Below are 117,396 nucleotides of genomic sequence, written 5' to 3' on the forward strand. Positions count from 1 at the left end.
AATTTTTAAAAACCTAATTTGCCATGGTGACTATTACAGCAACTCTTTACTCTGAAAAGTGGTAATTTAAGAAAACAATTTAAACATTTATCCTGCCCTTCTATGTGCAGCTGTATTTCAGGGGTAACCAAATAGTCTCAGTTAATGAGGAAGCAGTTCTCTTTACAAAAGTGTGCCAGCTAAATAATGCAAAATGAATGATACAATGAGAAAATCACCATTTTGTAGCCCCTAATGAAATAATTGATTTATGCCAGGATCATCAATGAAACCATTTGGTGAAAGGGTGATGGGGAACAGAATACTCGCATAGGGCCAAATTATCCCCCAAGGATTACTCGCTGTAGTCAGAAGGAAAACATAATGACAATGAAGAAATCTGTTCCCTCCCACCGCAACCTAGATCAAACTTACAATCACGAAAAATGTACCAACCTGACATTACGTCTCTCCTGATGTGATACAATAGGAGGCACCAATATGGTCTATGAAGTATTGTTTCCCAAACTCTTTCACTTCTATACAATCAAGCATAAGCAGGAACTACAAGGATAGAAGAATAGAAATGACACCAAGAGGAAACAATCAGAAAAATCCTGAACAAATGGTGGGGCATCCTGCAGAATAAATGAACAAATGGTTGTCTCTTAAATTAAGTCAGTGTAATTAAAAAAAAAAAAAAAAAAAAAAAAAGGCAGGACTGAGCACAGGCTGTTCTAGGTTAAAAGAAACTAAGAGACATACATGATAACTGCATGCAATGCCTTGTCCTTGGTTGTAGTTCAATAAACCAGATATAAAAGATATTTTGGAGACAATTAAAGAAATCTGAATACAAAGTAGGGGATGAGATGATATTAAAAATTGCTTTCATGGGGCGCCTGGGTGGCGCAGTCGGTTAAGCGTCCGACTTCAGCCAGGTCACGATCTCGCGGTCCGTGAGTTCGAGCCCCGCGTCGGGCTCTGGGCTGATGGCTCAGAGCCTGGAGCCTGTTTCCGATTCTGTGTCTCCCTCTCTCTCTGCCCCTCCCCCGTTCATGCTCTGTCTCTCTCTGTACCAAAAATAAATAAACGTTGAAAAAAAAAATTTAAAAAAAAATTGCTTTCTTTATTAGGTATGATAGTAGCATTGTGTTATGTGGAAAGATATCTCTATTTTTAGATATACATATTAATGTATTTAGGGGCAAAATGTTTGCTATCTATATTTATTTGAAAATAATTCAGAAAAATTGAAATATGGAAAGTGTTAAATGTTCAATCAACTGATGTGGATATGGATGTTCATTTTATTATTCTAGCTATTCTATTCTATATATTTGAACATTTTCATGTTAACAAGTCAAAAAGGGAAAATGGTGATATTTGTAAAGCACTGGGCAGACAGTGAGCACTCAGTAAGCAGTAACACTGTTGTTAGATAACCGGAAAATAGGAAGGTCGGTCCCCTCCCCCTCCCCCAAACATCAAGGTGGAACTTGAAATGCAGACTTGGGAACTTCAGTGAGCAAGTTGCTCTTGCTGGCAAGATAGTGCTCTATTGCATCAGAATTCTCAAGGCCTCTGCTTCGGAGCATCCCCACTTAAAATGTCCTTCTGCATTTTAAATCGCTTTTAGACATTCTAAATGTATTTATTATTTAATGATTTTCTAAGTCTTTGACTTTTTTTCTCACCCTAGATTTCTCACTAATTGCCTAATTTTATGGTTATTGATTTTTCTTAATACCCTTTTACAAAAATTTTCTGAAGCACCGCTGTTTCCTCAAACACTGAAAAATCTTTTCTTAAGCCCATGAAGCATTTTATTTAGCTTCCCCATGTAGATTGCTGTGTGCTGACCCCTGTTGGCCAAGGCAGTAGATAGCAAGCTTTTTTTGTTTTTCCAAATTTAACCAAAGCTTGGTTAATACTCGTTAACATTCATTGAACACTTATCAAATGCCTGGCACCAACCTAAATTCATATATATTAGCTGATTTAATCCTGAAAATAGCCCTATGCAGGAAGTGCTAATACTATTCTCATGTTACAGTTGAGGAAGCTGAGGTAAGTTAACTAATTTGCCCCCAGGCTGTAGCTAGCAATGACTGGCCAAGCACCCTGATTCTAGAGTCATTACGGGGTACTGCTTCCCAAATTTCTCAAGCTGAAAAGCCCTGGTGGTCTAGAAAAAACTGGTTATTAATAACCCTCTTTCAAGTACAATCTCTACCTTACCTATAAGGATATTATAAAATAATAATTCTAACTTTCAGTCACTTGATAATGGGTTAATGAGGTCAAATTTCTTTCAAGGGCCATTATTCAGTCTAGTGGTGTTTAAAGTTTTTTAATTGTATTATTAAAGTTTTTTTATTGTATTATTAAGATTTTTGAACACACACACACAATGTATATGGTATACTACTTACAAAATGACAATTTAAAAATAACTATTTAATTGTCATGTTAATGCAAAACATACCTTTAGGGTCAAGTTAATTACAAATAATAGTGGATAGAAATCCATATTTCAAATAGTCCTCTTGCAAATTTTCTTGGCTGACCTTGTCAGATCTTATCAGATCATCATTGTTTTTATTTTTTTATTTTTTTATTTTTTTTTTTTAATTTTTTTTTTTCAACGTTTATTTATTTTTGGGACAGAGAGAGACAGAGCATGAACGGGGGAGGGGCAGAGAGAGAGGGAGACACAGAATCGGAAACAGGCTCCAGGCTCTGAGCCATCAGCCCAGAGCCCGACGTGGGGCTCGAACTCACAGACCGCGAGATCGTGACCTGGCTGAAGTCGGACGCTTAACCGACTGCGCCACCCAGGCGCCCCTCATCATTGTTTTTATACCATACTGTAGGTGATAAAGAGCTTATACCAGAAGTCAGGAACATGAGCTTGGTACCTTTCTTTTTCACTTGTGCTTGTGATTTCAGTAACAGCTTTAGTCCAGTTTTTTACAGAAATCGTTTTTTGTGTGAGAATTAGTTAGTTCTCTGTGAGTCCACTTAAGCAAACACCGGTGAGTTGCAGTAGGTCACAAGACACAGCAAGTGAATGAATGAGGGCCATGCCACCATTACCCCTCCTCGGGAAGACACTCCCACCCGTCCTCTAGGATACCGCACCTCTTATGAGATATAATAACTATCTGACTGACTCTGGGGTCTAGTGTCAGAGTAAAGCTAAATTCTTATATTAGGATGTAAGCGTATATACTACATATAGTAAAATACAGTAAATCGAAATTATACTATTTTAGCTCACAAAATAGAATTTTGTTTTCACACCCAGTAGATCAACTTGCTCACCCACTTTGAATAATTGTTATCTTATTTATTTATTTTTGAGACAGAAAATGTGAGTGTGAGCAGGGGAGGGGCAGAGAGAGAGGGAGAGAGAGAGAGAATCTCAAACAGGCGCCACAAGATGCGGGGCTCGATCTCATGACCCAAGCCAAAATTAAGAGTTGGACGCTCAACTGACTGAGCCACCCAGGTGTTCCTAACATTTTATTTATTTATTTACTTACTTATTTATTTTAGAGCGAGAGCGAGAGCGTGAGTGGGGGAGAGGGGCAGGGGGAGAAAGAAAGAGAATCTTAAAGCAGGCTCCACTCTGTATGTGGAGTCTGACCCGGAGCTAATCCCTCGATCCTGGGATCATGACAGACACTCAACCGACTGAGCCACCCAGGCGCCCTTAGCATTATCATTTTAAAAAGAACACTTCAATGTCAAATATTTGCACATTATGGCAAATTTGAAGAGTTGTATAGTAAGAAGACTATGTGTCTCCTGAGTAAGGCCAAGCTGGCTGCTTAGGCAAGGTCATTCAGGGCAGTAGTACTATAGTGGGACAGCTAGGACTGGTTCTCATGAATCTGTTTCTTAGCTCTGTGGATTGGAAAATTCAGTCTTGGCTCTGGGAGCAGATGCACACTAACTAGACTTATAAGAGATAGATGTACACATCAGAATGCCAATTAGTTGATATGTGATGAGAGCTGTAACAAATAAACCAGATTCGTGTGTTCACTGATCAATGCATTTTCTTCCATTAGGAAAATAAATAACACGAGAAGTCTCCAGACATGAGTTTAGCATGTTTTAGGAACTACAGGTCAGGTGGTTAAAGAGGAAGGAATAAGAGGAGTGACAGGAGATGAGGCTGAGAGACAGGCAAGGGCAAGCTCATGTAAAGCCTCGAAGGCCATGTTAAGGAATCTGGATTTTATTCTAAGAAACGAAAAGCTGTTTGGGCAGAGAGAAGATCTGACTTACTTTCCAATAGGATAATTCTAGATGCTGAGTGGAGAATCAATTCCAAGGGGATAAAGAGGATATTTAAGAGACACATAAAGAAGCTGTTGCAGAAGTTTTGACAAGAGTGGATGGTGGCCTTGGACTCCCTAGGGTAGTGGGAGGGAAGCGAGAGAGAAGAGGACTGATCTGGGGTGCCGTTTATGGTAGAGAAGATTAGACTTGCTGAAGACTGGAGGGGTGATTCCATGCCTACCAAACAACTTTCCAATTCTAGTCTGTGTCCTTAGTAGATTCTCCTTCTAGAAGGAAGCCTTGATCAGAGATCACAGGGACGTGATTTTCCTGCTAATTCCAATTTTCTTTCCTGAGAATTTGAACTTGAGTCTGGGAAGGGTTAGGTTACTTGCTGGGAGCTGAGACTGTAGCTTGTGATGCTCTGAGCTGGTGTCAGCCACGTTTGCACAGATGGAATGGGAAGAGGAAGAAGGTGACCTGAGTGACAGAAAAGAAAGCAGACTGCACCTAAGGAGAGAATGGTGCTAGAGAAATCCAAGTCCTGAGCTCACTGAAGTGTCTGGATCCGGCTGTTACCAGACCCAGCTGAGTTTCTCACTTTGTTTTTCCCAAGATAGTCTCATAAGCCTTATTCTCCACACTGGTAATTAAATGATTCTATTAAATGCACATAGGTTATGAGGAATACAGCATATTTAATCCTGCCACAATTTTATTTTATTTTATTCTATTTTATTTTGAGAGAGAGAGAGAGAGTGAGAGCAGGAGAGAGGGGCAGAGGGAAAGACAGAATCCCAAGCAGGCTTCATGCTTAGCATAGAGCCTGACATGGGGCTCGATCCCATGACTCCAGAATCATGACCTGAGCTGAAATCAAGAGTGGGATGCTTAATCAACTGAGCCACCCAGGCGCGCCCCCCCACAACAATTTTTTAGAGTGCGTTTTGACGATTTCTAGCTCCCAAAGTAAAGTATTTTGCTATGCCTGTATTATTTTAAATATATATTAGTGATCTAAAGTATAGAGAAATCATTAATCATATGTGGTCCCAGGCTACACAGGCAGTATGAAATAAACATGAACCTCCAAAACTGCAAGGATGTGGAATAAGCAGGTATGGAGAGAGAATTGCATTTGCTGCCTAAAACCTAAAATGAGTTACCTTTGACTCATCTCTTCCTTTCAAACCCTATATCCTATCAGTCAGTAAGATCTGCTGCCATCAGCTGTCCTCTGCATTCTCATACTTACCACCCTCTCCCTGGTGGCATCATCTCACACCTGGATTATGGCAACAGCTGCCTAGCTGTTCCTCCTGACTCTGCTTTTCTCTGGAGATGGGGTAAGGTTGGGGATCACATGAGGGCAGCCCGGAGGGGTTTGGAGAATGGTAAGTTGTTCAATTTCAGTAGAGCAAATAGGTTCATATTAGGGAGTGGCAGACAAGTCTGGAAGGAGACTAGCATAATTTATGGGAGGGTCTTGAATTTTGAACTAAAAAGCTCATACTATTTGGTGGTCAAAGGGGAGATCTTTTTGACTTTTGAGCAGACAGTAACCCTCCTGCACCTTTGGAAACTCATTTTTGTGGCTGTGTGTAGGATGGCCTGGAAGGGAGTAGGATGGGGAGATCGTTGAGTACTGGACACAAGTTCATTGCAATAGGCCAGGTCATAAAAGTCAGAACTAGGGCAGTAATTACAGAATGGAAATGAAGGGATGGGAAGGAGTGAAGACCTATTCTTTTAATTTGCTTTTATGATATCACTCCTTTGTGCGGAAACCTTGTGAGGCTGTCTGTTGTCTATTACCTTATCAAGTTCAAGCTCTTGTGCAAGCTTTTTGTTATCTGATCCCATTCTGCCTGGCCGGTCTGATTTCTCAGCTGATGGTAAAACCCTTTGGAGGCAGAGACCACACCTTATATTTCTGTACACCTACAGCGCTTATTACCACAGCATAGATGAATAATAAATATGTGCTAATTAATCAAGCCAGGGCCAAAATCTCCCCTAGTCTTTACACAGGCTCCCAAAGCCTTTTTTTCTCTATGATTTTTTTTTCCCCAGCTTTCCTTGACTTACTGGGAGGCATTTGTCCTTTACCTCTGATTTAAGATTTAAAAATTTATACTGATGCTTTAGCATACAGGATTCTGCATACATTTTATTAGCCATAGTGGTATTTATATCTCCTCCCAGCTTATGGCCACATGACTGGGAAGCATGCCAGAACAGATGAAACCAGAAATGTTCTGGAGGATAAAAAGAGTAAAACTCGGGTAGGCAGTAATTTCTCAGGATGTTTGACAGATAATCTGTATTCTTGTTTTGAGATTAGCCCTGGAAAGTAATTCCAATACAGTTTTTTAGTGCTCAGTAAATGGTCTCCTTTGTTATCTCTCTATTTATATGTATTTATATCTATAACCATACACTGTGGAAAGGCACACACAAAACTGCTGACAGTGTTTACCTGTGGGAAGGGAAATGGAGTTGGAAGGGTGGGGAGTAGGGGAGAGGGTTGGACAAAAAACTTTCATTGTTTCCATTCTGTATTCTTCGGTATTTTTTGCATCTTTGAACATGTATTCTTGTATTACTTTTATTATTTAAAAATACCTTATTAAGTTCACATCCTATGGAATTTTAAGTCTATATCTAGAGATCTAGTGTCGGGAGGGTAGAAAGAGGGTGATGACTAAATTAGTTGTTCAAAATAAAAACAGATGCAGCAAACACATTTCCAGGTAGGTCTGCCTTTCGACACATCAGTTAATTAGGCCAGAGTAGGTCAGTCTTGCTCTGTGGAAGGAGGCCTCTGGGAGGCCCGCAGCTTCAGGATCTCAGTGCGTCTACCGGGACAAGCGCTCTTGGCCTTGTGAGGTGCCAGTGGACACAAGACCCTGTATATTTCCCCAGTCTGGTTTAGGAGAAGGCCACACATATAGTCTAGGACAATGGCCTGCTATATCCTACTGCCAACCTTAAGTCACTTCCAGAAGGTTCTGGAAATATAGCAATTCAGCTATCTCCATGTCATTTACCACAGCTACATTAGATCGAGACATACCAATTCCAAGATTTACTACCATTAATGTTAAAGTCTGACAAACTGCTTCATAATTAATATGTCCACCTCCTCATTGTATATATCCACGTTATTTGTAACATCTTAAGTTCAACTGAAATTAAAATGTAAAGCGAGAATATTGCTGCATGTTTCTACTGCCAAGAATAGAGTATAAGAATATAAGCAATAACACTTTAGAATGTAGATTTACTTAAGTGAGAATCCCAATGTTTCCCTTGGCGATAGACCTCATTCTTTTCTCCTAGAAGTTTATACTCAGTAAATTCTATCATGTATAATAATTAGATGAGAGCCGAGGTTTTCTCAATGTCCCCATAGGAAGCATGGCTTTGGAATGAGGCCTAGTTTAAGCATTTGGAAGCATTTATGGAAAGTGAGAACTGTGCTTGAATTCTCTGCTTAATTAATGTGCTTGGATTTCATGTTTTCAGTCTACTCAACAATATTTAATCAACAATTAACACTTCTCAGACACATACACTCAAATGAAGCATTTTACTTGACTATAAAACAACTCTGGATGTTTGGAAATCTTTCCAGAATAGCTGATCTAGTGCTGGTGTCAACCTTTTTTCTTCTGCATTATTTTCTGCTTTCACATGAATACAACACATCCCAATAATAGAGCTCCCAAAAGGCATCTCTACTTATTGTCTTTGTTAAATGCTTATTGGCTGAGAAGACAACAGAAACTCTAGATAGCTGAGTAACAGAAACTCAGATAGCTCGCTGAAAATGACAGTCATTCATGGGAGAAATAGGTAGGTTTTGTGTGTGGAGAAGAAACTTCCTTCCGTAGGTCATTCTCTAAGATTCCCGAGGGTAGTGAATTTTTTTTAGGTGCCTTAAAAACTATGTCTCAAGCTAGCCAAATCATCTGAATTTTATTAGCATTCATATATTTTAGAATTTTCTTTCCATGACCCAACAATTCCACTCTTAGCTACATACCCAAACAAACTGAAAACAGGTACTCAAACAAATACTTGTGCATGAATATTCACAGCAGCACTATTCACAACAGCTTAGAGGTGGAAATAGCCCAAAGTTCATCAGCTGATGAATGGATAAATAGAAGGTAGGATAACCGTACAATGGAATATTATTCAGCCATAAAAAAGAATGAAGGACTGATACTTGCTACAACATGGATAAACCTAAAAAAAAGCCACACACACTATGGAAACTGAAAGAAGCCAGACATAAAAGGTCACAGATAGTATCACTCCATCTATATGAAATATCCAGAACCGATAAACCTATAGAAACAGAAAATTGACGGGTGGTTACCAGGGGCTGGGGGAGGAGGAGTAAGTACTTCATGGGTACAGAGTTTTATTTTGGGGTGATGAAAAGATCTTGGAACTAGAAAAAGGTGGTGATTGCACAACATTGTGAATGTACTACACGACGCTTGGTTGTTCACTTTGACGTGGTTAATTTTAGGTTATGCGAATTTCGCCTTAATAATTAAAACAAAACAAAACAAAACACCAAAAGCCCTTGTTTCCCAGGGATATCAAGTTCCTCTGATTTGAAGCGAGGGTGAGGAGTTTTACTGATTGGACATGTCTCCCTGAAGGTCACTCCCGTTCCCTTATATACTACACTGGAGGAATGTGATGCCCTTACTATTCTTCAAGGGATGATGGCAGAACCTTTGCCTCCGGTAGGTGTTTGGTAGATGCTGTGGGAAGGGAAAATCAATTGTTACTGATATGCTGCTCCTTCTCTGGTGTGTCCCTATAGTGTTCGGTGCTCCATTAACAGGAGGGGGATGTTCAAGAATAGCAATTCTACTTGAACGGCAATATTTCTCAAGGTATGATTCTTGGGAGACATTGGCCCCACTAGATCTGGTCCTCCATCCAAAAACAGCTCTGTGGTCAAATGAACTGGAAAACAGTATATTCTGTATTTCCTCTTAGAGATTCACCATATCTATGACCACCGGAAGGAATTGAAGAATGCCTGTAGTGAAGAAAACTGGTGAGCTGTTTGTCCTGACTCTCCCAAACCTTTTTGGTTGTAGTACGCCTTTGATGTGGAAAGCATATTACTCAGAGTGTGGAAAATGCTGCTCTGTATTGATAGGCTAACCTTGATTTGTTTAGAATGACTGTTTAGTTCTTGAAGAATCATATTAAATAAAACCCTAAATTATCTAGAAAATGGCAGACAAGCAATGGTGTGTTAGCTAGAAAGGGAGGATTCTAAATCTTTGTATTGTTCTGGTTTCCCACTGCTTGACTTGGTGGGTGATAATCTTTTATCATGGATTGACCCATTGAAATGTTCCATGGCTTTGTTGGCTAAATACCTGATAACCAGAAACTGCAGAGTTATGTGTAAAAATAGCCATCAGCCATCAACTTCTATTAAATTCAATAATGGATGCTGGGGCGCCTGGGGGGCTCAGCCGGTTAAGTGGCCGACTTCAGCTCAGGTCATAATCTCACAGTCCGTGGGTTCGAGCCCCACAATGGGCTCTGTGCTGACAGCTCAGAGCCTGGAGCCTGCTTCGAATTCTGTGTCTCCCTCTCTCTCTCTGCCCCTCCCCTGCTCATGCTCTGTCTCTCTGTGTCTCAAAAATAAATAAAAACATTAAAAAGATTAAAAAAATAAATTCAATAATGGATGCAAGCTGGTGAAAATAAGAATGTGATTGCAAGGCTGCAAGTCAAAGTGATAGAGTCCAAAATCATCAAACTGGGAAAGGATTTGGTTCCTTGGCTCTATTTCCTACCCTTCTTATTTTGCTCTTTGTCAGTTCCTTTAAGATTGTCAAAGAAGTTTACAGGCTTAATAAAACAGGTTAGACAACTTCATGGAAATGTACCTAATTACTATTGGTAACAGTGGCAGATCTTGTTAGGCCAGTAGCTTCTTGAAACAAAATGCTTGAGCTTACTCATTAAAACATTTTAGTAAGTGTCAGTATTGATTCATGTTTCCTGCTGCAAATTAGAGTTCTTTCTAAATTCCCATTTGGAGGAATCTGTGGGCTTAGCAAGTTCTACTCCCTAGTGTAATACGATTTTCCAAGCTGTCACGCAATTAAGAATTTTCTCAATATGTATAATCACTAATGAATTGATAATGACAAATTAGATTAACTGCATTTGGCTGTTGCAAGTCCTGCCAATCTGGTTTAGTGTGTTCAATATCTGATGTTCTTCAAAGTGAGCAAATAGCAGTAAACAGGGGTGTGGCATGGAACAGGGGTGTTCCGTGGGTTCTCAGCCAGGTGTCAGGAAGGTTTGGAAGCAACAGGGAGACCATTTTTAACAAGAATATCTTCCCTCTGGCTTAGAAATGAAGATATTTCTCAGGAAGAAACTTAGAATACATCTTTTTTTCCTTGAATTAATTTCATCCACTCTGTCAAAATTAATCTCTTTTGTAGAACTGTTTTGAATCTTACTTTGCCAAGCTATCCTGCCTAGGGAACAAAAGCAAAAATAAACTCGAATGACTGAAACCCAGCAAAATATTGGTTAATATTTACATTAGCAAAGTAGGACTGGACTGGAGTGAAAGAATCCTGCTAAAAATAGGCCCTGCGGCACCTGGGTGGCTCATTGGCTTAAGCATCCAACTCTTGACTTCAGTTGAGGTCACGATCTCACGGTTCGTGGGTTCGAGGCCTGCATCAGGCTCTGTGCTGACAGTGCACATTCTCTCTCTCTCTGCCTTTCCCCAAATCTTGCTTCCTCTCTCTCTCTCTCTCTCTCTCTCTCAAAATAAATAAATAAACTTTAAAAAAAAATTCTGTGCACATAATTTCATCCTGCTTGCAAAGACTTGTCCTACTTTCCTGGAAAACTCTTATTTGTTCTTCAACATCAAACTAATGTTGCCTCCTGTATCACACCATCCCTAACTTCTAACTAGATACAGTCTTCAATATTTATAATACCTGATTGGTTCCTTTACTCTTGCATTAAAACCATTTTAATTATTTGTTGACATGCTTCCTTCCCCTTCTAGACTAGATGCCCACAGAGGGCAAGAATCATTACTCATTCAGCATACATTTATAGAGTGCTTAGTATGGGCCAGCAGGCCATTTTGCTATTCTTTAAAACCACAACAGTCATCTTTATTCCCAACACTTAATACATGCCTGTCTCATTATTGAGTAGGCACTCAGCAATGAGTTGCTAAATAATTAAATAACTGAGTGAGTGAAAGGATGAATGAATGAATGAATGAATGGACTCAATTATATAAGGTAGAAAAGGCACAATTTTTGCCAGGAAGTTTTAGTTTCCCAATTTGCAAACAGAATCAGTGCAGAGAGAAGTTAAGCTTCCAAGAAGAGCAGGACCTATCATTCTGCAAGGAGACCAGGGACTCAATGCCTAGTGGACCTCAGAGGTTTAAAGACACCAGGGGTATCAGGAGGTATGACTTTAGGAGGGAGCAGTCCTAGCCAGGTGTCTTCTACGTGCTATATCATTTCTGAGATAAGATGGAAGGCTGGCTAAATCAGCAGAATTCCTAGGGCTCCCCTGCAAATAGCCAGAATTGAGAGAAAGAGAAAGGCAGGGGCACTGGACTAAGGAGGAAAGAATAAGCACACACGACATTTAAAAGACTGTGAGTTTCTCCCCTTACTGCAACATGCTTGCTGCAGAATATGTAACGCTTGTTGATTTTTCTCTTACAATACTTCCTCTGATATTCTCTCTCTCTTCATAAATAATGTGCTTGGCCCTATATAGCTGCTGCAAATCATTTTTGACAGCAGGGAGTACTTTTCCAAGATGAGCCTGAGCGATTCTGAGCCTTGAACTTGCTCATCAGCAGCTTGCCCACATGGCAGTCTCTGGGGCTGGCCCAGACAGGCTACAATGCCTCTGAATTTCACACTTGAGATGAAAGGTCATTACGTGGAGTCTGACCTAGTTGCAGTAGCCAGTGTGATTTCTGTGGCTGGGTTTGGCATAAAGGAAGACAAGTACAAAAGAAAACCATCAATCTTACATGTGTTCCTAGTTAATTTCCTTTCTGGTTTTCTGCGTGGCTTTCAGCCTCCTGCCAGTCTTGTCAAGCCACTGTATGCTCAGGAAGTAGCACCCCTCATATTTTAATTTACAGAGAAAAAATAGACCATCAGCCATCTAGTTTCTTTCCTTTTCTGTGTCAGGCATGTCTTCACCTGTCATTCTCCAATTTCCTTCAGACTCAAAAAAAGAGGTGATAACAAACTTCTGTGTAACAATGACTGCGTAGAGCTTAAAAGAACAAAAATTATCTCATAGTTTCCACGAGTCAGGAATTTAGAACAGCTTAGTGGGGAGGCTCTGGCTTAGGTCTTTCACGAGGTTGCAGTCGCAATATCAGCTGTGGCTGCATTCATCTGAAAGCTTGACCGGGGCCGGAGGACCCACTTCCCAGATGAATCATTCACATGGCTGTTAGCAGGAGACCTCAGTCCCTGGCCACATGGGCCACATGCTTGCTTGCATGTTTTCATAAAATTTCAGCTGGATTCCCCCAGATTGAATGATCCAAGATAATGAGCATGGAAAATGCAGCAATGCCTTTTAAAACTTCTCAAAAGTTGCACATTACCACTTCTACCTCATTTTATTAAGGTCATTAAGTACCACGTACATTCAAGAGGAGGAGGAATTAGCCTCCATCTTTTGAAGGAAGGAGTATCAAAGAATTTGTGGCCATCTTTTAGAAGCACCTCTTGTCAAAGAGTGATCCCTATTCCTTTCCAGGGCTAATTCATCCACCTGTGAGCTTGATTCTATCATTTCCCATCTGGACTTGGCTAATCAATTATGCTGTCTCTCAATTTCTTAATAGTAGATCCCATTTATGGAGCATGTGATATGTCCTGGCTACTGTGCCAAGCACTTTATGTGGATAATCTCAATACATACAACCACGTGAGGTTGGGAACTGATTACCCCTCTTTATATGCATAAAAAAAGATTCATTTAATTATTTATTTATATATAGAGAAAAAGCATGCACAAGTGGGGGGTGCACCAAGAGAGAGGGAGACAGAAACAATCCCAAGCAGACTCCACACTGTCACTACAGAGCCCGATATGGGGCTCGAACTCACCAACCATGAGATCATGACCTGAGCTGTAGTTGGACACTTAACCGACTGAGCTACCCAGGTGCCCGATTACCCCACTTTTTACAAATGAGGAGATCCAAGCTCAGAAGGATTCAGTGAGATGTCCAATGTCAGATGGCTAGTAAGTAGAAAAGTTACCATTTAAACCCAGTCTGGACTGTCTCCATAGCTGTGCTTCCCTCCACTAATCTATTCTATACTGTCTTGCATGGACTTCATTTTTATTATTATTTATTTGTTTGCTTGTTTGTTTGTTTGTTCTTAGAGAGAGAGAGAATGAGCAGGAGAGGGACAGAGAGAGAGACAGAATCGTAAGCAGGCCTATGCTCAGCACAGAACCTGACACAATGTTCAATCCCATGGCTCTGGGATCATGACCTGAGCCAAAATCAAGAGTTGGACACTCAACTAACTGAGCCACCCAGGCGCCCTTGCATGGACCTTTAATCTCTACCTCTCTGTCAGCTTCTCCTTAGTTTTTTTTTTTTTTTAATTAAAAAAAATATTTTACTTATTTTTGAGAGAGAGAGAGAGAGAGAGAAAGCTAGGAAGGGGCACAGAGAGAGGGAGTCACAGAATCTGAAGCAGGCTCCAGGCTCTGAGCTGTCAGCACAGAGCCTGACGTGGGGCTTGAACTCACAAACTGTGAGTTCATGACCTGAGCGGAAGTCAGACGCTTAACTGACTGAGCCACCCAGGCGCCCCTTCTCCTTAGTTTTCCAACAGGCTCCATTCTTCTTCATACAAACATTGCCTTCCTTTAAACCCTGCCACATCTCCAGCCTCATCACATCTTCCCATCACCACAAATTTCTCAAAATAGTGGTCGGCATCCTGTCCCTACTTCCACAGCTCCCATTTGCCCCAGCTCATGGCCATCAGTTCTGCGCTTACCAATTTCATGAAAGGGGTTTCTCTAAGTAAGGTCAATGCCTCCCTAATTTCCAAACCATGTGCACTCCTCTCAGCTCACATTCTGCTGTATTTCATCAATTCTACCCCACACAATTTTCCTATTTCTGAAATCAGGATGTCTTAAAATCAATGGTACTTTGTATTTGGTAAATTCAATTTCTTTACCCTTCTATACATTTCATAGCATGCCTGTTCCCTTCTCCTGGAACTCTCTGCTCCTGTGCCATAGACATCCCTGTGAACAGGCTTCCCTCCTTCCCCTCTGTTCGCTCTATGCAGTTTTCCTCATTGATTCCTCTTCCTCAGACAAACCCTTAGATGATGGTGTAGATAATTTGGTTGTGATCCACTCTTTTTCCTTCTGCATTGTGGGTAATCTACTTTAAAATATCTTCCATGCCACTTTTGTGTTACTAACTCCTAATTTCTGCTCCAACCTCCATCTTTCCCTTTAATTAATTACTTATTTCCTGTAGGTCTTACAAGTACTACAAATTCTGTATGTGCTAATCCTTAACCCCTTTTCAGACTATCTGCCCTGCGCTTTTTTTTTTAATTTTTCAATTTGCATCCAAGTTAGTTAGCATATAGTGCAACAATGATTTCAGGAGTAGATTCCTTAGTGCCCCTTACCCATTTAGCCCATCCCCCCTCCCACAACCCCTCCAGCAACCCTCTGTTTGTTCTCCATATTTAAGTCTTTTCTGTTTTGTCCCCCTCCCTGTTTTTATATTATTTTTGCTTCCCTTCCCTTCCCTTATGTTCATCTGTTTTGTCTCTTAAAGTCCTCATATGAGTGAAGTCATAGGATATTTGTCTTTCTCCAAATGGCTAATTTCGCTTAGCATAATACCCTCTAGTTCTATCCACGTAGTTGCAAATGGCAAGATTTCATTCTTTTTGATTGCTGAGTAATACTCCATTGTATATATATACACCACATCTTTATCCATTCATCCATCGATGGACATTTAGTATCTGCCCTGCTCTTATTGCCTATCTTGGATGTTGACATCACCACTGTCAAAGCATATCTCACAGACATTTAGTTTGAAGCACAGCTGATGTTTACTCATATATAGGGCAGATATAGTCATATATAGATTGTCACCAAAGAGGCAAAACAGGAACCCTTAGTTGGTGGGACAAGGACAAAGCTTTTTGTTTTGTTTTGAACTTCAGCATGCTAATCGGCTGAAAACTATCAAGGGAGCAATTTGTACCCAAGCAGACTGCATTATTGCCAATATAGACAATTTCAGTTATTTGTGAATCCCCCCCCCCCCAAATCCTATGATTTCAGCTGTGGAACAGATAGGAAGTATATTTATTTTTGGTATTGGCTGCTGATGTCCTGCCTTTGGTATCTATGTCATAGTTAATCTAGGACTGCCCCATTTCTCTCATTATAATTACTCACTCCCTTTTTGGGGTCAAACTCAGACCTAGGACTGTGGTTGACCGTGAAGACTTTAGTATCTTCCTGATGCAGTATCATCCACTAGATGTTGCCTTGAGATAATAGATCATAGTAATATTTAAGTAGCTGGATAATCAGACAGTAGAAGAACTCACAAAGTATGAGAACAATCATAAAGATAATAAAAAAACACTTGGAACCCCATTTATAACCAAGTTTCCTAGTTGGCCTAGACCAAACCAGGAGAATAAGTCTCACATCTTTTTTTTTTTTTCTATCCCTCATATTCCTTGAATTCCTTTGAGGCTTAGGTAGGTTTCAGTAAGAGCAGCTAGTGATTAAGAGGCCAAGGGTACAGCTAAGACATATAGATATATTAGGGAGTCTTATTAAAGGGGTCGAAAGCCACTGGCAAATCCATCCATTGAAAAAATTGGCAGCCATTGCAATTGTCTGAGATCGGTGATTTAGGAAGTTCAAACAGTTTATGGGAAAGAAGGCAGCTGAGAGAAAGGCAAACAGGACTATGGCAGTCATTTTACAATCTCATCCTTTGACTCACACAAAGAAAAGTATATAAGTAATAAAAGGAAGAGACAAATAACAAAATATAAATCCTAACCACAGATCTTAATCTGAAAGTCTTAGGTAGAAATTGTTTACACCTGATAGCATCATTTTGATTCATACATCTTGGAGTAGCTCTCAATTTCCAGAGCTGTGTGCTTCTAAAAGCTTTTTACTAAGCCTCAAGGTTGTGTATCTCTGGTGGAACTGGATGTTCAGGTTGTAGAGCCCTTAGCACGCTTGCACTGGGAATCATGAATCCATGAGTACATCCCCTAGAGTCTAACAGCAATATTGGCGGTTCAAAGTCTGTGATGTGACCTTTCCAAAGCTGATGTCTTCGTGTCCTTCTTGGTATACCCAGTTTCCTGGGTTTTATATCATGTAGGAATGTGTTTGATGTCACTTTCAAAGTGCAGCTTGCACCTGTTGGGCTTGTGACTGAGTACATGATATTAGTTTTGACAATACTTGACAAGATTGGAACGTAATAAGGTAAGGTCTGTTGGAGAAGGAGTTAATCTGAGCCTCATCAGTCTTCTCCTTTGTCGTCTTTTTTTTTTTTTTTTTTTTTTTAAGCGAACTATGCCCAACATAGGGCTCAAACTCACAACCAATCAAGAGTCACATGCTCTACTGAGCCATCCAGGTGCCCCTTCATTGGTTTTCTTATATGGGTTTTCTGTGGTTAGAGTTTCAGATTTTGCAGTGTAAATCACATTATAATTGGGGCAAAGGGTAGACCATTAGGCCAAGAAAGGTTAGGCTCTTCTAGAAATTTGGACAGTTTCGATTTAAAAAAATCATTAGTTAGTTTTACCCTTCTAGAACTTTAGGGGAAAAATGGACCATAAAGTTTCTATTTTATGTGAAGATTCTACATAATTCCTTAAGAATAGAAACTGAGCTCCTCCTTCCAGGTAGAGAAAACAAAACCCCAAGTTTGTTTTCTTAAATCATGTAAAGCATTATCCTTTTAGCAGAAGAAAGCTTTTGTTCCAATAAGAAAAACTGCAAAAAAAAAAAAAAGTCTATTACTGAAACGCCTTTACAATTTTATCATTTAGGGGTGCCTGGGTGGCTCAGTCAGTTAAGTGACTGACTTTGGCTCGGGTCATGATCTCACAGTTTGTGGGTTCAAGCCCCTCACTGGGCTCTGTCAGAGCCTGAAGCCTGTTTCGGATTCTGTGTCTCCCTCTCCCTCTGTCCCTCCCCAACTTGCAGTCTGCCTCTCTCTCTCTCTCCCTCTCTCTCAAAAATAAACATTAAAAAAAATTAAAACTTTATCATTTGGGCAATAGAATGAATCCACTTGTAAATGTTTAAATGAATCTTGAGGTGGGATTCTGAGCTTTGCCTTTTATAGTTTTTCCTGGATTTTGATACTTATACGTAAAGGAAGTTTTAGTCACCTATTGGGCCTCAGGTAAAACTTCCCAACCATATTTTTGTATTTTGGATCTTTTCATCCTGGGCATCGCAGATGCTGCCCCGTAGCTAATGTAATAGAGGTTTGCAGGTGTACTTGGGAGCCGCCAGGTGGCCATCACGGGAAGTCCGAAACCCAATGCTCTGCATGTATTTACTATCTTTTTCCCTCCTGTAGCGACAGATCATTATATTCAAATAAATCCTTCTGGATTGATGAAATCCTACTAAGTAACTCTCCTTATAATAACAGTTGTGGGAAGATCAGTAAGGACTGTGTGTTTTACACAGTAGATGTCTATAGCACTTCCTTTAGCTTCAAAAGTATTATTAGTATGCATTTATAGTAGTATTTAAGTAGTATTTTTTTTTATTTTTTTTTTAAATTTTTTTTTTTCTTTTCAACGTTTATTTATTTTTGGGACACAGAGAGACAGAGCATGAACGGGGGAGGGGCAGAGAGAGAGGGAGACACAGAATCAGAAACAGGCTCCAGGCTCTGAGCCATCAGCCCAGAGCCCGACGCGGGGCTCGAACTCACGGACCGCGAGATCGTGACCTGGCTGAAGTCGGACGCTCAACCGACTGCGCCACCCAGGCGCCCCTTAAGTAGTATTTTTGATAGCATTTAAAAAATATTTCTTTCAGGTGTTGTCTTGTCTCTAGTTAGGTTTTTATTTTTTTAATTTAGTTTTTAGAGAGAGGGTGTATGGGTGGGAAGGGCAGAGAGAGAGAGAGAGAGAGAGAGAGAGAGAGAATCTTAATCAGTCTCCATGTTTAGTGCAGACCCCAATGCAGGGCTTGATCCCATGACCCTGGGATCTTGACCTGAACTGAAAGGAAGAGTTGGATGCTTACCTGACTGAACCACCCAGGCACCCTTCTAGTTAGTTATTAATTCATTTTCCATTTTTGATTCAGGTACCCAAGGAATTTAGAAAACCCATTTGCTTTCAAAACATGCCAACATCTTGAATGATCCAAAAAGGCGTATCTACTATCAGGGTGGGGATTTGAATTCTTACATCTTTACACTTGATCTTAGCCAAAAGGACGAGAAGCGATGAATTCTTACTTCTTTAAAAAGACAGCATGTTCTTGTTAAGAGTCAGAGAGTTCTGAAGTTACAGTTTATGCAGCACAGAATGTACACTGATTATTTTTAAAATAAGAACCGTGAAAAGATAACACATCGGCGTTGGCCAAGGGAGTAACAGGACAGGAAATGCTGAGACTTTGAAGAGCTGTTCAGAAGTCATGGGGTTCACTTTTATCAAGAGGGGAAGTTGTTAGACTGGTTTCTTAGGTCGGATGACTGAGGTTAGAGTGGTGTTTGACAATTACATGGGAAATGGACAGTGAAAAAAACGTCACATGTGAAATGCAAATAACTATTGTGCATTGTTTGAAGCAATTAGGTTTGCACAACAAAATTTATGAGGGCAGTGGGTAAGAAGTGGAGCCAGAATAATTCTTGCTGTGGTTTAACTGTCTCAGCTACAGCAAGAAACATGGTACCGAAACCTATCCAAGGTAGGCCATAGGCTTGTGATGCGTGGTTAGCTTTTGCATAGCACTTTAATTTTTTTTTTAATGTTTATTTATTTTTGAGAGAGACAGAGACAGAATGGGAATAGGTTGGGGCAGAGAGAGAGGGAGGCACAGAATCTGAAGGAGGCTCCAGGCTCCAAACTGTCAGCACAGAGCCTGATGCGGGGCTCGAACCCACGAGCTGTGAGATCATGACCTGAACCGAAGTCGGATACTCAACCGACTGAGCCACCCAGGCACCCCTGCATAGCACTTTAAAAGCACAACTTACAGGGGTGCTTGGGTGGCTCAGTTGGTTAAGTGTAGATTCTTGGTTTCGCCTCAAGTCATGATCTCACGGTTCATGAGTTCAAGCCCCACAATGGGCTCTGAGCTGATGGTGCAGAGCCTGCCTGGGATTCTGTCTCTGTCTCTCTCTCTCTGTCCCTCTTGCTGTCTCTCTCTCTCAAAATAAATAAATAAACTTAAAAAAAAAAAAAGCACAACTTGCCTTTTCAGTAGAAACAATGCAAAGTGTTTAGCATGATCAGGTTGCCTAAAGTCAGGAGTTGCTCTAATGTGGGCTCAGGAAAGGAAAAGGCCTATTTAACGTCTGACTCCCAGGAGAGGGGCTCTGGAACATTTAGGTAGCTCTTGTAGTGATTCAGCTAAGAGAAATATGGAAAAGCCCAACACGTCTAGTTATCTCTAGTATCTCTCCTTGAAAAGGTGAAGAGACGAAAGATGGTGCAACCCAGTAGCCACCTGAAGAGTGTCAAAGTCGCAAAAGGCATCTTAATGGTTTTGCCGTCTTGAGTTAGAGCTTGAATATGGGAAATGACATAAAGGAATTATCAGATCAGATATGAACACACATAAGGAGAAGAGCATAAATAATAGGTGCCTAAAAGTAGGAAAGTTATGACAATCTTTGTCAGATGGACAATTTAAAAGAAAAACAGTAAAAAGCAACAATAATTCCTAAGAATCCTAACTTTCTCAGAAGTGAAGAGTTTTTGTTTAAAAGTGGTTCCAAAGCATGTCAAAAGCAAAATAAAGGATATTCAAAGATCATCCTTTTCAGAACTATTTTTCATCATTCACAAACTTTTTTTATTAATTGACATGACTTGGTATGTATGTGTTTAGACCTACACTTAAGTGATAAATTTATAGCTTTAGAAGATAAAACATATACCATATTGAATTTACCATCTTTGTTTTCTTAAAATTTTTTTAATGTTTATTTATTTTTGAGAGAGAAAGAGAGACAAAGCATGAGCAGGGGAGGGGCAGAGAGAGAGGGAGACACAGAATCCGAAGCAGGCTCCTGGCTCTGAGCTGTCAGCACAGAGCCCAACGCGGGGCTCAAACCCACGAAGCATGAGACCATGACCTGAGCTGGTCAGCCACTTAACAGACTGAGCCACCCAGATGCCCCTGAATTTACCATCTTAATAAAACTACAGCAATTTCCTTGAAAACCCAATAAAACATATCCACCACCTTACATATTTGTATCTCTTCGCAAATACTATTTAAGCACTCATTTTATTACAGCTTTTAACCAAAGAAACTAACTTTTGTTCCCTCTCAGTTGCAGAGAAAACTGGGAGGGGAAGTAACTGAACACTTTCTGCCCCACTTAAGTACCTTAGCCTACCAGCACTCCTCAAGGACGCCTGATTGTGTACTGTAAACACACATTCCACATTCATTCATTCTGTATGTCTTTATGTGGAAAATGGTATCACGCATGTTAATATGACTCAAGTGCATCACTTACTAATCTACTAACTGATAGTCACTCTCTAAAGAATAAAAGTAGGAGGCAGATATATTATAACTATGTTAGCTTGTTTTTATATTCTTGACCTTTTGGAATTGTAATCTGGTAAGAAATTGGGCATCCAAAGGTTATTTATTAATTAACTCAATTAGCCCAAGGTCTCAAAGTCAATTTAGGATCTTGGATTATGATTTAAGCTGAGACTACAATAATGCAATCACTGTTGACATCAAAAATATTGTCAGGGAAGTGATATTATAAATTTTATGTAGAAGTGGAGTAACTGAGTCTAAATAGGTTTTAACACTGTTTTGAAATTCTTAAAGGTAAATCTTTTAAAAAGATATAATTATAACTCAGTGTAGTTGAACATATACATTTCTTAACATTTTTATATTATTAAATAATTAGTAATGTAAGCTTATCTGAAGAGCAAGACTAGATTTAGGAACTTCAAAGATTTAGGAGCTTCAGATTAATAAGACTTTCAATGAAAAAATAAATCCAAGTCTTGCAAAAGCTAGGATATTAGTTACCATTATTTTTTTCCTTGTTAAAAACAGAGAAAACATACTACTATTTTTTTAATGTTTATTTATTTATTTTGAGACAGGGAGAGAGAGCATGTGTGTGTGAGTGGGAGAGGGGCAGAGAGAGAGGGGGAGAAAGAATCCCAAGCTGACAGGGCAAAGCCAGACATGGGGTCAATCTCACAAACTGTAAGATCATGACCTGAGCTGAAATCAAGAGTTGGATGCTTTGGGAATGCAAGCTGGTGCAGCCACTCTGGAAAACAGTATGGAGGTTCCTCAAAAAACTAAAAGTAGAACTACCCTACGACCCAGCAATTGCACTACTAGGCATTTATCCAAGGGATACAGGTGTGCTGTTTTGAAGGGACACATGCACCCCAATGTTTATAGCAGCACTATTGACAATAGCCAAAGTATGGAAAGAGCCCATGTGTCCATTCATGGATGAATGGATAAAGAAGTGGTATATATATACAATGGAGTATTACTTGGCAATCAAAAAGAATGAAACCTTGCCATTTGCAACTACATGGATGGAACTGGAGGGTATTACACTAAGCGAAATTAGTCAGAGAAAGACAAATATCATATGACTTCACTCATATGAGGACTTTAAGAGAGAAAACAGATGAACATAAGGGAAGGGAAACAAAAATAATATAAAAACAGGGAGGGGGACAAAACATAAGAGACTCATAAATATGGAGAACAAAGAGAGGCTTACTGGAGGGGTTGTGGGAGGGGGGATGGGCTAAATGGGTAAGGGACACTAATGGGTAATCTACTCCTGAAATCATTGTTGCACTATATGCTAACTAATTTGGATGTAAATTAAAAAAAAAAATTAAATTAAAAAAAAAAGAAAGCCTAGAAAGTAAAAAAACAAAAGGGCCTGAGCCACCCAGGCACCCCCATATTACTGTTTTTAAATCAAAACAATCCAGCCAGTAGATCTAAAGCATATAGAATTAAATATTTTTATTTTCTTGAATTCTTCTAAATTTACATGAAAAATTACCAGTTTCTGGTTCTATGCTTATAGAATGGAAGAACTGATAATGTTAAAATGTCTATACTACACAAAGCAATCTATACATTTAATGCAATCACTATCAAAATACCAACAGCATTTTTCACAGAACTAAAACAAGTAATCCTAACATTGGTATGGAATCACAAAAGACCCAAATGGCTAAAATAATCTTGAGAGAGAAGAACAAAACTGAAGGTATCACAATCCCAGATTTCAAGTTATACTACAAAGCCGTAGTAATCAAAACAGTATGGTACTGACATACAAAAGACACACAGAACAGTGGAACAGAATAGAGTCCAAAAATAAACCCACACTCATATGGTCAATTATCTGACAAAGGAGGCAAGAATATACAATGGAGAAAAGACAGTGTCTTCAATAAATGATGCTGGGAAACCTTAACAGCTACATGCAAAATAATGAAACTGGAGCACTTCCTTATACCATAAACAAAGATAAACTCAAAATGGATTAAAGACCTAAATGCTACAAGGAATCCCATAAAACTCCTACAAGAAAATATAGGCAGTAATTTCTCTGACATTGGCTATAGACACATTTTTCTGGTTATGTCTCCTCAGGCAAGGGAAACAAAAGCAAAATTAAACTATTGGGACTACACCACAATAAGAAGCTTTTGCACAGCACAGGAAACCATCAACAAATAAGAAGGCAACCTACTGAATGGGAGAAGACATTTGCAAATGAGATATCCAATAAGGGGTTAATATCCAAAATACATCAAGAACTTATAAATTTACCACCAAGAAAATAATCTGATATAAAAATGGGAAGAGGATCTAAATAGATGTACAGGGGCGCCTGGGTGGCGCAGTCGGTTAAGCGTCCGACTTCAGCCAGGTCACGATCTCGTGGTCCGTGAGTTCGAGCCCCGCGTCGGGCTCTGGGCTGATGGCTCAGAGCCTGGAGCCTGTTTCCGATTCTGTGTCTCCCTCTCTCTCTGCCCCTCCTCTGTCCATGCTCTGTCTCTCTCTGTCCCAAAAATAAATAAACGTTGAAAAAATAAATAAATAGACGTACAAAGAAGACATACAAATAGGCAGCAGACCCATGAAAAGATGCTCAACATCACTGATCACCAGGGAAATATAAATCAAAACTTCAACGAGGTATCACCTCACACCTGTCAGAATGGCTAGACTAAAAAGGACAAGAGATAACAAGCATTGGTGAGGATGTAGAGAAAAAGGAACCCTCTCACACTGTTGGTGGGACTGTAAGTTGGTGTGGCCACTGTGGAAAACAGTATGGAGATTCCTCAAAAAATTAAAAATGGAATTACCATATGATGCAGTAATTCCACTACTGGATATTTATTCAGAGAAAATCGAAATACTAATCTGAAAAGATATATGCACCCCTATGTTTACTGCAGCATTTACAACAGTCAAGATATGGAAGCAACCCAAGTGTCCAATAGGTGAACAGATAAAGATGTGGTATATATATATATATATATATATATATATATATATATATATACACACACACACACACACACACACACACACACACACAATGGAATATTACTCAGCCATAAAAAAAGAACGACATCTTGCCATTTGCAAAAATATGGATAGATCTGAAGGGTATTTTGCTAAGTGAAATAGGTCAGACAGAGAAAGGCAAATACCATATGCTTCTCACATGTAGAACTTATGAAACAAAAGAAAGAAAAAAAAAGACAAACAAAAAACCAGACTGTTAAATACAGAGAACAAACTGATGATTGCCAGAGGGGAGGTTGGTAGGGAGATGGGTGAACTAGATAAAGGGGATTAAGAGCATAATTATCAAAAGTGATGAACAATGAGTAATGTACAGAATTGCTGAATCATTATATTGCATACCTGAAACTAATATAACATGGTATATCAATTATACTTCAATAAAAAAAGATTATTAGTTTCTATAAGTCAATCAAAATAGAGGCATCTTCAATTTTAAGGTGTTTTATAATGAAATTTATAAATTCTCTGTGGAGGCAGGCAAAAATACACCAATCCATTTGTTTAGAAATTATTTATACCCTGTATTCATTAGAGTTCTCCAGAGAAACAAACCAATGGGATGCATACATATAGAGAGAGACTTATTATAAGGAATTGGCTTACAATATTATGGAGGCTGGCAAGTCCAAACCTTCAGTGTGGACCAGAAGGCTTGAGACCCAGGAGAGTCGATGTGCAGGTGAAATCCAAAGACAGTCTGTAGGTGAATTCCTTCTTGCTCAGGGAGGTTGGTGTTTTTGTCCTATTCAGTTCTTCAACTGAATGGAAAAGGCCCACCCACATTTGGGAGAGTAATCCAGATTTAAATATTAATTTCATCCCCAAATACCCTGTAAACTGATACGTGATGAACCATCACATACCCATACATTGAAAATACCTTATCAGATTGTTAGGAAAGCTAGGTAACACTATGGAGTTTAGAGATGCATTTCTCTCTATTTTATTAGATGCTATTTTCTCTATACTTGCTGAGTTAGATTGAGTTGAACTAAGGGTTCAGCTTTAAGATTAACACCTTGCTGTTGGCTCAAAAGACTTCCCTTCTATCTTGACACTGCTTATTTGGATATATTTCTACTGAACTTCCCTATTTCTTTTAGTAGAGAATGGAAAAAGAAAAAGCCTTGTACGCAGAATCTTTATGATTTCTCAGGATGTCATGAAGTCTGACAAGCCAGAAGCAATCATTCCTACTCCATCTCCATTCCCCAAACACACATTCAGATATATTTAATTTGCTATCAATTAGAGTTCTTTATTTTTCAAGTCATGAAAAACCAGTTTCCATTGTTTCTTTTTTCTTTGTATACATTTCCCTCTCCTTTGATAGAAGGTATGCCTGTTTGAATTAGATATAACCTATGGTGTTCACAAATGACAAGAAAATCTTGTGGCTAATTAATTTCCAATAATTAACAACAAAAAGAAAGCTGTCTGATGGAATTTCTGGAATGCTGGTGTGAGTGGCCAGAACAATTTGGAAAAAAAAAAAAAAAGAATAAAATTGGAAGATTCACATGTCCTAACTTCAGAACTTACTACAAAGCAGTAAGACGGTGTGGTTGTGGCATAAAGAAAAACATATAGTTCAATAAATTGAGAGTCTGGAAACAAACCCTTGCATTTATAGTTAATTGATTTTTAACAAGGGTACAAGATAATTCAGGGAGGAAAAGAACAGGCTTTTCAGCAAATGGTGCTGGGACAACTTGATATCCACATGCAAAAGAACGAAGTTGGGCTCTTTTCTCATATCATACACAAAAAATACTTCAAAATGGTCATATACCTAAACATAAGGCCTAAAACTATAAAATTCTTAGATAGAAACATAGGAGTAAGTCTGTATTACCTTGGGGTAGGCAAAGTCTTGTGAAATGTGACATCCAACACACGAGTGAAAAAGAAAAAAATAAATGGATTGCATCAAAACTAAAAACTTCTGTGTTGCAAAGGGCACCATCAGTGAAAAGTGAAAAGAAAATCCACAGTGTTGCATCCACACGACTCCTGAAACAGAATGCTATGGGCACCGGTGACAGTCACAACAAAGTTTATTACAATGAGAGGCAAGGCCGACCGATCGGGACCAACATTCTTGATAAGAGTGTGGCCCCCGAACAGCCTGGGTACAGAGTTTTTATAGCTGATCACATTGTTTTATTATCAACTGGGAACAGAACAAAGAAATAGTTCCCAAATGAGTTAGAAACAGTTCCCAGATGGGGTGATTATTTTAGACTTTCTGCCGTTAAGTTGCAACCAGTGGATCTCCTTGACCCTGCCTCTGATGCTCTTTTCTTTGAACTTTTGTTTCCTTAATTGGTGAAGCCTAATTTACAAGAGTATGAAGCGTAATTTACAAGAGTAAAGCAAGGCTGTTATCTCTTAACCTTCAGTGTCAGAACAAAGCTGTTACTTTACAAACTAAGTGTTAGTCCTACACTACAATTTAACCCTTACAACAGAATGGGAGAAACTGCTTGTTAATCATATACCTGATCAACACAGATAGTCATCAGAGAAATGCCAAATACAATGAGATATCACTTCATACCACTTGGATATTATAATCAAAAAAGACAGTAATAGGTGTTGGGGAGGATATGCAGAAATTGGAATCCTCATGTATTGCAGATGGAAATGCGAATGGTGCAGCCACTTTGGAAAACAGTCTGGCAGTTCCTCAAAAAAGTTAAACACAGAGTTAACCACATGACCCAGCAATTCCACTCCTTGGCATCTTCCCAAGAGAAATGAAAACATATGTCCACACAAAAATTTGTATACAAATGTTCATAGCGTCATTATTCATGACAGCCCCAATGTGGAAACCACCCAAATGTGTAGCAACTGATGAATGAATAAACAAAATGTGGTATATCCATACAATGGAATACCATTTGGTTATAAAAAGAAATAAAGTACTGATAGGTGTTACAGTATGAATGAACCCTAAAAACATTGTTAAGTGAAAGAAGTCAGGCACGAAATACCACATATTATATGATTCCATTTATATGAAATGTCCAGAATAGGCAAATCTCTCTATAGAGAAAGTAACGGTTGCCTAGGACTTGGGGTGGCGGTGGGGGCACAGCTACTGGGGAAAAAAGGGACTGGCTGCAAATGAGTCTGGGTTTTCTCTTTGGGGTGATCAACACATTCAAAAACTGTCATAGCTGCACAATTCCGTGGCTATACTAAAACCTACGATATTTTATGCTTTAAATGGATGAATTTCATTATATGTGGATTACCTCTCAATAAAGCTGCTTAAAAAGATTTCCACAAATATGGGGCCCCTGGGTGACTCAGGTGGTTAAGCGTCCAACTCCTGATCTCTGGATCTCAGCTTAGGTCTTGATCTCGGGGTCATGAGTTCAAGCTCTGTGTTGGGCTCTAGGCTGTGTATGAAGCCTAATTAAAAAAAAAGATTTCCACAAATACAAAAGAAATGTAATTATTAACAAACTGCTTAAAAGAGAAAATATTTTCTTAGTACTTCCTTCCTTTGCAAGGAGAGGCAAGGCTTTTTTCACTTATAGACCCTCAGAGAACTGGCAAAGGTAAATATAGAGCATAAGACAAAGAACACAAAGGATTCTATCAATACTTGAAAAATACAATAAATCAGCACTGTTAGATATGACATAACAATTTTTTTTAATGTTTTATTTATTTTTGAGACAGAGAGAGACAGAGCATGAGCAGGGGAGGGTCAGAGAGAGAGGGAGACGCAGAATCGGAAGCAGGCTCCAGACTCTGAGCTGTCAGCACAGAGCCCGACGTGAGGCTTGAGCTCACGAACTGTGAGATCATGACCTGAGCTGAAGTCGGACGCTTAACCGACTGAGCCACCCAGGTGCCCCGACATAACAATTTTCAATGTTACAATTGAGGGTGGCAAGTTCCTGATTAAATCATTGTATTGTGATCTCAAGGCATACATACCGGCTTCCCAAAATAGTAGAAGCTTCAAGAAAAGCAGGAACAAAAAAAAAAAAAAAAGACAGAGACACTAAGCTCCCAGTCTTTGCCACTTAACAGAGATCAGATAATCAAGGCCTGACAACCACCTTTTTGTCCACCAATGGAAAAAAAAAAAAAAAAAGCAGCTGCTGTTGAGACAAAACTGTTCAGGACCCGGTTTCAGCATGCAAGAGTAACAAATTTTTTTTTTAAGTTTATTTATTTTTGAAAGAGAGAGGGAAAGGGAGAGAGGGAGAGAGAATCCCAAGCAGGCTGTCAGCACAGAACCCGATGTGGGGCTCAAACTGACAAACCATGAGATCATGACCTGAGCCAAAATCAAAAGCCAACTGACTGAGCCACTCAGGTGCCCTGAGTCACAAATCTTAATGGCCACTGAAAGAGTCCTACCAGAGGGGCCGAGGGAAGACGATTCAGAATTCAAGGTGTCCAGAAGAGATGCCACATATAAGCTCCAATGAGGGAACTAAGGTGCGCTGATCTCGATGGAGAGTCCAGAAATAACTATCGAAGAACAATTTTGACACATTTATCACAGCTGATATTTACTCATATATGCGGGAGACCAATCAAGCACAGACTGGTAGAATAAAGGCAGGGCAAGGATTATACATGCAAACACCACACAGTGTGTGAAACAGTGAGACTTCCCTTTTGTCTTTTGGCAAGCTGACTTCCTGAAAACCACCAAGGAGAGTGGTTTGCCCCAGGGAAGCAGAAGGGACTTTCGGTGATTTACAGATTTTTGTAGAAACCTTGTGATTTTGTCTATGGAGTATGTATATAGTGTGCTTTCCTCTGTGTAATGGCCCCTGGTGCCCTTCCTTGGGCATTTCCATCGTAACCCAGGACTAAACCTGTCAATTATAATTCCTTTCCACAAATCCGGTTGTCTAAGCTAAAAGCCTAGCACCCCCAATTCTTCTGTTTCACTCCCTCCTGACATATGAGGTTCCCAAATCCCACTAACTCTGCTTTCTTAATATCTCTTAAGCCCATTCTCTCCCTCCCAACCCATGACCCCCACCATTTGTCTAGTTCAGGTCCTTACAATCTGTGGTCTCTTAAACCGGGCGTCCCCATCCATCTGCCACATCGATGCCAAAATTATAATACAACACAGATGTTTGACATTCCTGTGCTTAGCAGCCTGCGTAGACTCCATGTTGTGACTAGAATGAAATCCAAATGCCTTATAAAAATGGCAAACAAGGCTTTTCATAATCTGGTCCCCGTGGACAGTGGCAGCTGCCTCTCCACCAGCCCTCCTCCACCCACCTGCCCTCCCCTAGATGCCATCACCTGGGCTACTGTGCATTCTGTCACATTCCCTCTGCCTGGATGTTTTACTCCTTCCCTGCAAACCTCCTTTCATCCTTCAAAACTTAACCTCTTTGGTGAAGCCAGATTTGCCACTCAAAGCAAGTTACTTCCTTATTTGTGTTCCCAAGGCACTTTGTACTTACTTCCATTCCTTTACTTTGTATGTAAATGTCTGTATGTATTTACTCGGCCGCTTTTCTCATGCCCTGAGGCCAGCAGGCAGTCACAGCCACATCTTTGTGTCCTCCAGCACCTATCTTCTGCTTTGGCAGGAAAGCTCTTCTCAGTTAAGTACTGGGGAGAACGAATGTGTCACCCTTCACAGAGATGCAGATCAGCCAGTGTTGTTTCAATGCCAGTACCTGCCCTGCAGGTGATAAAACAAAGACAGCCCACAGTCTATTGGAGGTTAAGAGAAGTCAGTATGAATACAATAAACTATACAGCAATTTAAAAGCCATAGGAGAGTCATAAACCAAAGCTATGGGCTCAGGTTGGGGAGAATGATTCTCAGAGACAATTTTAAAGATTTCTAGTTAAAACTGATGGTAGAAGGGCAGCAAAGAAGCTGTTTACAAATGTGATGCTAGGACATGTTGACTGACATCATTTTCAAGGCAAACTCTACTTCTGAAATAAATACTCAGGGATATTGGGGATTTCATCAAAGGACTGTGCTCTCAGGGAATTCCTTATCTTACACAGTGTAACTGGAGTGCTTCCTTCAGCCATCAAGATAACCTTCCTCTTAAATATTTGGAAAAAGGGTTCTCACTGTGACTCCTGAGGGGGTCCATACTGCGGCAGTGGCTTCCCTGTTGTTACCTGCCTCTCCTCATTTTCAGCTTTGGTAGTGGCTGTTATGCCCAGAATTCGTGATCCCCAAATACCGCCAGGGAGCTGAGTCCGATGCAAAAGCAAAAGAGCCTTTATTCGAGTTAGCTCGAGCTCAATCCCCTACCTGCACCGACAGGTGGTGAGATACCAGGGAGAGAGAGAGAGTTTGAAAAGGACAAAGGTTTTATTGGGGCCTAGGGGCAGTTGGTGAGGTAATGGCTATGGCCTCAGCCGATTGGCTAGGGAAGGGTCCGAGTCCTGTTAGGCAGGTGGGGGGGTGGGTTACTCAAGGGGAGGAGGTGTGGTCAAGGTGAAGGACACAGAACAAGATGGAGTCGGCCCGCGTAGGCCCGCCCTTTCAGTGGCCACAGCTGGAACTTCCGGACCATTGTCCCCCTTGATCTGACATTGCTATTGCCACACAGGCCTGAGCAGAGGGGGAGCAAAGAAAGCTGACCTTCCCTTGGATGCGCATCTTTTTGTACTCCTGCAATCCACCCTCTCTAGACTTTCAGGCTGAAACACTTCAAGGTTTGGTAGTGAGAGACTAACTACACAAATGGACAATGACCAGACCACATATACAAACTGAACTCTAGCCTACACTCTGAAGCAACCATGGGAGCCGATCTACTGTTAGTCAGAAGTGTAGGAGTTGGACCTCCATCTCTACCCATCAGTCCAGGAAGTCAAGCAATAACTCCTGTAACAGTCAGACCCAAATGGTCAGCCCTTTATTGATAACTGACCATCTCCCTAACTCTTGCCCCTATTTTTTCCATAGAAAGGAAATATGCACTCCTCATCAACCCCATACAATACCCCACTTCTAGCTGGCCGGCCTACAGTTTACACACGCCAACAGCCTCCAATCAGGGCAAGGCCACAGCCTTCCCTTCTTTCCATGGTGAAGCTTTTCCACTCCTCTGCCTGCTTCTGAGACTCTGCCAAAATGTGTATTGGTGGCTGACTCCTTTGCTATAGCAAACCCTGAATAAATGATCTCATTTGGTTGATCTTTGTTGATTTTCACAGCAGAAAATGTTTCTTAAAACTGGATGCTAAATATGGTTCCTGGAGTCAAAAGGAGAAAATGTTAAATACTGTATAAGAGTCCTCTTGTGGGCATATTGAGTTCTCGCCTCACTTTGGGTTTCTTAAATTTAACCCTCCTTTTGGATTTTGTAGGCTGTACAGGGAAGCATACAGAGCCTGGGATCTGTACCTCTACCCTGAACAGCACAGTGGAACACAGTAAACCCCAGAAATCCCCTTCCTTGAGGGTGAGTTTTGTTTAGAATCCTGTCACCAAAGAGCTGCTACAGAGGAGCCCAATGGGCATTACTCCCCATTTCCCAGACTTTGAGCTCTCTCCCCCAGGGCAAGGTGATGTCACCTTCTGCCTTTCCCCTGTGATTCTCCAGCTCCCCGGAGGGTGACTCTTGGACAGAAGCCCACAAAGCAGCTCACATGATAGACACTCCTCAGAGACAGCACAGTGGGGATCCATGTCAACAAAGAACATTCTCCTATAGCAGTATAAATGGAAATCACCCTCTTCCTTCTACCTTACTTGGCAGAGAAGTTTTACTTCCACCGTTCTCTTCTTCCTCCGTGGGGCTCCGCCCCAGGTTGTCCCAACTGTAATGGAGTCCTTGCTGGCTTCCTTCTGGACAGCTGAGCCCCTCACTCTGGACACCTGCACTGACCACACGGAGAATTAGCAGGAGCCTGCCAAGTTTTTCTTTTCCAGTTAGTTCATGTTCTTAGGCCCAGCGGGGTCTTCCCACCAGGCCAGATTAAGAAGAAAGGAAGATGATAAGATTTGCTCTCCCAGTATCCACAGCAAGCCCCAGGGCTGGGGCAGGAGGAAGGCTGAGGGGGGACTTTTTCTTGTCAAATGTGTGTACAAAGGTATACTTTGAACTATTTTATTTAAATATTCCTGCTTTAAAAATGTTTTTAAACTGTGGTTAACGTACAAATAAAATTTACCATCCTAACCATTTTTAAGTGTACAGTTCAGTGATCTATTTTTTAATTTATTATCTTTTAATGTTTATTTATTATTTTCGAGAGACAGAGACAGAGCGCGAGTGGGGGAAGGGCAGAGAGGGAGACACAGAGTCCGAAGCAGGCTCGGGGCTCTGAACTGTCAGCACAGAGCCTCATGTGGGGCTCAAACTCATGAACTGTGAGATCACGGCCTGAGCCAAAGTTGGACACTTAACCAACTGAGCCACCCAGGCGCCCCCAGTTCAGTGGTGTTCAACATGTTGTTGTGCGACTAACCTTCAGAACTCTTTTCGTCTTACAAAACTGAAACTTTATGCCCATTGAACAATTCCCCACTCTCTCCTCCCTCCAGCCTACTTTCTGTCCCATGAATTTGGCTACCCTAAGTCCCTCGTGTAATTCTGGAGTCGTATAGCATGTGTCCTTTTGTGGTTGGCTTTTTTCACTTAGCATGGTTTCCTCAAGGTTCATCCCTGTTGTAGCATGTGTCACAATTTCCTTCCTTTTTAAGGCTGAGTAGTATTCCACCAATGTACACATCACATTGTGCTTATCCATTCACTTGTCAGTGGACAGGTTGTTTCCACCTTTTGGTTACTGTGAATAACGCTGCTCTGAAATACAGATGTTGCTTTTCTCTATTCCCTTGTTAGTGGCTCTGGTCTAGCCGGAGATGCTGACAAAACCAGAGTAGGGTTATTAGTGTGAAATTAATTGACGCTAATGGAATTAAATGGAATTATTTTACTCTGAATTATTCCAAATTAATTATTCTGACATTCACTTTGAGAGGAAGGTCTGAGGACAACAGATCCCCAAGTTTATGCTAAAACAACAGATTTTGATAGAAAACAGGACAGAACTTCTTGGCTCGGGCTGTCCTGGGGAACATTGAAAAAGTACCCAGTCCTACACCCTTCAGAGTCTGAAATAATTGATCTGGGCCTGCTGGAGTCACCTGCGAGCTTTTAGTTTAGTTTAGTTTTTTGTTTTTTTTAAAGTAGGCTTCATGCCCAGCATGGGGCTTGAAGCCATGACCCCTGAGATCAAGACCTGAGCTGAGATCAAGAGTCAGACACTGAACTGACTGAGCCACACAGGCACCTCTCACTTGAGAATTTTTAAATAGGTACAATGCCAATAGCACCAAGCTTCACCTGAGACCCATTAAATTAGAACTTCTAGGGGTGAGGCCCAGACACTGATGTATTTCAAAGGTTCCCCAGGTAAGTTTATTGCTAGCTGGGACTCTGAACCATTGGCATAGCTCACAACTCCACCCCCAGAGGGACTAAATATGGGTCACCTGAACTGGAGAGAAGTAGGGAGAGGGCTGGGGCATAAGCCTACATAAAGGGGGTCACCTTGATGGGGTCCAGGTGGAGGGAAGCCATACCCTGAACTTGTTCACACTTTTTAAAAAATTTTTTTTAACGTTTATTTATTTTTGAGACAGAGAGAGACAGAGCATGAATGGGGGAGGGTCAGAGAGAGGGAGACACAGAATCTGAAACAGGCTCCAGGCTCTGAGCTGTCAGCACAGAGCCCGACACGGGGCTCAAACTCACGGACTGCGAGATCATGACCTGGGCCGAAGTCGGATGCTCAACCGACTGAGCCACCCAGGCGCCCCTGTTCACACTTCTATAAATGGTCCTTTCGTTAAATTCTCCTCAGTTACCTCGTTTGAGTGAGTCACTTTCCTGCCAGATCCTGACCTATGTAGCTGTCCTCACCTAAATAAGGTTGCTAGGTTAAGCACCTGGTTGCAGAAATCAGAGATGTTTGGTTTGCCCCGAGCAGATGCCATAAGGCTACATCTGAACAAGACCTTTTTGAGACTGGCTTATTTCACTTGGCATGATGTCCTTAAGGCTCATTCTCATTACAGCAAGTGATGGGACTTTCTTTCTTTTTAAGGCTGAATAATATTCCATTGTATTCAAATTTTTTAAATGTGAAATTTAAATTCAATGAAATGAAAAAAAAAATCTTAAGTGCATATCCACTAAGTTTTGACAAATGTATAACCCCCAAATCACCCCCAAATGTTGATTCCTTCCCAGAAAATCCTCATCCTCACCCCTTTCTCCCAGAGGCAACCACCATTCTTCTGATTTTCCAGTGTAGATTAAATTTGCTTTTTCTAGGACTTCATTTAAACCCAATAATCCTTAAGTGTTTTTTTTTTTTTTTTCATTAGATGTATGGGAGTTTGGAAAGCAAAAAAAATGAAAAATGCTAAATGAGAAGTGTCTGCTAATTGCTTATCAATCAGAAATTCAGTTGGAAAGGAAAGACACAGGGGCTCCTAATTTTAGATTTAATTTAAATCAACAGGAAATCTTACTAGGTCATCCAAGTTCATTTTAAACACAACTTTCTGGCAAAATCCTCTTTAAGGATATTAGTTACCTTTTCACATATCAATTCAATGATTCACATGATTATACAGAGACAGTAATTTTCAAACTGAGCTCCTTGGAGCCCCTAGGGCTTTCAAATTTAAATCAAATGGTTGGAGTGGCCCAAGGGAATCTTCAGAAACCTAGGAGGGGGTTTGAAGCTAAAAAAGTTTGAAAGCCATTTTCTTAAATCACTGAATTTTAATAATGCAAAAGAGCTTAAACATTATACCATCAAATGCTTTTACTACTCAGATAAGGAAAATGAGAAGCTGGGCCATTAAGTGCCCAAAGCCACCAAGCTTTTATGGGCAGAGCCAAACTCAGGGGGGCCCCCTTATTGTTGCCCAGGGCCCTTTTACACAGACTCTAGTTAGCTTTAGCTTGGTCTGCAGGTCTATAGGAGAGAAGGATGAAAGTCTCCCTGATCAGCATCATCACTTATTTATTTAAAGCTAATAATTTTCATAATAATTCCTAATGGTAACATTTTCAGACAAATCCCATTTTGCCGACTATTCCAGGGGGTATGTAGACTCCTAGAAGTCTGGCCCTGAACTGGAGATTAAGTGCTCGTGTTCAATGGCATATATCTAGCCCCATAAACATCCTGCACAGGACTCTTCATCTGTCTTTTTTTAAGTAGGCTTCGCCCAGTGCGGAGCCTGATACGGAGCTTGAACTCAATGACCCCAACAAGATCATGACCTTAGCGGAGATCAAGAGTCTGATGCTCAACCTACTGAGTCACCCAGGCTCCCCTTCATCTGTTTTTGCCAGAGGATCAAGATAGCCAAAACTTTTTGGGTTTGGACATACGTCTCTTTATTTCAAACTTATTTTGTCTAGTGAACAGAGATGTACAACAATGATCATAACCTTCCAAGTTATGTTAGAAAAGGGAATAAAAGGACAAGTGAGTCAGGTAGTCAATACAAATGGGTGCTTGGGCAGGAGGGTGTTTTGCTGCCTTTAGTACTGCAATGATTGAGAGCCTCTCATCCTAGGCAGAGTGAAACAGACAAACCCAACAGATGGCACTTGTTTTTGTTTTTTTTAATTTTAAACGTTTTATTTTTATGTTTTTATTTTAGAGTAAGAGAGAGGGAGAGAGCGAGCAGGGGAGAGGGGCAGAGGGAGAGAGAAAGAATGCTATGCAGGCTCCATGCTCAGCACAGAGCCTGACTCAGGGCTCAATCCCATGGCGCTGGGATCACAATCTGAGCTGAAATCAAGAGTTGCATGCTCCACTGACCCAGCCACCCAGGAGCCCCTGTTTTTTTGTTTTACCAAACATGGGGCTCAAATTCACACCCTAGATCAAGAGTCACATGCTCTACCTACCAAATGAGCCAGCCAGGCACCCCTACATGGCATTTTTTGATCATTTACTCTGTGCCCTGTTCATTAGATACCAAACAACCCCTGAAAATGACCTAGGAGATCTACTAAGTATTTAAGGTGTGTGAACATCAGAAGTAATTTCATTATAATAAAGTAAGATAAAACCATTTTTTTTATGATTATAGGAAAATATACATAATCTGAATTTCTTCAAGCCTTATCAGGATATGGGGAGAGTTGAGGGTGACATCGGCAGTTATAACTCTTGTCCCTACCCGCTAATGCAGAACTCCAACATGTAAATTTCTTTCCAAATATTTCTTTTGCCAGGGAGTGTTTCAGAGCCCGTCTTATGTTCTGTACAACCAATTCCACCAGGTGGCAGCATTTCATTTGCAGACACAGCCATTTAGATTCATGGCGCTCTCCTCCCAGAGTGTGACAAAGAATTCTTTTCTGCTCCTTACATTATTACTAAAGAGTTCCCAAAGAGACTTTGTTTTGCTTTATTTTCATTTTTAGAGAGTACAGCTAGTTCAGCCCTTGTCTCTTCATAGGAACTGGGCATTAGTCCCCTGAAAGTTCCATCTGAGTTGCAGCCATGGGGCTGTATTCAGAATTGCCTTGCCCCTCTGATGACAAACGCTTGACTGGTGCATCCTTCTGGTCCCTGGGCTGCTTGAGAGCTTGAGAATAAGACAAGGTGAGTCTTGGATTATTTCTACTTCTGCCAATTCCTAGCCATGAAAATTTGAGATTAACTTCAAAACCTGTTTCCTCATTAGTAAAATGATGGTACCCACTTCATAGGGCCAATGATGAAATGAGATTCCAACATATGGAATGCATTTAATCAATGTCAGTGCTTATTATAAGCACATATAGCAACAAAAACATTAACTGATTATTGCTGCTGGCAGCATCACAGAAAAATTTTAATTTCTTCTTTGTTTTCCCAATTCTCTTTAATAAGCATGCATTGTTTTTATAATCGGGGGAAAAAGGCAATTTAAATATAATAGATTGTTGATCCCAGTTCCTGATGATTCCTGCAGAAACATTCAAATACTTTTACTGCTCAATGAGCTCTGGAGGGCTGGGCGTAGGTCTTACCTATTTTAGTACCATTAGCATGAAATACGTCATTTGGCACCCAGTAGATGGTCGATACTCATTTCCCGAACCAAAAACCTCAGTGGTAATTGCTTCAGGTTTTAATTTCTCTGTGTAATGAAATAGCTTTTTCTTTTCCATGAATTCGTTTTTCTTACATAGGTCCAATTTCTAAACCTTTTATCAATTTAATTGAATCCTCCCCAAATTGAGTCCCCTCCAAATTCTCCCCATCAGAATTCCTCTTATATTGTGAAGTTGGCTTTAGGCAGGTTTTCAGAAAGCATTTCACCTGACCTCCACACGACTCATGCCAATAGGGGATATGGATGGGACTGAGTTGAGGTAGAATCTTTTTAGCAGCGAAATGAAGATGGACCCCGGTAACATAGATTATATAAAGATTGTAAAAGGAAACGGACATTTCCAAAGATGTGTCATATTTTAAGTTGAAACCCATAGTGAAGAGAGTGGTTGGTTGGTTTTTACCCATGGTAAAGGGTACAGGGTTATTGATGATTAAGTCTGCCTGTTGCTATCCCTTGGTTCCTTTGATCTTAAATGAATAAATGAAATGGTCAGGCGGATCTCTAGGGAGGACAGGCTCAAGCAGGATACTGCGCTGGTGTTTCTTCTATAAAAGCAAAAGCAAAAAATATGACGTTAATCCTTGGCAGCTGATCTATTTTAGTTCTTTTCTCACATTATCGATACACATAAAACTCTCTCTCCAGGAATTTGGATCTGAAGGGAAGTCCAAAGTTGATTACAGCTGAGCCACCTGAGGCAGGGCCCCTGACAGGCATGGGAACTCCAGAGGGCCCCATCTATACAGAAGGTGATATTTAATTCCTCCTTTGATCTTTCAATCTTTAATAGATTCTTCTTTGATTAAGATGTCCAGACATTTAGACTCCTAACTGGGTCTTAAAAGGTTCTAGGCCAAGCTTGGGTCCAGAGCCAGGAGGTGGCCAGGGGGGCAAGATGTGGGGAAGGTGGTCCTATTGTTGATGGTGGCACTGGGCACAGAAGGTGGAAGTAGGTGGAAGGAGAATGGAAAGCTGGCTGCTTGCACACATTGTTTGGGCTGGCTTCTGTCCTCTGTAACCTAAGGTTTCAGTTGACGTGATGCCAAAGCAGGGCTGTGTTCCTCTTGGCCCCTGCTCCTGGCAGGAGTGGGGAGAAGCTCTTGCCCTTTCTGTCATGCTGTGGTCTCTGATGTGAGCATCAGGGCCCGAAGAAGAGTTCTGTCTTCTCCAAACTGCTCAAACCTGGTCCTTGTGAGGCTGACTGCAGACACTCTCTTTCTACCTTCTCTCTGCCCCCAGGCACTGGGACATAAGCTTCCTCTCTCATCATTCAGGCAACAAATGAATAAATAAATGAAAATCAAATCATGTAAGTCTTCTTGGCAGAGGCCAGCATTTCTTACGTAGGTCGAATTTCTTACGTGGGTTGTCAAACTTGCCCAGATTTGCCTAAGCTGAGAAGTGAAGGTTGATCAGGCTCATGTGTAAACCCTGGGTCATCAGGAAAATTCCGGCCAACAGGGAACATTGTTTTGAAGCCTCCCACATGACACTCCCAAAAAGAGTTGGTCCAGGAAAAATTCCACCTGTTCAAAGATGAATCATTAGAGAGGAAAAGGCAAAGGATCTCTCCATGCATAGGAAAAGGGGCAGGAAAAGCAAGTGGCAGATGTGGAACCCTTACCAGGAAAATGCTGCCATAGAGCAGGCAAAAGCTATAACCAAACAGTTGTCAGGCATTTAGAAAACTTAATGAAGGGATTGCCTCTAAGAAGAAAGAGTGCAGGGATAAGATGGTAAGACATCAGGGGGCAAAACAGGAGCTCAGGAAAAGTGGAAAAAGAAAATAAAGGAAAACAGAAAAGAGCCCAAGGGAGAAAACAAACAAACAAACCACAAACCCAACACTACTGAAAATATTAAGGACACAGAAGGCAGGAATGACAAAAACTCAGCAAAATAAAATAGAAGTAAAAGAGTTTAAAAGAATTAGATAGGCCAAGAAGTCCAGTGACTATACATTTATTGAGCACCTGTGATGTGCCAGGCACTGTTGTAGGCACTAGGACTTACAGCAGCTCCATAGCCAACATGCACCCTATGGCCCTTGAAACTGCATTTTTTTTCAGCTTCCCATACCACCTACAGTGGACGATGCAAAGGCCACCGAAGAAAGGGCCCCTTGTCAAGGTCTATCATGGACTTGACATGTTCTCCACCTGCAGGCAAGTGGCATTATCCAGCAGTGGAATCGTCTCCTCCAAACTTAACTTATAAGACATCTACGTTTATCTCTGTCACCTCCTCCTTAGCTGGGTTACTGTTATGGGCTGAATTGTGTACCCCACTCCCCAACTCATAGGTTGAAACCCTAACCCCCAAGTGATTGCATTAGGGGATAGGCCTTTAGGGGTAATTAAGGTTAAATGTGGTCATTTGTGTGGGGCCCTGATCCAACAGAACTGGTATCCTTATAAGAAGAGGAAGAGACTCTAGGCCATGGATAATACCAAAGGCTGTGTGAGCACATGGTGAGAGGGTGGTCCCCTCTAAGCCAGGAAGAGGGCTCTTATCAGAGCATGAATTTGCCAGCATCTTGATCGTGGGCTTCCAGCCTCCAGAAGGGTGAGGAAGTGAATGTCTATTGGCATTTATTTGTCCCAGGGTTTATACGTTTAAGGCACTCGGCCTGTGGTATTTTGTTATGTTGGCTCTAGGTGACTAACACAGTCAATGAATGTGCCATGCCTAGCATGGGGTCACCTCTCCTTGGTGCTTCCTGAGTAATGATCAGGACAAAAGGGATGATGAGCCATATAAGCCTATTTTGAAAATTCGGGATTTACCCTGACCATTCCTGGCCATGATGCTCTTTTCTTTCTCCTACAAGCAAAAAAGGGACCCAAACATGGGCCTAAAATGGTTTGTGCCAATTTTGTGCTGGTAGAGAGAGAGCAATAACTCCAGCATCTCGGGAGGACAGGGGAGAGACGAACCCTGGAGGTGCTGAACTGTGAGGGCAAGTGTACAATTATTGCATTCGTTGTCCACTGAAACTCAGTGCAGTCATGGTCTGCCTGGGTTGGGTGACAGCTATTTCTACAACTTTCCCTTCTGTGGGGTTTGTCATCCTTTTCTACATACTATGGAAATAAGAAAACTCACGAGCTCACGGCCATTTCTGAAGTATGCCTCTGTGCCTGATGCTCCAATAGTACCCCCAAACGTGCCTCCGAACATCCCCTCACACCGTTCAAACACCCGACCGGTTCAACCTTGTTTCTACCACCTGACTGATACAATTTTACCTGCTTCTCCCGGTGCCCAAGTGGTCTTGGGTGAGGCGATGTATGGCAATCGGAGATCTGTTCATGTTCCCTAAGCAAACTGATGTAATGGTGATCCAAATCCAAGTCAACAACAAAGCCCAAGCTCGAGTGACCTGTGCCCCTTTAAACTGTACCTTTGTGTGTGAGGGAGAAAGGACACAGAATTTCTCTCCAGCGAGTTCTGAATCTCAGCGGTGGGAAGGCCTTTCCCAGGTTGGTTTCTTCCGTGGGTATTCTGTTTCAGTGCTAGGGTTAGTGCCAGCTACTAAATCCACTATGCCTGTATACTTTTTAAAATTGGAGTAAAATCTACATAAATAAAATTTATCTTTTAAATCATTTTTAAGCGTATAATTCAGTGGCATTAAGTACACTCACAATGTTGGATAACCATCACCACTATCTACTTAAAGAACTTCTCCATCATCCCAAACTGAAACTCCATACCCATTAAACAGTAAGTCCCCATTCCCTGTCCCCAGCTCCGGGTAACCTCTATTCTATTTTCTGTCTCCATGAACTTGCCCTTCCCAAGTACCTCATGTAAGTGAGGGCTACAGTATTTGTCCCTTTGTATCTTTCTTATTTCACTTAGCATACTGTTTTCAAAGTTCATCCATGTCACGGCATTTCAGAATTTCCTTCCTTTTATGGTGGAATAACATTCTACAGTATGTCTATACCACATTTTGTTCATCCATTCATTTGTTCCTGTATTTTGGGGGGCTTTCTTTATCCTTGTGTGGTTAAGCCTCTGTTATCATTAATAATCATTTATATTCAACTCTATCAACACCGTGTAGTTTCTGTCTCCTGGCTGGAGCCCTAACTGCCTTTGAAAGCTGCCTTTCTCTCATTCCATGTGACTTTGATGGGGCCAAGCACTGAACCTCATTTCCCTCATCATAAGCCATACTGCCATACTATTATACTGATAATACTATCATCATAGTGATGGGTCCTAGGGCAGGCAAGTGACGCAACCAATGCCAATCAGAGTCATTCTCCAGCATCAATAGATGGAATGGGGGAAACACCTTTCCATGGGGTTTGCCACACTGGGGTTCTTGCAGACACATTGCAGACACGTGTAAAAAGCTAATCTTGTGGTAGGAGAAACTGAGACCAATATGCAGAGAAAGAGAGATGGAAAGGAGAGATTTCTAAAATATCCAGAGGTAGTGTAGCCTGAGAAGGTCAGAATTTAAGGAAGTGAGGGAAGAAATAAGAAGAGTGAGAAAGGGCAGCCAGAACTGCAGAAGAAACAGAAGGTGGTGTCATGCTTTCGTGATCATTGTGATATCGAGAGGATTGCTTTTCTTTTTATTTTTTCAATGCTTTATTCATTTTCTGAGGGAGAGAGAGAGAGAGAGAGAGAGAGAGAGAGAGAGAGAGAGAGAATCCAAAGCAGGCTCCACGGCCAGGAGCCTGATGTGGGGCTCAAACTCAGGAACCGTGAGATCATGACCTGAGCTATAGTCAGACATTTAACTGACTGAGCCACCCAGGCGCCCCAAGAGAGGATTGTTTTTAATATTTATTTTTGAGAGAGACAGAGAGAGTGGGGAGGGGCAGAGAAACAGAGAGAATCCCAAGCAGGCTCTGTGCTGTCAGCATGGAGCCTGATGCGGGCTTGGAACTCACGAACTGTGAGATCATGACCTGAACCCAAATCAAGAGTTGGATGCTTAACCGACTGAGCCACCCAGGTGCCCCAAGAGAGGCTTTTTCTTTTTAAAGTTTATTTATTTATTTGGGGGAGGGGGACAGCGGGGGAGGGATAGAGCGAGGGGGACAGAGGATCCAAGTGGGCTCTGTGCTCACAGGAGTTGTTGGGCTCAAACTCATGAACCGTGAGATCATTATGTGAGCCGAAGTCGGACACCTAACCGACTGAGCCACCCAGGTACAGCCCAAGAGAGGAGATTTTAAAAGAAGGGAGGAGATAGGAAGATAATGGGCTGGAAAATGGCCCTGGATTGGGCACTGGATTGTGGCTGACCGGAGTGAGAGCGATGGCAGCAGAGTGCTCTGCTTTAGCACCTGTGCGCCTCTCCTGGTCCGTCTCCCGCACCCTCAAGCGCCCTGGGCTCGGGCCATGCTTGCCGTTCCTCAAAGGTACCACAGCTGGCAAGCTGCCCCAGCTCATGCTCTTGAACAACTCTGACTTGACTCTGCAAAACTCAAGGCAAGCTCAGCTCTTCAGAGAAGCCCAGCAGGTCAGTTCCTGGATCCCAGGGAGGAGCAGCCACTCCCGTAGCACTTGCTGTGTCCTTTCCTTGCATTACTTTAGTAGCTGCTGGCTGTGCACATCTGTCTCCCTGCCAGCCTGTGGAGCCCCTTTCAAGCAGGGGCTTCGGTTTATGCATCTTTGCATTCCAACCTCTCAGCCCAGGGCCTGGCCTTGAAAGGAGCTTACTGCACGCTAATAAGGGATCAGTGCCTGCAGGGATGCACTCGCCAATTCTCCTGCTACAGGGCAATGGAATCTGGTTGCCATGGTGCTGAGAGAGTGATTCCTCCACCTGCTGTTTTCGGGAGGAACAAATCACAGTGAGCTGAATGCATGTTGGCATCTGGCCAGCAGGACGGATGCTGGGCCAACCCTGACATGGCAGAGACACCTTTCCAGCAAAACAGACCTTTTCACCCTTTTCTTCCAGGCAGGTAAGACTGTTGAGTAACATCAGAGTTTCCTTGCTTCTGTCGCTGGGAGGCTGAAAGGGCTCCTCTTTTGCCAGTATCCTCCTCTGCTCTCATGCTAGTTTTCTCTCCTCCTCTCCTGCCTCCCAACACTGTACTTTCTATCTCCTTGTCTGAAGCTAAGACAGGCTCCCAAACTAAAGCCTGTTGGCCAAATGCTCAGAGGACCTCAGTCTTTTTCTAAAGGCCTTTAATGGATTGGGTGAGGTGTACCCACATTATGGAGGTTTGCTTTACTGATCTACTGACTGCAATGTTAATCTCATCCAAAAACTCCCTTTACAGCAACATCCAGATGTGTTTGACCAAGTATCTGAATACTGTGGCCTAGCCAAGGTGACACATAAAATTAGCCCATCAGAGTGTATGACCCAGTTCTTGTCAATGAGATGTCACAAGTTGTTGCGTGTGGCTTCTGGAAGGGCTCCTAAGGAGAGAGACAGCTGTGCTGGCCCACATCTTGGTCCCTCTTCCTTATCCTTTCTGCCTAAGAGGTGGGCCTAATGCTGGACACTTCATCAACCGTCAGAGAAGTCAGCTGCAACATCTTTAAGCCTTGAGCCTGCCCTGGGTTTCTCATCTTTGTGCTTTTTTTTAGATGGCAGAAAAATAGAGTGCTGTTGTGCAGTTCTACATCTGTTTTTCACGTCTCTGTGAATTGCAGTTAAAAGCAACTCCTAATACACCAGCCTCTGCTTCTTGGCCATTAAAAGCTGTTTCATTTCTGAGCCTGGCCTCGAGGCCCCTGCTGACCCTGTGAGCCATCTTGCTGTCCCTTAATAGATGTTCTGTCATTTGGGCTAGCCTGAATGGGATCTTATTTATAACCAAGAACCCTCCCCAGTATAAGGCATATGCTAGGTGGGAGGGACTGAGGAAATTAGGGGTGTGAGGCCAAAGGCAAATGACTACTCTTCTTGAAAGTTAGTAAGGCTGGATCACAGAGCACGTGTGGAGTGAGGGTGGGAGGCAGGCCTTGGTGAGACTGGACTTTATCATGAAAACAGGGGGGTTGGTGGGTAGGCTTTGTGTAGGTCACATGATCACACTTTCAAATCAGGAATCTCACTGTAAGTGTAGCAAGGAGAAAAGATTGCTCGGAGTTAGTATGGAGACAGGGAAACTTGGTGTAGGGATCCAGATAAGAGATGATGGAGCAGTGGAGGAAGAAGAAACAGACTTTAGAAAGACTGAGAGATAAATAAAAGGCAAGAACTGTATTTGACAAGTAACGGGGAGAAAGAGGTCAAGTTCAGAAGAAAGAATTCTGGCTTGAGCGCCTGGATGGACACCATCCTTTCCTCTGGCAGGCAGTTTATCATCCTCGCACCATACCCCATACCTGTGGAAGTGTTGGTGGACACGGAACCTGTCATCTCTCATCCCCCTCCTGAAATCATAATAGCTACAGTCTTTCAGGTGGTCTTAGGCTGCATCATCAAAGGTACTGAGTTCAGAACCAGAGAGGTGGTGCTCTTGTCCCCTTGACTCTGGTTAGAACATACACCAGGTAGATCATGTCTCATCTGAGTCCCTAAACTACAAGGTGAAGTTTAACAACTAGAACTGCCTAGGTAAGAGGGTCATCAGGAAACCACACCAATGAGGAAGTTCTAAGGGATCTGGGACTGGACCATTTTTAAGGGTATAATGCTCCTGTGTGCAAAAGTTTAACGGAAGAGGGTACAGAGTGCTCCTTGTGGCCCTAGAGTACACAACAAGAACTGATGGACTGAAGCTATAGGGAGGCATATTTTTGTCTAACATAAAGAACCTTCTCTGGATCAGGGTTGCCCTGTGTCGATAGGAAGCCCAGGGAGGGAAGGAACAGCCCATCTGAGAGGTACGTGGGAGGAGGCTGAGGGGTTCTTCCTCCCAATCCACCCCAAGGAAAGATGGAGTAGGGACCACAGCTCAAGTAGCCACAGGAGTCAGGTGAGGCATTAGTGGGAGCAGTCCAGCTAACGGTGCACAAACTCGAAATTAAAACCAACAGCAGCAACAAATGGTGTGCAGTCCAACAAATCCTGCTGCAGACGTGGGATGGGGTCAGTGCACAACTTCTGCCATGGAAGGTGGGGAGCGGAGTGTGCTAGTTGGCCGGGGCTGGTCTAACAAAGTACCCCAAACTGGGTGACTTAACAGAAATTTATTGTCTCACAAGCGTTCGCAGGGCCGTGCTCCTTCTGAAACTTCTAGGGGAGATTCTTCCGGCTTCTGGCGGCTCTCGGTGTTGCCCGGCTGCTGGCAGCATGATTCCCGTCTCTGCTTCCATCCCCACGTGGCCTTCTCCCCTCTGTGTCTGTGTCCAGGTTTCCCTCATTTTATGCGGACACCAGTCATGTTGGATTAAGGGTCCACTCTCCTCCTATACGAACTCAACTGATTCTATCTGCACGGACCCCATTCCAAATAAGGGCACATCGTGAGGTGGCCTGATCTTTTGCAGGGGCACAATTTGAACCACACCCCCAAGTCTGAAGTCCCATTCAGCTGGAGGCTTGTCAATCCAGGAGTCACACGTAGCTTGGGTGAGCCTTTTGTCTGTTTTTGCCTGTCTTGTCTTTCTAGCTTAGGGAAGGAAGCTTCTTCCTTCCCATCAAACTGGCAGAGCCAGAGCCCCACGAATGTTCAGTGACTGACCCACCCTCTCTCTGCAGGAGAGGCATAGCGGATGTCTCTCACGGCACAGCTGGATGACTTCTCATGGGGCTGAGAAGGGCTTGGAGAGCTTCCGTGTGCTCACAGTCTTGGGGCAGGGTCTCTAGTGGTCTCAGCTCTGGTGCAGAGGCTACTTTCTGCTCTGACAACCTCGGAAGGCCAGGCCTGCATGTGCCTGACACAGCCCGCTCTCTGCCTAGGTGCTGGTTTGTGGGGAACTGCTCCCCTCTGCTGGACAGAGGGAAACCTGCTCTCCTTCCGTTTCTCAGGATTTGTTCCCCTAAGTCACAAGTTCATAAATCCATAGTAAGAATGGGAAGGGGCCAGAGGTCAGCAGGTCCAGTCTCCTTCACCGTTCAGAGAGGGAGACCGAGGCCAGAAAGGGGAAAGGCCTTGTTGAAGGCCACAGAGAGAGTTAGAGGAGAGGCTGGGATTAGACATGAACCCCCTCCCTCCCACACCCCGGTCTGGGAAGCATCCCTGAGGATCCTAGCGGCATGGGCTGGAAGAAAACCAAGGGGCTCCTGGGAATCCTGCACATACATTAGATTGGAGGACAAATGGTAGAAGAAGGCAAAAGAGAAGGAGGGGGTAGTTCACCTCAAGTAGGGGCATCAGAAAGCTGGAGAGATATTGGCCCAGGGAAGTGTACCAGGACCATCAGTCCATCAGTCCACTTACTCCAGACAATTCCCCATCATCAGCCTGTGTGAGTGATCTGAGCACAGCCTAACTCCATACTCCTAAAAAGTCACGTATCCACACAACTTCTGTCAATCAAATGCTCTTTTACTCTCTCCCTCCTTCTCCTGTGTCCCGATATCCTTACCATCTTTCTCATACCTGGCCCACCTAGAACTTGCTATTGCAAGCTTACCGCGCTTATAAGTACACCAGAAGGTATCACCACTCAAATGCAACAGAAATTTACATTTTGCTCATGTCAACAGTTCAAAGAGCTTATCAGAAAAAGGTGGAGCAACAGGCTCTGTTCACACAGTCACTCAGGGACCGGGCTCTGCCATAACACATGGACATCAACAGCCAGCCAGCAGAAAGGGAAGGGCACAGAGGATGGCACACGGGAGTTCGAGGCTGGGCTGGGAAGTAGTGTGCAGCAAATTCAATCACGTTCCATCGGCTGGAACTCAAAGGATCCAGAAGGGACGAGGCAAAACTAAACCTAAAGCTGGGTTAAATGTTGATCGGATGGGAGGTGCGGCACCATGAGAACATGCCTCAAAGAGCTCCTACACCACGCCCAGGACCCCAGCTGCTGCCCCTGGAAATTCATGACAGCGCTGGTGCTGAGGCACGCCTCCTGCAGGCTGCTCCCTGCCACTGAATGAGTGCAGTCCACACACAATGGCAGATGGTTCCTCTGAGTACCGGGGACTCTTGTGTTGTCAGCTTTGGTTCCAGAACTCCCCAATGGCTTTGCTGAACCTTCCTGAGACTATGTGGCAGGCTAGGAGGCTTCACCCAGCTGTTGCTTGCTTTCCTTCACTCGGTGGTCAGACTTGCATCATGGGCTGGTGGTTCTCCTGGCCTCCCCGCTTCTTCTCAACTTCCTTTCACATAGGTGTTTCTCCTAATAATAAACTTGCACACATAGTCCTGACTGGTGTCTCCATCTTGGAGGACCCAGTCTAACACAGGAGCCAACTCCCTGGTATTAACTACTCCAATTCCATTGGGGTCATTTAGTGCAGGTGGTGAAGACAGACAAGACTTGTTGAACAAATGATGCTCTGGGTACACCTAGAACTTGCTAGCTGCATAAAGAGGTACCAGGGTGTTAAGATCACAACATGCTTTTTTATGGGGCCACGATTTGACCCATAATATTCTCCAGGCTCAGCTGGGTGACCCCTTTCCACATTTCCCCAGCGGTATTGCTCTTTAGTTCTTCACAAGAGTTTTATAACCCTCCCCAACATCACAGCCATGCAATGTTTCCCCTCGCATTCAACAAATGGCTGTCCCCCCTTCACAGAAAACCAAACCCTGACAGAAGGGAAGTCCCTTAACTGCATGCAGCATCTGCCTCTGCTTTATCCACCTTCTTCTCCTGCCCTCCATCATCATATTCTTCCTTGAGTCTAATCTATATCCTGTTTAAGCGTCCCTTTGCTCTGATGCAGGGATCCTGCCTCTCCCCAGTTTTCTCCATTCCAGGAAGTGACACCACAATCTACTGATTTGCTCAGGCTAACAATATCCACAAGTCCATCTTTATGCTTTTCTCTTCCTGACTCTCCTTCTTCCTTTTACAGGACCAATCCATCGGCATGTCTGATTTGCTTTACTTTCAAAGTATTTTCTTAAACCAGTCCATCTCAGCATCTCTACTGTTACTCCTCTGATCCAGGAAATCTAACTGGCAGTTACAAAAACCTCTTAACTGTTTTCCCCATATCCATTCTTGTTTCATTCCAGCCCATTCTCCAAACACAGCCAGAATGATCATCTTAAAACAGACGTCAGACCATTTACTCCCCTGCTTAAAATGCTTCAGCAACTCCCCATTGCAGATGAAAATAAACAACATTTTTTTTATCATGGCCTACAAGATCTATATGACCTGGACTTTGCTGACCTCTGTGATCTTATTTCATATCCCTCTCCTTTTCATTTACAACATTCTAGACACGTGGATTTTCTTACTATTCTTTACAAAGGCCAAGTAGGTTGCTACCTCAGAGCCTTTGCATATGCTATTACTCAGAACTTCTCTTGGCTGATTCCTTGTCATCTCTATATCCTAGATCAAATGTTGCCTCCTTGGAGAGGCCTGACCACCTGTCTAAAGATGACCCTCATCCCATAAGCACATTCTATCAAAATTTCCTGCTTTGTTAATTTTAGAGTTTTTATCATTATCTGAAGCTATTTATTAACCAGCTTATTTTTATGTTGCACACATGGTCCCAAATAATATAAGCTCCTGGGGCACATGGGTGGCTCAGTTGGTTAAGCATCTGACTTGATTTTGGCTCAGGTAATGATCTCATTGTTCATGAGTTAGAGCCCTGAGTCAGGCTCTGCACGGACAGTGCGGAGCTGCTTGGGATTTTCTCTCTCCCTTTCTCTCTGGCCCTTCCCCACCAGTCCCTAGAACAATGCTTGACACATGGTATGTGCTTGGTAAATGCTTACTGGATGGCTGTGTGACAGGTGCCAGGGCCCTTAGGCAGCACAGAAGTTCCAGAGAGGACACTATCTCACCACTGTGACATTCCCAAATCCTAAAAGGGGTCTTGAAGGCCAAAGGTTTGGTCACCTGTGTGCCAAGCTGGAACACAGGAATCCTTTCAAAGGCTAGGAGTCCTAGCACTTGGATCCAGCCTCCCTAGGGTGCTGCATTAACCACCTCTCAATGAGACCCTGGCACTGTGACCAGATGGTGTTTGGGGACAGTTGCTGGTCTCCATTTCTTTCTTTCTTTTTTTTTTTTTTTTTTTAATTTTTTTAACATTTGTTCATTTTCAAGAGACAGAGAAACAAAGCACAAGCTGGGGAGGGGCAGAGAGAGACAGAGACACAGAATCAGAAACAGGCTCCAGGCTCTGAGCTGTCAGCACAGAGTCCGACGCGGGGCTCGACCTCACACACTGTGAGATCATGACCGGAGCCGAAGTCAGATGCTCAACCGACTGAGCCACCCAGGTACCCCCTGGTCTCCATTTCTTCTGGATCCATAGACCTCTATTCCTCATCTTAGAGAATATCTTGCTACTCTAGCCACTTGTGCTTCTCACTTTACAAGCCCCTGAGTAGGGATCTCCCCCTGACTCTTAATTTAAGTTTTAGACGATAAAATCTTTTGTTACCTATGCCGTGGGAATCAAGGAGGGAAGGGAAGAGAAGCAGTTCTCTTTCTTCTTGATGCTTCTACACCAGTAAAATCAAAACAGAAATTAATCTTACATTAAATTACCCTGCCTCAGCCACTGATATTATCGTTAAGGTTTCAAGGGACCTTACCTTGTTATTTTTGGAGGATGGAGTCTCAAGCAAATATTTGCTAAGGGAGGCTGGAAATTGAGGCAAAATGTTGTTAATGGTTCAGGGGCCAGAAAGGAAAGTCAGTGAGAGAAAATTAGGGAAGCCAGATCATCCGGACCACGGGCCAGGTTCACGCACCCTGTATTCACAAGCTTCTTCAGGACACCTCTCTGCTTTAGCCTCTGCTGTAGCTGCCTGCACCCAAGGAGAAAAGAAGCTCAAAATCAAGCCTTGGAATTTTCTGCTTCTTAAGTAAAGGGCTAAAGGTTTATTGAATATGACAGGTAGCTGGCGTTTCTGTAGTAAGGAGATCCAGGGAGGACATTTTTTTCACTGCAGTGACAATCACAAAGGTCTCTTGAGGGCCAATAGTTTGGTCACTCGCATCTCAAGAAAAGGGATTGTACAGCCAGTTCAGGGAAGAATCCATCACTGTGTACCAAATTACCCTCAAACCTAGGAGGTTAAAAGGCCACAAAAATTTATTATCTCATTGCTTCTGTAGTTCAGAAATCTGGGAGCAGCCCAGGAGGTGGATCTGGATTGGGACCTTCCATCAAGTTAGATGCAAGAAGTTTTGACTAGAACTGTAGTCATCTGAGGGTGGACTGCAGCTGGAAGGCATGACTCCTAGATGATGCACTCACGGGGCTTATGGCAGGAGGACTCAGCTTCTCATTGGCTGTTGGCACTGATCATAAAAAAGCTTGAGTGGCTATATTAATATGAGACTAAGAAGATTTAAGATGAAGATGAATATTGCATAATAACAAAAGCGTCATTCAGCAAAAAGATGTAACAATTATAAATGTGTCTATGCCTAATAAAGTCAAAATACGTGAAGCAAACATGAGAGAATGAAGGGAGAAATAGACAAATTCACAATCACAGAGATTTTTTAAAAAAAATTTTAATGTTTATTAATTCTTTGAGAGATCAGAGAGACAGAGTGCGAGCAAGGGAGGGGCAGAGAAAGAGAGGGAGATGGAATCTGAAGCAGGCTCCAGGCTCTGAGCTGTCAGCACAGAGCCCGGTGAGCGGCTTCAACCCACAAACCATGAGATCATGACCTGAGCCGAAGTCAGATACTCAACTGACTGAGCCACCCAGGCACCCCACACAGTTAGAGACTTTTTCAAAAATTTATTTATTTATTTTGAGAGAGAGAGAGAGAGTGTGAGTGAGTGGGCGAGAAGCAGAGCGAGAAGGAGAGAGAACATTCCAAGCAGGCGCCACGCTCAGTGCAGAGCCCAATGTGGTGCTTGATTCCATGACCACGAGATCACAACCTGAACCTATATCAAGAGTCAGACGCTTAACCAACTGAGCCACCCAGGCATCCCAGTTAGAGATTTTAATATCCTCTCTCAGTTATTGATAGAACAACAACAACAACAAAAAGTAGTAATGACACAGAAGATCTGAACACTATCAACCACCCTGTCTAACTGACCTTTATAAAACACTACTCACAACTGCAAAATGCACCTTTTTTTTTTAAGTGTACATGGAGCATTCACCATGGTATTGCCATATGCTGGGTCACAAAATGTACTGAAGTTGATAAATTTCAAATGTTTTTCTCACACCATGTGGGAATTAAAGTAGAAAACAACAATAAAAATAATAGTATATGTTTAAAAGCCTCAAATATTTGGAAGTTAAACAACACTCTTCTTGATAACTAATGGGTCAAAGAAGACATCATAAGGGGAATTAGAAAGCATTTTATTTTTTTTTTTTTTATTTTTTTTTTTTAAATTTTTTTTTTTTTTTTCAACATTTATTTATTTTTGGGACAGAGAGAGACAGAGCATGAACGGGGGAGGGGCAGAGAGAGAGGGAGACACAGAATCAGAAACAGGCTCCAGGCTCCGAGCCATCAGCCCAGAGCCTGACGCGGGGCTCGAACTCACGGACCGCGAGATCGTGACCTGGCTGAAGTCGGACGCTTAACCGACTGCGCCACCCAGGCGCCCCATAGAAAGCATTTTAAACTAAATGAAAATGAAAACGCAATGTATCAAAAACTTTGGGATTCAACTAAAGCAGTACTTAGAGGCAAATCTGTAATTTTAAATGTTTATTTAAGAAAAGAAAAAATGCTTACAATAAATTAAGCTGCTACCTTGAGGAGATAGAAAAAGAAGAGCAATTTAAACCCAAATTAAGTAAAAGAAAATAATTATAAAGTAGAAATCAATGGAATAGGACATGTACAAAACAATAAAGAATGTTAACAAACCCAAAGGTTAGATGTTTGAAAAATTGATAAATTTGTAAACATTTAGCAAGACTGATCGAGAAAAAAAATAGAAGAAGAAAAAAAAAAACCTAATTACTTACATCAGGAATGAAATAGGGGATGGGGTTTTACTCTAGACCTTACATGAATTTAAAGGATAATATTGGAATGTTATGAGCCACTTTATGCCAATAAACCTGACAACTTGTATGAAACAGACAGATTTCCTGAAAAACAAAATATACCAAAAAAAAAGACAAAAGAGGAAATAGAAGATACGGATAACTTTCATTTCTATCAAAGGACCTATTCACAAATTCACTGGTAAAGTCTACCAAACAGTTATGGGAAAAATAATACCAATCCTACAAAGATGGGTATTTCAGGAAAGAGGAGAAACTCTTCCCAACTCATTTTATAAAGCCAGCATAACCTTGATAGAAAGACTTCACAAAAATATTGCAAGAAAAGAAAATTATAGGCTAAAATTGCTCATGAACATAGAGGCAAACATCCTTATCAACATATCAAATCCAAAAAATGTAAGAAGGATAAAACCAAGTGGGGTTCCTCCCAGCAATGCAAAGTTGATAGAACGTTTGAAAAATTCAATAATGTAGTTTAGTTATATTAAGAGAATCAAGGAGAAACATCCTCTCAGTAGAAGCATAAAGAGCATTTTACAGAATTCAGCACCTATCCATGACAAAATCTTAAGCAAAGTAGGAATAGGCATGAACTTCATTAAAATGATAAAGGCATCTACTAAAAATTCTACATCTAACATGATACTCAAAGAAACAATGAACATTTTGCTTCTAAGATCAGAGGCACATTTTTCCCTTTAAGCACTTTGAATATATCATGCCACTCTCTTCTGGCCTGCAGAATTTCTGCTAAAAAATCCGCTGATAGCCTTATGGGGTTTTCCTTATAAATAACTGCCTTTTCTCTTGCTACTTAAAAATTTTTTTCTTTATCACTAGTTTTTGCCATTTTTACTATGTGTCTTGGTGTGGACCTCCTTGAGTTGAATTTTGGGAAGATCTCTCTGTCTCCTAGATCTGGATATCTGTTTCCTTCCCCAGATACAAGGAAGGATGTTCCCCTAACAAGGCAATATGTTCATCCTCACCACTTCTTTTCAATACTGTACAAGATGACCTAGATATACAACCAGGCAAGTATAAAAAAAAAAAGGCATAAAGATCAGAAAGAAGTAAAACTGATTCTATATATAAATGACATGATTATTAATGTAGAAAATCCCAAGAAACCTATAAAAAACCCTAAAAAACAAAAAAGCCCATTACTGAAATTAGTAAATGAAAGATCACTATATAAAATCCATTACATTTTTATACATTAGCGACAAACCATTGGAAAACAAAATCATGCTCAGCATCACCTAGTAAAACACTTAAAAAATAAATTTAACAGAAGACATCCAAAGCCTGTATTGCTAAGCTGTCAATTCTCCCAAAATTGACCTATGGATTCACAATCCCAGCAAGTATTTATTTTTTTTAATTGACAAGTCAATTCTAAAATTTATATGGAAATGGAAAGGATGTGGAATAGTCAAAAACAATTTTGAAAAGGAAGGAAAGGTAGAAAATGTACACTATTTGACTTCAAGACTTACTAGAAAGCAACAGTAATCAAGAAAGTGTGATATTGGCATAAAGGTTGATAGACAGATGGAACACTAGAACAGAATAGGAATCACAGAAATAGACTCACACTTATATAGTCAATTTATTTTTGACAAAGACACCATATCTGATCAGTGCTGTAATAAATTTTGTGAGCTTTTTTTCTTTTAACAATTGGTGCTTGGAAAGATGGTGGAGTAGGAGGACCCTAAGCTTGCCTTGTCCCAGGGATCTAACTAGGTAACACTCACAGCACCATAAATAACCCAGAAAATAATATGAAAACTGGCAGAACAAATTCCACCACTAAAGACTGAGAAGAGGCCACATCGAAGAAGGTAGGAAGGCTGGAGATGCAGTCTGGGAACAAAATAGACCATGGCCATCTGTGGTGGGGAGGGAACCGGTGGCATGCAAAAGGGCAGAAAACAGACTGTCACACCAGAAAGCCCACAAATGGGGAGGATGAATCCCCATAATACTTCCCTTTGAAAGTCAAAGGGGCCAATTTCATGAGTTCTTATGAGGAGCAGGATTTAAAGCCTGAAATATTAAAAATCTGTGGGCTCAGTTCTGGGAGAGTCTGGGTTAGGAAGTGGAGTCCTTGTCCTTAGATAACATGACAAACAGCCTATGCAGATATGGCATAGAACCGAGAGGTTTGAAAAATGCTAGGGGCAGAAGAGAGGGAGAGTGACTTGCTTATCTCAGAGTGACAGGGAGAGACTGGGATCATGGGGAGACCCCTCTAGGAACAAAGGAGCTGGCAGGCACCATTTCCCTCCCCCAGCCCCAGCATAAACAATGGCTACCTGTAGGAAGCAGCACTTCAGTAAAACTCATTACCTAACTTGCTTGCACCAAACCCTGCTCCCTACTTTGCAGATCCAGCCTTTCCAGTCATGCTCAATTTAGTGCTGGTGCTGGGGGACCCTCCTCCCGCCCCCGCAAGAAGACATGTGCAAATCCTGCCAGCACCACATTTCTTGGACTTGTGCATTTTACAGGACCTCAGTTCCAGCACCATTGGGGCAGGTCTCATTTCACAAGCTGACCACTGCACACCTTGTTAAAATGTACCCCACCCCTGCTGGGGATCAAACACAGCCCACAATAGGTAAAGAGAGCCTCTACAAACAACCGGACTGAAGGAAAAAGAAGACTCAACAGCAGAGCACATGCAACACTCATAGGAGACACTCTCTGAAGCACCAGGCCCTGGGGAAAAGGGAACACTACACTTCAGGGTGCTACAGGACTTCTTCTTCATAAGGCTGTATTGTTAAGAGCAAGAGAAGTAGCTGAATTTCCTAACACACAGAAACAGACACAGAAGGTCAGACAAAATGAGGAGACAGAGAAATATCTCCCACATGAAAGAACAGGACCAAATCACAGCAAGAGACCAAAGCTAAATGGATATAAGTAATATGACTGATAGAGATTTTACATTTTTTTTTAACGTTTATTTATTTTTGAGACAGAGAGAGACAGAGCATGAATGGGGGAGGGTCAGAGAGAGAGGGAGACACAGAATCTGAAACAGGCCCCGGGCTCTGAGCTGTCAGTGCAGAGCCCGATGCGGGGCTCGAACTCACAGACTGTGAGATCATGACCCGAGCTGAAGTTGGACGCTCAACCGACTGAGCCACCCAGGTGCCCCTGACTGATAGAGATTTTAAAGCAATGATCATAATAAAGATAATCACTGGACTTGAGAAAAAAGTGGGAGACATCAGCTGGACTTGAGAAAAAAGTGAGAGACATCAGAGAGACCCTTAACACAGAGATAAAACAAGAACCAACCAGAGATCAAGAACACAATAAGTGAAATTAAAAAGACACTTGATGGAATAAATAGCGGGCTAGATGAAACAGAGGAAAGAATTAATGAACTGGAAGACAGAGTAATGGAAAGTAACCAAGCTGAGCAAAGGAAAGAAAATCATGCAAATTGGGAATAGTCTTAGGGAACTTGGTGATTCCATCAAGACTAATAACATTCACATTACAGGGATCTCGGAAGAAGACAAGAGAGAAAAGGGGCAGAAAATGTATTTGAAGAAATAATATCTGAAAACTTTCCTAATCTGGGGAAGGAAATAGATATCCAGATCCAGGAGACACAGAGGTCCTCCCAAAATTCAACCCAAGGAGGTCCACACCAAGACATATAGTAAAAAAGGCAAAAAGTAGTAATAAAGAAAAAAAATTAAAAGCAGCAAGAGAAAAGGCAATTACTTATAAGGAAAACCCCATAAGGCTATCGGTGGATTTTTTAGCAGAAACTCTGTAGGTCAGAAGGGAGTGGCATGATATATTCCAAGTGCTTAAAGGGAAAGATGTGCAGTCAAGAATACTCTATCCAGCAAGGCTATCATCCAGAATAGAAGGAGAGATAAAGAGTTTCTCAGACAAACAAAAACTAAAAGAGTTCATGACCATTAAACCAGCCCTACAAGAAATATTAAAGGGGATTCTTTGAGTGGAAAGGAAAGAGTATACGCGAGAGTATGAAAAGTAAGAAACACAAAAGCAGTAAAAATAAATATTTTTGTAAAAATCAGTCAAGGGAATCATAAAATAAAAGGATGTATAATATGACACCTTATACCTAAAACATAGGGAGCAGAGGAGTAAAGAATGGGTTTAAAATTAAGCAACCATCCACTTAATATCGATTGCTATAAGCAGAAGATGTTATATACAAACCTAATGGTAACTGCAAATCAAAAACCAGTAATAGATATGCAAAGACTAAGGAGAAAGAAATCCAAATATATCACTAAAGAAAGCCAAGAAACCATGAAGTAGAGCAAGAGAAGAAAGGATCAGAGAAAATCTATAGCAACAACAACAAAACAAATTATAATATGGCAATAAATACATATCTGTTGACAATTACTTTGGATGTAAATGGACTACACATTCCAATCAAAAGACATAGGGTGACAGAGTAGATAAAAAATCAAGACCCATCCGTGTGTTACCTATAAGAGACTCATTTCAGACAAGACACCTGCAGATTGAAAGTGAGGGGATGGACAAACATCATAAAAATGGATGTCAAAAGAAAGCCAGGGTAGCAATACTTCTATCAGACAAAGTAGACTTTACCTTTTTTTTAAAGTTTATTTATTTATTTTGAGAGAGAGAGGGAAAGAGAGAGAGGGAGTGGGAGAGAGAGAGATGGGGAGAGAGAGAATCCCAAGCAGACTCCATGCTGTTAGCACAGAGCCTGACATGGGTCTTGAACCCACAAATTGTGAGATCATGACCTGAGCTGAAGTCAAAAGTCAGGTGCTTAACTGACTGAGCCACCCAGGTGCCCAGACAAAATAGACTTTAAAACAAAGACTATAACAAAGACTGTAACAAGAGACAAAGAAGGACACTATATACTAATAAAGGGGACTATACAAGAGGATATAACAGTAAATATTTATGCACCCAAGATGGAAGCACCTAAATACATAAAACATTTAAAAACAAACATAAGGAAATAATTGACAGTAATACAACAGTAGGGAACATTAACACCCCACTTACCTCAAGGGACAGGTCATCCAAACAGAAAATCAAGGAAACAGTAGCTTTGAATGACACACTGGACTAGATGGATTTAACAGACATGTTCAGAACATTCTATACTAAAACAGTAGAATACACATTCTTTTTAAATGCACATGGAACATTCTCCAGAATAGATCACATATGAGGCCACAAAAAAAGTTCTCAACAAATTTAAAAAAATTTGAAGTCTACCACACATCTTTTCTGATCACAGTGCTATCAAACTAGAAATCGACAACAAGAAAAAATCTGGAAAGAGCAGAAATACATGGAGGTTAAATAACATGCTACTAAACAATGAATGGGTCAACCGGGAAATCAAGGAAGATATCAAAATTACATGGAAACAGACGAAATGAAAACACAGTGGTCCAAAATCTTTGGGATAAAGCAAAAGTTCTAACAGGGAAGTTTATAGCAATACAGATCTGCCTCGAGAAGCAAGAAAAATCTCAAATAAACAACCTAATTTTACACCCAAAAGGAGCTAGAAAAAGAACGAAACCCAAACCCAGCAAAAAGAAGGAAATAATAAAGATCAGAACAAAAATAAGTGACAAAGAAACTTAAAAAATAATAGAACAGATCAATGAGACAAGGGGCTGGTTCTTTGAAAAGATCAACAAAATTGATAAATCTCTACCAAGACTCATAAGAAAAAAAAAAAAAAGAGCAGACCCAAATAAACAAAATCACTAATGAAAGAGAAATAACAACTGATACCACAAAAATACAGTTACAGACAGTTGTAACAGAGTATTATAAAAACCTACATGCCAAAAAATTGGATAACCTAGAAGAAATGGATAAATTCCTAGATACAAATAACCAACCAAAACGAAAGCAGGAATTAATAGAAAATTTGAATAGACCAATTACCAGCAATGAAATTGAATCAGTAATAAAAAAAACTCCCAATAAACAAAAGTCCAAGACCAGATGGTTTCACAGGTGAATTCTACCAAACATTTAAAGAAGAGTTAACACCTATTCTTCTCAAACTATTCCAAGCAATACAAATTAATTCTATGAGGCCAGTATCACCCTTATGCCCAAACTAGATAAAGACACCACAAAAAAAGAGAACTAGAGGCCAGTATCTCTCATGAATATGGATGCAAAAATCCTCAACAAAACATTAGCAAACTAAATCTAACAATACATGAAAAAATCATACATCATAATCAAGTGGGATTTATTCCCAGGATGCAAGCGTGGTTTAATATTTGCAAAACAACGTGACACATTACATCAATAAAGAAAGAATAAAAACTATATAATCATTTCAATGGATGCAGAGAGAGCATTTGACAAAGTACAACATCCATTCGTGATAAAAATCCTTTGCAAATTAGGTCTGGAGGGAACATATCTCAACATAATAAATACTTACATGAAAAACTGAACATCATATTTAATAGTGAACATCATATTTAATAGTGAACATCATATTTAATAGTGGACAGGACAGCGAACATCATATTTAATGGTGAAAAACTAAGAGCTTTTCCCTTAAGGTCAGGTCAGGAACAAGACAACGATGTCCACTCTTACCACTTTGATTTAACATGGTATTGGAAGTCCTAGCCACAGCAATAAGACAACATAAATAAAAGGCATCCAAATTAGTAAGGAAGAAGTAAAATTCCCAGTTGCAGATGAGATGATACTGTATATAGGAAACCTAAAGACTCTACAGAAAAACTACTAAAACTGATAAATTAATTCAGTAAAGTTGCAGCATATAAAATCAATGTACAGATATCTGTTGCGTTCCTATACACTAATAATGAAACAGCAGAAAGTGAAATCAAGACAACAATCTCATTTACAATTTCACCAAAACCAACAAAATATCTAGGAGTAAACTTAACCAAAGAGGTGAAAGAACTGTACACTGAAAACTATAAAACACTGATTGATAAAAGAAATTCAAGACAATGCAAAGTGAAAAGATAGTCCATGCTAATGGGTTGGAAGAACAAATACTGTGAAAATGTCCACAATGCCCAGAGCAATATACACATTTAATGCAATGCCTTTCAAAATACCAACAGCGTTTTTCACAGAACTAGAATAAACAATCCTAAAATTTGTATGGAACCAAAAAACAAACAAACAAAAAAACCCCCAAAACCCAAAACCCAAAAACCAAAACAACAACAAAAAGAAACCAAACCCAAATAGCCAAAACAATCTTGAAAAAGAAAAGCAAAGCTGGAGGCATCATAATTTTGGACTTCAAGTTATATTACAAAGTGGTGGTAATCAAAACAGTATGGTACTGGCATAAAAATAAACATATAAATCAATGAAGTAGAATAGAAAACCCAGACATAAACCCACAATTGTATTGGTCAATTAATCTTTGACAAGTAGAAATGAATATACAATGGGAAAAAGATAGTCTTTTCAACAAATGGTATTAGGAAAACTGAACAGCTACATGCAAAAGAATGAAACTGGACCACTTTCTTCCACAATACACAAAAATAAACTCAAAATAGATTTCAATGTGAGACCTGAAACCATAAAAATCCTAGAAGAGAGCACAGGCAGTAATCTCTTATTGCTCATTGGCATATTGCTCATTGGCATCGGCCATAGCAACCTCTTTGTAGATGTATCTCCTCAGGCAAGGGAAATAAATGCAAGAAATAAACTATTGGGACTACATCAAAATAAAAAGTTTCTGCACAGTGAAGGAAACAATCAACAAAACTAAAAGGCAACCTACTGAATGGGAAAAGATATTTGCAAATGACATATCCAATAAAAGGTTAGTATCCAAAATATATAAAGAATTGATACAACTTAGTACCTAAAGCCCAAATAATCCAATTTAAGAAATGAGCAGAAGACAAACAGACATTTCTCCAAAGAACACATACAGATGGCCAACAGACACATGAAAAGATGCTCAACATCATCACTCATCATCAGGGAAATGCAAATCAAAACCATAATGAGATATCACCTCGTACCAGCCAGGATGGCTAAAATAAAAAACACAAGAAACTACAGGTGTTGGAAAAAGAAAAAGAAACCGTCTTGCACTGTTGGTGGGGATGCAAATTGGTGCAACCACTGTGGAACAGGGTATAGAAATTCCTCAAAAAGTTAAAAACAGAACTACCCTATGATTCAGTAATCGCACTATTGGGTATTTACCCAAAAAACACAAAAACACTAATTCAAAGGCGTACGTGCACCCCTGTGTTTATTGCATTATTGACAAAAGCTAAATCATGGAAGCAGCCCAAGTGTCCATCAATAGATGAATGGATAAGGAAGAGGTTTTATATATATATATATATATATATATATATATATATATATATATATATACATACACACAATGGAACATTATTTAGCCACAAAAAAGAATGAAATCTTGCCATTTGCAGCAACATGGATGGAACTAGAGAACACAATGCTAAGTAAAATGAGCCAATCAGAGAAAGACAAATACCATTTAATCTCACCTGTATTTGGAATTTAAGAAACAATACAAATGAGCAAAGGAAAAAAAGGGACAAACCGAGCTTCATTAAGTTATGTGGTAAAACTGCCTCTCCTCCTAACTCACATTCTGGCCCTCCACTCAGTAGTTGTGTGACCAGAAACAAGTTGTTTATATCTTAGTGTCCTGAACCCTGAACCCATAAAATGGGAATTATTATGGAGTCCATCTCACTGGGCTGTGAATAAAATGCAGGAGATACTTAAAATGCTAACTGGTATGTAGTAAGCCTTCAATGAATATAATCTATTATTATTGTCTTGTAGATATAGTTTTTTAAGGGAAACCCTTAGAAATTCTACTAAGGGCCATGTGGACCTATTGAAGATGCACAGCTTTGCCTTTTAGGGATAATTACTGAGGCAGCAGTGGGGAGGATGAACCAGAGTGGGGAAAAAGGCATTTGGAGACTAAAGCTGAGATTGTCCTCACATGAAAATCAATGAGACATTATTCATCTAAAGAATTAAAGATATACATATACATACATATATATAATTGTTTCCAAAGTATACAGAATTTGAATTTTTTATAAAAATTCAAATAAAAATATATGTAAAAATTAGAATTGTTTTTCATTACAAATATTAAGCTAAATCCAAAATTACCTATTAAAGGGAAGCCAACTACAACTGTAATTAATGAGTATCAAATCTTGAAATAAAAGTTTTTAAAACACAAATTGCTTAATATTGCAGAAGCTTCTTCTGCACTTGACCTGCTTATGCTAAACTGTCAGTACTTTTCCAGAACCAGGTATTGGAACGGGAAGAAGAGAATATGGATTTCCATAGTAGTGGGAAAGGCAACTTCATTTTGGTGAGTCTGTCTACTCTCCTAAACTCCTGGGGTGGAACTGTGGGTCACAGGGAAGGTGTGTGTGGCTGGCTTTAGCAGGAAACCCCAGACAGTTCTTTAACGTGGCTGAACCAGTTGACACTCCTCTCAGCAGTGTGGGACAGTCCCAGAGCCTTATTTGGCATTTTCCATAATTTTCATTTGGACATTCTGGTGGGTGTGCACAATGCTTTTTCTATAACCAACACTTTATCTTTAACGCAATATTATTAATATCCATTCTCTCTGGAAAGGGAATCCAGCTTTGCCAGCCCACCCACCTTTGGGGCAGAGGGGAGGGAGGGAGTCATCTCCAGAAGGTCCTCAGCGGGGGCCCAAGCACAAGAGGGCAGGTGGGCTGCTGCAAGGCCATGCAGAGGGATTCTCAGCTCCACGCCCCTGCATTACCTTGTTTCCTAGTCTTTCCTCCTCTCTCTGCTTCTAGCTTTTCCACATCTCTGCTGGGTCAAACCCTGCTCGCTCTGCAAAGGTTGCTCAGAACTGACCTTCTCCAAATAGCCCCTCACCTCTCCGCAGCTATTTTCTTGAGGTCTACAAGGCAAGGGCGTGGTAAGACGGGCAAATCATTAACCAAGTCTTTTGTTTCCTCATGTGAGGAACAGGAGAGCCTGAGCAACATTGAGTCTGCGTCCTAGAGTCGATGTTTTATGAACCTTTAAGGCACTGGGAGCGCAAGAACACAAACAGAACTGTGTATTCCCGTGGGTGAGCCCCAGTGCGGTGCCCAAAGCCTAGGCTTTGAAGGTCCTCGGGCGTCTCTGTCTGCAGGTCTCGGATGCGTCTGCGTCTTGGGCTGTCCACTCTATTGGGGGGTGGCCTGACGCATCTTTGTGCAAGTCTGTTGGCGGGGTGTTACCTGAGATCCCGCAGCCCTCCCAGGCGCCGGAGGTGGAGCGAGCCCTCTCCAGGCTCCGAAGGATTGCGGGTTCTGTGTCGAATCTGCTGGCGGTCACCCACCCGGCGCGGCGTCGCGGGGTTGGGGAATGTGCGACTGCGCGCGCGCCGCGGCGTTTACGCGGCGATTTCATCATGCTCCGGGCCGGGCCGCGCGCGCCGCTTCCGCCGCCGCCCGCCCCGGACCGCCCAGGCCCGCCGGCTCATGCCCTCTCTGCGCCCAACGCTGCTTAGAGCCGCTCGCGCCGTGCTGCTACTGTCGCTGCCGTCCCGGCTCCCGGCCCAGCCTCTGCTCCGGCCCTGCCGGCTCCTCAGCACGCCCGCCCGCGCCCCGACCTCACTCCCCGCCGCAGCCTCCCGGAGCAGCATGGACGGCACCGGGGCTGAGGAGGTGCTCGCCCCTCTGAGGCTCGCAGTGCGCCAGCAGGTACCGGCATTCTGCGTCTCCCCTCGGCCCCGGGCTCTTCTCCCTCTGGTCTGCTCCGCGTCATCCTCTGTCCTCCTCGGGCACCCGTCCACCTCGCGGGTTGCTCCTTTCCTTCATCCGCTGGAAGCCCTTGGTTTCCTGGCATCTTCCTCGTCTCCCCCGATTCGGACTGAAGTCCCCGCGTGCGTCGGCCACCTTCCGTGTCGTGGACACGCGTCCTAGCCTCTCCTTGGGTGACTCCCTCGGATCCCCTTCGACATCCTGAGTCCGTCTCCTCGCGATCTGCTCTCCTTTCCCAATCCTTGTTAATGTCTGCGCCTTTCCTCTCTCCCATGGGGCTGGGATCTGTGACCTTTGGTACTTCTCCTGGCCTAGCTCAATAACCTCAACTTCAGTTTTCCAATCTCTGCGGTGTTCTTTGTGCCACCCGGGTGGTGAGGTTCCCAGTTCTTTCCCGGTCAGAGGAGAAGCTGTCTGTTTTGTCTTAAGACCGGACTCTTTTTTTTTTTTTTTTTTTTTTTTGGTAAATCTTCAGGATGCTTTGAACAATGTTTCCTCCTTGACACCTTCCTTCATTTAGTGCTTGGTTTTGCCGAATGATCGGCTGAGAAAATAAAAAGTTGAAGCGTGGATGTGAGGAGGTGTTGAACTTCTTTTTCTAATCATGATGTGAGTTCATCATCCTTACCTCGTCGTCCTTCGCTCCTGTCATCTTCTCTGGGTTCCTAATAGTCTTTTAGACTATTTGGAGTGAGTGAGCTTTCAGATCGTAAACCTGGGAAACTGTAAATATTGTTGGGTTCCTGGGTGAAGTCAGCCATCCTCTGTATGGAACACTGAAATTTGATTTTGCGGAAAGGAGGGAAGTTTCATGGACTGGAGTGCTTGGTAATTTAATACAGGCCTCCTTTTCCTAGGGTACTGCATGAATATTAGAATTTAGAAAGGACAAGGAAAAGATTAGTTCAAGTGGATTCCTACATCAAGTCAGGCAGAGCCAAAAGCTTGGAATAGGACCCCAGAATTGATGACCTAGGAGTAAATACCAAATAGGATTCTCCTGCACGGGTGCCTGATGCAATAACTTCCCTTAGCTACGGAGGGTGGAACCCTCTCTCTCTCTTGGAAATAATTCATTGGGGCACAGTTGCCAAAAATTCAGCAAATTTTGCCACTTTGTAATGTCTGCTTCTCTCTAGTTTGAGAGTGACTGATTCAATAGTATTTTGTTTTGAAATTTCACTATAGGCTTAATTTTTTCTTATCCTTGGTGTCAGAAGGCTGTGTATGCTTATTCTCTGTTTCCCTCCACCCACCCTACCCAAATAAATTAGGTGTGGTTCCTTTGTCTTTCCTGTAACTCACAATTTTTTTTCCATATCTTTTACTTGAAGAAGGAGAATACATCTAATTTGGGAAAACACACCCCCAAACCCCTCCCTCTGCCACGTTTGCCTGAAACTGCTGTGCAGATTATCCATGTGTAGTAAGACTATGGGACTAGTGTAACAGAAGTCAACTTTGATCATGGAACAACTTTCCGATGCAATTACTTACTATTAGTGTATTGTTTATGTTAGCTTGGGTTTTTTTTTTTGTTTTGTTTTTTTTTTTTTGTTTTTGGGACTTTAAGATTTTTTTCTGAAGATGTAAGTTAGTTGATGTCAGTTAGTTCTAGTTCTTTTTCCATTTCTCTAGGACCACACATGTATCAGTTAGCTACCTGGAACTTTGAATCACACAGATTCCAGTGTCAGCTGGAAGGGAATTTAAAGATCACTTACTTAAAGCCTTTTTTTTTTTTTCTTTTTTTTTTTTTTTTTTTTTTGCTTATGAGGAGATGAGACACTATCACATCTATCCATTTGACATACTTCCATTGGGAAGTTTGTGCAGTTGAAGACATTCTTGGAGTGGGATTTTTAAGGCACTTAACAACTGGTCTTGTTAGTGGCATGTGTTTTTTTTTTTTTTAATTTTTGAAAAAATTTATTTATTTTTGATAGAGGCAGAGCACAAGTGGGGGAGGGGCAGAGAGAGAAGGAGACACAGAATCCAAAGCAGGCTCCAGGCTCTGAGCTATCAGCACAGAACCCGCCGCGGGGCTTGAACTCACAGACGGTGAGATCATGACCTGTCTTTGAGATCATGACCTGAGGTGAAGTCGGACGCTTAGCCGACCGAGCCACCCAGGTGCCCGTCATGTGTTTTATATAAATTTGCTAATCTGCTAGACTACGTGGATGCTGCTGCTTTTTCATTTGTTGATTGACTGAAATGTATTTTCCCATGGCATATTCTTAGTTATTTCCTGGAGAATTAGTTGTGGAACTTGTTGGAGGGCTTCAGAGTATCTAGAAAATGCATTAGTTGTTTGATCAAGGGCACCCTAAGGCAGTTGAAGTTTTTAAAATTTTTATTATTATTATTATTTTTAGTAATCTCTACTCCCAATTTTGGGCTCAAATTCACATGCTCCCTGAGCTGAGCCAGCCAGGCAGCCCAGGGCAATTGAGTTTTTAAAAAAGGTGGGTATAAGCACAGTATGGCCAACCTTCGTTTTGCCAAATAAGAGTAATTAAAAAAATTTGTGTAATCCTCAGACTACCATCTGCTTTCCCCCTTCATTTTATAAAAGAAAGTATATTTTAGTACAGAAAAGCACATTATAACTCAAAGAACAGTCTTTTTTTTTTTTTTTTTTTTTAAGGCTTTATTTTTTAAGTAATCTCTATACCCAGGGTGGGGCTCGAACTCACAACCTGGAGATCAAAAGTCATATGATCTACCAACAGAGTCAGTCAGGCACCCCGTTTTAAAAATTAATTATTTATTTGTTTTTAATATTTTAGTTAATATACAGTGCAATATTGGTTTCAGAAGTAGAATTCAGTGATTCATCCCTTACATACAACACCCAGTGTCATCACAACAGGTGCTCTTTCTTAGCACCCATCACCCATCCAGCCCATCTCCCACCCATGTCCCTCCATCAACCCTCAGTGTTTTCTTTATTGTTAAGAGTCTCTTGTAGTTTGTTTACCTTTATTCTTTACCCCCTCCCCGTATGTTCATTTGTTTTATATCTGAAATTCCACATATGAGTGAAATCATGTATTTGTCTTTTTCTGATTGACTTATTTAGCTTAGCATAATACACTCTAGTTCCATCCACGTTGCAGATAGCAAGATTTTGTTCTTTTTGATGGCTGAGTAGTATCCCATTGTGTATATGTACTACATCTGTATCCATTCATCAGTTGGTGGACATCTGGGCTCTCTCCATAGTTTGGCTATTGTTGATAATGCTACTATAAACATGGGGGTGCATGTACCCCTTCAAATCTGTATTTTTGTATCCTTTGGGTAAATACCTAATAGTGCAATTGCTGGATTGTAGGGTAGTTCTATTTTTAGTTTTTTGAGGAACCTCCATACTGTTCTCTAGAGTGGCTGCACCAGTTTGCATTCCCACCAGCAGTGCAAGAGGGTTCCCCTTTCTCTGTATCCCCGTTTTTAAGCAGCCTTTTATATTTATTATTTATTAATTAATATTTATTTTTTTATATTTAATAGGTTTAGGTTTGAAAAAAAGATCTAATGCATTGTCCCTTTTAATTTTTTTTTCCTTTTTACTGTGTGTTGGAAAAACCTCTGTCTTGGAGTGTCTTGTTTGGGAACTATTGCTCTATGGCAGTGGTTCTCTGGTCTGCAAACCCTTGGTGGTCCTTAAGGTCAAAGTCAGTTTCATAATAAAACTGAGATGTTATTTTCGTTTTTTACTGTGTTGTTAATTTGCACTGAAAATGCAAAAGCAGTGGTGAATATAACTGCCTGCCCTTACTGCTAATCAAATGAGGACACCAAACCAAGTCCTATTGTCTGTCATACTCTGACAGTTTAAAAAAAAAAAAAAAGAAGTCAGTTTTGCTTTAGAGTGTCCTTGATGGAGTAGTAAAAATTATTAATTTTATTAAATCCAGGCCTTTGTTCGTACATCTTCTTAATGTTCTGTATGACAAAATGGGAAATACACATAAAGCATACTGAAATATGATGATGGTCTCAGGAAGAACACTCGTGTGATTGAGTTGCAAGCTGACCTATCTGCTTATTTTCACAGAACACTATTTGTAAAATTCAGTTTGAGCATTCATTTTCTGGAAAATGAGTGACATGAGTCTGTCATTTCAAGGAAACAACTGATGGTATATGTAGCCAATAATAAGATCAGGTTTTCGGTTAATTTTAGAGTTTTGGAAAACTTACAGGCTGCATAAGCTTGACAGACTTTTCTGATGAGATGAGTGGTGATATTAACAAATGTACTTGTTTTGATACAGTGTGATAAACAGGTCAGTATTTAGAAGATCTACATAACTCGGTTAACATTTTCCAAATGACAATACATGTTGTTATGGAATCAAATATTGGTAAGAGATTTATTCAGAGTCTAAGATACATCAGTGAATTTAATGTAACAGAGTATAAAAAGTTCCTTGTTATAGTTTCCAATTCCACATTGCTACTAACCTTTAAGAAACTACGACTTGTTGGGGCGCCTGGGTGGCGCAGTCGGTTGAGCGTCCGACTTCAGCCAGGTCACGATCTCGCGGTCCATGAGTTCAAGCCCCGCATCGGGCTCTGGGCTGATGGCTCAGAGCCTGGAGCCTGTTTCCGATTCTGTGTCTCCCTCTCTCTCTGCCCCTCCCCCGTTCATGCTCTGTCTCTCTCTGTCCCAAAAATAAATAAACATTGAAAAAAAAAAAAAAAAAAGAAACTACGACTTGTCAGAATTTTGGCATAGTCTAAAGAAGAATATTCACAATTATTTGAAAAGACTTTTAAAATTCTCCCTTAACTTATGATATTCTTTGTATACTTTACCATTAAAATGTTATTTTGTAAGATGGGCAGATACACACATCTAACTGTGTTCTATTAAGCTAGAAATTAAGGGATTTGCAAAATTACAAAACTGTCACTGTTTTTTGTTTTGTTTTGGCAAATGCAGTCATTTTTACAAAAATGTTATTTTTATTCATGTTAGCACATATTGAGCTTTTATTTTTACTTTAAAAGAATTAATAAATATTTTTAAATTTGCATTTAATTTTTTTTTTTTTTGAATCGAGCCCTGCTCAGCTTTTGACTTTTTTTTTTTTAATTTTATTTAAATCCAAGTTAGTTAACATGTAGCATAATATTGGTTTTAGGAGTAGAATTTAGTGATTCACCACTTCCATGTAACACCCAGTGCTCATCCCAACAAGTGCTCTCCTTAATGCCCATCACCCATTTAGCCCATTATGCATTTTAATTTCTAATATAGCACAAATAGGTAGAAATAACCCACAATAACAAAAGCTGTTTGGGATCCTCAGTGTATATTTTTTTAAGTTTATTGATTTATTTTGCGAGGGGGGTGGGGAGAGAGAGAGAATGAGAATCACAAGCAGGCTCTGCACTATCAGTGCAGAACCCGATGTAGGGCTCGAACTCATGAACTATGAGATGGTGACTTGAGCTGAAACCAAGAGCTGGTTGCTTAACTGACTGTGTCACCCAGGCACCCTGGGATCCTCAGTAATTTTTAACAGTAGAAAAGGGTTCTAAGACCAAGAAGGTGTAGAACTGATGCGTTAGGGGAATGTGAAGGGCTCAGAATGCTGCCCACAGTGCATAGTATACTCTTGGTAAATGTTAAGTATTGTTCTGAAAGGATTGTGGCTTGTTAGAGCACTAGTGTTACCAAACAAACCATTGCTGGCATGAGCTCACATTTTCTTGGGGTTGCCAGTTTGGTAACATTTTGCACCTTTACAAGAGGATTGATGTCTTCTGAATTTGGTGAGATAGGATGATAGAGGAACCTTTTTAGTGCTTACTTGGGAGGTCTTTAATAATGATTTACTGTCTGAACCTCTTACATGTCTAATGGTGGGAATAGACATGTGAATAACATTACTTGTGTTTCAGTATTTCAGATTTTCTTTTGCTGTGATGGGGAAGATACAGGTGAAACTCTCATCTTGGTAGCAGTAAGAAGTCTTAGGGTTAAGAGCCCTGGATTTTTCTCTGCTTTGATTTTTCTGGACTGTGAGTGTACATTAAAGCTCTTGCTTAATCCAAAGGGCAAGTGAAAAGTTTATGACGTTTTTGTCAAGGATTATAATACACTTGGGAATCTGAGATGAACTCAACCCACGTATGTGTAAAGGCAGCGTCTTACAAGGCCAGGAAATGTTTTCTTGTTGGTTTTTCTTGGCCAACTGAATATGCACCATGATATATATGAAGGATCCATTAAGAAGATCCCATGGAATGATTTCTCATCTAATAGCTACCCTGCTTTATAATCAGAGGCTTTTAGTTATTAATATATGTCTTAATGGTAGGAATTTACCCAGGAACTAAGCTTCTCAAGGATAATTTAGAGATATTGATGATATTTCATGTCAGTTTCATTCAGTACACACATAACATGCATGGAAGCACAACCCAAAATATAATTGATTGGTGAACAAAGAAGAAAGAAAAATAGTTAGGACTTCTTAAGTACCTTCATTCCATGTTTAGATCACCTCCAGTTCTTTTGTTTTCAGGATTGGATCATTATAAATCACGGTTTAATTATTCTATTATTCAGAATAAACATGATTATTTCCTTTCTTCACTGCATTTTACAGATGACTAACCCATTGTGGGAATCCTCACTCACATACTGCTTCTTTTTAATAGCTGCACTTTCTTTGATGTATGTATTCTATGCCTGAACCTTAAAAGACCAAAAAAAAAAAAAGTGCTTCAAGGGAATTTATTTTAAATTCTTCCTGTCTTTACTTTTACGTGTGGCCTTGCTTGCTAGTGTTCTATGAGAAGCTCCAAAAGAAAAAGTGTATGAAATATGTGGGAGTGCTAATACGTGACATATAGGGGATAGATATTCAGAAGAACTACTTGCTTACTTATTCAGTCATTCATGAAGAACCACCATTTGCCAACCTCTTTTCAAAACAGAGGTTTTCACAGAGTTCTTATCCTCATCAAAAAGCAGTTAGTGAACATTTATGAGATAGGTGCTCTTGGTAGGTAGAGGAAAGGAAAAGAACCACTGACTGAGTAAAGAATAAGTCAGTAGATATTGACTGAATACTAAGTGCTTTGTACTGTGCTAGGTTTAGTTTGTGATATCAATCAACAAATATTTGAGTGCCAGAATTGACATGCCAGAATTCCCATCTTAAAAGGGCCTACTTTATACTGACAGGGACAAATAAAATGTGTGTAAATAAATAAGGCACTGGATTGATAGGGTGACCTCAGTTATTGTAAGTGAAATGAAGAAGCTAAAGTTAGAAGATGACTGAGGATGTTGCTTTAGCTGGAGAGGCCAGTACAACGATATAAAGACTGCTAGTGTATAATCACACCAGACTCATTTGCATATGGTAAAATAAGAGGAATAACTAATTCAGTGGCTCTCAACTTTCAGACCCAGTGTCCCTTTTTACACCAGATATTTTGGAATCCCCCATTACGATCTGATAATGAAATTCATAGAAAATATCTATAAAATCTAATTAAAGTATGTGTACACATTATGTTTTAAGTGTAATACAAAGAAATAATTTATAATAAAATAATTTGTATTTCTTTTTTTAAATGTTTGTTTATTTTGAGAGAGCATGCGGCATCCTGGGGAGGGCCAGAGAGGTAGGGGGAGAGAGAATCCCAAGCAGGCTCTGTGCTGTCAGCGCAGAGCCCTCTTTGGAGCTCAGTCCCACGAATCGTGGGGTCATGACCTGGGCCAAAATCAAGAGTCAGATGCTTAACCGATTGAGCCACCCAGGTACCCCTAAAATAACTTGTATTTCATTGTGTAAATTCTTGGGTATGAATCCACTGGAAGTTATGCAGAAGTAAGCGAATGCTTATACCTGTACATGGATTTACAGTGAGTGTGATTGTAATGGATACACATTGATAAAGGTGTATCCTATTGGTTGCTCAGATACCACGACAACATTGCCATTGGTTACATGTTGTTGTTTGTTTCAAATAATAACTCTTTGTAAAATTGTGAACAAAACAGTGTATAGTTTATATAGTGTTCTTTTAAATTATATTTTCCTGGCATTCCTGGAAAACTCAGTGGATGTTAAAACTGGGAGAATACTTCTTATTATATGTAAGCAGAGTTAGGTTCTAGGTTCAGGTAATTATAAACATCTTTGTCACCTCCTGACCAGGACATTGTAGAGTGAATTGCAGAGAGGGAAACTGTCACTGAAAGAGGGGAAGTAAGTGGGAGCTTAGAAGATGTCAGCAACAAGAGGAAAGGGTAATGATGGGCACTTCAAAGGAGCTTGTGTTTTGGAAGGAGGAAAGAGAAATCAGTTTGAAAGTGCAGAGAGGAGTAAGGAAGACATGATCCCATTTCCAGCCTCTGAGGATCAAAGGGCTGGGATAGAAAACTCACCCTGTAGTTGAAATAGCGTCAAGAGGGGGAACTATTGTAATGCTGGAGTATTTGGGAAATGAGTTTCATTAAGTGAAGGAAGATGCTTTTGGATAAGAGGATGAACATTATTGAAAGCATGGGGGTAGGAACAGTCACCAAACTAAGAATGCTATGTGTTTGTGAGAAGTTTACAAAGGTGGGAGAGAAATGACATGAATTAGGGTGGTTTGGGGTGAGTGTATCTCAGTGCAGACACCTTTGGATGAGAACCAAACTGGTCATCTCTTCTAGCAATCTAGTTTGTGAGGTGTGAAAGGGGGAGTGTAGATTGAAATTTGAAACTGACCACATATTGGGGGTAAAGAAGGATAACTTGATGTTTCTTGTTTGGAAAGTGGTAGATGTTGTTAACAAATAGCAATACATAGGAGAAGGAACAAGTTTAGGACAGAGAACAATAATAATTCAGTCATAAACAAGTTGTGTTTGAAGTATTTGAAAATAACTCAGCCACAACCAAGTGCGGGTGTTTTATAGCATGATAACAGCTATCAGTTTCTGTGTGTCTGATGTTTGTTAGGTACTGTTGAAAATATTCTACTTAAATTGTTTCGTTTACTCTTTATAGCAATTCAGTGAGGTATTATCATCCTGATTTTATAGTTGAGGAAACGAGCTCAAAGAGGTTTCAGCTTGTTCAAGGTTTCACAGTTACCTGATCAGGGATGAAAAATCCACGTCTTTAATCCCTCATAAATACCATATTTTACAGACTTGTCTAGATGTGGATTTTTGTTTTGCATGTCGTTTGAATTTCATTGTACTTCCTAAATCTGAGAATTCCTGTCTTTGAGCAATTAAAGAAAAATTCGTAGTCATTATCTTCTCAAATGGAACCTCTTACAGATTTTCTTTACTTTCTTTGAGAATTCTGGCTGGATAAACGTTAGACTCTCTTTTTTTCTGTGTCTCATTACCCTGTTTATATTTTTAACTCTTTGTCTCGCTGCTCCATTCCATGGATTACCCACGGCTAATTTATTTAGGTCTATACTCTTAAGTCACTAATTCTCTCTTCTACTTTGATCTGCTATTTAACGTGTCCAGTGAGTTTTTAATTTCTGTGATTCATTTCTAGATGATCGATGTGGTTCTTTTTTCCCCTTTATTATTGTTTATATTGAAGTATATCTGACACACAGTGTTAACATAGGTGTACAACATAGTGATTTGACAGGTTTATACATTATGCTGTGCTCACAAGAATAACTACCACCTGTCACCATACAACACTATTACGGTATCATTGACTATGTTCTCTGTGCTGTACCTTTTATCCTCATGACTTATTCATTCCATAACTAGAAACCTGTGTCTCCCACTCCTCTTCACTCATTTTCCCCAGTCCTCACTCTCTCCCCCTGTCATCTCATGGGACCTGAACCTGTGTGGTTCTTTTTCCGGTTTCCTGATGGTTTTTGATAGTCTCTTATTTATTGCTCATGTTTTTGACTCCTTTCATTATTTTTTTTTAAACTGTCTTAAGCGTTTACAAAGTGTATTTGATCATTCTAATACTTTGGAGGCTCTAATTCTGTTGTCATTTCTGCTGAGTCTCATCTATGGTGGCTTGTTTCCTCATGTGTTTTTAAATTTTGAGTTGAGTGCTTATTATTTTGGTGACCTTGATCTATGAAAATCCTAAAAAGCCTATGTGGAAGGTCTAGAGAGCAGTTACTTCTGCTTGAAACCCAAAGGCTCTATCAAGTTGACAACTTTAATTTCTCAGCTTGAAGTTTCCCAGACCATGTAAGTAATGTTTGTTTGCTTTCTCAGATTACTTACTCCACCACATTATCCTAAGTGTTGGGATCAGTGTACAGGTGGTAGGTTGTTGGAAGTGAACAAGATATTCCAGAGAAATCAGTGAGGAAAAATTCTAACAATTAAAAAAAGGGCAGAGGCGGGGGATGCCTGGATGGCTGAGTCGGTTAAACGTCCGACTTCGGCTCTGGTCACCATCTTGCAGTTTGAGTTTGAGCCCCACATCCGGCTCTGTGCTGACAGCTCAGAGCCTGGAGCCTGCTTCGAATTTTGTGTCTCCCTCTCTCTCTGCCCCTCCCCCATTCATGCTCTGTCTCTCCCTCTCTCTCTCTCTCTCTCAATAATTAAAAAAACAAAAAAGTTAAAAAAAAATAGAAAAGGGCAGAGGAATATGAGTCAGTTGTGACCCAGAAGAAATGGGGTGTCTGGGTGGCTCAGTGGGTTAGGCTTCTGACTTTGGCTCAGGTCATGATCTTATGGTTCTTGGGTTTCAGCCCTGTGTCTGGCTCTGTGCTGATGATGTGGAGCTTGCTTGGGATTCTCTCTCTTTCCCTCTCTCTCTGCCCCTCCCCAACTCACACTCTTTCTTTCTCTCTCAAAAATAAAATAAATAAACTTAAAAAAAAGAAATGGCCAGAGAAGTAGGTGGGAAAGCAATATAGTCTGTTTTTTTGTAAATAGGGGAGAGATTCAAGGGGAGGGTGGTTGATTTACTGGCTCTTCGTGTTCTCAGTACTAACCTGTTCTTTCATACTTTTTATCAATGCTTTTCTCTCCTCCTTTTCCATTTGTCCCCTCTCCCAAAAGGAAAAAGAAAACACACTAGTACTTATCCCCTTAGAACATAGTTATTTGTATAGTAATCTGGGTTTGTGTGTTTTGCTGAGGGCACAGACCTTCAGTTATTTATGACCTCTCACGTATTAAACATTTGAATTGCCTTATTCTTACACAGATGCTTTTTAAAAGGCATGCTTAAAAACACATTCAAAACTTTTCTTGACTTCTGAAACCAGTCCTGACTATACATTCTCTTCGTTGGACAGGGAGATCTTGTACGAAAACTGAAAGAAGATAAAGCACCCCAAGTAGATGTAGACAAAGCCGTAGCAGAGCTCAAAGCACGGAAGAGGGTCCTGGAAGCAAAGGTGAGTCTTGGGATCCTAAAATAGGAACGTAAATTGGTCTAGGATTGTTAATCTGTCGGTGGGAAAGACCTAGAAGAGTGTCTGAACAAGTATCATTTGCTTTATCTCTATTTATCCAGAATGCCTTCTCCTCCCCCGCTACCCAGCAGACTTCTCATCCTTTCAAATTGCATCTCAACATGTCACCTTTTCTATGAAGCCTCCCTGACTTCTGACCTCCCCCTCCCCCAAATGCTAGACTCAGTATGCTCCATGAATTTCCCTGGAAGGCATTGTGCTCACTCTTCTTTATGAATTCTTCCATGCCTGTAAATAGTTTTTTTTGTGTTAAATTTTTTCTTTTAAGGAAAAGGTATATCCATCTAATACTTGCTCCCATCCCATCACCAAATTGAAATCGTGTGGAATTCTAATTCATGATCTTACTACTGTAATCCACTAAAAATTCAGACATTGCTTATCAGTATCTGCATCTAAGTAAGCTTAGTCTTGTAATCTTGGAAATGATCATATACTTTGCTAAATAATTAAGTAAAGGTACCTTTTCTGTAACTCAAAGGGGGAAAAAACCCTAAGGTTTCTATTTTTTTAAGGTATCAAAATCTTGTCTGATAAATTTTATATTGAATTTTGTTGAGGAATAAACTGAATTCACATATATAAATTCATATTTCCACTCACCCCTCCAGTCACATGTTTTCTATTTAAAAATCCCTTACAGGAGCTAGCATTACAGCCCAAAGATGACATTGTAGACAGAGCAAAAATGGAAGATACCCTGAAGAGGAGATTTTTCTACGATCAAGCTTTTGCTATTTATGGAGGTAGGGGATTAATGATAGAGCAGTTATGTTGTTGGTGGCTTTAATATGTGTTTAAATCAAAAACATGGCTTTTCGATTGATACCTCATTGTATCAAGTCACGTAAAACAGGATATTTTGCTTTTGTTCCTTTAAAGTTGGCCATTTGGTGTAAAATCTGTTTGTCTTTCCACCCTACTTATTCTTAAAGACTGCATTTTCCATTAGGATGTAGGGAATTGGTAGGGGCCCAGGTATTAAGTACTTAATATGTCCATGTACCTATCAGATAGACTCTTCTTTGGAGCACTCGAGGGCCATTGTAACATTGGCCGGCTGTACTGTGCACGTCCACACAAGGGCAGTGATAAGCCAGGGTCCCCCAGATTATTCTTTATGGCAACTGCCAAGAGAAAACGTTCTTCACAGGTATGTAGATAAATCTCTATAATTTTATTTGCCTATCTGCCTATCTGTAGGCAAATATAATTACTGATTAAATGTGTAGTGGTATTTTTCAGGTAGTGGAGATCATTGCAGTAGTATTAGACTTTTAGTACTTTGCCACTGAAACTTGATTCAGGTTTGGCTAAGCAGATCTCTAAATGTTTAACTTCTTAAGGTTTAAATATAGTGGCTCATTTACCCAAGATTAAGTATAGTGGCTCATATACCCAAGAATAATTTAGAGAATTGGGTGCTAAAATATTAGGTCATTGTTACCAGCTGCCACAACAAGTTATATCTATGGCACAAAACTGTAATCTGCTTTTTCATTCTGTTTCTCACATATGGAGGAACATCATTTGCTTTTAGTTTTTTTCTAAACCTACTTGGAATTCTTAATGTGTAAATATAATAAATGGAGTATGAGCTTTTAAATGTTACATCTGTTAGCTAGCTGGAAGTAAGACTCTTCAGTATTGAGAGATTCGAAGTGCCGACTTTAATACCTTTTTAGGGAGTATGTGAAGTCTTACAGTTTCTTGTGTCTTTTTGCTTTCATTTGCTTAGAGTGACAAGTTAAAGTCCACGTTTTACTCATTCATATTTTATAGGCGTTAGTGGTCTGTATGATTTTGGGCCAGTTGGATGTGCTTTGAAGAACAATATTATTCAGACCTGGAGGCAGCACTTTATCCAAGAGGAGCAGATCCTAGAGATTGATTGTACCATGCTTACTCCTGAACCAGTTTTAAAGTAAGATCTCTACTTTGGGGCCTGAAATTCTTTAATAATGCATATTTAAGTAACTTCTCCTGATTACAAAAACTACCCATATTCACTATAAAAATCTGGAAAATAAAGACAAACAAAGAAAATACATACCTAATGTCCATAGACAGCCATGTTAAAATTACTGTATTTATTCTTACTGTGTTCTTTCTCTGGAAGTCCCTGTATATACATCAACATTAGCAGCACACTGCTTTTTTCATGTAACGTAGGTGAACATTTACTTACATCGCTAAATGTTCTTCTAAAGCATTTTTAATGACAGCATAGTATTCTCTTGTGGATGTGCCATAATTTATTTAGTTAGTGCCATATTGTAGGCATTTAAATCGTTCCTCATTTTTGAGTCTGCTGAACATCTGATAGATGGATTTTTGCAAATATATATGATTATTTCCTTTGAGTTTTTAGAAGTTCTTGGCAAAGATGTGTATGCATTTAGAATTGAATACTGCTATTTGTGCTGAAGTTTTAAGATTCAGGATCCATACTGAGTATCATGAATTCTTGCCTAGTTACATTCCCTATGGTTTCGGCCTTTGCTTATTAGATCGTTAATAATGGGATAGGCATGGATTAATTGATTCTGCAAAGTAGCACATGCTTTATGGCAACTTGTGGAAAAGTATAATCTAGTTGATGTCTTTTCCCTATGGGAAGAAAGAACTTAGGGAAAGGGTGAGGATATATTTGAAGAAGCATGTTCTCGGCATACATTATTATCTACCATGGATACATCATTATATACATACGGGAGCTTCCACCTCTCAGATGCATAGATATAAGCTTAATATACTCCATATAGCAGGAAGATTGTCTTATAAGGTAAAGTCTATGTTTTAATTTGTATGAAAGTGACAGATTGGCTTGGCATTTGTTAACTTAGGACCTCTGGCCACGTAGATAAATTTGCTGACTTCATGGTGAAAGATGTAAAAAATGGAGAGTGTTTTCGCGCTGACCATCTGTTAAAAGGTATGGTTTTTCATCTCAGATACTCTTCTAGGTTGAATTCATCAAAACAAAGGGTTTAGATTAAACTTTTCTCATATTTTTTCTCTTAAAAATTTTTTGGCGCACCTGAAACCAATTTTACCATATATGTTAACTACAGTTTAAATAAAAATTTGAAATAAAAAAAATTGGGCGGCATAACATACAAAGATTAAAGTGCGCAGATCTTACATATACAGGCATACCTCACTTTATTGCATTCCACCTTATTGTGCTTGGCAGATACTGCATTTTTTTACAAATGGAAGGTTTGTGGCAACCCTGTATCAGGCAAGTCTATCAGCACTGTTTTTCCAACTGCTTTTGCTCACTTTGTCTCTGTCACATTTTGGTAATTCTTGCAATATTTTGAACTTTTTCATAATTATTGTTATTTGTTATGGTGATCAGTGATTAGGACTTTCTGAGAGCTCAAATGATAGCATTTTAGCAAAAAAATATTTTTAAATAAGGTATGTACTTTTTTAGATATAATGCTGTTGCATATTTAACAGAGTACAGTATGAGGCAGACATGACTTTTATATGTACTGGGAAACCAAAACATTCATTTGACTTGCTTTATTGCAATATTTGTTATATTGTGGTTTGGAACCGAACCCACAATATATCTGAGGTATGCCTGTATGGATCAAGTCCCTTATTTAACAAGTCTTTATACATGATAAGTAGAAACTCTAAGTCCTACAAAAGAATCAAGACAGTGTTATGGTTCTCCCTGTAAAATCAACCATGGAATTTATATAAAGTAAGAACACTATCCTTGGATTCATTTTCTTACCACTTCAGCACTGAATCTCAAAGTACATTTTCCTTTTTCCCATTGATTGAAATTGACATGTACCAACACTGTTCTTGTAGCTCATTTACAGAAAGTGATGTCTGATAAGAAGTGCTCTGCTGAAAAGAAATCAGAGATGGAAAGTGTCTTGGCTCAGGTGAGTACTTTAGAGATGTTATCACAGTAACTCAGGAAGGTGCTGTCTTTCTTTCAGTGTTTGGTGACTGTTGAATTTCACATTGCGCTGACCCTGGCCACAATTGTAAAGTAGTAGAGTTTACCTTCTGTCTCTCTTTGCATTTTTATTTTCTTCTTTCGCTGCCTTTTGTGGCTAATACTTTATGTTAGCCCAAACTAGCAATTCAGTGTAAATAGGCATGAAATTTGTTCTATCTCCTTCGAAACCAGTTTTCTGGATTCAATAGCAAAAACCAGACGAGTGACTGAAGATGAATGTTGTTCAGTCTTGCTGTAGAGATTTTGGGGAAGATACCTTCATGAGCGCTGTCTCATCAGCCACTTGATCTACTTGTGGTTGCACCGTCCCTGACTCCATGCTGTTATTGTTAAAACCCAATGAGCAGGCCCCTGCTTTCCCTATAGACTAAAAGTTTTATAATTTCTATTTAAGTTGGCAAAGTTTAGGGAAGACAAAAGAGACCATAGAGATAATCAATTATTTTACCAAGTGCAGGAATACCTTCTATATCAGAAATAGTTCTTATCCTCCTTTTGGGTTACAGATCACTTTAAGAATATTATGAAAACTGCACCTCTTTGCCCCAGGAATATGCACATGCCCATGTACATATGTTGCTCATGTCGTGTATTCATTTAAGCAAAGTACATTTCTCCAACACCATGTTTGATCATGAGGTCCATCAAAGCTTACCTCTTAAATTTTATGTACTTCCTTGGGTAAAAATACACACACACACACACACACACACACACACACACACCCCACTGCTATATTTATACATCTTTTCTTTACATTGGTATATGTATATGTGAAGCTGAATGTAGGAATCCCTACCTCTTTGCTTTTTACTCATGAGAATTTATTAGATACTTTTTCACTGTTGCCTTATTTTCTACAAATATGCTGATTTTTCCCTGTGATATCTAGCTTTCTAACGGTAGAGAAATTTTTTCCTTCCTCGTTTAAATTGAAAGAAAATCTCAATTTGGCTGTTGACTAATCTGCCAATTGATTTTAGTCCTTGTGAGGTATATTTTATCCTTTGCTTAAAACTCATTACTTTAGTATTGTTGTTCATGGTTTAGTAAATCAGTTCTTGAGTTTTGACAGTTGTAGTTACACATTCATTTCTCATTTCCTTTTCCAAAGGCATGACCTTTAATAGAAAGAAGAAATGAAAAGCACTTCTAATTACCCCTAAATTACTGTTTCCCATTTAGTATGTTAGACCTACTAAGTTTTTGTGAGTATGTATCTTTGATCTTAGCAGTTTCATTCATTTCCAAGTCAAGTGTCAGACCAGGAAGTAATTAGCTGATTTGTTAAGTCATAATTTATAGTTTGAAATCTGACTCTGTTTCATATCATATGCATGGTCTTAGGAGAGCAGTCTGTTTTTTGATTTGCCATATCAGATACACATACAAGCTGTCAATGTAATGTTCAGTGAAAAGTTGGGGACTGTGGTCTAGTACTCAGAAATTGCCCTGGTGGATTCACAGCCAAAGGCCCATCTGTTCACTTGAGTGAGTAATAATATTTTCTCCACCTGTTAGTGCGTTTGATTCCTTTCAGCTGTATGAAGCATGATAGCTTCTTTAAAAGCACCGATTCACCCTCTGAGTTAGGATGGGCTTTATTCCTGTTATGTGGATCCAGTAGCTCAGAATTAATTGGTTTTCTTCTGTATCCATTTTTGCTGACCTATTTCTGAATGTACCAGTTTTTAAAGTCATTTTTTAACTTTCATTTAAAAAAATTGGTAATATATTTTTAAATGTATATTTATTTTTGAGAGAGAGAGAGCATGAGCGGGAGATTTACAGAGGGGGGGACAGAGGATCCAAAGCGGGCTCCACAATGACAGTAGAGAGCCTGATGCAGGGCTCAAACTCAAACTGCGAGATCATTATCTGAGCTGAAGTTGGATGCTCAACCGACTGAGCCACCCAGGCGCCCCTAAAAAATTATTTTTTAAAGCTGAATCATTTGTTCCTTAGTGTTTCCTACTATCTGGATTTGGCTGACTGTATCATTTTAGTGATATTTTACATGTTCCTCCGTTTCCATATTTCTTGTAATTTGGTAGTCAGATCTAGAGGCCCGATCAGATATCTTTGTCAAGACACTGAGTAAGTAGTATAATGTATGCTATGTGCCAGGCCCTGTGCTAAGTACTTTACATAATCTTTTTTTTTTTTTTAGGTTTATTTATTTTGAGAGAGAGAGAGCACAAGAAGGGGAGGGGCAGAGAAGGAGAGAGAGGGAGAGAGAGGGAATCCCAAGCAGGCTCCACACTGTCAGCACAGAATCTGACACGGGGCTCGAACTCACGAACCGCAAGATCATGACCTGAGCCGAAATCAAGAGTTAGACACTTAACTGACTGAGCCACCCAGGTGCCCCTACATAGTTAATATTCATAGTAGCCCTTCATAGTGAAGTAGTTTCTGTTTTCCCGTTTCACAGAGAAGCAAAATGAGGCTCTGAGAGGTTAGGTAAGAACTTATTTTAAGTCACACAACCCATTAGTGGTAGAGTTGGGCAGTTTATCTAGCGTTTTCTGACTCCAGAGCCTCAGTTCTTATGGCCATGAGTTGATTTATCTAATTATTTTCTTTCTCTTGGGAGATTTTTTTTTTTTTTTAAGTTTTGAATATTCTTCAGTATTAGATGGTTTGTCATAGTCATTTGAAATTTTTGAATTGGAGGGTCATACATTATTTTAGAGTTTGGCATTGATTATCGATGTATAAAATGTGCAATAAATTGGAACAAGCAGACGTGAATAAGAAACAGCTTCTGCCTTCAAGATCTTAATATCTAGTGGGAAAGAAAAGGTATATGCACATTTAATGAATAGACAGGGAAGTGAACCTGACTGAAATATGCACAGAGTGGTAAAATTCAACTTTGAACACTAACTTACATGATTTCAGATGCTTGCCAGTCAGTAACTATTATAACTGAGCCAGAGATACTTTTGCTTTATCTTTCATTGTGAAATGGTGAATGTGTGAGTTTTAGGTCAGTCCCAGAAAGATACTCCATTTTTCTAGAATGGTAAATGGTAAATTGATAAATGGAGAGTGTGTGAACTGGTTATGATTTTAATTTGGATATCTTGGGGGTTAGGTTAATTCTGATGTTCTTGTTTTGGGTGACTTTTAATGATGGATGGGTTTTATATATAATACTCTTATCTTATGCCCTGTTTTTTTTCCTCAGTCTTTTACATTAATTATTTTCTTGACCTATCCTTTAGCTTGATAACTATGGACAGCAAGAACTTGGGGATCTTTTTGTGAACTATAATGTAAAATCCCCCATTACTGGAAATGATCTGTCCCCTCCAGTATCTTTTAACTTAATGTTCAAGACCTTCATTGGGCCTGGAGGAAACATGCCTGGGTATGTATCACTTATTCTTTATGTAATGAAGGTATTAAAATTTCTCATAATAAAAAGTAAACATCATTATCAGCCATGAAGGAAAACTTTTGATAAGTGATATGTAGAAAGTGCAGATAAATATATTAAGGAGAAATAATGACAGACATATTATTAAGTATATTCCTTCTAAGTCTTTCTGAATGTAATTTTTTTGGTGTATGTGATAATTTTTTTTTTGTCACAAAATAAAAGTCTGTGATCATCATGTCTTCTAATTATAGCTGTATAGGGCAAAAGAGGTAGTTGAAGAATGATTTTGGAAGTCATTGAATTTATTGCTGAAGGGCACTTAGGGAAGAATTTTGTCTAGATCAGCACTTTGCAATAGAACTTTCTGCAGTGGTGGAAATGTTCTATAATCTGTGCCGTCCAGTATGGTGGGCATCAGCCACATGTGGCTTTTGAGCACTTGAAATGGCATTAGTGCTTCTGAGAGGAACTGAATTTTAAAATATATTTAATTTTAATTAATTTAAATAGGCATTCGACTAGTGGCCTACCATACTGAATAACATAGGTTTAGCTTGTTATTTTACAAGATGTGGTTTTCACAGTAAGGAAAGCTGAGCAGCTTACAATATGATCCAGAGCTGGAATCTGTATTTACAGATTTCTTCTCCATGTTAACACACTTAGCCAAAGTATTACACTTCATAGCTTCAGATATTTTTCTTACGGTCTCATTGTAGAATAATGGAGTGTAGGCATTGGCTGAAGCTAGACAGATCATGTTTCCTGGAGTAGCAACTAAAGAACAATGAAAAGTAATTGTGACAGAATGTATTACTGGAATTGTTTTAGTCACACACTGTGTTGATTTGGGATATTTTATGGAGAGAGGCCAAAGGCAAGCCTTTCATTTTGACAGTACATACAGAGAGTCATTAAATGGGCCAAACCCTCTGACCTATCATCCCACTCCTGGGAATTTATCTGAGGAAATAATTCAAAAGGAAAGGGAGCTATATTTATCAAGAGTACATAAATTAAAAGTAGAAATAATCTATTTAATAATTTCAGATGGTTAAGTAAATTATAGTAAAGTAGTTCATTTTAGTAAAATACTCTGCAATTGCTAAATATGTTACATTTTTATGATTATTTAGAAAATGGAAAAATAACGAATACATCATTTTACACACTCTACTTATAAATAATGCATATAAGGGCGTCTGGCTGGCTCAGTTAATAGAGAATGTGACTCTTGATCTCGGGGTTGTGAGTTTGAGCTCCATGTTGGGTGTGGAGCTTACCTAAAAATAAATAAACAAACAAACTTACAGCTTTAAAAAAATGCATATAAACTGTAGTTCTGCTTCTATGTGTATCAAAACTGGAAAGCACCACCAAGATGAGGAGTTGGTGTGTTAGAGTGAGAGGAGGGTGAAATTATAATTTAATTTTTCTTTGTTGTTTTGTTTTCAAGTTTGTTTATTTTTGAGAGAGAGAGGGTGAGTGCCAGGAGGGGCAGAGAGAGAGGGAGACAGAGTGTCTGAAACAGGCTCTGTACTGATATTAGAGAGCCCGATGCGGGGCTTGATCCCATGAACTATGAGATCATGACCTGAGCCGAAGTTGGATGCTTACCTACTGAGCCACTCAGGTGCCCCCTTTTTTTGTTTTAAAGTTCTTTTCACAAAATATTTATTTTGAAGCAGGCTGTTGGGAAAGCTTTCTTAGTTGATGCTTTTGCACAGAATACTTTCTGTAAAATAGAGGACAGTGGATATCTTGGAGTAGTTGCTTGGCTGTATCTTTAAAACATGGAGGAAAAGAGAAGAAGCCTCTGGCTGGAAATGTAGAACACCACAGAAAAGAAAATGACAGGGAGGATCCGGAAAATTACCTGGCTTGTTGTAATGATTGTGATGAGTGAGCTCTAATGTCAAGTGTTAGCCCATAATGGATTCTTTTGAGCCATCAGCAGCACTCTCCTGGGTGGGTTCGTAGAGGTACACTTAGGCAGGGTCTTATTTTCGGAAGGATCCAAAACTGTTGTCTGCCTCCGTGTAAATGATTAACCAGGTTTTAGGGACATTGAGAGGTGCTATTTGACTCACTAGAGAGATAAAATAAAATCACATTTCTAGTAGTAGTATTACCATACCAACTGCTTGATACATTCTCTAACACGTGCTTGAGAATGCTTGCCACCAAGAAAAATGTGTATTCCTAAAACTTTTCTTTAGGGCACGTATGTACAGTTTTGTGCAAAAGTAGTATAGTATTTAGAACTTTGAGGATTTGTATCTAGAGTTTCAGATTTTTGGAAAACAATTTCTTTCCTTCTAACCAACTGATTTATTTAAACTCTAGGTACCTGAGACCAGAAACTGCACAGGGGATTTTCCTGAATTTTAAGAGACTTTTGGAATTCAACCAAGGAAAGTTGCCTTTTGCTGCTGCCCAGATTGGAAATTCTTTTAGAAATGAGATCTCCCCTCGATCTGGACTGATCAGAGTCAGGTACTGCCCATATTATTCTGCTGGTAAAAATCGTGAATGACCTTGGCATTGAATGGGAAAGGAAATCTTGCTATGTTGAAACAATTCTGCTTCATTTTTACGTGGGTCAGAATTTATTTTTGTCCCCCAAAAGATTATGTTTTACATTTGTAGTCTCTGGGACATCAGGTAGTTTTGAGTGACTAATGTGATGTTCATCATATGTTTAGAGAATGGCAAGATCTTGACTGTCTAAACAAGGGCATTTTCTGGCAGTGGTGATATATATAAGTATAGGGTGAGGTGGGGATGAGGTGATGCTTATGAGAGGGAGTCCTCAGTGTCCAGGGCAAACAACAGTGCTCGACTTGGGCTGAGAGTGCTTCCATAACCAGTTGACATTCCTCCAGATACTTGAGGCATCTATATGACAGAAAGGCCAGCTAGCAGGCTTATTTTTATCTAGTCTACTCACTCGCTTCTGTTCTAATAACCTCCCTTTGCCAGATGTATCCAGGAATATGTAGGGCGGCATATTAGCCCTTAGTTAACATTTTTCTTTAGAAACATACTGTGACTTAGCTGTTTGTGACTTAAGCTTTTTGTGGTTTCTATACATTTTTCTTACTAATATCATCTCTTGGGGTAATAAAGTCCATATAAAAATAAGATGTAGGTAAACCTAACTATCTTAGACTCTAAATGATTTTCCACAGCCCCACTGCCCCATCCTTCTCCTCTCTCCTTACTCACTGTAATTACAGACTTTAGTAATAGCATGCCCCAGCCACTGACTCTACATCAAAGCATCCAAACCACCTGCCTAATCTTGTTAGTCCCCATGACCCCCACTGAGGAAACACTCCTGTGATTGACCAAACTGTATCTTCAGGCCTATGATTCCTTCAGCCTTCTTGTCTAGAAAGGGGAGACTGCACAGAGGAAGGGCTTCAAGACTTAGAAAAACAGGTGGGAGAAAAAAGAGGTACAGAAAAAAAGAGGTGGTCAGAAACTTTAGCCAGCTATGATAACAGTGCAAAACTTGTCAGGTTTGAGTCTTTTGTTTTTCTGTTTTTTTCTGTCTCTCTTTTTTTTTTTTCCTTTTGTTTTTTGGCTTTCTGTCTGCTCCAGTAGTGTCTGCAGGCATGCTTTCAAAATACCGAGGAAGCTGGGTAAGACTAACTTTGTCTAAAGCCAGTGTTTTAAATTTTTTTTTTTTTTTCAACGTTTATTTATTTTTGGGACAGAGAGAGACAGAGCATGAACGGGGGAGGGGCAGAGAGAGAGGGAGACACAGAATCAGAAACAGGCTCCAGGCTCTGAGCCATCAGCCCAGAGCCCGACACGGGGCTCGAACTCACGGACCGCGAGATCGCGACCTGGCTGAAGTCGGACGCCCAACCGACTGCGCCACCCAGGCGCCCCTAAAGCCAGTGTTTTAGAGAGGGTTTACATCATGTAGAGTAGCTCTTGGAAGTTATAAAGGATCACAAAGTAAGGCCTTTGGAATAAAAAGTGGTAAATCGGAAAACCAACTCAGAACTGAGGAGTGATTCTAGGAGTTAACTGGTGAAAGGCTGTGGGACTTCATGACATTTTATTCCTTGGTCATTTTCACTTTATTATTATTTTTTAAATTTTTTTCAATGTTTATTTTTGAGAGAGAGAGAGAGCACGAGCAAGGGAGGGGCAGAGAGAAAGGGAGACCCAGAATCCAAAGCAGGCTCCAGGCTCTGAGCTGTCAGCACAGAACCTGATGTGGGGCTCAAACCATGAACTAACTCATGACCTGAGCCGAAGTCGGAGCTTAACTGACTGAGCCACTGAGGCACTCCGGTCATTTTCACTTTAAAGCATCCTGTCTGGATTCTGGCTGGTTTTTGGTATATGCCCCTGTAAGATCCTGACTTAGAAGGCTGTTCATTCTTCCATGAGCCAGTAACCCCGTGTTTTTTGTTACATGGGTTGGGTAGGGCTAGGATTTGTTTAGTGTTATGATTTCCTCTTGATGACATAGAGTTATTAGGTCTTTGCCTGGCTGTGATTTCTTTAGGTTGGGAGTATTGGAGTGTTCATACGAAATTTTAAAAATTAATTAATTAATTTATGTTTGTTTATTTATTTTTGAAAGAGAGAAAGAGAGAGGGAATCCCAAGCAGGCTCCATGCTCTGTGCCGAGCCTGATGTGGGGCTCAGTCCCACCACCCTGGGATCATGACCTGAGCTGAAATCGAGTTGGATTTTTTTTTTTAAGTTTATTTACTTATTTTGAGAGAGAGCAAGAGCGAGCATGGGTGAGAGAGGGGAGAGAGAGAGGGAGACAGAGAATCCCAAGCAAGCTCCACGCTGACAGCTCGGAACTGTGAGATCATGACCTGAGCCGAAATCAAGAGTCAGAAGACGCTTAACCACCTGAGCCACCCAGGAGCCCCTAAAAATTTATTTTTACTTTGATTGGCTGGTTCTGTCTTCTAGACCTGTATGTGTTTTTGTTCTCCGCAGTTCCAGGTACAGTCTGTGAACTCAAAGACAGGAGACTGCTGGTAAAATCCGTGTTTAGTTTTGATTTCCACCTCCTGTCTGTGAGCTGACAGATGGAAAGGCTTTGGCAGCAGATTATTTTGGGATTCTGGGCCGGGCCCTTATTTTGATATGCCCTGCATTTAAAAATTTTTTTTTTTTTTAATGTTTTTATTTATTTTTTTGAGACAGAGAGAGACAGAGCATGAACGGGGGAGGGTCAGAGAGAGAGGGAGACACAGAATCGGAAGCAGGCTCCAGGCTCTGAGCCATCAGAGCCCGACGCGGGGCTCGAACTCACGGACCGCGAGATCGTGACCTGGCTGAAGTCGGACGCTTAACCGACTGCGCCACCCAGGCGCCCCGTGATATGCCCTGCATTTTAGATGTTCTGTTCCTAACAGCCCAGCTCTAAGCTATGTAAGGACAGACATTGTGCTTCTCTGTCATGTTTCAATGCACACAGATGTTTGGTAGTGGTCAGAAGACAAGATATAGGTGCTTTGGGGCCAAGTAAATACCATTAAAAAATAAAATTTAAAAATCAGAGCTCTTTTGCAATGCATTTCATGTATTTTTAAAACCCATTTAAGCAATTTTTCTTTACTTTGAAACATCTGAAATAATCATGAAAGTGCAGTAATAAATGTGTGTGTGGGGGAGAGTTTGTTTAAAGAAGAGAGATTTGATTTTCACTCATAGCTTAAACCACTTTTCCCTCAATAGCTACTTAATTGCCATTCAGAGAAATCTCTTTGGGAAACCATTACTATATGCATATTTATTTCAGCATTATGCAGTTAGCTTAGTGTTAGCCTGTTCAATTTATACCTTATGTCCTCAACCTTGAATAACACTTTATTCAAGAAGCTGTTACTCTAAAGAAGCCAGCCGTATGGTGCCATTATCTGTCATTTACTTGTTCAGAGCAAGAAAAAGGAAGAAACCAAACTGCTATAAAAGCTAAAGAACAGTTTCACTTCACTTTTAATTTCACATTGGAACTCATTTAGTGTATATTTATAAAGACTTGCTAGTGCTTTAAGGAAAACCATTTTATTTGGAAGTCACTATTAAATATCTCATTTCTTTTTGCATCTGACTTTGGCTTAAGTTTTCCTAATATTAAAAACTGTATCAATCTGTTCTTTAAAAATTATTTTCCATTGAAAGTAAGAATCTTTTGTTGTTGTGGTTAGTATCAAAGGAAAAACAGAGATGGACAGTAATGAAAGTGGTAGAAACAGATTTTATTCAAGATTATTATGGTAGGGGAAAAGGATCTCAGTATAGAACAGGGCTCAATTTTGAATATATCATGGGTAAGAGGGGATTTATAGCCAAGGAGCATGGTGGGGGTCAGTAGTTAGAAAATTACTAAAAGGGAGTATCAGGGGAAAGGGGGATTCTGACTAAACCAGCCTAACAGGATCTTGCCGAAGGCAGGCCAGGGTGATCAGATACCATGTGGGGGATGGTGGAGGATGACAAACCCTAAAAGATACCAGAAGTGATCACATGTAGCAAGTGGGGGAGGGGTTCTGGTTAAATTGACTTAGCAGGGTGCTTGCTAAAATTGGATTTTATAAGGAAGTGTACAGATGGGCCTAGGAGGAGGTTCAGGAGACTGATTAAAGTTTGACCAAGCAAAGAATCTTTGTCATTAGATAGAAGGAGTTAATATTTGAGAGAAATTTGACTGTATTTGTTTAAAATACTATTTAAGCAAGTAGTGAAGTTTTCATTAATGTGTTTAAAAATAACAACTACCTACACAAACTTAATCAGACTTTTTTTTTTTCATGCCATTCCCTTAGGAAACAATTTTCTTGTTTAGTGATAAAAGATTCCTGTCGTGTGAGGGGTTATATCATTGTAGAATAAAGTTGAAAATAAGGGCCTCATTTATTCTTTGTAGTTAAGCATGCCACTTGTATGTTTTTGCTTCCAGAGAATTCACAATGGCAGAAATTGAGCACTTTGTAGATCCCAGTGAGAAGGACCATCCCAAGTTCCAGAATGTCGCAGACCTCCACCTTTATTTGTATTCCGCAAAAGCCCAGGTCAGCGGACAGTCTGCTAGGAAAATGCGCCTAGGAGATGCTGTTGAACAGGTAAGATTCTGTCGGTAACTTCCTTTAGGTTATTCCTCTTCAGGGACTCCAGCACTTAACAAATTCTGCGTACTGAATGATAACATATTTATTTTAGCAGTCATTGTATTATTTTATTATTTTTTAATGTTTATTTATTTTTGAGAGAGACAGAGAGCATGAGCGGGGAAGGGCAGAGAGAGGCGGGGAGAGAGGATCCGAAGAGGGCTTGTGCTGACAGAAGAGAGCCCAATGCAGGGCTTAAACTCAAGAACTGCGAGATCATGACCTGAGCTGAACTCAGGTGCTTAACTGACCGAGCCACCTGGGCAACCCGGTCACTTTATTTTTTATATAGTGTTTGTTTTTATATAGTATTTATTCTATACTATTGTTATAATGGGAGGAAATTACGTGAACATGCCGATTTGTGGGCCATTGGGTCTAACGTGAAAAACATATTTAGCAGAGCACTTGGAAAAAAGATCTTGGTTTGAACTCTGCATTATCAATCCAACGTTTTTCAATATGTGCTACTTTTGGGGAGACATTGTGACTCACAGAAAGCAAGCCCTCGGGATTTTAATCTCTTCTGTATTGGGATAAAGTCTTGCGTAGAATAAAATTTCTCCAATCATTTGTCTGGAGAAATGAGTGAGTGAAAACTTTCTTATAGTAGCTGTGGCCTGATAGTGGAGTGAATTGCTTCAGGAAACAATGAACTTCCTGCCCCTGAAAATACTCCACTGGAGGCTGGGTGATAACTTGGCAGCTATTTTGTAGAGAAGAGCCCAGCAGCAGGTTGGAGATGGGGGCTAGATGATTTCTAAGATCCTTCTGGTACTGTAATAGTAAGATGACACATACAATGTGGGGTGTACAAACTTCGGTGCATAAGGATACGTTAAAATCCCCTCAACGTGTCTTATTACTTCTGTTAATTCAGAAGAAATGTATCTTCCAATCCATAGGGTCATTATTATGAATGTCATTTTTAATACTGTAGTTATAGAGGGTGTGAGGTATTGGGCTGAATTTTTTGCTGACCCAGTGAGTATGGCAGAAAGATTTTGAATCACTCCATTATTATCAGCTTGTTAACTTGACGTTAACCCCATTAAAAATAGCCACAGTCACATTCTGGGTATTTGAGATTGTTCTGAAAGCTGGATAAATTAGCTTACTTTGTGTTTCGAATGTTTTTCAGTAGATTATGAATAGATTGAAAACAGTATGTTGGCCTTTGAAAGAATGTGCATGTTTTTTTCCTTCCTCTGTGCTTGCTTGCATGTTTGCTTGCTTATTTATTTACTTGTTTATTCATTAATTTTTTTAGGGTGTGATTAACAACTCAGTATTAGGCTACTTCATTGGCCGCATCTACCTCTACCTCACGAAGGTTGGAGTATCTCCAGATAAACTCCGCTTCCGACAGCACATGGAGAATGAGATGGCCCACTATGCCTGTGACTGTTGGGATGCCGAATCTAAAACGTCCTATGTAAGGAGAATGGAAGGGTTGTTAGCATGTGACCGTCACGCTGTTAACTTAGGAGCATGAATATCAAAATTGCCTTTTATGTGCTTTATGTCAGAGTGGAACAAGGAGAAAAGGTTTTTTTTTTCTGAAGCAAAATGGAAAAGGCAATTGCCTTGTGCCCCCTTATAAGGAAGGGGTTACTCTCATGTCCCAAGAGCCCTTTGTAGACTTAGACGGCTTTAATGGAGAAAGAGAGTAAGAGAGAGACACAGGGAGAGACGGAGAGAGAGTGAAAGTCTAATGGGGCAGTGCTGGTGTGTACATTCTTGGGGTGGCCAGTATTTTTGGTAATGTCCCTGGGTGCGCCTAAGATGGGGTGGCCTCCTTCCTGACAAGGACCCCAGAAAGTGTTGGGAATGGTGGTAGGGCCGAGTAAAGAAAGACATGGTGCTCTTTGTTTAGAGAGCTATTTGGTAGGTTTTGGCAATAGACAAGTAGATTATGATCTCTTGTTTAGGAACTACCTTTCTTCAAATTCTGTGTATTTTTTTTTTTTTTTTTTTAATTTTTTTTCAACGTTTATTTATTTTTGGGACAGAGAGAGACAGAGCATGAACGGGGGAGGGGCAGAGAGAGAGGGAGACACAGAATTGGAAACAGGCTCCAGGCTCTGAGCCATCAGCCCAGAGCCTGACGCGGGGCTCGAACTCACGGACCGCGAGATCGTGACCTGGCTGAAGTCGGACGCTTAACCGACTGCGCCACCCAGGCGCCCCAAAATTCTGTGTATTTAATGGTTATTCAGAGATGACCTCCAGGTTACTGCTTCACTGTACCACCCTATCCCCACCTCCCAAACATGAACATTCGTACTGGAGCTTAGAAGTGACAAACGTTTGGGCATAGGAGGGGCGCCTGGCTGTCTCCGTCAAAAGAGCATGTGAACTCTTGACCTCTGGGTCATGAGTTGGAGTCCCACATTGGACGTAGACATTACTAAAAATAAACGTTTAAAAAAAAAAAGTCATTTGGATATAGGTGATGCTTTCTGCTCTGGTGGCAGTGAGAACAAGGTGGCATCCAGAACAAGGAGGTGGAGAGCCTTCTGGCATTTCCCTTATTTGGTGCTGGAGAGGCATCTCAGTGACTTTTGACAGTCATTGGTTCCCATATGCCCTTCACTCTTTACTTTTCAAAATGACTTTCTTTTAATAGGTTCATTTTTAAGAATTAAAAATAAAAATGAGTCATTAAAAAAAATGACTCATTTTTGTGAAACGAAAAACAAAAAGTAATTCTGAAGAATATTATGTAGAAAGCGAAACTTCCAGTTGTACACATCTCCCCAAAAGTGGTTCACGTCTCTTCTAGATGAGGGATCAGCAAGCATTTTCTATGGTAAATGTAAAAATATTTTAGGCTTTGTGGATTTCTGTTGCATATTTTCTTTGCTGTTGTTTTTTGTCTTTTATTCTTTTTTTTTTTTTAATGTTTATTTATTTTTGAGAGAGAGAGAGAGAGAGACAGCACGAGCAGGGGAGGGGCAGATGAGGAGGAGAGACACAGAATCAGAAGCAGGTTCCAGGATCCGAGCTGTCAGCACAAAGCCCAATGCGGGGCTCGAACTTCTGAGCCGTGAGATCATCATTTGAGCCAAAGTTGGACACTTTGGCTGAGCCACCCGACTGAGCCACCCAGGCTCCCCTTATTCTTTTTTTAATAACCTTAAAAAATGTAAAAACCATTCTTAGCCCCATAGGTTTTTCCAGCCACTGTGTTAGATGACTTTACATGCATTGCAAACATATACGCATGTATATATGTATAATGGTGTACAAATACCTGTAGCGGCTGTCATCGATGTTTTAAAATAGTCTTTTTCTTTTGTGAATTTAGGAAAGAATTTCTGTAATCTGTTAAGATTTTCTTATTACATTCTTTTCCTCATAGGTTTGCATGACAGACGTATGCCAAAATGATAGTAGTCATTATTTTTGGATTATAGGTGAATGCTCACTTCTTTACATGTTTTAGATTTTCTGGAATTTCTTATTTACAGATCAAACCAACAAAATATTTCCTGTTTTGTGTGAGAGAAGATTATTTCTTTTCTCTTTAAGTTCCCTTTCTTAATTTGCTCTGACTCTAATTTCACTAAAGCAGATACAGATTCTTGTCTTGCAGTCTCAATTTAAATTCTGGATGTGGCCTGGATTACATTTTATTTATTTCATTTGTTTCTTCATTTGACATGTATATTTGGCAAGGGCCATGTACCATTCTAAGTGCTTCATATGTATTATTTTATGTAATCCTCCTCATAGGTTCTATTTCTGAGGAGGCTGAAGCACTGAGAAGTAATATGCTTGAGCCACAACAGGTAGTGAGTGGTAGAGCTCGGACACGAACCACGGCGGTCTCACTCAGGCCCGTGCTCTTAACCATTGTGCCGCATTGCTTTAATGAAGCCTGCTACTTCATGCTCCTCCTTTTCCGAGGGCCCCTGCGAGCCGTGGCCAAGCCGTCAAGTATTGGGAATGAGAAAATGTGGGCTTCAGTCCGGGAGAGGTGACGAACAGCATGGTGACTGTGGTTAATAACGCTGTTTCATATATTTGAAAGTTGCTGAGAGAATAAATCCTGCAAGTTCTGTAACCATGTCTGGTGCCGGATGTTAACTGGACTTCCTGTGGCACTCAGTTTGCAGTATGTATGAATACTGAATCAATACATTGCACACCTGAAACTAACACAATGCTGCATGTCCATTGTACCTCGATTTTTTTTTTTTACGAATAAAGAAAAAAATTTTAAGAAAAGGGTATGTGGGCTCAGCATTGAGATTAGGCTGCAACATTTTATGGAAGGTCATTGGAAAACTAAACAAAACCAGAAGCCTAAAAGTACCAGGCACTTCTCAGGGGAGGGGAGAACTCCTTTAAAGATTTTTTTTATTGTTTTAAGTCCTCACAGTAGTGATTTTATTAAATTAGCTGCTTTATAAAATGTCATAGTTGTTAACAGTTTACCAAACTGTAGTGACCTGGTGCAATTTGCTGAGCATGTTGTAGAAAGGAAAGGAAGTGCCAAAACCCTATTCAAGTTGATCCATTGCAGCCTAGAACAAAGGAGAGTTGTTTCTCCCTCACTTAAATCAGGGAAATGAAACAGGTAAAGAGCTTCCCTGCCCATCTGAAGCCTCTGTCAGTACAACAGTCTGCTCAGTAGAAACTAGATGGTGTATGCATTCAAGAAAAGACTTTTAACACTTTATTTTTGTGTACTTCATATTTTATTTTTTTCAATAAAAAAAAAAAAGTTGCTGAGACCTCTAATGCTTCACCCTTTTCTTCTCCTTCCTCAGAGGTAAGCACTAGCCCAGAATTGTTGCTTGCCATCCTCAGACATGTTTTTACAATTTTACCTTTTAGTGTGTAAATATGTTGACATGTTCCGTGAATGTCAGATGATCAAGTTACGTGCTTTTAGGCTTCGTTCTTCTCTTTAATTCCTGTTTTGTTGTTGTGGTTATGTATTGGGGCTTCTGAGCTTATGAGGTTTATATTTGCCCTCTTTAGTCCACACACCCCATGTGGTAACATGTGCTTGGAAAGCTTATGGTTGCGATGGTTGCATTTTTCCATTCTCTTTGGATCAAAGGCCAAAAACTACATACGAGAAGGACTAACTAGATATCTACTAAAATAAGCCTTTTACTTTAGATCTTACTCAAATAACAGGTTATTAAGGGTCTTTGAAAACAATGTAGATTGTGCTTTTGAAAAGTATCATAGATATTAACAGGAAATGACCCTGACATCTCTGTGGTGGTAATGCTGTGAAGTTTTAGTCTATGACTTAAATGTTACCTGCTCTTTACCGAGATTTCTTTTGTTGGATAGGAAACTGAATTGAACATTAATGCCCACGCTCATGGCCAGCCGAGGTGTGTGTTTAGCACAGCCACATGATGCCAAGCTGTGACAGCAAGTGGACACTTCATCCTCAGAGAGTAGTGGTTTTTGCCAGATTCATTTGGAATCACGGTCACAAATTTGAAACACATCTACTGGTTTTGTCTAAGTTCACATTTTATTTCCATAAATAAATCCGAGAATATATTAGTTTACCCCACATTCACAATATGGCAAAATAAATCTGTCCAAAAAACAAGACAGTTTTGCGTATATGTGTGAATTATATTTTATAGGGTTGTTAGCTGCCTGATATGTAAAACTATTCCCATTCCAAATATTTATAAAAGTTGAATGAAGATGCTATAATTGAATTATCTTTGGGTATGTGAAAGAGTTATAATATGCATGCATCTGTGAATGAGCTCAGCGTAAGTAATAAGTGTTTTTATCTGTTATGTCTTCTTAGGGCTGGATTGAGATTGTCGGATGTGCTGATCGTTCCTGTTATGACCTTTCTTGTCATGCTCGAGCCACCAAAGTCCCACTTGTAGCTGAGAAACCTCTGAAAGAGCCTATATCCTTTCTGGTCACTTTAACAACTCTGGACTCAAGTGTAAACATCCTGAAAATGGCTAAGTCCATTTCTGTACACTCTATGGATAAACTGAGATGTTTTGGATGTTGTGGCAATATCTACCCTTGTCATTGCTTCTTTCCTGTTCTCATTTTTCTAATCCGACACACCCATCCGATGTTTGGTCTTTAAAAGAAGCATATTCAGAAAAATGCTCTGAACATCTTTCACAGTATTGGCCAGTTTTTGTCAGCTGTTTCCAAAATGCATTTCCCCACACCTGCACCCACCTACATGCTCTTTAAATAAAGGGCACCTGGTGAGTACTACTTCTATTAAAAGATGAGTGCCATTTAATGGTAGGTGAAATAATAATTTAGTTCACTTGATCTGTAAATCCGTAAAGTAGAACTTTCCATTCTTTACCAGGCAGTGAGTTTATGAGCTTACCTCAGGGCTAGGCCAGTGACAGGAAATAGATCCTGTTGTGTTTGAGACATTTCAGAAGTCCATTAAATGGTTAGCAGAGGTTCTTATGCTGTGTATCAGGGTGTGTTGCTGATTAGATAATATCCCTTTCATGTCACTATAACTTTGTAAAAATCTCTGTTGACAGCGTTTACCTGTTTTGAGTGAGGATTTGTCTGAATGATTTTGAGGGTAGTTATTTCATTTTGCATTTGACGTCAGTATAAACAGTGTCTAGGATGCCAATAGAGAACTGGTCATTGTTTTATGTCGACGATGGATTGTTCTCAAAATCATTCCCATAGTATGGCAGTTCTGTGTTTTTGGATTCCTTGACTACTTCATACAAAACAGTCAATGTTGTTCAGTTTGAACCCAATAAGGGAGCAATTGGGAAGGCATATAAGAAGGATGCAAAGCTGGTGCTGGAATACCTTACCATTTGTGAGGAGTGCTACATTACAGAGATGGAAAAACTACTGAATGAGAAAGGGTAAGATTTAAGATGTGTACTCTTTTTTTTTTTTAATTGGGGAGAGCGAGAGAGAGTGTATGCGTGGGCAGAGGAAGAGAGAGAGAATCTTAATCAGGCTCCATGCTGAGTGTGGAACCCAGTGTGGGGCCCAGTCCCATGACTGGTATTGTGACCTGAGCCAAAATCAAGAACTGACTGAGCTACCCCAGGCGTCCCTAAGATGTGTACTTTTATCTGCTTCAGTTAGAGATGTTCTCTCTGCAGGTTCTGAGAGGGTGAGATCAGTTTCTTTAGAAATTTTTTGCAGGTAAGTATTATCTCTTGGCTATATTTATAGAACTGTCATTCCTGAGATTTTGGCATTATAGCCTGGAAATAGATTTGAAATGAACTATAAAGATCTTTTTTCCCCCCAATAGCTTTCTTAGAGGAGGAGACTTGTCCAAAGAAGTGACTGAGGAATAATTAGAAATGACATATGCCTCTCAGTCATTGCTCTTTTTTTTTGAGCTTTGGAGTGGTCTCTGTAATTGTTTTAAGCATGAATATAAAAACAGTAGAGACAAATCTATAAAGGAATATGACAAAATCCAGCACTAAACGATATAAAATGTACCATGTTTGACAAACAATAAAAAAATTTGTAAACACATGAAAAAGCATGAAAACATAGCCCATATTGAGGAGCCCATATTCAGTCAGAAGAAACACCTAGAAGTGACAAACATGATGAATAAATACATAAGGATGTTAAAACAGTAATAAATATGCTTCAAATGCTCACAGATGTAAGGGAAAACATGAACATCTGAGGTGAGAAATGGAAATATATATATAAAGAGACAGTGGACATCTAGAGGCAGTTTTGCAAATGAAAATTTACCAAATGGGATTAACAGTAGATTAAACATCGCAGAAGGAAGATCATTGAACTCAAAGACATAGCAATAGAAACTATCCAAAAAGAAGCTATAGAAAAAAAGAAAGACTGGGGAAAAAATGTCCTTTGGATTAATATGAGGCTGTCTAACATATCTGTAATTGGGAGTCCCAGAGACGGTATACAGAGAAAATAGCTGAAGATACATACAGTTGCTCAGAAATTTCCAAATTTGTTACAAACAGAAAATCCAGATTTAAAAAGTTCAAACTCAAGCAAAATAAACACAAAACCACATGAAGGTACATTAGAATCAAATTGCTGAAAACCAGTCATGAAGAGAAATGTCCTTAAAGTAGCCAGGGGAACAAAGGCTCATTACATTAAAAGGAGCAAAGATAAGAATGCAAACCACAGCACAATAGAATAAAATCTTTTAAGGTGCTTAACAACCAAAAATCCTCTGCCAAGCAAAATACTTTCTTACAAACAAAAGCTGAGAGAATACATTGTCAGCAGACCTATACTAGGTGAAGTGTTAGAGGAAGCTCTTCAGGCAGAAGTGTGGAAATTAGCTACCAAAGAAATAAAGAGCTCTAGAAACAACAATTCACAATATGGGTAAGATAAAGGACATTTTATTTAATTTCTTTAAAAGATAATGTGCTGTTTAAAGCAAAAACAATAATGTATTGTGAAATTTACAACATATAGAAGTAAAATGTGTGCCGTTAGTAACTCAAAGGATGAGAGCAAAGAATTGGGAATATACTGTTGTAAGGTGCATATATTATATGTGAAGTGGCATAATACTATTTGAGAGTAGACTATGATAAGTTTGAAAAAATACATATGGTGAACTCTAGAGCAATTACCTGGAAAAATACAAAAACCAAAGGAATGTAACTAATAAACCAATAAGGGAGATAAAATAGAATAATAAAAAATACTCCAGAAGAAGACAAGAGGAGAAAAACAAAGAAAAGATGGGACAAATAGAAAGTAACTCATGAAATGGTAGCTTCAAATTCAGCAGTATCAGTAATTATATTAAATGTAGTTATCTAAACACTTGAATTAATAGCCATCAATTGTCAGACTAGCTAAAGAAATCAAGACCCAATTAAGTGCTATTTACAGGAAATTTTCAGTGATTACAATACACAAATAGGTTTAAAAGTAAAAGAATAAAAAATATTTCCCATACAAACATTAATCATTAAGTTAGAAGTGGCTGAATTAACATCAAAGTCAATTCAGAACAAGGGAAGTTAGTACGGAAAGAGTTACATTTCATAACGTTAAAGGGATCAGTTCATTAAGAAGGCATATTCTAACTGTATACAACTAAAAACAACCTCAAAATATGTAAAACAAACCTGACAGAACTAGAAGGAAAAATAGACAAATCCACAATTATAGTCAAAGATTTCTATTCCCTTCTCTCAATATTTGGTAGAGTAAGCAGACAAAACAAAAATCGGAGTTTAAAACAAAACAAAAACAATAGGAGTTTAAAGGTATAAACACTTAATCAACTTAATTGCCATTTATAGAATACTTAATAACCAAAGAATACAGGTTTAAAAATTTTTTTTTTTTTATTGAGGAGTGCAGAGAATGAAAGGGACCGAGGATCTGAAGCAGGCTCTGTGCTGACAGCAGACAGCCCGATGCAGGGCTTGAACTCATGAACCATGAGATCATGACCTTAAGTCAGCCGCTTAACCGACCAAGCCACCCAGGCACCCAAGAGTACAGTTTTTTAAGTGCACTTGAAAAATCTTTTACATTTTTTTTGTACAGACCTCCAACTAAGAATTGAGTTTTGCATTTAAGGAGTTACTTAAAAAAACAAAGAGTGCGAGAGACTGCATATGTATGGCCTGCAAACCCTGATATATTTCATACTTGACCCTAGACAATAGGCTAAGTGAAAGAAATCTGACACAAATATGCAAAACCCTGGGAAAGGTGAAACTAGTTTATAGTGATAGAAAGCATGTCACTTGCTGATTGTTGTGGAGGGGATTGAAATGGAGCCATGGAGCCTTGGGGTGATTGATGGTGGTTGCACGGTTACATACATTTAGTCAAAAGAACTAGGGGCGCCTGGGTGGTGCAGTCAGTTAAGCGTCCGACTTCAGCCAGGTCACGATCTCGCGGTCCGGGAGTTCGAGCCCCGCGTCGGGCTCTGGGCTGATGGCTCAGAGCCTGGAGCCTGTTTCCGATTCTGTGTCTCCCTCTCTCTCTCTGCCCCTCCCCCGTTCATGCTCTGTCTCTCTCTGTCCCAAAAATAAATAAACGTTGAAAAAAAAAAATTAAAAAAAAAAAAAAAAAAAAGAACTATCATACAGGGCACCTGGGTGGCTTGGTTGGTTAAGCGTCTGACTGGATTTTGGCTCAGGTCATGATTGTACGATTCATGAGTTCGAGCCCCACATCCGGCTCCACGCTGACAGCACAGAGCCTGCTTGGGATTCTGTCTCTTTCTCTCTCTCTTTGCACCTTCCTTGCTTGTGCTCTCTCTTTCAAAATAAATAAACTTAAAAAAAAAACTGTCGTTAAGATGAATGCTTATAACAAGTTGAAGATATGATTGTCCATTTCAGTAGGAAAATTTTAAAACATTCTGGTCTCCCAGAATTAACATTGCTTATGCTAAAACAACATCAAATCCCATTAAAATGGACAAGTTGGAGCACTAGTTAGATACCATTATTTGTCACAAACATGACCACTTCCTTTATTAATTATTCTTACGTAATGGGTATCTTTTTGCTAATTTCAGCTTTTTTATAACTGTTACCTACTCTACACTTAGACTGTACTCACAGAGAGAATATATGATAATGTTTATATAATGGAATTTTAATGCACTTAACAAACTTCAGACAAAATGGTAAAAATGAAGGAAATCAGTGAAAACCACTCAAAAAATGCATGAGATTATCAGTGCTACAGACTAGCAAAAACACAGTGCAACATGTGCCAAGTATACAGCTCCAAAGACAACCACACGAGGGCTCTCTTTTCCTGGCACCGAGCTGCTTGTGAGCCAAGATGAATCCAGACCAGTTATAATGTGAGAAATACCTCCTAAGCTGAAATACAGGTACTGCAATGAAGTGCTTTGTAAAGGTAAATTGTTATAACCTGAAATGGAAAGGGCAGATCTCAGGACCTGAACACAATGCAAGTCAGTGATTTTTGGAGGGATATCAGACAGAATCATTAAACTTCTTGAAGCTGATCTTCACCAACAGAAGTGTCAAAGTTTATTTTGGAATAGTGTGGAGGTTTTAAAATTACTTCCTATTAGATGACAACCTTGTCACTTTTGCATTAGTTGGAACAATAATGAGAACAGTGGTCTTTTTGCTAGCAGGCCTGTTTCTGACAAATTCATTGTAATTATTCTAAAACTGAATTTAAAAAAAAATTGGTTTGGGCTTTATTTTCATCTCAAAACAAAAGGAATTAGTCATTGGGTCACTTGTGGAATTTTATAAGACAAGTCATATTTTTGGGTGCTTCCTACAATATTATTTGGTGTCATTGTTAATATAATACTTAGTTTGGGATTCCTTATGAAATATTTTAAATTTGGCTTTACCTATTTTACCTGGAGAGTTGACCAAGCTGTATTACACTTAAAATGAAAACAGTATAGCAGTTGGTAAAACTCCTTTAAATTAAGGCATAAGGATGCATGATTTCACTAATGCAAGATGTGTTTTGTTTGTAGGGAATTCACTATTGAAACTGAGGGGAAAACATTTCAGTTAACAAAAGACATGGTCAACGTGAAGAGATTCCAGAAAACACTACATGGTAAATTTCTTAAAATAATTAAACACGGAGTGCCTGGGTGGCATAGTTAGTTAAGCATCCGACTCTTGTTGGCTCAGGTCATGATCTCAGGGTTCGTCAGTTCCAGTCCCATGTTGGGCTCTTCTGTCAGATTCTCTCTCTGCCCCTTCCCCCCGTTTCACGAGCATTCTCTCTCTCTCAAAATAAATAAATAAACAAATAAACTTAAAATCATCACAATCCTTGAAGTTTTTTTTCTTTAAGTTTTATGACATAACCATTTTACAGAAAATTTGAAGAGGAAAAATAGATCTTTAATGCTACAACCCTAAATCTGATGAATGTTTAAGGCATTATCTTTTGCCTTTTTAAAAAATTTAATTGTGTCAATATTGAAAAATAGTTTATAATGCCACCTTTATATTTCCTATGGCCTGAGATGCATATGAAGAATATCTCTTTGATGAAAACCATCTTTTTTTTTTTTCCTTCATTTTAAGGAAAAGTCTTTTTGTTTCTTAAGCAAAGGAGAGAACTTACCCCTCCTGTCTTTTGTGGCAAAATTAATCTGTTAAAAGTCATTTAGATTAATGATCTTTCCTGCTTTTTTAAAAGACAAGGAGATGATTATTTTTATAGAACAAATTATATGAATTGGGATATGAGTGTTTTGGAGAATATACAAAGGATGCTTATGGTTAATTGTGGCTGAGTAGAAGTTTCTGGAAACTGAGAGTAGTAGGTGGGTATTTGAAAAGATACCGCTAATGGAGAGAGTAGGCCTACTTTTCCATTTGTGTTTGGCCTGCCCTATAGCCAGGCTTCCGTGAGCTATAAAAGCAGTCTGAGCAGTGATGGGAGTAAGCAGGGGATACTTCTTGCTTTGGGGCTTTTTAGCCACCACTCTGGCGGCTGGTTCAGAACTGCACTTTACTGTTGCTTGGATGACCCAGATGGATGGGCAGAAAATACCTTGGTCATATTTCTACCATGTTACTCTTACTCTTTATCACAGACAAAAGAAACAGCCTCCCTTTTCCTCCGCATATGTGAATTTTTGGTTCTACTTATCTCCTTTCCCTTGAAACAAATTCTCTAAGGTTAAGCTCAGTTAACCTCAGTGCTTAGCAGTGTTTTCTTTGTGAGTAGTAAGTAATGAATACATTTCCTATGTGTACCACAGGTATAGCCTCACCCATGTGGGGTCTCTGGTAAATGTCTTGGATTGAGAACAGATTCCTGCGCAAACTTCTCTGAAGGCCTCTTGACCCCAGAACCTTGGAAGTACAATGGCAGTAACTTGGCTTTCTTAAAGAGTTCTCATCAAGATAGCAAGATAAAAACACAAAAGCATGTGATACTTGTTGTGTGTAGGAATTGTTTTTGTTAGTTTTGTCAGCTGTGGTGGTAGATCTTTGGTTCTAGCAAAGTCTTATAAAAGCTCGAGAGTTTTAATGTTTTCGGCAAGGCAAGGCAGATGATGGAGTAGCTGCTGTTGATCGTAGCTTACCAACTGTGGTATACTGTGGAAGGAATACTCTGGTACCTTGTGTCATTTTTATTGCCATATAAACAACTAAATTTGGTGAAAAACTTTTTCACTCCACTTTCACTCTTTAAAGGCATCATGTTTCCTATCAGCAAATAGTTTTAAGGAATGTTCTGCTTTTGTTCTGATGTACGGGAGCAGTCAAATCCATCCAGAATAGGTATTTTTAGTGCTAATAAGACTTGTTTAGAGAGGAGCTGCAATGCATTACGCAGGGTTTGAGAGAATGTTACTGGATTTCTATCTCGTTTGCAGTGGAAGAAGTTGTTCCGAATGTAATCGAACCCTCCTTTGGCCTGGGCAGGATCATGTATACGGTATTTGAACATACATTCCATGTACGTGAGGGAGATGAACAGAGAACGGTAAGTTGTGTTGTACAGTACACTATTCTCTTACAGTGTCAGAGAATGTAATTTCCTGAAGTACATTTTGAAGAAGACTCTGGATGATTGATTAATTACTAAATGTTTTAGTGATGTTAACATTCCTCTTTGCTTAACTCTTTACAAAGCAAAAAACTTTCTTATGTAGCTCACTTGAGCTTTAGGATGTGCAGGTTATTCTAGATGCCATTGTGTTAGTTGCCTGGTGCTCTTTATTCTGAGACAGAACATATTACTTTGGGGGAACTGTCTGTGTTGCATCAGTGGAAGATACTGGTACACGTTTTCAGAAAATTGGGAAGAAGGGGACGGCTCAGAGAATTTAGCCAAGCTACTTAACTGTATCTGTGCACTGGTGAAGTGTTAAAGGGAACTTTCTGAAACAGCATAAAATTGGGGGATTTGGGGGGTAAAGGTTCTCCTCCAGAGATACTGATTCACAGATCTGAGACCTAGGGATCTGTATTTTTTTTATAAGAACCCCAAGCGATTCTAGTGCGGGAGATTGACAGGTAGTAAATTGGGCAGTAACGTCCGCGGTACAGCCCTCCTAGCATTCAAGCTCTGCTAAGGATAAATGTTTCTAAGAAGTCTTCATTAACTCCCACAAGCTTTCTTTTGACCCTGATGCTTCTGAATCACTGCTCCATGCCTTCCACTTTATCTCTTCATTCTGCCTCCCTTCACCTTTCTTCCCTCGCGACTGCCTGCAGAAATTACACTCCTTTAATTTATAGGCACAGATTTCCAGGAAATCAATCAGAAGACTGGCTAGAGTGGAGAGACCGTGTGTATCAAATTAACTGAATGAAACAGTCTTACCTGCATGGCCATTCTGCAGCTGAGTGTACGTGACGTTAGACGTCAACTCTCTAGTTCTTTTTAGGACATTGAACCTTGAAGAATAGACTGATAAGTTCTTGGTGCCAGTATTTTAAAAAGTCTGATATACTCTTGGTAATAAGGCAGCTAATAAACTTACTATTTTGTTCTCTGCCCTCATTGCGTCTTCATTTCCTGACATTTGAGGAACAGCTTTTCATTCATTCAACAGAACCTAGTCTAGACACCAGACATGTAAATATAAGGCACGGTTATTCTTGAGGCATGGCAGCATACAGAAAGTGTTCTTTTTAGATACCAAGTTTGCTGCAAGCCTTTTCTGTTTATTTTTCTAATCAAAGGATTAAAAAAATCTTTTAGCTGTTCCTTTAAATATAACAATACGGATATAAGTAGGATTTTAGTAGAAATTTCATAAGAGCTGGGGCGCCTGGGTGGCGCAGTCGGTTAAGCGTCCGACTTCAGCCAGGTCACGATCTCGCGGTCCGTGAGTTCGAGCCCCGCGTCGGGCTCTGGGCGATGGCTCAGAGCCTGGAGCCTGTTTCCAATTCTGTGTCTCCCTCTCTCTCTCTGCCCCTCCCCCGTTCATGCTCTCTCTCTGTCCCAAAAAAAATAAATAAACGTTGAAAAAAAAAAAAATTTAAAAAGAAATTTCATAAGAGCTAAGCAAGAATAAATTAGTGACATGTTTTATGAATGGCATAGAGTACCCTCATGAAGAGAAATTTCAGTAGGTTCTGGGAAGCCAAAAATGTTTCTAAACTATTATCACATAGTCCCTTAATCAATTTTCCTATAAGTTTGGTATAAAAACATTGCCAGTGAGATTTAAAAAATTATTTTTCTATAAAGGCAGGTCCTCGCTTCTCTCTCACATTAAATAGAATTATCACAAGATAGAGGAGAGGAGGGGTGCCTGGGTGGCTCAGTGGTTAAGCATCCGACTCTTGATTTTGGCCCAAGTCATGATCTCACGGTCGTGAGAGCGAGCCCCACATCAGGCTTCACACTGAGCTCGGAGCCTGCTTGGGATTCTCTCTCTCCCTCTCTTTCTCTGCCCCTCCTTTGCTCTCTCTCTCTCTCTCTCTCTCTCTCTCAAAATAAATCAATAAACATTAAAAAGAGAGAGAGAGATTGAGAAGAGGGGCACCTGGGTGGCTCAGTTGGTTAAACATCTGACTTCAGCTTAGGTCATGATCTCACAGTTTGTGAGTTCTAGCCCTGCTTCTCTCTCTCTTCCTCTCTCTCTGCCCTTCGTGTGAGTCTCTCTCTACTCCTCTCTCTCTCTGCTCCTCAATCATTTCTGCCCTCTCTTTCAGAAAAAAAAAAAAAAGAAGAGGAATGTGAATGTTCTAGGATTTGGGCAGCCATGGAGTCTAGGGTTTACTTACAGCGGGATAGTCACAGTTGCTTAGCATTTAAATAGGCTTTTGAGGGACTTAGCTGGAACCCATGTCATTTATTTTTGTGGAACCTATTCATTCTGTGTTCCATATTCTTGCTTTGCCATGGACCTTTTATACAAATATTATTGAAAAATTGGTCAGCTCTTATTTCCAACTCAAAATGGTAGACTAGTTTGCCTTCCACAAAATATCTTTGCTTTCTTTATTTCTGAGTAACTCTGAAACCTATTTCAGGAGCAGTTTAGGAGGGTTGTACTTTTTATTATAGATATACAAAACATCTCTTTTTGTTTTATACTGTTTCTTTTGGATATACAGTTGTGAGGTAGTTAAGCTTGTCTGTTTTACCTGGTCACTAAGACTCATAGATCCTTTGGCTATGCTGAATTTTTTAAAGGACAGAATTGGATCTTGTGTTTTGGCACTCTTTACTATTTGATGATTTAGAGGGAAGTTCCACAGAAAGAAGTAAGGCTTTTATGTGGTACCAAAAAATAACCATCTTATATAGTAGCTTTCTGTTTTTTATTTTATTTTTTGATTTTGAGACAGAGAGAGAGAGAGAGAGCGTGCGCGCATGCATGCGCATGAGGGGAGGAGGGGCAGAGAGAGAGGGAGAGAGAATCTTCCAGCAGGCTCTGCACTGTTGTGGGGCTTGAACTTAGGAACCGTGAGATCATGACCTGAGCCAAAATCCAGAGTCAGATGCTTAACCGACTGAGCCCCCCAGGCGCCCCTATGGTAGCTTTCTGAATGCTTCACGTCATTCAGCTTTTTATAACAGACCTGTGAAGTAAGGAGAGCAGATGGTAGATATGTGCTTTTTAGATGAAGAAACCAAGATCCAGAGCTCACTAAGGCGGTTCGAATTCAGAGCTGCAAACCAGATCCTTCTGGTTCTATCTTGTCTTCTGTCTTTTGTCACACCGCTTTTCATGTCATGTTTTCTGGTATTTTGATAATGAAGTTTGGACAGTGATGTTTATAAACTAATGTATTTGGATGTTCTTCTTTTTAAACCATGTAGTTCTTCAGTTTCCCTGCTGTCGTAGCTCCATTCAAATGTTCGGTCCTGCCACTGAGCCAAAACCAGGAGTTCATGCCATTTGTCAAGGAATTATGTAAGCAAATCTAATCGGGTAATCTCCAGGAGAACACTGTCAAGTAGACTCAGTTTTAGGAAGTGTATCTTTTTTTCAGTAAAAATACATGTCGAATAAAGAACACATCTAAGTGATTTTAGCCTCTGCTCTTACTTCTAAGAGATGGATGCTTGTTCAGGACGTTTTCTCCTAGCATTTGAGTTAGGGTAGGACCCAAGTGTCAGATTTGAAATATCCTTGCTTCTCTTCTTGACCTCAGTGCTGCTCCCTCCATCAGGGGCTCCTAGTGAGTGTTAACAACCCGAGGGGGTCTGCATCCACTGGACCCACAGTACTGAAAGGGCTCCTCCTGGCCCTCTGGCAGTCCACTTATTTCAGAGTTGGGAAATGGGAAGAGTTCATTGAGTTGCTTGGGGTCGTACAAGTAGAGGTGGTGGAGTCTGGACAGGGCCTCCTGGCCTTGGCTTTTGATTGGATACTTGTTGCCCTGCAGCTGTTTGAGATGCAGGTAGGTAGGACTGAGGGGTTGGGCTCCAGCAAGCCACGTAGGAAACTTTGGGGATTTTTCTTTCTTTTGCAACTGTTACTTATTGCTCTCTTGTCTCGGTTCCTTTTATAAGTTTCCTGAGCTTGTATGACGACATTTAGTTGATATTGGGACTTTCTCCATTTTTTACTTTTAATTTACTGTATTTTGGACAGCGGAAGCCCTGACCAGGAACGGCGTCTCTCACAAAGTAGACGACTCCTCTGGGTCCATTGGAAGACGTTATGCCAGGACTGATGAGATTGGTGTGGCTTTTGGCATCACCATCGACTTCGATACGGTGAACAAGACCCCTCACACGGCAACTCTGCGGGACCGAGACTCCATGCGGCAGATTAGAGCAGAGGTGGCTGGCCTTCTCTTTGGCTTTTTTTTTTTTTTTTTTTTTTAAATTTTTTTAATGTTTATTTATTTTTGAGAGAGAAAGACACACAGAGTGTGAGTGGAGGAGGGGCAGAGACAGAAGGAGACACAGAATCTGAAGCAATCTCCAGGTTGTGAGCTATCAGCCCAGAGCCCAATGCGGGTCTCAAACCCATGAACCGTGAGATCACGACTTGAGTTGAAGTCGGACACTTAATTACTCAGCCACCCAAGCGCCCAGACATTTTAATCTTAGAAATGTGTACTGGTGCCTTCTGATTTGAGCTGGATTTTGTTGTATTTATGCTCCCCCCCTCTTTTTTTTTCATTTGAATTTTAATCATAGGCTTATATCAGAGCACAGATTCACAAATCCCCTTGGTTTAATTATGAAAATGCCGTTAACAGTTATCTAATATTTTATAACCATTTGGCTCACTCTGGGCTCATTCTCCAGCAGTTTGCTTTTATGTAGCTGTTTGTTTATTTGGGCAAGAGAAGTATGATCCCAAGTGGTTGCTTCCATAGTTTTATTGGCAGGCTTGGGTGGGGGTGGGGGGCTTAGACATTTTATCTTTATATCTCTTTATAAATGTATACATGTGTATGTCTAAACTTTTCCTGTTAATCTATTCAAAACAGCCAACAATGGTTCAGTAATTTTACTTAATGAGAAGGGATGATAGGGATAATAGGAAAAGTATGAAAGGGGAAGGAAAGAACAGCCACTTTGACAACTGCCTGACTCCTTTATTAATTTTTAGCAGAGGTTTTATTTAGAGTACGTATTGTGTGCTCAGCTTGCTACAGAGAGTTAATTGGGAAAACAAAAGTAAAAGACTGCTTTTTTTCCACAGGAGTTTATAGTCTAAGTTGTAAGTCCTGCATTTCTGGTTTGTCTTTTTACAAAACCAGTTCTGGCTACTCTGGACCTACATTCCCATCTGATAGTGATTCTCAGAATGGGGTCCCTGGACCAGCAGCCTCCACATCACCTGGGCTTTTGTTAAATAAGCAAAATCTTCACCCCAGACCCGCTGAAACAGAAGGGTGGGCTGGGAGGTTGGAGATGGATAGAGGGTGGGCACGACTGTTCCAACGGTCTGGCTGATTCTGATGCACGTTCAGTTTAGGAACTTCTGCCGTGTGGTAGCCAGTGTTTGGGTATGGCGGAAGAACAGCTGGCCCCCTTGGTTGGGGCTCTCCAGTTTGCCAGTCTCCGCTCATTCGTGTTCCTTGACGAGCTCCTCTTCTTAGGGTTAAATTTAACACCTGGAGTAGCTTCAGGTGACACAAATTTAGAATAATTAGGAAGGGCTCTGGGGGAGGATTGAGTTATCCAGGGGGAGCCGGTAGACATTCCGGGCTGGGAGGAAAAGCATGAACGCAGGCCCGGCAGAGAAGTCAGTATAGTTAAGGAGGCTTCCGTGAGAGTGACGAAAAACATTCTGTGGGGACCAGTTTGTAGAGGGACCTTGTCATTAGTTAGACACTGATTTGGCTCTCCTGAGTTCAGGGTGAATTTTCTTTCTGACAGTCTACTCAAGTCGGTTGATTCTTGGAATTCTCCTTCCTGTTACTGCAGGTCTCTGAACTGCCCAGTGTGGTCTGCGATCTGGCCAATGGCAGCATCACGTGGGCCGATGTGGAGGCCAGGTATCCTGTCTTTGAAGGGCAAGAGACTGGTAAAAAAGAAACAATCGAGGAATGACGACAGTTTTGGCGACTTCTGACCACTTGCCCTAATTGAAAAAAAAAAAAAAAAAAAAAAAAAAAAAAAAAAAAGCTCTTCTCATGTCCACTTGATAAACAGCATCGCATTTGCTCCCGGGGACTGCATTTTATCCTCAGTGGCTGCCTGACCTTACCCCACAATTAAAGTCGAAGGAATTCTGAACAAACTTGTAATCCATTTGCTCATGTGTCTGCACTTTGAGTAGAGCTGTTTTTCCCACCGTTGGGTAGACATGCTCATGCTTAATGTTAAACACAGTTGATACATGTTTTTCAATTAACGGCCATATTGGGGTAAAAGTTACATACCATAAAACGCACCAGTTTTAAGTGTCCACAATTCAGTGACGTTTATTTAGTGTATTTTAGAGTTGTGCAGCCATCGCGGCAATCCAGTTTTAGAACATCTCCATCACTCCGGAAAGAAGTTACATGTGCACTTAGCATCACAGTTCATTCCCAGCCCCGAGCAACCACTTGTCTACTTTCTGTCTCTCTAGATTTGCTGTTCCTACTCTTTCTCTTTTTCTGAGAAAGCGATGCATTGTGCTAGAGAGACAGCATTCCCTAAGCAGCTGGAACAACGACGAGGAGAAGCCGAGGTGGGGATGGGCGGCAGGGACGGTGAGGGGAGGCACCTGCTGCTGTGGGGGTGCAGGGTGCCAACCATGATGCTCTGCGGACAGAAGATGACGCTCTGCTAGGTCTCCGGGAGGGAACACGTTGGCAGAAACCTGCTATTTTAAGGCGTGCTTGTACTTGGCTTCTCGTCGAACCCCTGATGCTGAAGGAGCCCCACCCCTCATGCCTGACTTGGCATTCTTCACCATCCCGGTGATGATTCCGGCTGGGTGGTTTGGGCTCAGCTTTTGAGGGACTTTACTCATGTTATGTTTTTGCACAGAACACTCAGAACACATATATTTATTTGTCAGGAAGATACTCAAGGATGTGTGAATTTGAACAACTCTTCCCAGGGTTAGGACTTTGTCTAGTGTCTCAGCCTCCTCTCAGACAGTATAGGGCAGGGGTGGGGTGATCTCCAGAATGTTGCCTTGGCCTTGGGTGTGAAGAACAATTGAAGTAGTGGATCCCCCCCGCCCCCGGGGATTCTCTCATTTTTCTCTCCTCTCCGATGATGCCTACCACAGCACTGTGCGTAGTAGGTATTCAGTGAATAGACTTTGGATGAGTCTTGAATTTTTAAGCAAAGCTCTTGGGAAGAAAGCCTTTTACTGAAGCTTATTTCTCTCCTGCCTGCTGCTTTCATTAAGCATCAAGGAACTAGATCTTGAATAAACTGAGTATCCATTTTCTAGGGATTTCTTTCACCTCATACTCTTATGATATAGCTCTTGACTTGGTGCAAATTCTTACGTTGGGACTGGGGGTTGTCTTTCCTTTTTCTCACGGACTTCTTTTACAGCGAGTACCTGCATGGTCGGTCATCACCACCTCAGACGTTGTTACAAGCTCATTAATAGTAAAGATGCATGTAATCCATAGTGGGGTCTGCCTACTTTGGATCATAAAGGGATTAGAAGTAAAGCTCTTTTCACTTTTCATTGGCAGATACATCTGTCATGAGTTCAGCTGCTGGATACTAATTCTGGGAGCCCTCCCTTTCTCTGTACCACCCCCCCCCCCCAGGGCAGTGCATGATTTCTTCTGAGAGAACACACGCGGTCTCTGAAGTGACTGATGACCTGAGTGGGGCCGGTGGGCCAGTGGCAGAGCTCGCTGGTTCTGTTTGTGCCATATATACTTGATTCTGAGCACAAGCAGAAGGGGCTCTTCACACATGAGAGTTTTGTGTGTGCACACGCACGCGACATACCCCTCTTCGGTTCCGGCTCAATGTGTATTTAAAGCCCATTCTTTCCGGGTGGCTGTGCTGTGAGGCCTTTTCATTATTTATATATTTATATGTATTAGACTGTGGGCTAGTTCGACAAGGGCTAGATCAATAGTACCGTCTCCCAGAGAAGTTACTCTTGCTCATCACTTTCTCCAAAAACAGTGATGGAGAAGAAGGGTCAGATTCGGACTGTTTTTCACGGAATGTACATAAGAATGCAGTAGTTTCTTTGAAACAGGTTGGATTTGGGGCGCCTGGGTGGCGCAGTCGGTTAAGCGTCCGACTTCAGCCAGGTCACGATCTCGCGGTCCGTGAGTTCGAGCCCCGCGTCGGGCTCTGGGCTGATGGCTCAGAGCCTGGAGCCTGTTTCCGATTCTGTGTCTCCCTCTCTCTCTGCCCCTCCCCCGTTCATGCTCTGTCTCTCTCTGTCCCAAAAATAAATAAACGTTGAAAAAAAAAAATTAAAAAAAAAAGAAAGAAACAGGTTGGATTTGAGGGCATTCGAATACAATGAGTTAAGTCTGGAGAAGTGGCCTGTGCCCGACTTCTGCAGGAGCCCAGAGCCTTAATACGGCTTAACAGCTCATAATGGTAAAATACGGAATACAGATGGATGTTCCCGGAAAAGGAATTCATTGCCACGTCATAAAAATACAGAAATGATCTTACTAATTGGGTGAGATGGTGCTAGAGATGTCAAATGGCTTTCTGTGACAACAGCTTGGAAAATTATCTTGTTCAATAAATCACTTGAAATATATTCATTTGGGCCCTTTAATGTTTCCCTGAACCAGTATAAACTTAGGGGAATGGTACCAACTGTCTTAGCCGATGGAATCTATTCATGAGAGAACTAGATGCCCTGGAAGTAAATCCAAATTCTCTCTGGATACAGTTGCACTTAACCTTCTGTCACCAGGAAAAACGATTACTCTGTATCTCTTGGTTGGGGCTACGATGGAGAGGTTTTGATAGCATTGCTCACATTAAAGAAACTTGCACCGGCATCTTTGCTGATAGTCTGTTTAACGGCAGCTTCCAATTTGGCATTGGTCCAACACCACGAAGAAATTTAGTTGATTCAGTAAGTGAACGGATGAATAATTTTGCTGTGCCTCAAAATTCACCTTATTGCCTCTTCAATAATTCTTGCTTATTGGGCTGCTTCTGAGCAGTAATTGTGTTAAAATCATGTGGATGGAATTAAGTTCTTTTCCGGAAATTGGGATACAATCTGGGAGCTTCGACAAGAATTGCTGGAGAGAAGCAGCCTGTGGCCCTGCCCTCTTGTGTTTGTGACATGCTGTTCTCCCAGCTGGATGGTGTATCTTCCTAGCCATGGTAAAGGACATCTTTTTAAATCTGTTGCACCAATGAAAGGTGTTAACCCCAGCTGCACATTAGAATCACAGGAGCTTTAAAAAAAAAAAAAATACCCATGTCTCTGTCCCCTTGAAACCAACTTAGTAAGTTTTTCCAGGGTGGGGCCTACATACCAATATTATTTTGAAATCATCTTAGGGGAGCCACTGCTGTAATGGATGCTTCAGCTCAAGCCATAAAGAGCCTGAGAACTCCCGCCTCCAAACCTGGGAAGGTCTTCTGAATGAAGGGTTTCTTCTGACAATAGGGGTCAAGTCATCACCAAAGTTTCCAGAAAAGATGAATTTCATGGGTGCTGTTTTTTTCCACTCCACTGAGGTGTCTCTAAATGTGCTGTCACAAACCCCGAGCATCTTGTGTTGGGGGCTGAACTCCCCCCTTCTGTCCCATTTGCCCGCCTGCTCTGATTCTGTCCAGAGACTTCTGTGAACTTGAAACAGGATTTCCAGAGGGAAAGGCACTTTTGTAGGGTACCTACCATGTGCCAGGCGGTGTTCAAAGAGGGTCCCCGTGTGTTCGGTCTTCTCATCCATATAATAATTTAAGTATTATTAATGTCCTTTCACATAAAAGGAAAAGAAAGCTAAACCTTTTCAGGCTCACTCAGCTGATTGAGGGCAGAACCAATTTTGAACCAAGTTCAACGTACGTGATCATGTCACAGTATGCTGCCATCTGGGTTTTGCTACTTTCTTTCGTGACTACAGATGAAGATCACTTGAGAAAGAGTGTCTTGAAGTGGCTAAGAAAATCTTGCCTTTAAAGAAATGTTTCAGGATATTCAACCTCAGTGAGTGAGGAAATCCACATGTTCTCCGACAGCAGCAGGAACACGGGGAGGCTCAAGAGGTAAATGCAATCAAAATGGCTGATCTTGAGCTGAGAGCCAGCTCGATCAGGGTCTTAGAATCCTGGAGTTGGTTTTGTGGCTCACTGGATGGGCTTGCACGTCTGTGAGGGACAGGGCTTCTGGAGAAGCCTACGAACTTTCCTTCCTGTCCCGGCCACTCTCCTAACTGCACCGGAGCCGTACTCAGTCACTTATTACAACGTTTAAATAGTTTATTGCGCTCAGAACATGCTTACTTGCGTATAACCTTGCCCTAGAACTCAAGACCTTTCCTTCCAGTGCCACACTTTGGAGTTGGTGAAAGATGCTTCCAGCCAGGTTAAGTCTATTCTATCATCGTGACTTACCTTAAGAGAACTGTCTGTAGGTCTTGCCTGGAGGAAGGTGTTGCTTCCACTAGAGAAGAAGATGAGAGAAGGTGCGAGAAGACTATTCATAGGCTCGCTGTGTGCTACAGAACCGCTATTTCCTGTGTCCGTGCACCTCACTTTCCGTCCTCAACCACTGACCGCTTAATGCCCTAGCTAGAGAATTTCTTCCCCATCAGTCCTTCCCTCCCTTCCTCTCCCTTCCCCCTCCCCCCCCCTCCTCTCCCCGCTCCTCTCCTTCCCCTTTCTTCTCTCTCTGATCTGGCACTTGCTCGTCTTCCTGCTTTTACCTCTTGTTTGCTGTTCAACATTAGCCCGTTTGGGGATATTTGCCCAAGAGAACGTGCAGTTTTTACTTGGCATCAGGAACTTCTTTCAGAACACTCCTGTTTGCCTCGATACCTGGATTTACCCAAACCACTTAGGTACCATTTGGGAAACTGTTTAAGATGGTTTTGCTTGGGTCAGGGCTCATGTCAGAACTGAGTCAGTGGCCCAGGCAGTTAGCAAGGGCACAGACCTGTGCACAGCTGTGTGACACACAGTGCTGTGATGGGTGCTGAGGGAAGTATTATAAAAGGAACCATGAAGTAGGGCCCTTGTTTGGAGAGCGGAGAGGTCAGTTGTCACTTGAGTCACTTGGTCCTTTTGCTGCTGTCCTCGGGGGTTGTTTCCTTTTCTGGAAGCCGGTTGAGCAGAATGAGTCAGTTTTTACTTAGCCTGCTCGTGAGACAGCTGAATGTGTGTCTCCCTCCCCCTCACTCCTTGAAGTTTGCCATCAGAGCTGGTTGAGGGGAAAGTTCCTGTCCTGGGCCTGAATTCTCACCCCCACATGGGAATCGGGCTCTCACCCTGCACACAGGTAGTGTTACCTTGGGCGGTTTGTATAATCTAAAGCTGACAAGCCTTCACCATTACAGATACTTCGTGTCCTCGTTTAAAAAAAAGGAAGCAGCCCTCCGCCAGCAGAGCTTTAGGTAGAGATGAACCTGTGTTGGGCCCAGTGGGGTGGCTGGCTCTCGTGTTTAGTGAAGAAGGCCAATGAGAGCCATTTCTGGCTTGAGTTTTAAATCTAAGGCCCCTCCAAGCTGGCTAGAGAGGAGATCACAGAATGACAGCCAGGACTGGCTTGAGACGCATCCGTCCTGGTCATGTGCATTTGGATTTCACAGAGAAAGGGGTCTGTTTAAATTGGCAAACGTCCATCTACCCTGAGGAGCCCAGACTCTGTAATGGGTGTGTTCAGAGCAGGGACAATGTAGTCAAGATGAGCGTTTTGGAACCCCTCAGAGGGGATTGTGCTTCCTTTTGGTATTTACCCGACCATCTATCATTGTGAACTCTCTTACCATGTGAACGCTGGACCCATTGCTCCTCCGAAAGGGCTTTCTTTTGAGAAGGTGAATTTATAAGGACCTTGCACCCAATGAGACAATTACACAAGCGGGGCCGGGTAGGGGGCAAGCGTTCTGTGGGTTTTCAGTTTCCCTGAGTGATCCCATGGAGCCACAGGCTTGCAGGATGCCAGGGGGAGGGGGGGGGCTGTACTGGACACAGTGCATTCTAGTCCCGACCCTTCCAGAATCTAGCTGTGATGACCCTCTATGCCTCTGTTCCAAGCCACAGCCTGAGCCTGAACCTAACCGAAGCTTCATGAGCATGAGGCTGGGAAGAGAGAGCCCTTCCGGCTTTGGGAGCCAAAGCTGTCTGCTTCCTCTTGTAATATTCTGGACTTGGTGCAGAAGTGAGCCCATGCAGTGAAAGAGCAGACCTAGGCTGGCTGACTAGTGACTATGTCCCCGACGTGGCCGCAGAAAGAAGTTCCGTTCAAACCTCAGACCACGCATCCTCCCCTTGAGTAACTTATGTTTTCTAAGAAAGCAGGCTACCGATTGATGCATACTTCTGAAGTCTGAGGTGGGAGGAAGGGGAGTGTGAGAGGCGTGGAAAGTGTGAGTAGAAGAGGGAGGGCTTCTCTCAGGTAGGGGCCAGAGGCAGGAGCCCTGAACCCTGTCCAGGCTTAGAATGACCTGGGAGCATTTTAATAACTGACCCCTCCCCAAACCAATTAAATCAGAGTCTCTGGGGATGGTGTTTGGTGCTAGGTATTTATATAGCACAGCAAGTCTGACAGCCAATGGTTAATAGGTGACCAGTGAGAGACGTTCTGTATACACTGAGGCCAAATATGTTAACCTCAGACACAGTGGTTCTTAAACTTCAGGTGCATCAGAATCTCCTGGAAGACTTGTTCAAACACGGATTGCTGAGCCCCACCCCCAGAGTTTCTGATTCAGTGGGTCTGTGACCACCAAGCCCAACATTTGCATTTTTAACAAGTTCCAGGTGACGCTGATAATTGCTGATCTGGGACCACACTTTGGCAGCCAATCGGCTGAGGCCACGACCCTTCCCCAGCCAATCGGCTAAGGCCATGATCCCTATAAAACCTTTGTGCTTTTGAAACTCGCGCTCTCTCTCTTCGGTATCTCACCGCTGCTTTGGTGCAGGTAGGCGATTGAGCTCGAGCTAGCTCGAATAAAGGCTCTTTGCTTTTTGCATGGGACTCGGCTCCCTGGTGGTCTTTGGGGATCACGAATTCTGGGCATAACAGTAGAATTTTTCCAGACGGTATCTGCATTTGTTATGTCTTAAAACTCAATCACCAACAATGAACGCAAAAGCAGTTATGCTACCTAAAATAACTCAGGCTAATTAAAGCCTTTTTTTGGTCATCAAAACCCACTGTTCTACATCTGAGTGCAAGTTAATTGATAGATGAAACACAGCAAGATTGTGGGAAAGGAAAAAAACACTGACAAGCTTTAAAAAAAAAAAATCCTTATTAGCATTCTTTTAAAGATCGAGACCTGGGGCTTCTGGGTGGTTCAGTCAGTTAAGCGTCCGACTCTTGAGTTCAGCTCAGGTCACGATCTCACAGTTCGTGAGTTTGAGTCCTGCATCGGGCTCTGGGCTGATAGCACAGAGATTGCTTGGGATTCTCTGTCTCTGTCTCCCTCTCTCTCTCTCTGCACCTCTCCCTCTCATGCTGTCTCTCTCTTTAAAAACTAAATAAAAATTGGGGCGCCTGGGTGGCGCAGTCGGTTGAGCGTCCGACTTCAGCCAGGTCACGATCTCGCGGTCCGTGAGTTCGAGCCCCGCGTCAGGCTCTGGGCTGATGGCTCAGAGCCTGGAGCCTGTTTCCGATTCTGTGTCTCCCTCTCTCTCTGCCCCTCCCCCGTTCATGCTCTGTCTCTCTCTGTCCCAAAAATAAATTAAAAAACGTTGAAAAAAAAAATTAAAAAAAAAAAAACTAAATAAAAATATATATAAAAAAATCGAGACCAGACTTTCCATTTTCTGAAAAGAATTCCTAAGCAGGCTTGTGAACCTGACCTCTCGGTGAGTAACTGCTCCTCAATGCCGGTCCTGACTGTTCTTTCTCTTGCATGCCTCTTCCGGGCCATCAATTCTGTCCTTACTGGTATTCTGAATCTGACCACCACCATCTCCCCACTGGTTTAATGCAAGACTCTCATCTGCACTCTACCTCACGATCTATTTTCTTTTTTTTTTTTTTTTAATTTTAATTATTTATTTTGAGAGAAACAGAGTGTGACTTGGGGGAGGGGCAGAGAGAGAGAGGGAGAATTCCAAGCAGGCTCTGTGAGGTCAGTGCACAGGGCTCGCACACACGAAGCCATGAGATCATGACCTGAGCCAAAATCAAGAGTTGGACACTTAACCGACTGAGCCACCCAGGCGCCCCTTGCAGTGTATTTTCTACACAGCGGCTGAAGTGACCCCATTCATCCTAAAAGTTCAAATTCAGTGGCTTTTCTTCTCAAGAATAACACCTGCATGATCTCCCCCATCTTTCTTTCCATCTCACACACACACACACACACACACACACACACACACACCTCTTTCCTGTTGCCCCAACACACCCAGAAGCAGGACCTTGGCATTCACTTTTCCGCCTGTCTACAATGCTTCCCTCCAGGACCCAGATGCTCATGAGTACCTCCCAACCCTCAAGACTATTCGGCAGTCACCCCAGCGAGGCCTCCCTGGCCATTTCACTGACAGTTTCAACCTCTAGCCAAACCCTCCTACCTTCACGTTCAGACCCAAGCACGCTTTATATCCCCTTCCCTGTCTTCTTTTTCCTCCGTAGTGATTAACACTTTATAGCACATTTTACTTCTTTATCTTGTTTAATTTTCCCTCTCCTGGCCAGAAAGTAAGTTC

General features: G+C 40.8%; 1 protein-coding gene and 1 long non-coding RNA gene across 2 annotated transcripts; one reads left to right on the forward strand and one right to left on the reverse strand.

Annotated features, from left to right (window-relative positions):
* Positions 1-28,053: 28,053 nt before the first annotated feature.
* LOC123606650 lies at positions 28,054-62,389 on the reverse strand. Its single transcript, XR_006716416.1, has 3 exons — positions 62,231-62,389; positions 31,852-32,080; positions 28,054-29,911 (listed from the first exon to the last, which is right to left on the reverse strand). It is a non-coding gene; the product is annotated as an uncharacterized LOC123606650 (long non-coding RNA).
* Positions 62,390-62,618: 229 nt separating this feature from the next.
* On the forward strand, positions 62,619-108,850 carry GARS1 (glycyl-tRNA synthetase 1). The gene is made up of 17 exons (XM_045495215.1): positions 62,619-63,164; positions 74,499-74,600; positions 75,322-75,424; positions 76,461-76,602; positions 77,525-77,613; positions 78,513-78,589; positions 81,900-82,045; positions 84,404-84,553; positions 89,004-89,166; positions 90,482-90,646; positions 95,009-95,116; positions 95,932-96,077; positions 100,688-100,773; positions 102,557-102,666; positions 105,964-106,057; positions 106,742-106,932; positions 108,535-108,850. The coding sequence occupies exons 1-17, from the start codon at positions 62,619-62,621 to the stop codon at positions 108,658-108,660; spliced, it is 2,544 nt and encodes an 847-aa protein (XP_045351171.1). The 3' UTR covers positions 108,661-108,850.
* Positions 108,851-117,396: the final 8,546 nt, after the last annotated feature.

This window comes from Leopardus geoffroyi, chromosome A2, assembly GCF_018350155.1.
Source record: "Leopardus geoffroyi isolate Oge1 chromosome A2, O.geoffroyi_Oge1_pat1.0, whole genome shotgun sequence".
In the NCBI taxonomy this organism is placed as follows: domain Eukaryota; kingdom Metazoa; phylum Chordata; class Mammalia; order Carnivora; family Felidae; genus Leopardus; species Leopardus geoffroyi.

Excerpts from the sequence above, each read along its gene's own strand:
- GARS1 (XM_045495215.1), top strand. The coding sequence starts at position 62,619 with ATGCGTCTGCGTCTTGGGCTGTCCACTCTATTGGGGGGTGGCCTGACG. Across the intron at positions 84,554-89,003 it reads TCTGGACTGATCAGAGTCAG|AGAATTCACAATGGCAGAAA; the intron begins GTACTGCCCATA and ends TTTTGCTTCCAG. Across the intron at positions 100,774-102,556 it reads ATTCCAGAAAACACTACATG|TGGAAGAAGTTGTTCCGAAT; the intron begins GTAAATTTCTTA and ends TCTCGTTTGCAG.